The sequence below is a fragment of the Dermacentor silvarum genome, chromosome 3 (genome assembly GCF_013339745.2).
Source record: "Dermacentor silvarum isolate Dsil-2018 chromosome 3, BIME_Dsil_1.4, whole genome shotgun sequence".
Classification (NCBI taxonomy): domain Eukaryota; kingdom Metazoa; phylum Arthropoda; class Arachnida; order Ixodida; family Ixodidae; genus Dermacentor; species Dermacentor silvarum.
The window spans coordinates 73,076,439-73,220,617 of record NC_051156.1 but is presented as its reverse complement, the minus strand read 5'-3'; positions in this window follow the sequence as shown (position 1 = coordinate 73,220,617).

The window sequence follows — 144,179 nt, the reverse complement described above, 5'->3', positions numbered from 1 at the left end:
ATATCTAACAGCGCAAAAAAAAAAACATCAAGAATAAGAAGAACGACACACACCACCAATGCGCATGTGCATTGTTCTACCTGTTAGTCCTGGCTTTTGTGCGCTGTTATACTTTGAAATGAGGAATTCCAACTCGCCCAAATTGCAGTTTTTTTTTCGCAGTTCCTCTTACCTCTTTTATCTTCAGCAATGAGCGAAATGCTATGGAGCCAGACGGGTGGGACGAGTTTCAAATCAGGCGGCCTTCGAACCAGGGCATCGTATTTTGTCGGTGCTTTGCCGCGCATAGGCATTTTTCGGTAAATGCGTACTCTGAAAATAAGTATGACAATAAAGTTCGTTTCATTGCAGAGATCAACAGAATAGCACTGTATATATTGTCACGTTCTAGGAGAACAGACGACCTGAAGCGTTGAGGCGTTGAGCGTCAAGTCCCTGACCGCCAGCTGAACAAACGCAAAAGCTCAGGCACCCGCGCGTGCATCGGAGTAACTTCGTCTGCCTCTTCGCTGGCGCCCGTCAAAGCAGGTGCCGGCGCATGGCGCGTGGATTAGCGCGCGTCTTCGGCTTTGTAATTATGTCCCACATGTTGCAAGGTGTGGCAATATAATAAAAAGTAGATTGAAATGGCCCTCTTCAATGAGGAATATCACACTGACGCCTCACCGAGACGGGTTGCGAGCTTGCAGCTATGACCGGCCTGTCTGTTCTCAGAGCAGGCAAAGCAGCGTTCGCTTTCATTATCGCTAGTTAGTACAGCCTATGAACTATATTTCCACATACTTCACGGAGCAGCGTTATAACAAAACACATGAGTGTTGAGCCAACTCTTAGGGCCCATTCACACTTGCGACTAGACGACGTCCCGCGACCGATTGCGACTGGCGACCAGAAAGCTACTCAAGAAGAACGACGTTCACACTGACAAATGCGACCGACGAGTCGCTAAACCGAAATGTCTCGCGATGTGCCGTTCACTCTGTTTGCAACGTCATCGCCGCGTAAAATAAGCGTCAGCGCATACGGACGTCCTGTTCCTTCGCATCTGATTGGTTCAAATGTTCTGCTACTGTCCTTTAAAATAACTTTCAAATAATAGCGCTTGTGCATGTACCAAGGAGGTTATTTCCAAACTCCTAGAGTGGCAGTATCTGCGGCCGCCTACGCGAACATTTAAAGCCGGCGGCGGGCTTAATGCTATAGGCAATAAAGGACGGCCCCAGCATAGGTAGTAACGAAATACACACGACGCTCGTTCGCTTTTACCACCGCGCGTTAAACGAAGAGAAATACATTATTGACGATGATTGTCAATGTAAGCGAAAAGCCCGAATGAACGCATGAACGAAGAAATGTGTGACACTCCCCTTCCCCTTCTTGCCGCTCAACCCCGCAACGTGGATACCCGAAGCCACGCACCCTTTCCCTCGGTTTCTTCACTCGCCTTCCCAGAGTTCCTTCGTGGCAGCTGTGGAGTGGGAATGCGCTTATTTCATGCTCTCCTTGGTGTATCAGCGTCAGTGTTGTTAGCGTCGACGGAAAGCTTGCTTTCAGTATTGTATAAAATGGCAATTAAAAAAGAACGTGGTTAATGTGGGAACCCAAATGGCAGCCCCAGCGTGAAAAACGTCAATTTTGGCAATCGCCGACTGTGTTCGGCGCTATCGTTGCACTTCGAGTGTCACTTGTTTTGTGGGCACAACTTCGCCTAATAAAAGTTAGTTTCCTCATTCACAGTTTTGCTACTGTGTTCTTGACCATCGCTACCACGTCACAATATTACGTTAGCGTTGCGACATGTTTCACAGAGTCAATGTATTCATAAAAAGGTGAGTTGATGGTCGCCAAAATATTTTTAAATCGACCGGAATAGTAAAGTTTACCATAATTGGAAAAAAAGTTGTCGCAGTTTCACCTGAAAGGCGAAGCATCAATTGCGATAGCAAATTTGTAGAGAGCTATACGGAGTAATGATAGTAGCTTTATCAGCTGTATAAACTTGGACATGCAGCAGCACCGGCAACACGCAGAACTGCTGTCGACGCCGTCGGCGTTTTCCCCGCGTTCGCACAAAATGCGTGCGGCGTTGGTGACTGTTGCCGGAGCCTCTGATATAAATAGGCACTTGGTGCCGCAGCTAAACGTCGCCTCCCTCCCACGGCCTTTCGTGCGTCAGAAGAAGGCGCGTTTGCTCTACATATATGGTGATTGTAAAGGAGGAACGAGACGCCTACTTCTGCAGCCCTTAAGGGAGCACGGCACAGAACGCGCGTTTGTTCTCCGCCGTGCGTTCACTCCCCGTGAAAGCGCGCGTCCCTCGCGCCCTTTCACTCGCACATACAGCGTTCGGCGGCGCGCGGCGACGATAACATCTCCATTGACGTCATACGGAACCTCACGGCGACGGCGACGGCAGAAATCTGCTTTGGAGTGTCCATATAATTGCTATCGCAATAATATTTTGTGTAAAGTGTACTAAAATAAAATGAGAATGCAAATGACTTGACTCCTCAAGCCACGGTCCGAGTGAGTAGAAGCACATAGAGATTAACATCGAACTAGCTGTTCTCGCTTTGTGCACGGTGCTTTGTTCACAAGCCAGATAAAGGTTCCGTATAACCCTACCTTGTTTCACAGAATAAATTCTCATAGCTCACAATCATCAATGAGGGCCTTATTTTAGAAAGTAGCGGTGCCTAGATAGGTAACCGAAGAAAGTTGAGCTGTGAGCTAAGCTGCAAGAAATCATTACACTTAGGTCCACAACAAGCGTGTTCAAGTAGTGAAGTTGAAAACTAACGTTTTTGACAACTATTTCATCATTTCAAGAACAAAAACTTCTGACCAAATACAGTCAAGCCTCGATATAACCAACCTCGATTTCACGAAATTCGTGATGTAACGAACTATTTACATTTCTCGATCTTAGTTCCATTGAAAACCGTGTATTTTGTTGGCGACATTTAACGAAGTAATTTCGTGTCACGGATTTCATTTAACGAAGTTTTCAGCCATTTAATGAAAATGCTTGGTCAGTTAAATATAGCAAGTATGGCTAGTGAATCCAGCCTGAAAACTATAAAAATAGCTTCCGACGCGAAACTTATTTCAAATGTGCTTCCGCATGAAAAGCCCGAGCGAGAAAAGCTGCGTTAAAGCGCGCGCGCGCCAGGACGCGGTAGGCGGGAAGCGCCGCTGCGTCATTTGTCGCGTTGGAAAAAAAGTTGCGGAGGCGGGGCGCGCGGCAGCTCGCAGCGCTAGGAGAAACACGAATGCTGACAATTCCTTCTGCGCAAGGGGGATGGGGAGCGAGTGAACGCGCGGTAACGTGATCAAGCACAGGCGTGGGGAGGAGGCAGAAACGCGCGCGCCTATCTGCCTTCTTCTATGCCGCGCGTCATGGCGCTGAGCCGTGCTCCCTCAAGGGCTGCAGAAGATAGCGCCAACCTTTCCCTTTCCCTCAAGAACCACTTATCATCCGCGCGTCATGTTTCCGAGAACCGGTAGGAAGTGTTCTCTCACGTTGCGACAACGAGTTTGTGGCCATCGGGTGAGATCTGTGAATGAGCGCGCGCGAGTCCGATTTCGAACAACTACACTAACTTTATTTGGTGTAGTTGTCCAACCTTTTATTCATTATTGCGACAGCAATTATATGGACACTCCTAGCTGATTTCTGCCGTGGCCGTGAGGTTCCGTATAGCGTCCAACGGCGATGAAATCGCCGCCGCGCGCCGTATGCTGTACGTGCGAGTGAAAGCGCGCGAGGGACGCGTGCTTTCACGGGGAGTGAGCGCACGGCGGAGCAAACGCGACTTCTTCCGCCGGGCAGAAGCCCGTGGCGGGACGGGAGGCAGGGAGGGGAGGTGACGTTTAGCTGCGGCGGCAAATGCGTATTGATATAAAAACGTTGCTATGCGAGAACGTAGTTAAGACTTCCGACTCTGCTCGACAAGTGCCCCGTTCTGATCTCGTCGAAAACCTCCGATCTGCCCCAGAGGCACCCTTACAAAAATTTTTAATGTGTTTTATAGAAAGCCTTTTGACCTTGTTCGATAGAATTCTATTGTGTTTATTTTTGCTGCTTATAGAATTTTCCTATAGAGTTCCAACAGTTAATTGGCCAACGCATTCTTATAGGAACTCTGAAGACAATTCTATAGAACATTCCTACGGAGTTCCTTTTAAGATTGTAAAGACAAATTTCTATAGAACATTTCTACGGAGTTTCTTTTAAGATCTTAAAGACAAATTTCTATAGAATGTTTCTACGGAGTTTCTTTTAAGATCTTAAAGACAAATTTCTATAGAACATCTCTACGGAGTTCCTTTTAAGATTGTAAAGACAAATTTCTGTAGAAAATTTCGACGGAGTTCTTTTAAAGATCTTAAAGACAAATTTCTACAGAACATCTCTACAGAGTTCCTTTTAAGATTGCAAAGACAAATTTCTATAGAACATTTCTACAGAGTTCTTTCGAAGACGCAAAAGACTAATTTCGTTTGATTGTTTCGATGGAGTTGCTTTTGAGACCCTAAAGGCAAATATCTATAGAACCTATGTCGATGTGTGTAAGTACTTTACCGAAGTACTATAAAACTACTGTAAGCATTAGGGACTGCAGTAAATGCAGTGGCAAAAAAAATTGGCGCTACAACCAGACAGTGATCTGTTGTAAATGTTTATTGCACATCGGTGGACACATATTTACAGCGACTCTATAGAAGAGCCATACGCATACTAACGGATATGTGACACGGATAGCAACCAAGTTACTAGACAAGGTCAACAGTGAGAGGATCGAAATTCGCTGGTTTCCTGCACATCTGGCGGTGGTGGACGGAACTCGGAGAAACCTCAATGAGGTGGCAAAAGAAGCAGCACGAGGACTTTCTAGCCGTGCTCTTCAAGACCGAACAGCTTACACTTCACATGGGGAACAAAGGGATTTGATTATTAACATATAACGAAATCACGAAACATTACTATTTAAGCAGACGGGAATATCCATTGCCACACGGTAAGCTTTGCAGAGCCCAAGCGGTCACATTACCTTTGCTACAGACAAGGACATACCGAAGTCCAGATTTTATTAACAGGAGACAAATTTTGAAAGGTTGGACCGGTGGTGTGTATATGCAGCAGAAAGTTGTCTATCAAAATTTATTTGGCATTTAAGCACGCATCCTGTGGTTCTTAATTTTCTGCTGTTTTCTCTAGTGGTGCGGCAGCGCAATGGAATGCTACCAGTTAGCTCCATTTTTCATTTTAATAAATGATAAACACAATTATTATGTGGCATTGTAAGAACAACATGGATACATTTGCAGTTTACATAAAATATTTTCTTGTAAAGTACAGAATCACACAAAAGCTGTACTAAACTATAGCTGTACACAAGAGCTGTACTAAACTTCAATATTTTCACAAGCCCCCAATATGCACCACCAACTCAAATTATGCAACACCTCAAGATGAATTCCACAGCTCACTTGTTTCAAGTCATACTGAGTGCATGCCGTGGATGTTAGTAAGAAAAAAAGTTGGGCAAGTCACATCTGTAACCACTCAAAATGTAATGCTGAGTCTTGCTGTGAGATGTCACTAAGTATATCCAAGCCGGATCTTTGCCTTGAAGACTGAACATAAAAACAAACTTAGATATGATAATGGGCAGTCAAGCTTGTATTATCCTTTTGCTTTTATTGTAACCTCCCTAAGCTTGTGGACATTTATGGCATGTTGACAGCACCCATGATGCTGCTCACAGCTGTGATGCAAATTTAATAAATCGGGATTAATTGTTAGGTGCTGCCATTAATCCACACAGAAATGTGGAAGCTAGAGTATATGGCGGTAAGATGGAACAAACTGTGACAGCTAATATGATGTAAACATTTGCAAATGACTGCTACCCATAGAAAGATAAACAATAATTTCTTCCTTGCAAGGCTACTTTGTTTGGTAGTTAGGCTATACGCAAGATATTGCTGAATGAAAGCTTCTTCATGGCTGTGATCTAATAATGATGTTAATGCCAAGCGCTGAAGAAGTTTTTTTGTATCGTGCATGCTTGGTAAATGCAGCACACTAAGTTCATCCAAGCAAAAGCTTCCAGGATGCTGCATTTTTGTGGCAGCAGCAGGCACGCTTTTAGTTACCACACATTTGGCAGCAACATTATAACCAAGCCATTCTTTATGTTAGAAAAGTAAACATTACATTGTACACTGTTAAAGGCACAATTCTCTCAAAATGTGGTTACCCGATTCTCACAAGAAGCACTGAATTCAATACAATTACATTTCCACGCTGCATAACAGCAAGCCAGGAGTATCACTAAACTCCATTGTTAACGAAATCCCTGTAATGTTCCTTAATCAACTCTGTCCAACACTATTGTCTAAATTATTCAGCACGAACTATAGCCAAGTCCTACAAGGCTAGGTAATTAGCTATTCTTCTCATGGTTCCATAGAAACTGAATTTTCGAGTTACCTATTCTAATTATTGCAATCAACAGCAGCACGGTTCTTGTTATAGTTGAACACCTAAATAGTGCACCATGCTTCCTAGACTAGCAGTAATTTTTATGACTACAACAAAAATCAAATAAAACCAAGAGTTATCTTTAAAAATTTCCATCATCAACACAACTACACACAGCTATAATTATGTCCTTACCAAGCCATTTCCACAAAAGACTTGACATGTGGCTCAGCCCAACTGAATTGCTTATCTATTGCAAAAAGGAAACAGTACAAATTAGACATCTAATTAAATAGTAGACTTTTGCACCTCACAAATGTATTTTCACTGCAATGCCAACTTCTGTCGGCAACTGATATTACACATTTGTGCAAACATAAAGGGTCCAAGAAATTACTTTGGAAGAAGGCCCCTTCTGCAAGCCAGGGAAGAACTCTCATAAGTAGGGCAGAATTCTGCTGTTATCTGAGCTGAATAAAAGTAATAGGGTGCCTATGTGGCTTCTACAGCAATGCTTCCACAGGGGCTGTATGAATGATCTTAGGTATAAACTTTGCGATGACTAACCTTTTCAAACTCGACATGCAGTGGTAACACTATTTGCAATGACTGTTTAAAGCACAGAGAAAATGGTTTCCCTAATGAACTAAGACCACGCTGTGAAAGTAGCTAAAGCTGTTTCCCGCACCAAGGTAAATTACAGAAGCACAGTTGATCGGCACCATGAAAAACCTTATAAAAACAGAATGTTAAGCTAGCTGCACGTGATTTAACTGGAAGCTTTGCAAGGACAACGAAGAAACATATCAAATGTTGTGTGTGCTTCCTGGTTTGTTGAGTTAGCAATGCGAGGCCCATTCGAATATGTGATCAGTTTGCTTTCTGCCAGTTTGTATGTATGAGTAGGTAGTAGTATAGTATTGCCTATTTTTGTTCTTTATGTGACAGGTACACATAATTGTTTTGTCTGTGTCTTGTTTGTTTTACGTTGCACATGTACATTTTCCCTTGGCTTTTTTCTGCTCTGTGCAGTAAAAGTGTAGCAGAACTATGGTGTGCTCTAGTATCAACAACTTGATTTCCGCAAGTTCATTCACCTTGATGGCACAATGAAGCAGCACAATGGGACAAGAAAACAATCAAAACAGGGCTAACGCTGTCAACTAAACTTCATTTGGTGCAAAAATGCCCGTGTGCTTGCGTTTTAGTGCAAGTTAAAGAACCCCAGGTGGTCAAAATTAATCCAGAGCCCTCCGCTACGGCGTGCCTCATAATCAGAACTGGTTTTGGCACGTAAAACCCCAGAAATAAGAAGGAATACCATCGTCTTAGAGTTCATGTCGAAAACCACAAAGAAAACCCGATAGATTCACAGGCATGTGGACAGGTGGCACTACAGTCACAAGTGTTTATCGATATATACCATCCGTTCGTTTTGATCAGCTTATTGAAACCACAGTGACACACTTGTCTATGACTTTCGTTATCCAGTGCACCTCTAAACTCCTTTCTTGGGTTTTTGCATTTTTCAGAAACCTGGCGCTACTAAACAGTGGAGTGCATGTGCATTCATTACATGAGCTGCTAAATGGCTAGCGAAACTAGGGAATGTTAGTGAAAGAGCGAGACAGCCCAAAAACAATGTAACAATGGGTATGGTAGCCATTTACCTGCCCTGTAATAAATGCGACTGTGGTCCACTGTTTAATAGCACCAGGTTCCTGAAAAATCCCAAAGCGAAACAAATTAATTGTAACAATGTATTGTATAGCAAGAGCCAACGATGTGTGCCTAAAAAAGATGATATTTCAGGTTAAACACTTGTATCTGTAGTGCCTTCTGTGAGCATGCCAGGCAATACGGTTGGTTTTCTTCATTACTTTTGACATTATCATAAGCGGTCAGTGTTTCTTCCATAAGTTGTGATGCGACCACAATTTAGTTGTCTCTTCACATGTGTCAAAGATTACATTACAAAAAAAATATATTTCGACTGGCTGGCATAAATTCATGGTACCTTGGCACCAATATAAGAGGAGTATCTTATTGTGGTCCACTTCTCATGCAAAAAACAATGAAAGATTGCTGGTGTAGGTGCACAGGCATTTTATGCCTCAGAAAGCAACTTTCTGTGTGCCTGCCAGTGAAACCCTCATTTATACTACACCTATCAATAGTCTAGCATTTATTTGTGATGCCACCGAATAGTCAAGAGGCTGACACTGCCACGGGACAATGTACATCTATATGTAACACTCAAAGCAACAACAACACAAAATAGTGTGAGCCACACCTACTTCTAGCTTTGCAATAAGTAGCAATTTAATTGACTCTTGGAAAAGCATACATAATATCTACTGTGCAGGACAATGAGGCACACATAACAGATGGAAGTTACTGACAAAAGAGTATGCACTTTATTTCTTGAGTTTACTCAGTTATAGCATACATTGAAATGCGAACAGGCACGAATATTATTCACGCATAATGACATGGATGTGCAACATCTAATCGCACTGTAGCTGGTTTCTAAGCATGGAGTAGTCTCAAGTGCATGTTTTGGAGTCTAAATAAGACCGTTGTTACAAGTGCAGCTAAACTTGGAAATGAAGTATTTTCAACTAAACGTGGAAATGAAGCATTTTCAAGTAGTTTCAGAATTCGTTGCATTTGAATTCTCATGGTAGATATAGTCTGTGCATTCAGTAAGTTTTTCATTACAAATCAGTACTTGTGCCTGTTCCCTTGTTTCAGGAAAATTTTTAAACTGCGTGAAGGCAAGACATGAACAGAAACATTGAAGCTCACACACGTTTCTGTTCAGGTTGTGTCTTCTTTGCGCAGTTTAAAAATTTTTGGTGAATCTATGAACCGACTAGCTCAACAACATGCCTTACTTCCCTTGTTTATGCATCACAGTTGCAATTCATTCAGCCCAACCACACGAGACGTCACACGAAAATTCCAGAAATCTATTTTACGACTACAATAATGACAAAATGATTTAACAACAAAGCCTAGACTTACCTACTTATATGTCTCTTCACTCCGCCATAGGTCAGTGCTGCTCACAGATATTAATCACCAGCGTCATCTGCACAGGAAGAGGCTGAAAAAAAAACAGGTTTTCTGAAGTACAGAAATGCAGGGCAGGCTCTGAAACTATGTCGAGTGACACAACAGATGCTAGTCAATTTAGTGGTTATTCCATACAAAAGGATACAGTTTCACACAGACAACTGTTACACTGAATAAGAGATGATAATGTGACAAACACAAGGACTATTTTAGCACTTGTGCGTTACCTACCAATCAGCTGATATGTTTATTATCAGCAAATACAGACAGAAAGGACCCCTACTGATCCCACTAATGAGGTGCACCTACTGACACATTAAAGTAGCTACTCCACAGTATGAGATTTAGGAAGGAAATGTGTTTCTGAAGTTATTGAGGTGTTACCTGAAGTGTAATAAATGTACAATAATTTTTTTCCATGTGATGTTCTATTCACAGTGACAGTTCAAAGAATATCCTAAGCCACCTTTGGTATTATGCAGGTTGAATTTCTTGAACTTTTCGGAAATTTGCTGTTTTTTTTCAGTATTTATGTTTTCCACAGGTCTGTTTACGTTCGACAAAGTAGTACCAGCTACAGCATGCTTGCTCTGAGTGTGGCAGTAGTGATGTGTTATGCCAAGGCAATTCCAGCTGACCTGCCTTGGATTCAAAGCGGTTTAATTCAAAAAACAATTATGGGGTTTTACATGCCACAACCACCATCTCATTATCAGGCACGCCGTAGTGGGGAACTCGGGAATAATTCGGACCCCCTGAGGTTCTTTTAACGGGCACCTAAATCTAAGTGCACGGGTGTTTTCTACATCCCCCCCCCCCCCGAAATGCGGCCGCCGTAGCCGGGATTTCATCCCGCGGCCTCGTGCTTAGCAGCCCAACACTATAGCCACTAAGCAACCACGTCAAGTGGTGGTTTAATTCTAAGCATGCTTGACCACATACATAATGCCTAAAATGCATGTAAATGGTTTCTGGATGAACCCATCGCCACATAAAGAAAGCAACAGACGTCTTCCACAATCTACGTAGTGCACCAAATGGCAACTAATAATCTCAAGTTCAGGTGTACTTTCAAGGCATGGGCACACATGCAGTGCAGGAACCTTAATGCCCACTCGAAGCCAACAGGTCGCATATTTTACAAACAGCTTGATATAAAATATGCAATTGGAACATTATTGCATCTTCCATATTGACAGTATTATGAAATGCCTTTGGACCTGTTGCACAGAATCGAAATTTTCACATTCAAACACAGTCTCTCTAATAATAAAAAATAATAATGCTTGTACAAATCAGTGCATACATTTATTAAGAAAGAAATGGCAACTGTTCTACAGTGTTCCGCCGATAACCACCACTCAGGCTCACAAGCCAACAACATGCCATTGCATTTGTCCCAGACTTCTTGTAAAATGAACGAAAAACTACTAGCAAATAGAACGAGAACACAGCTGTGTATTTCATGCACAGTTTTCTTGCAGTCCTGTACGAACTACCTCGGTTTAACAGCCCTTTTCAGTGAAAATTAAATCGGCAAAAACGTAATTACAGAGAAGCATTTTCTGTAACTGCGTAAATCCACCGAGAATACTGTAATATCAAGTCCTGTCAATATACATGAGCAATCAACTTCCTTGTCATGCTACACAAATCACCTTTTAAATCTATTCCTTAAACGCCGATAATTAAAAGTGCAAGCGTGCACACTTATCGCGGCTCCGTACAAACAAAATGCGCCGCAAAACAAACACTTCTAAATGCAACGTAATTTGTTATACGGTATCGACTCCCGGTTCCCAGAACCCCGCGGTGGCTGCAGATATTTTTAGCGCTGTAGCTCAGACGTATTCATAACGAGGTTTCGGCTTCGTTACGAGTCAATACAGCATTTAATACAAACCGCAAATTTAAAATGCACGGTGATCATCTTGCCGGAGGAACATTTTTGCGTCTAATACTGGGAAAATTTTACGAGTGGTAGTGCGCACGTATTATCTCACTACCAGCGCTATGTATTAGTAGCGACTAATCTCCACAAACGCAAGCAGATTCAACGCCACTGCAACCGCATTCGGTACCACGCTGTTAAATTTCCAGGGAAACAATGTATAGAGCAATGATAATGCGCAACGTAAGAAGGATAGCATGCATGGCTACCTACCTTTGGCACGAAAAACACGCGTCCGTCCGTCTTGTGGCGATGTGCCGCGCTGCCGATTGCCGGGCGTCCGTTGGTCTCGGGGCAATGTGCCGACTTCCCGATGTGCCCGGACTTCAAAGCATTTCTCCTGGCCACAGAGCGCGTTGTCGAGAAGGAACTTCGGCACTGCTTTTCACTGTTGTGCGGAAGCATTTGAAGACGGTATCTTTCAAGACTACGAATCACGTCCGTCCGCAAATCAAACAAAGGGATCACCGAGGTTGTGTTGCTGTAGGTTGCCGTTGAATTAGTTCCTCGCGTATGACGCGTCATATCCGGCCCAGAAGTTCCTCCTTCGTTAATGAGCGCAATATAAAAGCGACATCACGAGGTAGCAGAAGAAAAAATCACTAAACGACGACTGCATCACCACAGAGACACGCACGCAGCATAACACGACGCCATGTCTGTAAACAGCGATAGTGGCAACACTACGGCCGCGGCGCCTGAGCAGGTTTCAGTTTCGATTTAAAAATATCACCTGCTATTTCACTTTTGTGAATGGTGTCAGGTATAGCTCCGAATAATGCTCTAACGCTCCAACATGTAAAGGCTTTAACTTTTCGTAGATTGCAAGGCATTACAAACTTTTCATAGAAATGTTCTAGGACAGAAAAGGTTGAGTGCACAAAAGGGCATAATAAAAAGTTCGTAGAGTTCAAGGCATTTGTAGTGCATCGCATTCCTGTCTCTTGTCAGAAACAATACGTCGGTCAAACCAGTAGGTGCGTACATGAGCGGTTGAGAGAGCACAAAAACAAAACAAAAAAGCTGCCGCCCCGATGGGTCTCTCCCCTCCATACCCAGGCACATGGTTGCCTTGCTTTATCTGACAAGACCATTAGTGTTGGTCGATATAATGAAGAGATAACTCGGCTGATTGCTGAGGCAGAGCTTATCGACGCACTTGGTGAACTGTGCATTAGCAAGCCTTCGAAAGCGCTGTCTCCTAAGGAGTTAGATTTCCTGCGTAAGCGGTGACAGCTTGTTGTGGCAGGTTGCCGCGGGTCGTTAACTATGGTTTGATAGGGTGAATTCATTCACGCTTGTTTCTCGGCACTTACACGTGATGTATGTCTGCTATGGCGCATGTGGTATTTAAGCAGTCTGGTATTGAGAATAAACATGGTTGTTGCTAGTAGCGCTGTGTGTTGTCTTTTTACTTGTGCCTTCTTGTGTCCATGTTACATATCGCGCTGCATCAAAAGGTTTCCTTTTAAAGCTCGAGGCCATCTCAGATTTTCTTAGTACAATACATGTAAAATTCAAAAATACCTTTGAGACAACCAAAGAACTCATTTGAATTAAATTTGTAGCATTTGAGAAAGTTAAATTCTAGTGGCTGTAGGTAGAAGAATTTTGATTTATAGCTTAGAAGTAAAAGTTGTTGAAAACTGGTAGTTTAAAAAAAGCACGAAGTTTATTAATCCGCAACTCTGCACCAAAACAAATATTGCAGTTCTACAGACTGCATGTCTAAAGGAAGAAATTTAATATATGAATTTACAGCTTATGTGAAATTTTTACAATGATTATGAGGGTTTTGCAAGACCTACTTACAAATTAGTGATTGTACTTAAGAGCAGTGTGTGATAAGTAAATTTTGCCAACTTTAGTTATGATGTTAGGTGTAAGAGAATTGTGACATTGTTTTTTTATTGAAGAGTTAAATGTTGTAAATATTACAGCTTCGTTTCTTGAAATTTTGCAATTTTTGTGAATTCGTATAAAAAGCAGACTGCCTAATAAAAAAAATGTTTCATTGTGCTGCTGCACTGTGTTAGTGGTTTTTCTTCTCTTTCTGAATAACATGTTTACTTTGATGTAAAAATACTGAACTATTTTATCTAATTCCTTCCTGGATGCCTGTAAAGTATTCATGATAAATATGGACAAAACTAGTAAATAAATAAATAAATAATGAGGTTTGCCTTAGCATTTCAGTTCTCACCACCAGCCTGACCTGTATGTAGCGTTGGCTGCTACTCACATGTGGCAAGTTCAATCTAGTAGCGTTGCCCGCTATTTCAGTTCCCTAGAAAGCAGTGATGACAGGCTGCTTTTCAGCCTCATTGGGTCTGCCTGATATTCTGCGGCTGTGAAACCTGCAAAATACAAATGAAATTATTTTTAAAAATATGTAACAAACAGTTATCCACAATATATTAGCAGGCACAAGCATGCAATAAATATTTATATGTACATAGGTGTAGCACTATGCAAACTTTCATTTCAGTATTTCGGGAAAAATTACAATGCACAAATTGTAACAAAAAATCGGCAGAACACTTCCCCTCCCTGCCCACTCTGCAGTGAAGAGGGGCAGTTCTTAGACAACCACTTCTGAGAATACTTTCTATTTCCCAAGATGTTGTGACACTAGCACTGGGACAATGCGCCTGGTGCTAACATTTCATCACTAGCGATTTAAAAGTATCTCCAAAAGTGATTATTGAACCTGACCCCAAGACAGCAGCCCAGGCAAACATTGATCCCATCTTGCACTGACAACGCATTCCCAGTAGTGATTTAAAAGTATCTCCAAAAGTGATTATTGAACATGGCCCCAAGACAGCAGCCCAGGCACACATTGATCCCATCTTGCACTGACAACACATTCCCAGTTATAACATAAGTAGGAACACCTATGAACTAAGACTACAATAGACATCGCACTATGCATAGCAAACACATTTTTGGGAGACAAAAGGAATGACCTACTGGCTTCAATTGTTCAGTGGGAGAAAAAAATTGTTCCATCCGCTGATGGGGGGGGGGGGGGCATAGTTGGTATGCACTATGCTTAAATATGCCAGTATTCAATTTCTCACGTGGAGCTTGACATGTTGAGCAATCATGATAACCACGCATATAAGTATCCATTGCATAGGGACAAATAAGACTGTTTTATGGTTGTTCTTGCAAAATATGTTGGATAACTGCCCATTTGTCCTATCTGGAACGGTCGCAATTATACAAACAATTACCAATTTCTATTTAGGATCAGTGTATGTACTATAGACCAAGAAAGTTTACGGACCACGGGATCTCAGAAAACGCTAAGTGTCCAAGCAGCCTTTAAAAGTAGCCAGTAAAACTGCACATCAGACTGTTGATCGCATATACCAGTAGAGGCTGGAAATGGGAATACCAGGCTGTGTGTTGAGGCCGTGGAGATATTCAGCTTTTTGTCGGATCCCCTGGTGCGTAAAATTTTTAGGCCAATAGTACATTAATGTGTATCCTAAAGGAAGTTTTACTGAACAAAAAAATTTAGATTAACAATTAAAAAGGATCCTTATGCAACATGACATGTGATAAACGAAAAAAAATTATGCTCAGGAATTATGAAAATTCTAAAGTTCTTTCCATAGAAGCTCTATAGGTCAAACTAGAGAAGTAAAGTGCTTGAAACTAGTTGTATAATAAAAAGCATATAAATGGTGCCAAATCAAAAAATAAAGCAAGTAACCTTGTATACATACACTTGTGTGCTAGCCGTAAAGTGAGAAAATGGCGTACTAATAATCGCATTCACTTTCGCCGGATCCAAGGCTTCGCGCTGTGGTGCGCTAGGGTGCGCGTTTGACTTTCGGCCAAATAATGACTTGCCACGCAGCTCCTCTGCTGTGAATAAATGCCGCATCAATCCTCTTGCGAATTTGGCAGGAGCCCCGGCGAAGTTTCGGCGCAGACCATGAATGATGGCCTCATCTACAACCACCCCTCCAGCGATGTCCACCTGCGAAAAAATGCCCAACAGTTGCAAGACACACACAAAATTAAACTTATTCGATTCAACACTGATGCACACAAAAACTGCCAGATTCCTATTTAAAGAACTATTCATCTTATATTTTTAACATGATGTTTAATAAAAAGCAGTAGTTATATCCCACATTATATTCCTTATTTCGCAAAGGATCTGCACAAGTTTAGAAGTCAAACAACTTAGTAATCGAGAGTTCAATGGAAGCCCATCTGGTCGGGATGAAACATGACAAATACGTACGCTAACCAAATAAAACTTGCTTTTAAAGTTTTATTTGGTCGGTCCATGTCTCTCTTTGTCATCCAACAACATTACTGGCGAACTCTAGCAAAAGTTGTTTCCACATTTCTCCTCTCACATTTCTAAACTGAGCAAGAGGACATATGGAAGGTGAAATCCAAGAGCCCTTACTGGAGCTCAAGCTGGAAGCACAATGTTGCAAATCTATGTTCATATTTTGCAAATCTTTGCAAAAATTATTTAAAGGAAGCACACATAAAACTAGAACCAGAGGATATAAACAAAAATGGACTGCATATTCAAAATAAGCACATCATCATAACATTACATATTTGCAAACGTTTTCAGCACCTTATGTCAAAGGAAAAAAAATGTTTCTTCTAAAACCCACTTCCCCCCTTAACGGAGTCGTCAACCACCTATTGAGCTTAGTGAAGAAACGCAGTCCGCGGATTACGTACGCTGCTGTGAATAACTCGGCCAAATGTTACAGTCGTGCACGGCGTGTGGAGCTCACAAGCAGAGCGCAAAATCACAGTTCTCAAACAGTGTTTTCAAAGCCTTCTCCTCACCCGCTTCAAAGCAATTGCCAGCTTGCATGTGCCATCTGCTATTGGCTGATAGCTAACACAAATCAAGAAGAGTATCTGTCTGATTCTTCCTACAGTTACACTATATATTTATTGAAGCTCTTTAATAAACAAGCTGAAGTAAGCAAGAACCTGCTGTCGAATTTTGATAAGAATTACGTATTTCTAGGAAAAACTGACTATCTTCTGCTCACGCTCAGCTGCGGCCGCCCACGTACTAATACTTTGACTACATGCTTATCAGTGTCATAGCCGTTGAGTCTCGCTAATTTCCATTACTTTTGAACACTCAACTAGTTTCGAAGCAGGCAAAACCTAAGGTCGGACCACACATGTGCTTCCCAGCACAACACTCCCTCCTGGTTAGATGCCTGGGCAGACGTTGCTTCGTGCAACAAAGCAGTGTCTGTCAATAGCACGAAGTGCTATTGACAGCAATTGAGAGCGCGCAAGTTGGATGTGGCTTCGATCCATCGGTCAAGCGGCACGGCCGAACTGGAGCACATGAGCGCACACTCGAGCCCTGTCAAGCACAACTCAAATGCTATGCACGCCAGAGGTGGTTGCTAGACTCACCAATTTGAAGATTGCTGCCTAGGTGAGACGTCAGAATCATGTGAGCCTGAAACTGTCGGCCTCAAAGACTCCCCTGCTGCCAACTTCTTGTGTGGCTGCCTTAAAGGGTCCCTCACCAGGTCTGGCCATTTTGAGCTGACAAGTGCAGTGCATAAAATGTGCGCTCCTGCCTGCTAAGAATTACATTGCTACGTTCCACAAAAAGAGCTGAAATTTCAAACTAAACGCTGTTTGCCCTTCTCGTGGGCGCTGTGCTCCAAGGCGTACATCAGCAAGGGCTCCTAAGTACATGTATATGCTGTGACGTCGCTCTGACGTCGCGACACTTCGAGAATTATTCAAGGCAACATCTACTATTTGTGTAATCTGCTGCTTCAGTAGACAAATTAAAGTTTGGAGAAATAATAAAATACACAAACAGAGTGTCAGCGTGTCTGTTTTACTTCGCACCACAGAAAGAGATGTACTATCGTGAGCAATATGAACGAGAACACGTGAACGCATGGCAAATAGCCTCAAAACCGAGTTAGAGCGATATGCGGATGGTGCTGTCAAAAACAAAGGAGAAAGGGGGCGCGCTCTTTCGCCACCTGTTGGCACTCCAACCATGCCAGTGTTTGTCGAAAACAGCAGCTTACGGCGGTTCGCTGGCCACTGACAGCCGATAAGATGGTAGTGTGTCGCAGTGACTTACAGCAAGTATTTTTCTTTCATGCTGTTTATTTTTTTTCTTCGTGCAACTGTATGATCAAACTTTTAGATCTTGGCTCGTATTTTAAATCATTGTCTTATATCAATCGACTCGATGAGTTGCTTATGCATTAAAACAGTGCTACTTTTGGCCATGCTTCGGTGCGCAATCTTACCAGTAACAGCAATACCAAACAGTTATCACTGTACGCTGGCAATGTGGCAAACAGACCCATGGTGGGAGTTCCAACAGTTATTAGAATAGCATCCCCCTTTCCACTTTGTTTCCAATGGCAGCCGCCGCGTTTTGCCCATAGCAGGGTTCGAGGTTATCTGACACGCGTTCCTGTGTTACTGCTTATGTTGCTCACGATAGTACTTCCGTGTCGTCTGCTTGTTCCCATCGTAGTGCAGTCGCGCACGCAGACAGCGAAACTATGTCATTTTCTATCGTGCTCCAGCGCGCGATCATGCTCTGTGATCCGCTTGTGTCTGCCTCAGTTTTCGCGTAGTGCTGACTTAGACCACTAGTCGGGTGTGCTCGTGCAGAGCTCACAAAATTGTGCGCTGTGCGAAACAAGCCGAACACCACAGCTCACGCGTGGGACCGTCAGTGGAAGTGCGCCACATAGTAAAAAAAGCAAGAATAAAAGAGAGAAGGCGGGGCCTGTGACATGTGTAACGCGATCCTCGAGCCCTGGCATGGGAGAACGCAGGGAAGGATTCTCGCTTGCGGAGGCTATACAGAGGCAAGTGGAGAGAGCGTTATGTGTGATGCTCTCCTGCTGAAATCATGGGTTGGTGGCACTGAAACATTTCTATCTCGGCTATTAATTAACCAATTAGAAATATTCCTGCGGTAGAACGCTCCCGAGAGGGCATGTCACAACTTGCAGCATATAACCAAAATTTTCTATGTGGCCTGGTGAGGGGCCCTTTAACTCCGGCGTGGCATTGTTTTAGCATAATGGAAAGCACTGGGCTAGAGCACATGAAATGCCTTGCCAGTGCATTGCATATGATTCACCATTAATGCGAAAGAACAAGCAATGCTGCCTATGTCAATACTGCCACAAAAATAGTTGCTTTTGTTCACTTCTGATAAATTCTAGGCCAATTGCCAACTGATCACACTAGTGTTAGGAGATTTTTCAATGCAATTTTATGTATCTAATTCAGCTACAACAACCTATTTCACTATTTTATGGAGTTTGTTACAACGATGTTCAACTGTAAAATTTCACATACATGATTATACGGACAGACATCATGTAGGCACGGGACTTTTGATTGCAATGTTCGACTAGGTGTCACACCTTATATACATTGTTTGAGAAAACTTTACAAAATTCTACATTATGCACACTAAACATAGGGCTTACCTTTGGGCATGGCTTGACATGGCCACCCCTGCCTTCCCCTTCCTCCATCATCTTCTTCAACTTTTTCACCATCTTGTGGCATTCTAAAAAATTAAAGAATTCGGCCACATTCACATGATGTAGAACTAAGGTACAACATTTTCTTGGTTTTCTCTTAAGCTTCTGGTGGCAACCTGACCAGATGCCAAATAATGTGAAAAATAGGTTTCAAAAACCTACCATGCAGTTCCTCCAGCTCCTCGTTTCTTCTTTTCAGAGCTGCCACCTCCTTCCTGAGCGTGTCACAGGTGGTACACACCTACAGTTGTGCATTGACAAACAATTCCTCAACCATACTGTTTTATAGACAAACATATGAAGCATGAAAAACAATATCAAAATATTCAGCTACGCTTCATGTATCATCACTTCAAAAAAACTGCAGTTTAGTTTCTTGTTAACCATGAGAAGACATTATTTTGGAATACAATTATGCAAAGAAACTTGGATAATTCTGTGTAGATTAAGCAGACTAAGGGGTGAGAGCAGTGATAGACAAAACACATACAGACCATAACTTGATAAAAGCCCCCAGCTACAAATTATTGAAGTCAGAGGTGTCAGCCAAACGAAAATATTGAAAATTGCCTAAGAACCTTAAGTAATATTTATTTAAAAATGTTACCTATGCTACAATGGAAAGAAGGCAACCTAATTATGTAAAATGTTATCACGGCACACAAGCCTGAAAAAATGCATGAGGGCATTTTTTCAGGCTGTTTCTGCAGGCAGGCAGATTAATTCAGGCAAAACTGCAACGGAACAAGGAAGAAATTGTTTACGTAGTGGTGATAGCCCTAATGCGTGTGGCAAGATTTGGTTCCTGTGGTTAATTACCAATTGAAAAAGCTCTGAAGACTAGGCAAGCAGTGCTGTGCCTGTTGGAGTGCCTTGCCAATGCAATGCAATGCAGCCGTGGCCTAGTGGTAGAACGCCCGCCTCGGCTGCGGGAGGCTGTGGGTTCGATTCTCACCGCCGCCGGGCACCCACTGGTTCAAAAGGGTACAAGCGTACCCCGGCCTGGCGTTCGGCTTCCTTCAGGGGTGATACGCTTGGGAAAGGAGCCTGCGCCCTGAATTCCCGTCGAAACCAACGTGAGCACGGAAATCAAGTGGTGTCTGGGGCCGCTCCCATGGCGGTCATTTCCCATGTGGCGCCCCAAGCACCTATTGAGGTGGGGGCGCCTTCGGGTTGAGGTCAAACACCCCTTTCCAAGCGTTGAGGTCCCATAATGGCCGAGCACCAGGCCGGGAGCGCGCTTGTACCTCTTTTACCGGTAGGTGCCCGGCGGCAGCACTTGCCTCCCACAGCCGCGGCGGATGCTCGTCTACAAGGCCGTCTGTGGTTGGACAAGAGGCGCCCAGGGACAAGAGCTGAAATCTCTATTGGGCCCTCTTTCGAGATGTGGACCCCCACGACAGCCGAGCACCAGGCCAGGGGACATCTCTACCCATTAGAAAAACCGGTGGGTTCCCGGCGGCACCGGGATTTGAACTCGGTACCTCCCGCATACGAGGCGGATGCTCTACCGCTAGGCCATCGCTGCGGTCTCGGTCTGAGGTCTGTGTGCAAAATATCACAGACCTTGGCACTTCAAGAAACACTGTCTTGACTTAAATGACTGCTTCAATACAGAGTACCAATATGCAGTGGATTACAAAAGACACCTATCTGAGCCTCCCGACTCGACTCTGCTGTATCTGACGCTTTCTGTCATTTCAGCAATGTCACGAGAAGCACTTAATACGCTGAAACCACTTAGAATAGAACCTTATATTAACACAATAAAAGCTTGTCTCCCAATTCCCCGGCCACTTGATGTGAAGGCCTCCCATTACAGTACTGATGCTGCGAAACAAACTAGAATTATACAGTGTCATAAGGGCAAAATTAGACAAAAACAATAATCAAGAGCAGTAAAGCTATGACTTTGGTAAACTTTAGCTTTCCAGAGTGTTTATCGTGAACACTGTAAGTGTTTCAAACCTTTTTTTTTACTTCCTCCAAACCCCATTTTTTCACTGATCTTTCATACACTAACAGGCATAGCTGTTTTTCTAGCTAAGATTTTCTAATGATGCTTTGCACTTTTGTCTCTAAGGTAGTTGCTAGTGCAATGAGCATCCAAAAATAAATTTGCACGAGAACTTTCGGTCCATCCATTCGGTATGGGTCCATCTTTAAGCAATGCACACCTATCAAGAGACACGTTTTCTGTTTTTCTTTCAAGATTACACTCCCTAGACTCTTCAGGTCTCATTAGTTTTAGTTGAATTACTTTTGGTCTGTCCCATGCAACTTCCAAAATTCTTTTCTTACGACGAGTTGATGTGATCCACATTAGTTCCCAAATTAAAAAAAATTCAGCACATTTTTTACAGGTTATATAACGCTTCAATTTTCCCAGAAGAATGTGCTCTGTAATAGACTACCTTCATATTCATCTTTAAAACCTTTTTTCTGAACTTAGCATCATACTGACACAATCCATCATTACAATCCAATACAAAACAGGATTACAATACAATAGAATATTTCGACATCATCGAAGGCTAGCTGAGGAAGGATAACCGATTGCAGAGGACTATTTAAAGAACGTAATGTTGTGACATTTGTTATATTTAAATCGCGAAAAATATATTCAGAACTTGTGCCGACCCTGCGACTAGATGAATGTATTTTGAAGCTCTGCTATCAAGGCTACACATTTTGATGGAGCGAAGTGCCTTTGAGAGATGCAGACACTGGCAAGTGCATTCTACATTGTCACTAAACTTTGCTGCGAGACAGCCTGCAAACGACACCAATGGCGAAGAGCACTCGCTTAAAGTAACTAAATTTGCACACTTGAGGGGGGTACAACCTTCCACAGACTTAGCGATTCCTTTGAAGATACCAGGATAACCTAAGGTTGCACATAGAAACCCTAGCAGGCATTTTCTCTCAGCTTACCTAACCTTCATGGATGCCAACAAAAATTGCATGATATACTGTTTTTAAATGATGTCAAAATAGCTAAAGTGACAAATAGTTGGAATTCAAATCGGCATGTACACCAGTGCAGAACACTAGTAAAAGAAGGAGACAGACACGGTGCTGACTAACAAAGCTTACTTGCCACAACTGTGCGTTATATATTTGCGCAGTCAATTACAATGGAAGAGAAAAAAACTATGAAAAAGATGATAAAAGGACTAGTCCATTTAAACATTGTCAGTGTAAGCCATAGAGATTGCACGCATAAACATGCAAAGTCAAGAAAAAAGAAAACAAATTTCTTTGTTAGATAAAGTGATCAAAAGCCTGCTAACACATGTTAGCAGGCCATGTTGCCTAGCCTAACCATCTCTCCAAAGCATTGTGAATTTCTCGGGTCAGCTGGTCCCAGTGATGCATCAAAATGTCAATGCTGAAAGTCAGACACGCAGCCATAGCCTCGGCAGTGAATACGACGGTTACCAAATGTCGCTGAGAATGTGCTGTAGGCATGCTCCCTTAGCCTTGCATTGAGACAACGACCTGTTTGGCTGATATACCACTTGCTGCAAAACAGGGGTACACCACCCCTTCAAACACCACCCCTTCAAAGCATGAGATGACATGACTGCAGTGTTTCAGCTTGCAAGCCCGGTTTTCTGGAACACTTGGGTTTGCAGCCCTGCAGAACCTAACCAGCCTTTCAGGTGGAGGAGAAGACATTACATCTGCCAGCGATACATTTGAAGTTGTGGGCAATGCCATGAATGTGCAGAGTGATAACAAAATTTATTTTGTCTCGCCCCTTTGACAAGATTAAGGAAGTGTTCCAGGGCTCATTTTTGCTTCTTTCAGCAGGCACTTGGCAACTGTGGTCAAAACATAAAAAGGGAACCCAGCCTCTATTAAAGCCCCTCAATGAAGAAAAGCAGCGCCATCTCCTCTCTCCTCCTCCTGCGCCGGCGTTCACTCTCTCTTCTGTCGACCGTGGCTCACCCTACGCGGTGCCGAACTAGCAGACGCTCTCCGAATGAAACGCTGTGGCTACGTGTCGCTCGCGCTGTTGAAGTCGTATTTTGATCGGAATTTTTCGCATAATGTTATGACTGGCTGCTGAAACAACGAGAGGACGCATAAATGCCGTTGCGCTTAGATGGCTGTACTATTAGCGGTGATACAGTGAGCCTAAAGCCTCTAAGTCGGGCTTTAACTGAGCCATGCTACGCGCAACCTCGGCGTTGGTTCATCGCCGCGTTTCAGTAGCTCCAGTCCCTCGTTGGCCAGCGGCTAACGTGCACAGCGGGCCTCTAACAATGACTACGCTTCGGGAGTTAATGATCCACCAGCTGTATATATGCAGTTGTCTTACAGGTTTCACTGACTAGTGAGCTACCGATCATTCGGCGGAAGCGGTCCGTCGATAATGAAGCTAGTGGCTTCGCTCGCTTGCAGGAGGCCTTACACTGCTCCACACATTTTTTCTTTTTTTTTGCGGACTTGAGTAGCGCGGCAGCGGTCATCTTACAGGTGTATGCGAGGCTGCTTTTGCGGATCATATTGCCGCTTGCATGTGCTGCGCGCTGGTCCGAGAAATTCTACCGTGCGTATTGTATCTACTATCTTATCAAATGCAGAGGAGAAACGATGAGTTAACATCCAGGTTTGTCCTGGCCACTGACAAAGCCACGCAGGAATGAGTTAATTCTATAATCAAGGGCGTTGCAATGTGGATAGCATTGCTGCCAGCAGACGGTAATGTCTTTGAAGTGCACGGTGTATTCTTCCGTTTGGCAGGCGGCTTCCTCGGCTTCAGCTGCTTCCGATGAACGAAGAGCGATGGAATGGCTTGACGCTTCCATTTTTTTGTGCCACAGCTCTGCAGAATCACCGGCTCAAATTGATCATTCGTGAAGTGATCCTGCGCAAACGTGAAATCAGAAAACAAGGTCACCGTAAAACCTCGCTCCTTCAAGTATAAGGCGTAACACAACATTACCGGCACAAGTTATTATCGCCGGGAAATCTTGTATACCGTTTTCCTTTTTCAGCTCGCCGCCAGCACAGGTCCTTATCTCTTGTTCTGCTACGCGATACACGACTAGAATACTGAGCACACTTTTCACGCGCAGCACTTTCTACCATTTTCGAGATAGTTATCGGTCCTCGACGATCTAGGACGATAGCGACAAGTTTTAGCGACAAGAACATTGATCTTCGCCGACCACCGAGTTGAGTTTTTGCCGAAGGCGCAAAGTCACCCTAACTAAATAGCCCTAATCGTCTTTCCGCAGGTAAGCGCCCATTTTTCCCTACGTACCGTCACCGCTTCGTAACATACTGCGATACACTCAAAACGTGCCGTTCGCGTACATTCAGGCCACACAAACACAACGCCATGCATTGTATAACCGAGTCAACAAAAACCACGTGCGTTTGAGGACAAGATGAAATCCGGCCACGAAAGTTGCAAATGCAGCGCGAACATGCAGCGCGAACAGTGCGGCACTTAGGAGGGAGAAAAACTAACGAAGCCTCACACAGCAAGTGGCAGCATGTGAGATTAGGGATCATTGAAGAATCGCTCGCTTACCTCACACAGCCGGGACCATCGTGTTGGGTTGAAATCAGCGCGGCTGATTCTTTGAAGCCAGACCTTCCTCTGCTCCACGTCTCGCTTCACTGATGGAATCCGGAAGAGTCGCTTGCCGTCTGTTTCGCGTGTTCTGCACCCGAATGCCGAGCAACACGGCATCGCAAACACTACGCCTTAAAAGCGCAAAGGAGACGCGATGCGTGGTGCCTCCATACACGGCTCGCAATGGTCTGGCACCGCGATGGCGGCGGGAGCAAAAAACAAGCAAGAAAAAAAGCGCGCGAGAGCACGTGACAGCATTCGGCCAATCGGAGGGCCGAGCGCCGAGAGAACGGGCAGGAGAGGAGGAAAGCGGCAATCTTCAAAAGATGTCGCTACTTTTTTTTATTGAGGGGCTTTCGCCTCTATGAGGCATTCCAGTTTGCTTCTTAAAGTTCAACAAAATCTTGCGATGGCAAGACTTTCGCAGGGAATTATGTAACAAGTCTTCGCAATGGCCCACCTTAAACTTTCGAGTGCACAGACCCAAAAGGGAGAAATTGCTTGTTAGCAAGTGGCTGATACGTCCAACATGGATAGGACACAACATTAATATTAAATCCAAGAGTCTAATGGACCCACCCTCGGGAACTTCATGAATTAAAGCAAGTGGCGAAAGATAGTTGCAAAAAATGTCAAAATGAGCCCTGAGATGCTCACTCGAACTAGCCAATGTTGCAAGACAGGAAAAATTTGGTGGTTATTCCGTGCATTCACGGCGTGACCCACGACCTCAAACATACCGCCATCAGATGTTATGTTTTTTTTGTTTTTTTTTCAGCACCTTAAAAGCTGGTTACATTGTGCAGGGCCATAAACCCAAGTGCTCAAGAAAACCAAGCTTGCAATATGAAACACCGCAATCATTTCGTCTCTTGCACTGAAGGGGTGATATGTTCCCTACCCCTGTAATGCAGCAAGCAATATATCGGCTAAACAAGCTGTTGTGTCAATGAGTGGGTAAGTGAAGCACGCCTACAGCATATTCTTGGCAACATCTGGCCACCTTGGTATTCACTGCCAAGAATGTGGCTGTGAGCCTGACTTTCAACGTTGCAACGTTGTAAATCACTGGCACCAGCTGACATATGTAATTCTCAAGGCTTTGGAAATGGCTAGGCAATATGTGTTAGCAGGCCTTCGATCACTTTATCTAAAAAATTAATTTTCTCGTTTCTTAGCATTGCATGTTTGTGCGCGCAATCTGTACGGCTTACAGTAATGACAGTTTCACCATTCCACGCTCCTGAGAGTGTGGCTGCTATATTCGGCAATAGAATCCCCAACCACGTGCTTAGCAGCACAGCCACACCCGAGGGTCACCCAGAAGCGTCTTAACTTCGTTGACAATGAGGCGGGCTGCAAATTTAATTCCGCAAATGCAGATAAAATCACAGTTTAAATCAGCGAATAACAAAGATAAAGCAACAGGTTAAATTATCACATGCTCAGGCTAGGCTTATGTCACTGTCACGCTACAGTGCATTTGGAACAATACGCAAATAAGTGCTACAGTGCACTTGGAATAATACGCACAGTCATTGCTACGATAAATAAAATATTATTCGCCTTATTGGGCAAATGCTTTAATTTACCGCTCTTAGAATTACACAGTGGCCAATAAGAGTTCGAGCGCTATGCTAACTTCACGCAGTGTGGTATTAGCACTCTACAATGCCACAACGCGCAAGGTGAAACAACCAATTACCCTTTCTTCATCATCTGCGCTTAAATATTCGTCTGACCGCTGGTCAGAGGGGCAGGAGCAGTCACTGGTGGCGGGAATGTCGTCGCCTACGACGGCTGCCACAAGTCGCGCGCGCTTTCTCTCGAGAGCGCGCACTGTGCCTGCACAAAATATCGAATACGGCTTAAGTCGTGCAGAAGTAGTTGCGTAAAACGTTTATCAAGGAAAATGAAAGATTGGTATCTTACCGATTTCCAATAGCTCAGCAGGGGCAGCATCCTCGCCTTCCTTCCATTTGCACATGTGCGTTGTGCTGCGTAAATCATTCATCGCATTTTCTTCAGTAAAAAGGCGATAGCCAACGGCCACGTCAGTTATGGATGTTAAGGGATATATATCCCATTTATTCTCTTCAGCCCATTTAATTAGCACGTGGCACATTTCAGTAGGAGGTGTTGCGACGTCCGTTTCTCTCTCGTACTAATGCGAATAGCCCGCCTGAGAAACATGGCGGCGAAGTCCAAACTTTGTAGACTTGGATTGACCGCTGGCTAGAAGTTTAGGTAAAGTCCAAACATGGTGGTCGTGACGTATATTTGGTGTCCGAAATCGGTTTTGTTTTTTACATTAGGGCTATTTGTTTTACCTACACTCCGTGCAGGGTCGTGTAGGCAAGTGTAGGCAGGCAGAGGCTATGACATCGTGTGCTGCACTTGGCTTGCTGGGCTGTAGCGAATCAGAGCAGAATGCGCGTCGTCTTCTGCATCAGCAGACGAAAAGCGCCCGACTCGGCACTTCGCCTGACTTCGCATTTACTTTCTGCATTTATGCCCTTGCCTGAAACTAAACGCCAACGTACGAGTTTTCTTTTATCAACAAATCTAGATAAACTGCAGAGAAATTCATCTCGAATGCACGGTGCACGAAGACAACCTGTCAATGCGCATAAAACAGCGCGGAGCCTGACAGCCCGCATCATCCTTGAGTAACATATGTTTATATTCTTGGAAGATAAGGTCACCTTTCTCAGTGACACATGGTCACGTCAGCACTTCGTTACCGTCCTTGCAGCAAATATTCGCTATCGTCGCTGTATCAGCGCCTACAGTCGCAGACAAGACGGTGCCACGCGTTTGCAACGCCAGCCTGCTTGTTTGTCGTCTGCTGCCTACACTCAATCAAACCGCAGTGTAGAAAGTGTAGTTTTCATGCTACACTACAGCTATAAAAATGGATTCGTGTAGGTGGGCGGAGCTACACTTTTCTAGAAGTAAAAGAAATGGCAACTTCCTACACTAGCTACACTCGTGTAGCCAGTGTAGGTTAAAAAAATAGCCCTATTATACATCGTCTTCGAAATTGGCATTCAGCGCACTTTTCAAATAAGTTTGCTGTCGCCACCATTTTCGTGGCTCATGTGACCTCCGTGACGTTGGGCACACATCATTTTCGTCACTCAAAGTTTACCTGCTGGCGGAAAGATTGAAACTGTCGAACGCTGTCGAAACAGTCGGCGCAGATTGTTTGTTTGTAGGAGGTGACTTCAACCTTCCCGGAATCGATTGGTCCAATAATGACATAGCAAACGATGTAGGCGATGCGTCGAGGCAAGAAATTCTTGACATACTCGCGTCCCTTTCGCTACATCAATCGTCGCGCAGCCCACTAGGGCGAACAACATACTATACTTTCTATTTACCAATGTACCTGCAGCAGTGCATTCCACCCTGGTCATGCCCGGGATAAGCGATCACGGTGCGAAGTTAGAATAGACTACGTGAAAGTACCAAGCAACGGTTGTCCCAGGCTCATGTAACTGCAAAGCCAAAACACGCGACATATCTCTCGCACTTCATCAATACTATGACGTGTTCGAAACAGTACCGGCTTAATCGAAGGACGTGCAGTAGTTGTGGATCATATTAAAAGCGAAATTCTTTGAACTACGTTGAATAATGCGGGCCGTTGTGGACATTGATGTCACGACGCGGTAAAATAAAGCTGGGGTGCACTAAAGCTGGGGTGCGCAAAGCCGCCATGCGCAGGCAACGTGCAAGACGCACCCCTCGGCCACACACAAACATAACTTGATAAGAGTAACTGCAAGAACGAAGGCTATTCTAAAGTGGGCGAAATAAGTTTTTACTGTTGTCCATTCAATACTTAAAACTCGACCTAAAATTATGGCGATATATCAACATTAATGTTAAGGACGACATATCTATTCCAGCCTTAAACCACGATGGCACTGTTATTCATGACAGCTCCACTGAGGCCTACTGTCTCAACTTTTTTTGGTTCAGTTTTCGCGTATAAAGAAGCTAGCGATGGCATGTGACATGTGAACCCTTAAGTGTATGTACTATTGGAAAACACAATGTGAGGCCTAAGTGGAGAATTGCTAAAATGAAAGGCTTCCTCAACGATGTGATACATCGATCTAAACACAAATAGCACCCATGCCTGGTGTTCAAATGAAAAAAACTTCCTTCTTGTCGCTCTTGAGTGTTCTGATGTAATTCGTGCTTTGTTGATGATGTCGGGTGATGTCGAAAGCAACCCGGGCCCGGACTCCGATGCTTTACTAGCTGAATTGAAGAACTTGTCTGCTGGACAGTCGCAATTAATCAGTCAGGTTCAAGACCTGAAAACTCATCTAGTGTCGACGGACAAAGCTATTGCTGATCTGGGCAGGCGCATGACTGATCTAGAGGGGCATTATCAAAATCTTGTCTCCCTACGCTCTGACTTCGAAACCGTGAAAACGTGTACCGCTCAAGTGGCCACCGTGGTACACAGGCTTGAAACGCGTATTGATGACGCCGAGAACCAGTCACGATGCAATAATCTTATTTTTTATGGCCTCCCTGAATCAACTGGATCAGAGACGTTTGCCCAGACCGAGCAACTTATCATCAAGCACTGCCAGGATCATTTGAATATTTGTATCGAGCCGAAAGAAATTGAGCGCGCACATCGTCTCGGTCATCGCACAGATACTAACCGCCACCGTCCTATCATAGCGAAATTCACCTTCCATAAAACAAAAGAATTGGTTCTTTCTAAAGGCCGCAAGTTCAAAGGAACCAGCTTCAGCGTTGGAGAGGATTTCTCTCGTTCCGTACAAAACGCTCGCCGGCATCTCGTTACTTTCGCTAAAAGCAAATCATTACCTTTCTCTCTGCGATTCAAAACACTGCATATGGGCCATAAGCGCTACGTCTACGACGAGCAAACACAATCTGTCAAAGAAATAATATAGCAATTTCCCCGTCGTAAAAATGTCCGTTGCACTGTTAAGCCCAAATCTAACATATCATTGTCTGTAATCTTTACGAACGCACGCAGTTTCCTTCCAAAACGTGACGCTTTTTCCAACCTTGTTTTATCATCCAACAGTAATATAATGGTGATAACCGAAACGTGGCTAACAGAAGATATAACAGATACAGAAGTACTAGCCGACCTACCGGAATTTCATGTCTATCGAAAGGATCGCAAAGGCATGCGGGGGGGCGGTGTACTGATTGCTGTGCACCAGCAGTTATCGTGCTCCGTAGCCAAAAACATCACTTCTGATCTTGAAGTATTGTGACTAATTATTCACGCTTCCCCCCATACAATCATTCTAGGTGTTTGCTACAGGCCTCCAAATAATATTTCAGATTTCACATTTAAACTTAATAACAGTTTGAGTGACCTTAGTAATCAACACCCACAAGCAGAAGTCCTCCTGTTTGGTGATTTTAATTTTCCCCAAATAGACTGGAGCAATGACGTCCCCATAACTATGGGCAGTGAGCCTGCCAGAGATTTTGTGGATTTCTGCCTTAATTTCAATTTAACTCAACTTGTATCAGAACCTACACGCGTTGCACTAAGCACTTCTAGCATCTTAGATCTCATCCTAACCAGCAATCCGGAAAGCTTATCATCAATAGCATATCTACCTGAAGTCAGAGACCATAAAGTAATTCACGCCACATTTTCGTTTCAACCCGTAAGACGTGATTTAGTCAGCAAAACAATCCGCCTGTACAATAAAGGTAATTATGATGCCATTAATAGTGATCTGAGCGCATTTCTTCCTATGTTCGTGAGTTTATGTTCTACGCGCCCTACAAATGAAAACTGGGTAATATTTAAAAACAAGCTAGGTGATCTCGTTGACAAGTTTATACCGAGAATAACGTTCCGCGGAAACCGTAACAAGCCATGGTTCACTAAAACTCTTAAGCGACTTGAAAACAAAAAGAAACGTCTCTTCCGCTCAGCCAAACTAAACGGACACCCCTCTGCTTGGGGGAAATATTTTGTGGCCGAAGACGCTTATCTGAGGGCTATACGGAATGCTAAATTCTCCTTTTTCCACGATGAACTGCCTAAAATGCTTACAAACAGCCCTCGACAATTTTGGCAAATAATAAACCCTCAGGAGGCGCGCATGATCAGCGTGTTAAATGCACATGGCGAAGTAGTCAGCGACAGCGAGTGTGCTGACATTTTTAACGCCGCCTTTTTCTCTGTATTTACTAACGAGACTTCAACTCCAGATCTTCCCACATCTACTGACATATCTGCGTGTATGCCACCAATTATATTCTCGGCAGAAGGAATCACCTCGATCATTGATAACGTCAAGCTTTCATCGTCAGCAGGTGTAGATGATATCAATTCCAAACTCTTAAAAAATATTAAATATGTATCTGCTGCGTACCTAACTTTGTTGTTTTCGCAGTCACTCTCTACAGGCATCTTACCATCCGACTGGAAAGTGGGGAAGGTCGTTCCAGTCTTCAAGTCGGGCAATAGAGAAACCCCATTAAATTATCGTCCGATATCATTAACTAGTGTCCCCTGCAAAATCATGGAACACGTCATATACTCGCATATCATGAACTTCTTAGACTCAATCTGTTTTTTTCACCCTTGTCAGCACGGATTTCGAAAAGGCTACTCTTGCGAAACGCAGTTGGCAATTTTCCTTCACGACCTGCATGTTAACCTTGACAGTAACCTTCAGACTGATGCCATATTCCTAGATTTTGCAAAAGCATTTGATACAGTTCCTCATAAACGTTTGCTGCTAAAATTATCTCAGTTAAATTTACACCCGGACGTACTAAAGTGGATAGAAGCATTCCTGACTAACCGCTCTCAGTTTGTTTTCGTTAATAACCATTCTTCTAGCAGACTCCGCGTAACATCAGGCGTCCCGCAGGGATCCGTCTTAGGACCGCTTCTTTTTCTAATTTACATTAATGATCTACCAACACAGGTATCATGTAACATTCGTATGTTTGCAGATGATTGTGTAATCTACCGCAGAGTTACTAACACATTTGACCACACATTAATCCAGAACGATCTCAATAATGTACAAGAATGGTGTAATCGCTGGCTAATGAACCTAAATCCTAACAAATGTAAACTCGTGTCTTTCACTCGCTGCCGTAACCCCCTCACATTTACCTATTCCATTGCTGATGTTCCAATAGAATCAGTCCAATCATTCAAATATCTTGGTGTCACTCTATCTTGTGATCTGTCCTGGCGCTTGCACACTACTAACATCATCTCATCAGCCAATAGATCACTGGGATTTCTTAGGCGACATTTACGTCATACCCCACAACAAGTAAAAGCGTTGGCCTATAAATCATTTGTAAGATCGAAACTTGAGTATGCATCTCCCATCTGGAACCCGCATCAGAATTATATCATAAATGCACTCGAAGCTGTAAAAAATCGTGCTACTAGGTTTATTCATTCTTCACATTCGTACGATATCAGCATTTCATCGATGAAAGCGGAATCTGGCTTGGAAGCTCTTTCTTTCCGCCGACAGGTTGCCACCCTCTCTCTCTTCCGTTCATTTTTTTACAGCTCCCTAAATCACCCACCGTACATCACGCCACCTTCATACATATCTCATCGCACCGGTCATCCGCTTCAAGTTGCACGCGCACGTGCCCGGACCACCACTTTTCAAGCATCATTTTTTATTCGAGCATCAAGGGACTGGAACGGCCTTCCACACGCCATCGCAGCCATCACAAGCCCATCTGCCTTTACCGAAGCTGTTATCACATATCTCAAAACGAACGCCTGTATTTAATGTTTATTATTTTTTTTAACCACCCCTTATGTAATACCCCTCCAATGGGGTCTTTAAGGTATTAAAGTGAAGTGAAGTGAAGTGAAGAACTGTGGCTCCAATCCACGCTGTGAAGGTGGTTGGACAGTGAAGCTATAACGACACCCACAACGATTACCCATTGTGACGTCACTTGAATTCACACACGTGGCTCTACAAAGAGTGAAACCAGAGACAAGTGAAATGTACTTAAAACCCTTTAATACTTCACAACGACATTATATTCACGCTGTTCTTCTCTCGTCCTTACTTTTCGTGGTGTATACCACGGTAGCCTGGAATGAACTGGATGAGTTGCTAGACCGTGGTGACGTCACTACGTGATTTATATGCTATTGGGTACTTTTCCACTCGGAGTAACTTACGCAACCGTAATCTTTGCAAGGAAACACGCGGGAGATGGAACGCTATAAACGGCATCCACAACGATCACTCATTTTGACGTAACTTGAATTCACACACGTGCCTCTACAAGCGAGTGAAACCAGAGACACTGGTATCACGAGGGTTTTGAATGATGTCAACCCTTTTCGAAGCAGCTGCAAGCCTATATATATAAACTTTAACGGAACGCGTCGGAGGGAGTTCCCATTGTTCACACGCGCTTTATATATCATCCATCATGTGGTTTTGATACTTGTTTTGTGGGTTTTCTTTTGAAAACGAGTGCTTAGCTGTATGCTGGCTCTATGCCTGATTTCAAAGGAGATATGCTGTTTGTATTCAATTTTTAGCCTGGCGTTTTTGCTTACGCCGACACGAAAATTTCCTTGGCTGGTAGAGGTATATACAGCTTCGCTCTAAAAGCGGTCAAACGTCAAAGAAAAAAGGCTCCAATTGTGTCCCCATGAATAACACCATTAGCGTTTTGTTTTATTTATTTATCAATATTATATAACATTAATTATGCCCATATGTGTATATTTGTCGATGACAAACAGTCCTGACGCAGGGCCTCTGATTTTCTCACTACCTGCATGGATTGCCGGATTTGAGAAGTGTTTCAGATTAAGAACCATTCGGGATCACTTCAGTGATGTGATTCTCGCGTTTCAATTAACTGGTCAGCGAAGCAAGCACTGTGCGCTGGCTGCCTGGCACAATTCTACAATTTCCCCTTACAAAAATTTTTGTAGAAAGTCTATATAAAGTGTGTAGACATTTGTCTATGAAGTCAACAGACTTTTTGTAGACATTTCTTTAGACTTGTCTACAGACAGTCTATGGACTTATGGCCATACACTAATTGTAGACTAGTCTACAAAATGTCTGAGTCTATAGACTGTCTATAGATCAATAAAATTTCACTTTTGTAGACAAATGTCTGTAGAATTAATTGTCGGAGTCATCAGGGAGGTAGTGGCCGAATACTGCACCAGGGAGGCCAATTCCTGTTCTGGTGAGGGAGTTACTTTGATGAAGCTTAGTGGGCCTGCCTAGTTTGGTTGCACCTGAACTAGTATAGCCCCACTAGCCCTCGGCAATATGTTTTTTTTTTCTTTGCCGGTGTCAGGCACCACTCCATGCCTGAAAATAGTAGTGGAATGGAGCAGGATTCGAACTTACGACCTTCAGATTTGAAGTCGGGTGTTCTACCTCTACTCCACGCCACCACAGTTACATACAGACGGTCCATAGATCAATGAAAATTCACTTTAGTAGACAAATGTCTACAGAATGTCTATAGACAAAAGTCTATAGGCTTATTTAGTTCTACTTTTGTATACATAAGTCTATAAATTATCTACAAACGTCTATAGACTATATATAGACTATTCCTATAGGACCAGTCTATAGACAATCTATGGACTTATGGCCATACACTTTTTGTAGACTAGTCTACAAAATGTCTGATTCTATAGACTGACTATAGACGGTCTATAGATCAATGAAAATTCACTTTTGTAGACAAATGTCTGCAGAGTGTCTATAGACAAAAGTTTATACGCTTATATAGTTTTACTTTTGTGGACATGTCTATGAAATGTTTATAGACTATAAACTATTCCTATAGACCAGTATATAGTCTGTGTATGGACTTATGGCCTTACACATATTGCAGAATGTGGTACAGTCTGCCTATAGAGAGTTCCTGTAGATCAGTGTATAGCTAATCTATAGACTTCAGCCTTACAATTTTACAGGGTGTCCCAGCTAACTTAAATTTAGTGAAGCTGTTCAATGAAAAATAATATAAGAAAAGACGCTGCAATAAGATCCGATTTTAAGACCTATGGCGTGCATTCGGCCGTGAATTCAGAGGTCTGACCTGTAGGTCTTTTTATGATCATATATCTTGCACCGTGTTGTTTTTTAACCTTACATTTTCATTGAAAATGGATTGGATAAAATTACTGGGACACCATATATACTAGATAATACACCACATTTCGCCAACTATGTTTCGGCAGGCAATGTTATTCTATAAACACTCGTTGCTGGGGTTTGCTAATGAGCAGTGTATTGGAAATGTCTACAAAACTTTACTGTACCCAGTATGCATATGGGAACATACATACGGAACTGTACATAGAAAAGCATGCATGCAGATGGAAGCAGTCAAAAATCTAAAATGTATGCAGCCGTGAATCATTATGTAAAACTGCATGAGCATTTGCGTAATTTCACATTGAAGAAAGTTTAGTCGCTTGCAATGCATTCGCTTGAATGAAATCTACTATCTGCAAGTTAGTTAAAATTTTTGTTTACATATGGCAGCAACAAAATTTTGAACGATATTATGCATGTGCACCTGTTGCTTCACATTTGCATTTATGCATTCATGTTAATAGATTATTAATGATCCTGAACCAGCTGCACTCTCATATGTTGCAGAAACAAATATTTCAAGCAATTCCACTAGTGCAGACTCATACAGTGCAACAAAGAAAACAAGTGCACCGATATTGAATTAACTGTTGTTTTTGAACGATATAATACATTAATTTATTAAAACGCATGTCTTATGCTATCTTCAAAAGAGAATATTTACATATTTACAGCTGCTTCCCCTTGGCAAGCATGGTTGCCAGGCTGGCCTTGACCTTCGTGTAAGCCGTTCCGAAGGTGCTGCAGGTGCATGCTGCAAATATGTAGATAAAACAATGTGAGGCAAAAATAACAAATGTGTATTTTTTGTACGTTCATAAGCAGCTTAATATATTCGCTGAAACCACTTAAGTCAATACTTAATACGGTTTAACTATGCCTAATGGCTGCTTGTCAATACAAAACAGTACCATCGCATAATGTTTCACTCTACCGTATGATGAACAATTAAACTGTTACAATTGCTGCTGGTGCCAGCAACAGTATGTTACATTTTATGACAAGGCCATATGACACAATAATGTACTTAATTAACCCAAATGACCTCTATATTGATTGCTGAAACTAGGCTACCCAGTTGGACTGCTTACAGTTTTGGCTGGTAATTAAATATACCCGCGCGGAATGATATGCTCAGAAGAGTGACGAGTATTGAACGTATCATGCCAAAGGATGTAATTTATTTTCCTTAATACACATTTAAATGTCTTTCTCGTACTCTTAACTGATACATCATTGGCCATAACTTCAATAGAAGGCAGATGGATTGATTGTGTCGATATGGTCACTTAGTTTCCTATAGATAATCATATCTTTCGGGAATGCTGACATGGTTGCAAGTTAGGTATACCACATGAGCACCAGAAATACCCCGTGAGCACTTTCTGTGTTGTGGCACGACACATATGCACCTCCTGGGAAACAAAACTGAAACTGTCATTACAATGAATGCTATCACAGTAAATAATTGAAGGCGCTCTATAACATAAGTATTTTTTCTAGAGTTTCGAGGTTCAGTACACTTACGTAATGCAAAAAGATTGAGTAAGAAATGCTATGTCAGCATGCTTCACTTTCAATTCTTTTTCAGAAATTCGTACCAATTTGTAATTTTTCTGGGAGGTGAAACGCTTCAAAAATATATTTAAGACAGCGATTCTCTGGAACCATTGTATGGAAATAACAAGACAGCATACCTATGTTAACATTTTCAATTTCCCTGATGTTTTTCCAAGCTTTCCCTGGCTGTTTTCAAGAAAATTCCGTGGCAGTCTATGTCATCCGCAGTTTAGGGGCAATAAAAATATTGTGGTTTAATGCTTGCCAAATTACTGCCAGTACATAATTGTAATTATAACGAATAACACGTCAGTCACTTGAAAAGCACTATTAGATTCAGCTGAATTGAAGCACTTGTTTAATAAAGCTGACAAGGGCTTGGCCAAGTTCGTAATTCATGGCAACACGAGCAGAACACAGAAAATCTTCAAACTCTCCCCAAACCAATGGCTTCAGTTTCAAACGTGTAAAGGGTGCTTCCCCGAGCCACTAATTTATTGTTCTCCAATTCTTTCGGTTAAGTTGCGAAGCTGCGATTGACTGGGCTTATCGCGAGTTTCGTGCTCTGAAAGCTTTTGTGGTTATATATATTTATACTGGTTGCCAGGAGCCCCATAAATACTCCTACTTTTGACTTACGAAAACGGCAGCACACGCTGCTGATGCATGACCCGCAAACACGGCCTTTCATATGAGTACGCTAGCATTTATTCAACTGTACGTCTCTTTTAGACAATTCGTCACTCTAGCACAATTTCGAGGTATATACATAAAGCGCTTTAGATGAGTTTTATTAGACAGGCAGCGCAGCGTTTATGGCCGCCGATCGAGCGCCACAAAACGAGACCTGCCCACAGGACGCCGCTTAACACACACAATCCGCGCTTATTTCTGCTCAGTATCCACGTTAAACATGGTGTATTTCCTTTTTCACGGACATTGACAATGACGGTAAAATGAACAAGCGCGAGCGATCGCTTGCCGTTAAACATTCCCTATAGTAGAGTCGTGAACCCGAGCGCGTTTACAAACCAAACGACAAATCGACACTACGCCGGAATCGCCTACATTACATACAGCCGGTCCGCGCTACGAAATACGCTCACCTAGTCATGAGCTAGTGACGGAAAACATCTTCGTTAAAACTTACCGTTCAGTGTAGTTGACGTGTGATGCCACAAAGTCCAGACGAATACACACACAAAGGTGCAGGCAGCTCACCAGCAGCAACAAGCGTTGACTTGCCTGGCGCAGCCGTTGAGAATTCAAATCGACGCGGAGAGATGGCGCGCCGCCGTTGCTGCCGCTGCGCATGCGCAGGCGCTGAGGCCGCCGACGGCGTGCATGCTAGTGTTGCCACGACACATAAAAAATAGTAAGTAGATTTTTTCGCGAAAAATCAGGAGAAATCAGGAGATTTTTTATTTCAATTTTTTCACACAGTTTAGTAGCCCACGATTTCAGCGCTTATATTAGTACTCTGTTGTAGTATTGTAGCTTCTAAGAAATAGTACAAAAATCGACCCCGAGATTCTTGGCGGTACTTTTGAAAAACACGGGGATCCGGAGAGCTATTCTCAAGCACAAATTTAAAAACAGTGTAGTCCTCCGATGGCCTTTTCAAAGGTGTCAGATGGTAGTTAGTACCTGAAAGCTTGACAGTATAGTATCTTCCAGACAGAGGTAATTGGAGATCGCTGGGAGAGTCCTTCGTGCTGCAGTGGGCGATGATGATCCAGAATAAGAAAACATTAGTCCCTTATAGCTTACGCAAATAAACTAAAACGTAAGTAAGTGGGGTCCTATTCTCCTACAGAACAGAGTAGGCGCTCGAAGCGCCGCATGAACAGAATCATTGGTTCTGGTTCGATAGCTTTGGTTTCATTGTTGTAGTTTCATAGTTGTGGGGTACGGTAGTGCACCCACTTTCGAAAATCCACTACCTTACCTTTTCCCCACTTTGCCCAAAGACAGAGGTAGCGCCACGTTTGAGAGTCTGGAAACGCAAGAATGTATGCTAACATCGGAGCCAACCGGCGTTTTTTTTTCTCGCTCGCTAGGTGGCATCACATTAATATAAACTCTGTACTGAAAAAGTTGCAGCTTTTGCTTTCGTTTCAGTAGAAAAGCAATAAAATCAGTAGATTCAAGCGCTTTATCACTGAATCAGCAGAAAATTAAAAAAAATCAGTAGATCTACTGATAAATCAGCAGCCGTGGCATCACTGGTGCATGCTCCGAGAAACCCGAGGGCCTTCGCCCTTTTCTTCTTTTTTCTTTTTTTTTATTGTCGCTCTCTCTCTCTGCGTTCCATGTGCGCGAAACCAGTTGCTTTTACCTTCCATTTTTCAGTTCTTTCCATGGAAGAAGGAAATGCCTTGGCATGCTGTATTACAAACGCTGTGGGCTATCGCATGGAGCAAGAGCGCACACTTGGATGAACGCAGTGTTTGTAAAAACCGTTAGCACGCACGTCAGGCGCTAGCATTATGGCGAACGACGATGAGTAATGCAATGCATTTCCAGCATAGCTTCCAACGTACCGCCAAATGGGATACCTGCGCACGTGTTAGTGCACATTTGTCTGTTCCGGTGATATGTCAAAGCAATCAATAATACACTAATGACGTACGCATATGCTCGGTCGCACAGGCATATAGCGCCTGGAAAGGACCGGGTGGGCTCAGAGTATCTGGCGCACATTGTAAGTGAACGAGAAGCTTTATTGAATTTATAGCGCCGGATATCAGTCTGCGAAAAACCACCCGATATTAGTGATGCAGCCTAGATATGGGGAGAACCTAAAGAGTATCTGAGAATCAGATGACACATAAGGCGCACACCACATGCGCGACATCGGTTCATCGCACACTAGCAAATTATGCGTTATCAGCTATACACATTACAAGTCTCTGTGCTGTTAGCATGATGCCTGTTTGTAATCCGCTTCTTGCTAAAACTGGCATTCATAACTTATATTTACATGATTGGATCGGCAGTTTGTTTTCTTTATTTTACTGCCGCAAAAGTAATGCTATGAAAAACAACTGTAAAGACTGTCTTGGGATTGCCGAGAGCGACTACGGAGGTCGTATAATGTGGTGAACAAATGCGGAAGTATATACACCATGTCTATAATAAACTCTACAAAAAGGCTTTAAAGAAATGTCAGCGGTATATACAATCCCAGTGGCTTATATCAAACGTAGCTCCTATTATCCACCTGTACCTCCACTTGGTTACAGCGTACACGGGTTGGGCCGAGTTTAACGACTTTTGTCTATAGACGGCGAGTAAACCTGAAGCACTAAGACTTTTACAATATCGGCTGTCCTTTAGTTCATCTCACAGCTTACCGCAATCGGTATACGGTCTGTTCACTCGAGTTAACATGATCTTTGGTGATGTCCCACCCTATAGCCTTCATCGGGGAGGGGGGGATATAGGAAACCATTAAAGAATAATTTCAATCACATAGAAGTATATATTCCGCCTCCGTGCGGTTCACAAGGAACAATTATCGTCGGAGATGCATTCCCGACTAACTAGGGTGCCGGGCCCAGAGGTTACATGTTAAAAACCAGTGCAATACTGGATGAAACTCGGCGAGCAGACTCTTAAACACCTAATTATCTGATAAAATAATAATTACGAACTGCGTAATTCAATGACAGAGATGCCATGGTGACCTTAATCGGCTAAAGAAATAGCAAACAGAAAAACTTTTGCGTATAAACGGTGTATAGACCGCTAATATAGACAAAAAACACAATTTAACGACTTTTGTCAAGACTAAATTTATAGACGGGTAATAGATAAAAGAAGTAGACACCTTATCAACTTTCGCCTATAAAAAATCTGTAAACTGGGCGTATACAAAAATAATCATCACCTTATCGACTGTCGCCTATAGACACTCCTTAGACACAGAATGAACAAGAATAAATAGACACGGTATCGACTTTGGTCTATACGTAGTCTATAGAGCGGAAGATCACAATAAGAAACAAATTATCGACTTCTTTCTGTAGACCGACTATAGAATGGAAGTAGACAAAAAGAAATAAAAATCTTATTTATTTTTGTCTATAGACAATGAATGGACAAGAATAAATAGAGACCGTATGGAATTTTTTTCTATAGGTTGTCTTACAAACGCTGTGGGCTATCGCATGGAGCAAGAGCGCACACTTGGATAAACGCAGTGTCTGTAAAAACCGTTAGCACGCACGTCCGGCGCGTGCGTGCGTAGAGGAAGTAGACAAAAGTAAACAAACATCTTATCGACTTTTTTTCTGTAGACAGACTATAGAATGGGAGTAGACAAAGAGACACAAAATGTTATTACCTTTTGTCTGTGGACAGTCTATAGCCAATGAATGGACAAGAATAAATAGAGACCGTATCGACTTTTTTCTATAGATAGTCTATAGTTAGGAAGTAGACAAAATAAACAGACATCTTATCGACTTTTTTCTGTAGACCGACTATAGAATGTGAGTAGACAAAAAGAAATAAAAATCTTCTTAATTTTTTGGCTATAGACAATCTATATACTATGAATGGACAAGAATAAATAAAGACTGTATCGACTTTTGTTATAGATAGTCTATAGAGAGGAAGTAGACAAGAAGAAACAAACATCTTATCGACTTTTGTCTATAGACAGTCTATGGATTATTTATTAACAAAAGAACAAATCTATAAAAAGGCAAAGTTGTCTACAAGTAGTCTATAGACATTCTACAGACAGTCTAAACTCATTTTTGTAAGGGTCCGACGAAATGTTCAACTATGGAAGCATGAAATGAATAATGTCGTCTGCATTCGACGCTTCAGTCAGTGACAAGTTGCTCGCTCTGGATTCCGCGGTACCTGTCCCATCAAATACTGACACAATGCCGAATCCCACTTAGGTCGCCGCACCGGTGTCATGTGGACAATAACATGCATATACCACAGAACACGTATATACTGTCGGGAGACCTACGTAGTGTTTTATTTACAGCGAAAAAGATGAGAAACGTTTCCTGTCTGTATTTCCCGTCCATCGCGCTTGTAAGCGGAAAATACGGAAAACGCACGGCCAATACGCTTGGAGTTTCTGTAAGATCTCAAAACCAATACACCGCAGCTAGCAGGTACATTAATCAGCAAGATAATACTAAAAAATAATAAAATAAACAAAAGCTGATTATCTGATGGTGCTGGTTGTTATCTAACTTCAAAGGACAGAAGGAGCAACTTCGTACATTTATCCACATCTCGCTAAAGCACTCAGGCATTTACTCCATTGAGTTGCCATACTGCAAGGTTGACTAGTTGTGCTTTTTCGCCTGCGAGTTTACGGCCCAGCGAATCCGTTCCGATCGAATTGCGTGACCCGCGTTAACTGTTCACAATGCCATACCAGCCATACAAGAGAAAGTATGGACGGTATCTAGAAGACCCGAGTTGCGAAGTGCCACTGCGGTCGAGATATCGTTTTCAGAAAGCTGCAGAACGGCAAGGCCGGGAAGATGACATTTTCGCTGCATGTGGTATTGATAACGACCCGCAGCAACCAGCGAGCGACGTGTCGGCGGATGTGCTTGAGGCTCACGGGAACGCGTCCCCGTTGTATGAGCCGCCTAACGAGGTAGCGTCAGTGGGCTTGTGTAGCCAGAATGATTCGCTTTCTGCGTTGAACCATTCGTGGAACGAGACTGACAACTCGGAGTGGCTCAGCAGCGGCGAGTCCGTTGACGATTCTTCTTCGGAATACTCTAGCGGGGAAAGCTCATCATTAGACGAGGACGACGGACAAGATGAAAGGACAGATCAACAGGGGCAGACAAAAATGGTAAGAATCTGTTTATACATATGCAGCGCTTTGACCACTCGTTCACCCGCCGCGGTGGCTGTCAGCTAAGGCGTTGCGCTGCTGTGCACGAGATCGAGGGATCGAATCCCGGCCGCGGCGGCTGCATTTCGATGGAGGCGAAATGCCAAAACGCCTTTGTGCTTGCGTTGTAGTGCACGTTAAAGAACCCCAGGTGGTGTAAATTAATCCGGAGACCTCCACTACGGCGTGCCTCATAAGCGGAGCTCGGTTTTGACACGTACTACCCCAGGAAGAATGACCACTCGTTTGCTGTGCTTAATCCGTTTTCTTCCTGCATGATACTCTTTTTCTTTGCTATACCAGACAGTTTTTTTTTGGGGGGGGGGGTTCAAATAATGACTCATGTTTTTCAACTAGTTTAGCAATTCCCAAACACTTTCAAAGCTCATAAATACTGCAGTAGTAATTTTTGCCTACGTTTATTTTTGCAGGATGATCCGCTGTACCCAGGTGCAAGAATAAGCAAGGCGGAGAGTGTTCTGCTAATCATGGCACACAGCCTGCGACATTCAGCGTCGAAGGAAGCCACTGAGAGTGTGCTAAAGCTTGTTGAGGCACACTTGCCTGATGGTACTGGATTTCCGTCAACGAAGAATGCCTTTTTTAAGAACTTTTCTTATGGTGAAACAAAGACGCAGCATTTCTATTGTAATGAGTGCATGGGATAATTTGGCGTCATTGAAGAAAATACTGTGGAAGTTGAATGCACTCATTGCAAAGCCAAGCTGCGTGTTAGTGTTTTTTGGCAAATTTTTATTATTTTTACACTTTAGATTTTGAGAGTCACCTGAAACACATACTAGAAGAAAGAGGCAGCACATGTGATAAGCCAGTGCCATCCTTTGACATAAGTGACATAAGTGAGAGCCCAGGCTATCAGAAGCTCCCACTCAGTCCAAGAGACCTCACCGTGACCTTCAATACTGATGGGGTACCTTTGTACGAAAGCTCAGGCTACGGAATATGGCCTTTGTTGCTGCAGGTGAATGAGCTTAAGTACAAAGACCGTGTGTCAAAGATTTTGCTTGCTGGCTTGTGGTTCGGGCAAAAAAGCCTGCTATGAACACCTTCTTGCTCCCATTTGTGCAGACAATGAACAAATTGTCAGGTGAAGGCGTGACCTGGATAGACAGGCATGGTTCTGAAAGAACATCAAGAGTTTTTCCCGGGCCATGTGCTGTTGACAGTGTTGCTCGATGCGAGGTCATATCTATGACTCAGTTTAATGGGAAGCATGGATGTGCTTGGTGTGAAGATCCTGGAGAGGTCATCGAAAAAGGTAGAGGACACTGTCGTGTATACCCTATGAAGTCCTCCCCTAAAAACCTCAGAACACACGACTCTCTCCTAAAGCATGCACAAAAAGCCAGAACTCGACCAAAGCATGTGAGTTGTGGTGTCAAGGGATTGAGTGTCTTGACCATGCTTGCTTACTTTAGTTTCAGTTCTGGCTTTGTTGTTGATTATATGCATGTCGTGTGCTCAGGTTTTGTGAAAGCAACAACAATGCTTTGGCTAGAATCCGAAAAATGCAGATATTTCCAAATTCGCCGGCACCTTGAGGAGGTCAGCGCTAAGCTGATAGCAATGTCTCCAACATGGGAGCTGTCCCGACTCTCACGGCCACTTTCAGAATCAAAACGATGGAAATCATCAGAATGGAGACATTGGCTCTTATTTTATTCCCCTATCATCTTGCCGAGTTACATTCCGTCTAGAAATTTCCAAAATTGGATGAAATTTGTACAGATGATGCACTGTATGCTTGCTCCCAAAATTTCCTTGGAAACAATCAGCCTATTGAAAACTTGGATGCGAAAATTTTTGAAAGAGTATGAATTGCTTTATGGCAAACAGAACATGTCGTACAATGCTCATTTGCTCATTCATTTAGTTGACAGCATTAAAGAATAGGGCCCGCTCTGGGGTTACTCGCTGTATCCTTTTGAGTCGATGAACGGAAGATTAGGAAAATTTGTTTCCGGCACACGATATGCAGGGCTGCAAATAATACATAAATTCTCCATTCTTTCTTCTCTGCCTATACTTTGGCAACAAGTAATAGCAGGAAAAAGAGAAAGTTCTATCGATAAGCACTTTCTAGACTTGAAGGGCTACAGATTGAGACAGAGCTATGTGCATGTGGATGGAATATTTTTCTTTGGCAGGGGAAGAAAATGCAATGGTAGAACCCATTTCAATGAAATGGGTTCATTTTGCTATTTTTCATTTTGCACGGCAGATTTAGATAAGTCAAGGAGATGCAATTCTTTTATCAAGTCGGGCTCTCTGTTAGGTCGAATATTAGACATCTCAGTTCCTTGTGAATGTGGTCAGCTAAGTTGCGTATGCACACCCCTTAGAGCAGATGGCCTTCGCATTGAAATGTTTGAATCCACAGAAACTGTTTCGACAGGCCCGTACAGCTTCAACAGCTTAACATTTGTACAAGCAAAACCGTCTGGTAAGTTTACAACTGTAGAAGCCTCTGTGGTAACAAAATGCATGGCTGCATGTAATGAAACTACTTGTGCAGTTTGTCTGACACAATTGTACTGGAAGCTTCATGATTGAAATGGTAGTTACCCGAAAGCAATGCAGTAGTTAATGATGATGTGCATTTAGCTTGTATTGAAGAAGTACCGGAATTTCAAGCATGGAATGCTTATAGGTGTAGTAAGCAGTTTTTCAACTATGTAATTGCTCTTACATGATTTCACATGGTGAGTGCTAAGGTTATTATGGCGAAGCTGTTAAGTAGAGTTCTGCATTGCTTTTCGTGCAGAGACGGTTGCCGCAACAACTATACCATGCAATTGGCCATACCATACAGTTGGCACGGAAAGTAAGAATGCAAATGCACTATCTTACAATTCCGCAATAGGGAGTTCTTGCCAATATTTTTCCTGTATTGTGTGTGCCATTTGGCTAAGATAAATTTAGTATCCGTTCATATGTGTAGGTGCATGCCGTGCCATTTAAAATACGATTTTCAAGGAAAAATTCAATTGTCCATAGATTGCTCAGATATAGTGAAGCATATTAACAAGGGTCAAAAATATCGAAGGAATATCCCTGGATGTAGTAAAGGATTTTGAAAGTCTTGGGTAGATTTCAATAATTTAATTAATTATGTGGTTTTACCTGCCAAAATCACGATCTGATTATGAGCCACGCCGTAGTGGGGGACTCCGGAATAATTTTGACCACCTGGGGTTCTTTAATGTGCACCTAAATCTAAGTACATGGGCGTGTTCACATCTCGCGCCCATAGAAATGCGGCTACTGTGACCGGGATTCGATCTCGCCACCTCGTGCTTAGCAGTACAACATTGGGTAAATTTCAACCAAATGCAAAACAGCGCCCTAGGGCTTCTAAACGGTGTGAGAACTCCCTTATACAGCTTCGTTGTTATTGATGTAAGAGCTGCTCCGATTGGCAAGGTTTTTTTTATTGATAGTATTTAACATCACAAAGCAATGTGGGCCGTGAGAGTTTTAAGGGATGCCTCCAGGTTAATTTGGACCACTTGAAGCTCAACTTGCACCCAGAACTCGGCGTACCGGAGTTTTGTTAAACGCTCCAGGCAAACTGTTTTCCGCATTATTGTTATTCTTTTTTCACAACACTAAGGTACAATGTATCTGCAATGCCCCATTGTAACACAGACGTGCATCTGTGGTGTTCATTCAGGCACAATACCAGCAAGCAAAATTACCGTATTTTCACAAATATTATGCAAGCTTTAAAATAAAGAAATTTCCAACCTCGGAACGTGCTTCACGTTAAGTTCATTACATGAATGTAACAAATTTCTTTTTCTTTTTCTGTTATTTTCTTTAGTGCTTCAAACCGTAATCTTTTTCGTTTATTTGCAGCATCACTTTGCGTTGCAATCGTCGTATATAAATTTTACTTTTTCATAGAGATTAAAAGTTGCTGTTTGCGTTATAATTGTGCTTGCATTATTTTTGTGCAAATACAGTGCCTCAATGTGGTCCTGGCCTTCTTGCTTAAGTCACATATCCATTGCGGTTAAGTTGCTAAAATGTTTCTTTCTTCCTCATATTATTGAAGTTCTACCTCATTCACTTAGGTGTGTGCTTTTCATTATTTTTTTTGTGTGTGTATGTACAGTTCTGAAATTTAGGTACAGTTCCTGAAACAAAACTGAGAGTTCAAGGAAATTATAAAATTCAAGGGGATAAACAGTGCGCAAACAAGGGGAAGCTTCAGCCCACATAGAGCCACTGTTTTGACAAGAAAACATCTAGTCCAGTCTTGCACAATGTTGATGCACGGTTGTTGAAATTTCAAGTACTTGCAGTGCTTATAGGATGAAGTGCCAAAACAAAGTTTGATATAGCTTTTTACTGTGGCACTAGGAGTGATGGAAGTGCTGCTCCAATTACTCCAAACTGCTCCAAAAGAGAAATGCGGCTACATGCTGCTCAAAACTATCACTTTTGTGACTGCTCCAAACATTCTCCGAAATGGCGCTGGGAAATTCGACCTTGTACTGATTACCAACTGCTGCTGTGGCAACTGTTGTGTGACTGATTGCTTTTACATTGTGATGCTCAGCTTTATCAGCTTTGATCTCATTTCTGCCACAAGAATAGATAGCTCATTTAGCTGTATTTTGAACTTGAGATGCAGGTTATTTTGGTGAAATGTGAGTGACTTATACCCCTGTCAAGCGGGCAAGTTAAGTGCACTTACGGAGTGTGACTCAGTTTAAGTGCACTTTGCCAAATCTAAACGTCGCAAGTGGAGTGTCACTCGCAGAAGAGTGTACTCCGGTCGAAGTGCGTTCACGGAACGCACTTTGCTGGCCGAGTGCGTAGCCTTGCCGCCAGCTGTTTCAATGGTACAAAATGTAATGCATAAAAAAAGGACACAGAAGTTCATTTTAGTGGTTGAACAGCTCTTGCGCACAAATAATAGCCTAAAACGCGCTCATATTCTGTTCTAGCAGGATCAAATGCCGCCTCGTCGCATGCCGCTATGTCGTTCTGGATTGGCTAGGCATTTTTCTTGGCTGGCATTGACTTAAGTGTCACACTCTTATAATAAAAATCTTCGTTTTTAGTTGAAAAAACATAGATTAAGTTTGTTTTTATTAATAATACAACGTAAAACAACCACTTTGTAGAAGTGCTTTTCTTTTTAATCTACGTCTTCACCAAACGCGCTCGTATTCTGTCGCCATTTTTTTACTGCAAGTGCGCTCTGTTTTCCCGTTAAGAACCGCATAGCCTAAAGGGTATCAAGGTCCCAAAGTGCACTCCCCGTAAGTGCACTTAACTTGCCCGCTTGACAGGGGTATTAGATTCCTTCGATCTCATAATAATTATCAAATGCTGTTTGGCAATGGTTATATGTGATTGTGGTTACATTTATAATGTGGTGCACAGCTTTACCGGTTTGATGTAATGTCTGCCACAAGTACTGGTATTTTAAATATATAGGTCGTTTTGCTGTGTGTTCGGTAACCATCCATCTTCTTAATGTTTGTTTCTTGCAATTTGCATTGATTATTGTATGTGCAATATGTTACATAATGTATGTTAATATTTATGTGACGCTTCAGTGATGATTTTAACTCCCAGAGTTGCGTGGTATATTTTACCATGTGCTCCAAGAACACCAATAGCTCGTCCAAACTAACATTTTTTCTGCTCCAAAAACACTTATGGCTGCTCTAAACTGGAGTTATTTCTGCTCCAAAGTTTGCTCCAAAAAGTAAAATGTCGCTTCTTCACTGCAGTAGTGGTAACTTCTGTGTAATTAATAGAACTGGGTACATGATAGTGCCCGTCTCTTCTGTGTCGAAGACAAACACAAGGGTGGGAGCTTTCGTAAGCTTCGTGTCATGCGTCAGCCTAAGAGAGATTAGAAGAAAAAGAGGACGTCTCTACGCTCGCTTACAAAAAGCTGCTTTTGTAATACCTGCCCTCGTCTCCTATTTTCGTTACACCGTGATACTGGTGGAGGTGCGGGGCACACATCTTTCTTTGTTACCTGATTTAGCTTGCGGTAGCTAGTCGACACAGAAACGCAGGCTACTGTCTTTCTTGACTAAAACTACAGGCGATGCCCAGGGGCTCTTTGACGGTTGAATTATGTCGTCTTCGAGCATTCTAGTAACTTGCTCCTGTGCCGTTTCACGTTCCTTTAGAGACACACGATAAGGGTTTTGGCGAATTGGTGGGGCCGTGTCTTCAGTGATTATTCGGTGCTTAGTTAAGGGCGTGCGACCGACTCCTGATGTTGACGCAAAGCAGTCCAGGAACTTGGCTAGTAACGCGAGAATTTTTTGCTCTCATCCTGCGGCAAGGTAGTGCTGACACCAAGAACAGGAGCCGGATCTTGTGTAGATGCTTCTTTGAGCACTGAAAAACAGCCTTGAACATCTGAAACACTGTCGAAGTAGGCCACAGCCATGCCCCTTGGAAGGGGCTGTCACTCCATGCTGAAATTTGTCAGCAACAAATCCGTGAGCCAACGAACGGCGCTGATGCAATTGAAATACCATGAGTCAGTAAGAGTGGGGTTATTTGCTCTGCAACTCCTTCTGCGTCGAATGGCGCGTCACATGCCACAAAAACAAGGGTGCACGACTGAGACGGAATGACGTCGTCATCACTCAGCCGTAATGAGTTGCGTGGTGGTTTCAAGGAATGAACTGGAGCAGGGTTATGGTAAAATGTTGCCAAACGGTCTGGGATGTTGATGACCACACCATATTCCCTCAGAAAGTCCATTCCGACGATCAGGTCTTTACAGCACGTGGCGAGAATGACGAAAAATGCACCTCCTATGTTGACTTTTGCCATACATTGTCCGGCAGGCAATAATAACTGGCCGCCTGCAGTACTTATGTGGGGCCCTGTTCATGGCATCTTTACTTTTATGAGACGAACGACGAGGTCTTGACTTAATTTGGAGAAATTGGCACCGGTGTTGACCAGAGCTGTCACTTGCTGGTCGTCAATAAAAATAATCAGGTCCGCGCTTAGAACTTTGTCGGTGTTACAGCTCGTGAGCTTCATGTCGTCCTGCGGCGGAAGTAACGGGGGCTTTTTATCGTCGTGACGGCTTGCAACCATACCCCCTGAGGTCACCGCCTTTAATTTACCCAGCGTGGGCTAGGTGACCTCTTTCCCCTGAGATCAGTGAGAGAGCGGCATTTGATGCAAGTGAATGTGTAAAGGACAGCGTGACCGGTGTCCTATGTCGGCCAGGTGGTTCAGCAGCGACTCTTCGTCATTGGCTTGGTGATCGTAAAACTGAGAGCGGGTTGCTGGTGGCCCTAGAAAGGGAGTTTCGCAGCAAAGCGAGTAGTCATTGGGACGTTGACCACTAAACCATCGGCGAAGAGGGAGAAACGGTGCGTCATGGTGCCAGCAATGGTGGGAAATGTGGCCAACACCACTGCAGTTGAAACAGTGGATGCCGATCTGCAGTGCGCCATATGGCCGGTTTTCGAAACTGCGGATATGTTGGAGGCTCTTCCTGAGGTGACCAAGGTGCTGCGGTCGAAGGCTAGTGGTACGGCGGTATCGACATACCAGATGATGGACGTCGGACAGCGGAGGCGCAGTTCAGGAGATGTGGCTTGGGATTAAGGTTGGGAGACGAGAACGATTGCTGATTTCGTCACGTATGACTTCGGCAACAGACGCCACTGGCGGTTGCACGGCCGGGGTCGCGAGCTTCTCAATTTCTTCGCGAACAATCTCTCGGATGAGATCACACAGAGAGCTCCGAGTGTTGACAGTCATGGCGGCAGCATTGACCGGATTGCTGCTGGACAGGCGATCGTACAGCCCGCATCGTTGATGAAGTGCTCGCTCAATAGCAGTAGCTTCCTTGATCAAATCAGTTGCGGTACTTGGTGGATCGCGCACCAGTCTGGTGAAAAACAGCTCTGTTACGCTGTGTATGAGGTCGCGTTGCTTCTTATCATCCGTAATGTTAATGTCGGCTCTACGACACAGATGGGCCATGACCTCGGCGAACATTGCGACGGTTTCGTCAGGTTCCTGAACTCATCCAGCTCCTGCGATGGTTTCGTCAGGTTCCTGAACTCACCCACCTCCACAATATCATCAATTGATAAGTATGAAGTGCTTGAAAGGGGCATGCAGTTCATACAGTTTCAAATGGTCTTGTTAAGTCTTGCTACCCTTGAGGTGCCAGAAGTGTCATAAGGTCTCATCAGACCCTTGAGTTTGTCCGAGCTTGCAATCGTGGCAAGCTCTCTTTTTCAAATGCGATAGATCAGCAGGTTGAAGCAAACGATAGGAAAGGAAAAGGTGGCAGACTTAACTCTGTACGTTGAACAAAAGTTGCTGAGAGACATGCAATGGGGAAGCACTGCATGGGTAATGCAGATGTGGGTAAGGCTTCCAGATGGGGCAATTTGTTTTCACTTTCATTTCCATTTCCCGTATTTCTGTGTTTCAATTAAGCATGATTAAATTCCCCTGTGCTTTCTTTTGCTTCTTTGTGTCTATATGGTTGTGGCAGGAAAAAAATTTAGCCTCTTAGATACGCTTATTTGTTTCAGCCCTAAACTTTACTATGACAGCCAAATTCTTTCCCACATAAAACAACAATCTTGTTAGCTTGCTTCTTTCATATATAATTGCATTCCACTAAGAAGGAATGGTCAAGAATCTAGTGGTTATATTGTTGTGGGTGTGGGGAATGGAAAGCATGTTTGACGTGCACAATAAGCCCACACTCAATAGTTTACAAGCTGCTACCTTAGAGGGTTCTCACTTTTTAGCCTCTGGGACTTTGAAGGCCTTCTACAATGGGTGTCACTAGCAAAGTGATGCAGTGCTACCTACAAGATTGGTACCAAAAATTTTTTTCTGTAGACTTGCCTTATCGGCTACCTTGCCCCCATCAATGGGGTTAGCTACATGTGTGGCGATGGTGTGATCTTGTTATTGCCACAAACACCCCATCCATGTTTTGATGTTTTCCTCCAACCACTAGATTCTTGGCACATCCCCCGTTACGGCTACGTGCTGTGGAGAGGCTGATTACCGTCATCATCAATGCCATTTCTATTACCGTGGTGAAAGATTGTGCACTGCCACATTCTCAAGAACTTCTGTTCGACGCGTGCGTCAGCCTCATGCATCCTCTAGTGTGTAGCGCCTGTTATGATCCATAACACATCATGCACAGATTTTTAATTTTTTTGTGCATCTTGGCTCATTCTTCTTTTTCCACACCTTCCTCTGCTACTTCAGCTGGATGTCATATTTCTAAGTCCCAGTTTGTCACTGAGGACGACCAGTTTGTCACTGATAAGTCCCAGTTTGTCACTGATGACGACCTGAATTCATCCTTTAATTGCAAGATTCTCTTTCTTGCAACTTTTGCTCAGGAGTCAGCAGCTTTGACACCATTTTGGTGCAAACCTTTTCATTAATGCTGCCATTGTAACTGTCATTCAGTGGTGGCTGAGCACAAGGGAATTCACATGATCTATGGTTTTATCTTTGCATGAGATGGAGGAACATTCTGGACTTGTATTGCCCTTGGGGTCTTGGCAGTCTTCCCCAAAATTCTGGGTCTATTAGAGCGCAGCTTCTTTTAGGGTATCTTTTCTGTAGGCCTCTTGCAACATTTGATAAAATACTGTTCCATTCTTGCGCAGTTTCACAAGAAGTTTTATATTGATTTTTTGTTTCATCTTTGTGTTGGTCTTCTTGAAGTTCTGCCTTGTCATAGAGCAGTCCAACGAATCTTTTTGAGTGGAGAGAGCAAGATGAAGTAGGTGGTACTGTACACTGTTCCACTTTCGTGCTGACTCACTGCATGAGGTTTTGGGACGGCCCGCATATATATGAGCAGAGAGCTAAATAACTTCTTTTTTCCGAAGGATTATGTCAACAAAAGTAAGTGCATTTATAAGAACAACAGCAGTGGCTATGTGACTGTTAAAGGCCACGATATTGGGCATTACAACATGGGCGTTGGGAGCACGGTACATGTCTACACTAGATGATGAGGGACAGAAAACAAGGTGACTACACAGCCACTGATGGGTTGTGCGGACTTGGCATAAACATTGCAGAAAGTTATGATTATGACTGTGGCTGCTCATTGCATGCATAATGAGATTTCATAGTTCAGTGTAGTTCTGGCTATGGGATCGATATTTTTTGGCTTGCAAAATGAATTTATGGGTTGTGGTTATTGCAGTGCCATTGTTTCTCAGGCTTAATGTATCTAATTAAATGCTTTTACATTGTTTGCCCTGCATGTAGTTGCTATTAACACAAAGGTCCACTGTATAGCATACCTATATTTCATCTTGGACATTTATAGTTATGCAGCTTTCAGTTGTCATGCTGTCAATTGGTGATATGTTTGTTTTGGGGGAAACAAACCACATTTATTATTGGTTAATTACCATGTATTTAAAACTTTTTTGTAGTTAGTCAATAAAGCCATAATTAAGCTGTTATGAATGTGCGGGCATAATGGTCTCTGCAGGAAAATGTTTAGTGACACACCTTTCAGATGGAGATTATTGTGTATTATGCTGTGTGCATCCTTTCATTTACTGTTATGACACCGTTCATTTTGCTGCACTTCTTATATATGTCATTGAAATATGAACTTCACATGGTTTAATTTGTGTGCCAACCAGCAGTTACACTGGCTGGCACACAATCTGCTGGTACCTGTAGTTGTGACTGCGGTTTTAAACGTTCTATGCATCAGTTCACTTTTCTGTCTCATTTCCGCAAGAAGCACATGTTGATGTAGTGATTTATTTATTTCCAAGTGCAATTGTTGTGTAACCTTCACAATGCCTTTTCCAATGCTTCATTGAATTGTCATGTCCCTGAAAAAAGTTCTTGTATAGTTAGGTTAAATTATCTGCTGATGCATTTCTTTGTAATGGTAGTGTGCTGTGTGTTGTATGCTTTTTTTATTTTAAATGTTATGCGTGCCTTGTTCCATAGTGCTATAATAAAAAGTTTACGAGGGGTGCCTGAAAAGTTTGCAGCCCACCCGTGAAATTTTTTTCTCGAGGGTTTGTTTTGCAATGCAATATGTTATTCAGTTATTTGACTGATCTCATGAGCACTTTGGATTTATTTTGATTTTTTTGGTTTCAAGTACAGCGGTTTAAAGCTAGGTCGCGAAGCTGAAGTATGAAAATAGAGAAACTCGCAAAGCAAGCAGTCATTCAATACCTATTGAAAAAAGAACTGACAGCACAAGAAATTCACAGGGAAAGGCTGGAAACATTAGGGGACAATGCTCTTTATTACTCTGGGGTGAAAAAGTGGATTGCCGATATTACGCGAGGCCAGACATCAATTGAAGATGCTGCGCGCAGTGATCGTCCCTCAACAGCATGCACAGATGAAAATGTCCCAAAAGTGCAAGACATTGTAATGGCTGATCGACGTGTCACACAGCGGCACATTGCAGAATGTGTGGGCATATCAGTGGAGAGGGTTGGCTATATCCTAACACAGCTCCAGAACATGCACATAGTTTTGGCCCGATGGGTGCCCATACTTTTGACATTAGAGAACAAACATCTGAGGGAACTTCACTCCCCCAAAAATCTGCAGGTGTTTGAAGCTGATATTAATCTTTTTTCTGCAGAGATTAGTTACAATGGATGAAACATCGGTGCATCACTTTCATCCAGCCCGAGTCAAAAGAATCCTCGACACAGTGGAAATATCCCACCTCCCCCTGCCCCAAAAAATCAAAGGTGGTTCTATATGCGCTGGAAGGTTATGGCATCGGTGTCCTGCGATTGCAAGGGTGTCATTCTCCTGGAATTCCTCCCGAGAGCTTATAGAGTATGAATGGAGAGCCTGTCTATAGACACGCCACATTACAAGTGCGAAATATGTGCTATAAACATTCTTCTATAGAAGTTAATACATAAGATATCAACACGCCCTCTATAGATCGATATAGAGGGCGAATGGAGAGTCCGTCTATAGACAGGCCGCATTAGAAGTGCTAAATACGTTCTATAAACGTTCTTCTATAGAATTTAGTACATAAGATATCAATACACCCTCTATAGAACATTTATAGAAGGCGAATGGAGGGTCATTCTATAGAGAGGTCACGTTAGAAGTTATAAAGACGTTCTATAAAAATGACTTTAGAGAATTCAGTACATATGACGTCAATACACCCTCTATTGAACTGCTATTGCGTGTGAAATGACATGTTTCTATAGACAGGTTGCTTTAGACTTCATATAGAGATTCTGTGCAGACGACTCTATAGAGCGCGAGTTCCTATAGAGTTCTTTTTGACTTCATAGGAACTCATTAGGAGTTCTAAAGGAACTCTAAATCCATTTTCATAAGGGCACTGGCAACAGTCACCAACGCCGCGCGTTCGGTACGAAGGCGGACAAAACACCAACGGCGTCGACAATTCTGCGTGTTGCAAGTTCTGCTGCATGCCCAAGTTTATACAGCTGATAAAGCTACTCTCCTTACTCCGTATAGCCTTCTACTAATTTGCTATCGCAATTGATGCTTCGCCTTTCGGGTAAAACTGCGACAATTTTTTAAAGCGATGGTGTTCAAGCCAGCCGTAAAAAGTGCGCGTTTCATGAAAAGCCAGACGCGCCGTAGCCATGGCAACCAACAACGCCGCAGCTGCGAGAACACCTGGCCCATGGAGGAAGGAAACCCAGGAGAAGCCCCGGCCAGCATGATCGTTTTGGAGAAAGTGTGACGGATGTCACGAGCTGTGTTTCGCAAAGGAGCACTGGGACGGGTACCCCAAATGTCAAGTTGCCATAGCAACCGCTCTCTTGAAGCTTTCGCTGCTGCTCTTGGTCTCTGAAATGTGACAAGGTTTTTCCGCCGGTGTCTTTCTCGCAGCACATTTTGTTCATTAGAAAAGCTGACTTTGGAGTGTGGTACGTGTGCAAGCTTTAAAGTTGTGTTTTGGGTCTGTGAGTATGAGTGTCATCCAGCAACAGATACACCCAAGCAATTCGAGCGCGTGTCTAGTTCAAATAATTATTCCGAGGCATTCCTTAAGCACAAACAAATCGCAGAACGCAAGGCTATTGACCGCAAATGCAGACAGAACGAACCCTATAACATGCCTTTTAACATCGCCGAATTGAGAGCCTCCTTGGCTGCATGTCGGAGCTCTGCACCTGGACCCGACAGGATCATGTACGACATGATCAAACACATTCACAGTGATACCCTAATAACGCTACTCGCACTTTTCAATGCTATATGGGCTGCCGGGTACCTACCTACTGCATGGAAAGAATCCGTTGTCGTTCCGATTCTGAAACAAGGTAAAGACCCCAAATTAGTAACAAGTTACCGCCCAATAGCCCTCAGAAGTTGTATCTGCAAACTCTTTGAAAAAATGATCAATCGTCGCCTTTTACACTTCCTTGAGTCAAACAAAATCCTTGATCCATATCAGTGCGGCTTCAGAGAAGGACGGTCTACAGCGGACCATCTCGTGCGCATCGAAGCAAACATTCGTGATGCCTTCATACATAAACAATACTTCCTATCCGTGTTTCTCGATATGGAAAAGGCGTACGATACGACCTGGCGTTGCGGAATCCTACGCGATCTGTCGGCAATCGGCATCCGCGGTAATATGTTAATTATTATTGAAAGCTACCTACACAACCGCACATTCCGGGTTAAAATAGGTAATGCACTGTCGCGTCCATTTATACAGGAAACTGGTGTACCCCAAGGAGGTGTGCTCAGCTGCACACTGTTTATCGTGAAGATGAACACGCTTCGTGCCTCACTACCGCCAGCTATTTTTTATTCTGTCTACGTAGACGACATACAAATAGATTTCAAATCCTGCAACCTCACAGTCTGTGAGAGACAAGTACAACAGGGCTTGAACAAAGTGTCCAAGTGGGCAGACGAAAACGGATTCAAGGTGAACCCCCACAAAAGCTCTTGTGTTCTATTCACCAGGAAGAAAGGGCTTGTTGCAGATCCCACTATCGAAATGTATGGACAACGAATACCTGTCAACAAAGAGCACAAGTTCCTAGGCATCATACTTGATTCTAAACTTACTTTCATTCTACATATAAAATATCTCAAGGTGAAATGTCTAAAAACAATGAACTTACTAAAAATTTTATCTCACACATCCTGGGGTAGTGACAGGAAGTGTTTAATGAATCTTTACAAGAGTCTCATTTCATCACGACTGGACTACGGAAGCGCGGTATATCACTCTGCCGCCCCTAGTGCGCTGAAGATGCTGGATCCCGTCCACCATCAAGGTATCCGCCTGGCCACTGGCGCTTTCAGAACAAGTCCCATTGAAAGTTTATACGTCGAATCAAACGAGTGGTCACTCCATCTGCAGAGAACATACACCAGCGTCACATATTTCCTTAAAGTCCGCTCTAATCATCAGCATCCATGTTTTAATACCGTTAACTATATGACGTGTGCTACACTTTTTGGTAATCGTCCCTCTATAAGACAGCCTTTCTCACTGCGTGTCAGGGAGCTTAGCGAAGAAATGAATATCCCACTCCACGAACATCGCTTAATGCCTTCAGCCAAGCTGTTACCACCTTGGGAGTGGCAGGTGGTAGCATGTGATATGTCCTTTGTAGAGGTTACAAAGCACGCTTCAGAGGTTGAAATCCGAACGCATTTCCTAGAATTACAGTCCAAGTACCCGTGCACAGAATTTTACACAGACGCTTCTAAATCACATGCCGGAGTATCCTATGCAGCCGTCGGCCCGTCCTTCTCGGAATCCGGCATGCTTCACCAAGAAACAAGTATCTTTACGGCTGAGGCCTACGCAATATTGTCAGCTGTAAAGCACATAAAGAAATCAAAACTTCAAAAAACTATTATATTTACAGACTCTCAAAGCGTCGTAAAAGCCTTGAAGTCACCCTGTAAACAGAAAAACCCTATTCTCATTGAGCTCCATTCTGTTCTTTGTAGAGCATACGCAACTAACCAACATGTCATTATATGCTGGGTGCCTGGGCATCGAGGCATCGAGGGCAATGTTCTTGCCGACCAAATGGCCCCATCAGTCACAACACCCGCTATTAACCCTACAGCTGCTGTTCCTGCAACAGATTTGAAACCTTTCTTGCGAAAGAAACTGCGAAGCCACTGGCAACGCTTGTGGGACGCAGAAACAAGTAATAAGCTTCATCTGATTAAGCCACAGTTAGGTTACTGGCCCTCCGTAACAAAAACACGACGAACTGATGTCCTATTCTGTCGTCTCAGAATAGGACACACCTACGGCACCCACAATTTTCTATTGAATGGTCATGATCCTCCAACCTGTGGTAGTTGTGGCGACAGGCTCACCGTCCTCCACGTCCTCCTGGAGTGTCGGGAAGCCGAAAGAGAAAGAAAGAAACACTTTTCTCTAGCATATCGCTCTTGTCTTCCTCTGCATCCCGCCATGTTTCTTGGTAAAGAACCGCTCTTTAACACCAAAGCAGTCCTCGCATACTTGAAAGATGTTGTGCTACATGTTATTAGCCCAGTAAGTTCGTAGCGCATCCTCTCTCAAGATGATGTTGCTGTGATAGTTTTTTTATAGCACATGCCTACAAGCTCTTGTGTCTCAAGGGATCTGTTTAGGCACTTGTGCTTCTGGCCAATTCCTGCATCTGTAATATTTTTGTAAGTCATATCATTCTTTTGCAATGTACATTCATGTCTATAGTACACATCATTAGTCATTGCCATAATCTTATTACGTATAGATTTTACGCTCTTTACAGCGACTGTTTTTAGGCCCCTTTACAGCCATGTCACATCGAATGTTCATGTAATTGACTATTCATATACCAGAAACAAGTCATCACCATCGTCTTGGCGCTCTTTGGCCACATCTGGCCCTTGCGCCAATAAACCACAATAATCATCATCATCACACCCAAGCAATCACAGCGCGGGTCTTCGTCGTCTTCTTCAACGTGCCACGGAAAAACACAGGAGCGCGTCTGCTTCACTAAAACTGCTACAGAAGTTTCTTAGGCTTTGTTCTGATGCGCGTCGGCAGCACACACTTCCAGTGGCTCGTAAAAATCCAAGTTCAATTTCGCGCCCATCTGTTCCGGCGAGCTGCATAACATCTGATTGTTGGCGAAAAGGAAGATGGCACACTTGCATGGCTGCACTTCCGACTTCAAAAACCTGACGTCAGGGCCTCTCCTGTTTTGTTTCTTTCCTCCATGACTTGGCATAACCTCGTGACGTCATGACAAGCCGCGCATGCGGAGTAGCGACAACCACGCAGCTGCTACCGCAAAGCTGCGCCCAGCGACGGAGACACATCGCGCATCTGAGTTCCGCCGCGCTACCGCCGCGGCGCAGCTTGTGTGCCGTCACGCTTTCCTCCTTGCAGCACCTGAGTTCTGCCGTGCCGCAGCTGGCGATAAGCTTGCACGAGGCCGCGCAAAGCTCGAGACACAGCAAAGCTGGCCGATAGATTGCGTCTCCTGTTAGTAGCTACGTTACACTTGGCGATGTCGAGGTTGAACTTGGTTGTATCTAGGTTGAACTTGGTAGCAGCTAGGTTTAGCCATGGCTATGCCTGAGTTGAGCTTATTTATGCCAGGTTTGTCTTAGGTTATGACGCAATCGATCGGCCAGCTTCGCTGTGTCTCGAGCCTTGCGTGGCCTAGTGCAAGCTTTGCCGATTATTTTTTAAATCGAAGCTTTCTATAGCCGCGTTAACATGAATCCGACAATGGCGCATCGCATCGCATTTCCAGCGCATAATTTTCATGTAAACAGCGGTAATGCGCTAGGAAGGCGCATCACAACAATGCGCGAGGCGATGGCAGATTTACGGGCGGGAGTCGACTCAAATATACAGGGTATTTGAGCGAACACTTTCACAAGTTCTTAAGGGTTGCCTGCGCCAGATAGCACAATTCTAGTTCATGAGCTGGTCTACTCGAAGAGGCGGACATTACTTACGCAAGAAATGAAAATGCATATTCAAATATTTAACAAAAATTCACTAATTCAGTTTTTAACTAATTACCTGATGGCCCATATTGCAATTTACAAATTGTAGCCGTGGACTCCGCAAGGCGGATCCACTTGGAACGAGCTCTCGGGAGGACACCAGTTTCGCGATATTAATTCCCGAACTTTGCGGAGAAATGTATTGGCGTTCCAGTTAGTTTCTTAACAGAACGTCGCTTTATGCATTGAAGCATAAAATTACCTGGAACGCCAATGAAATGGTGTCATCCTGAAAATTCATTCCAAGTGGATCCGCCTTGCGAACTCCACGGCTATAATTTGTAAATTGCAGTATGGGCCATCCGTTAGTTAGTTAAAAGCTTAATTAGCAAATTTTTGTTAATTATTCGATTATGCATTCCAATTTTTGGCGCAAATAATATCCGCCTATTCCAATAGACCAGCTCATTAACAAGAATTGGGCTATTTGCCACGGGCAACTTCAAATAAATTTTGAAAGTGTTCGCTGAAACAGCCTGTATACGTTCTCGGGACAGTTAATGCGCTACATGTAAACGGCGTCGTATTGCCTTTCCCAAATGCGCTTGGAAATGCGATGCGCATTCATGTAAACGCGGCTTATGTCTCACTGATTCGTCCGTGAGCGTCGAAAACGTAGTGACGGAAAGCCAACTTACACAATGAAACTATCTGGGCACACAATAGAACAACTCCGCACGACATACGTATCCTAGAACACTAAACCGATAAGAACAATTTCAACTGCAATGCCACGCCACGCTACTCAGACCTACTGTACATACATGCATTTCATAATGCGCGTCCTGCAATGATTTCTTGGCCATCACCATGGGTAGGCCGCGGGAGCAGCGCACGGCAGAAGAGGCTGCCGTACTCGAACGTAAGCGCGAGGGCGATCGTGCCCGTAAGGCCGATCCCGTGGGAGAGCCTCTGACCGTCTACCACAGCGATCACAAGGCAATACTGTGCAATTTTAGAGTCGTCCGTAAAAGTGTGAGGGCGTGCCTGTAATCAACGGCTACTTGATCTCAAATAAAAACTGTGCAACTTAGCGAAATTTGTCTACATTAAACTTCAACCTTCAAAAAATACTATCCTAAACAAGCAATCAAATCGCATATGCATCCCATTGGGTCTCTTAGCATTTCATGGATTCGTTGCGTGGTCGTAGGGTTTGGGCTGATTTTGATTCAGTCTACATGGGAGAAAGCTTCGCGTTCAACCATCTTTCGTTAAAAAAGGGGCTTACATTTTATTTTTTTTGCGCAGGACAAATATCCGCATTTTGTTTACACTTTTGCCTTTATTTGTAGGCGCAGGCTGGGGGCACTAAGCGCCGTCTATGGCGACGCACGACCCAACGCACGCAAATCTCAGATGCCGAGTGCCACGTCGATGCATTGCTGTCGGCGCGATCGGCACGGCACGCGCTGGCACTCATAACGGCGTTATTATGACCCGACCTTCTTGAGATTTATTTATAAGTCCGCACTTAGAAAATACTATCCACCAGGAATGCCCTAGGGGTTTGTTTTTACTGCTGAACCTTTAAGACCTCGAATTAACGAAATTGTCGATTTAGCGAAGTTTTTCGCTGTAAGTACAACTTCGGTATATCGAGGTTCGACTGTAGCGAACAGCCAGAACAAGATAAAGCAAGAACAGCAAATAGGTGAAACAGAATAGAACCACAGCACATATCACGTGCACATCCATCGTGCACATATAATGTGCACGTCCATCAAAGCATCATGTGCACATCCGATGCAGGGCCAGGGGCGCTATAATGTAAAATGATTCCAAACTGTTTTGATTCCAAACTCCTGGCGTCAATTTTATGTAACCACCGACGCAAGCATCGGGCGGTGACCCGCAGCGTTGACTGAACAACGAAATCAAACACTCTCCTTGTTTATAGGAGTTCACCTTTGTTCGCTTTCAAAACCAGTAACATTGTCTAGACTCCGCGGTTTTTCTTATCTAATTGGCTGACAAGAGGCGAGGAGCACGCTCTAGTGGAGAGGGTTCGATGGGGCCGAGCCAGCAAAGTGAAAATAGATAACTGCATGAAAAGGGTGGTGCCGGCTTCTACGATTGATCCGCTTCGCCTTAGCTCGCGGTGGCTGGTCGAAAATCGCGGTGGCGTGCAACGGCAGGATAAGAATGCCGCTAAAACGGATCCTCAGCAAGGAAGAGTTGACAGATCGATGTCGTATGTATGCCGAAAGGGCTTATAACGTTTTACTGCCACGAAGAAAGGTTTATCATGCGCAAATAAATATATGATCACCTGCAGGCGCGAGTAGCGAGGGCCTGAGCGATCGGCTGGCAGCCATCTTCTGTTGCTTTCGGAACGGGGCAGTCTGTGGCTATTCGGAAAAATTTTCAGTTCTGTTCGGCATGTTAATGCAACTTTTTCGCGTACACGTCACTTTGACGTGGTGAGTTTTCCCGGTTTTGTGAGTTCGCGTGACAGACAGGCGAAGTGGGCGTTGCCAGAAAACATTGGACAAAAAGCAGAGGGCTAATGGTGAAAAGGCGTGGAATAAGGAATGATTGTTTTTTTTTGTGCGGTTTAATCATGCATAATCAGATGGGGAGTGATCGTGGTTTTCGTGACGTCGCGTGAAAGACAGGCGAAGTTGGTAGTGGCCCGAAAATGGTTTGACCAATCGTGGAGGCTGATTGCAGAAATTGGAATCAAAACAGTTTGGAATCATTTTACGTTACAGCGTCCCAGATTCTGCTTTCGCAGAATGGTTCCACGTAACCTAGCCTATTTGGAATTAAAAGTCGCTATCCTTCTAAATAAAATGCAACTAATATACAAGAAAGTTGGTTTCAAATTTGACGTATAAACAACACATATGTTGGCCAATAACGGCATACATAGAGCGCTATGCTATATGCGTTGTGCCTCAGGTCGTTCGTAGTCGTATGCGCTATGCTTTAGTAGAACTCAAAATGAACTTTCTTTCAAGCATTCAATTGCACACACGCGATACGAAACGAACATCGCTTTTTATTGGCCGCATTACGCCTTTCCAAATGTAAACTCGCTCTTAACGCTTCACGTGCGCTTATATGTGAGCATTTAGGCCCAAAGGCACTGTGCTTCCATCGCTTTAGCATTTTGGCCTCAATGTAAGACTCTTCAGGGAGAGCCACCTGGCCTGCTCGCAGGAACTTTTCAGAATAGTGTTGAACAGAACAAAGTCTCCATGATTTTGTTCAAGGACGGTCACATTGGATTGAGAATAAAAGTTCGGCAGAAAAATAAGAGAAAGCACAACGGAGCAGCTCAACGAAAGAAAGGGTGAAAAGAAGCAAAAGAAGGACTTTTCAAAACAAAAAAAGCGCGCAGAGAACGCGTATTTGTCGTTATGAATGAAGTTACAATAGCGAGTTCTTTGTCGTTAACTTCACATACTTTGTTCTGTCAGCAGATGGCGGCCCCTGCACGTAGTTTCGGGAAAAAGCACACGTCTTTTTGCAGGGCCTTTTATCTCTTCGAATACCGTACAGCATCTTTGTCTGACATTCTCGCGACAGCATTGTTCACGCGTAACACTATGAACAAAGTGCTCAGATGAGTCAAAATACACGTTAAGCAGAATAGATAGCGTTATATTTGTTCATAAATGGCACTTCTGCCCTTCAGTATATTGTCACGAGCCATGGCAAAGACAAAGACGTTGTAGTGGGGTTGGGTCAGAGGCTTTTCTGTCAGACTGAAACCTGCTGGAACCTGTGCGCTCCGTGCAGTCTTGACTAGACAAGCGCTAGCCGTTTACTGGTAAATAAATACTCCCCGTAACATCTTTTTGGTGGAGGTTGCGGGTTCTATTCCAGCCGGCCCTGGATTTTCGGAGCGGACGCCACGTTTCTCCTGCCTCCATGGTTGAGGACAGTACGCAGTCATCGCAGCCCGCGCCCGCGGCTCCAGCAACCGTGGTCCGTTCGCAACCCCTCGACCCTGGCACGTTTTGCGGCACGGACAACAATGACGTCGACGATTGGCTCTTATTGTACGAGCGCGTCTGCAAGCACCACAGGTGGGAGGAGACCCTAATGCTCGCCAACGTCATTTTTTACCTACGGGGCACGGCTCGCGTGTGGTATAACACGCACGAAGAAGAACTGACGAGTTGGGACGTCTGCAAGGAGAAGATGCGCGCGTTGTTTGGTCGATCGGCCACGCGACAAATGACAGCCCGGCACGAGCTGGTGGCCAGAGCTCAGACGTCCACGAAATCGTACGTCGCAATACATCCAAGACGTGCTAGCCTTGTGCCGCACAATTGACAAAGACATGCCAGAGGCGGACAAGGTTGGCCACGTGTTGAAAGGCATAGCTGACGATGCCTTCAACATACTCCTGTGTAAGCACTGCACCACGGTTGACTCCATCATCACAGAATGCAGGCGGTTTGAACAAGCAAAAAGCAGACGGATTACTCAGCGCTTTAACAGACTCCCGAACACAGCTGCAACCTCCTCGTGCGAAGATCCCATGACGCCCCCTCCGTTCTCGACGCCTAACCACTTGGCCAGGATTGTTCGCCAGGAGCTCGAAGCCATGGCTCCAGCCGCTTATCAGGCACCTGGTCACGACCATTTGGCGACAATATCCCTCATTCAGGCCGTCGTCCGTGAAGAGGTAGCAAATAAGGCCGTCCTATTTCCACAAGCCACCAGTTATGCTCCTCCGCCCATGTGCCCTTCCAGACCTCCCACTAAACACCACGCCGCCCCAATTGTTGCTGCTGCCGCTTCTGCTCCCCGGTTCACACCCCGCTACCGAAACCCATCTGAGTGACGGGCGCCTGACGATCGCCCAATCTGTTTTTCTCGCTCTCGCGTCGGCCACATTTCACGCCACTGCCGCAATCGTCGGAATTACCGACCAAGCTTCCCTGGTGACCGCCGCCAAGATCGGGGCCAGTACTATAGCACATCTCTTCTCGACGACCAATTTCCGGCCTGTGATCCTCATCGTCTGTCTTCGCGCTCTGAATCGACCTACGCCGATGTTGCCGCACAAGAACACTGGTCCAGCCGATCGCCGTCCCCTCAAATTCGCCAGTCGCGCTCCCCTCAACGCCGTCACTCTCCTTCTCCGGCTACCTCTGGCCACCACCCGGGAAACTAGCCAGTGCAGCTCCGGGAGGTGAGGCTGCATTGACGACAAGGACCGCAAAACCTCTATTGAACCCTACTTCCAGACGCAATTTGCTCGGTGTTCTCGTCGACGGTGTGCCCGTTACTGCTCTCATTGATACTGGCGCCCACATATCTGTTATGAGTTCTACGCTCCGATGCCGCCTACGCAAAGTGCTGACACCTGCCGTCTCTCCTACTGTGCGAGTAGCTGACGGCACCCGAACACCGGTTCTTGGTATGTGCACTGCCCGCGTTACTGTTTCCGGTCACCACACTTCAGTTCTTTTCGCTGTTCTAGACCCTTGCCCACATGATGTCATTCTTGGTATTGACTTCTTGAGCGCCCACTCTGCCCTCATCGATTGTTCTACTGGTATTTTGCGGCTCGAACTGCCATTGTGTCCTGATTACGCCGCATCAACTAACACTCGCCTACGTTCCATGGAGTTTCTACGACTACCCGCGCAGGCTGCTACCTACGTCCTTATGTCACCGTTTCCACCGGTCCCTGATGGTGAATATGTGGTCGTTCACCTCACAGACCTGATCCTCTCGCGCAACATCGCGCTTCCTCATACCATAGTGGTTGTTGCCAAAAACAGAACGCTGCTTCCAGTCCTCAACTTTTCTACTTCGACCCATGTTCTTCCTCAAGGAATTTCACTAGCCGAACTGTCACCTCTGGAAGAATGTACTGTTTCTGCATTCACTGCTGACGCTGAGCCCATGACCCAACCTGTCATACCGGCGCCAACCCAGGCACTTCTGGACAAAATGATATCCCCCGACCTCTTACCGTCCCAAAGTGAAGCACTCCGTGTTGTCCTATTTTCGTACCTTGATGTATTTGATGTTGAGAACACTCCATTAGGCCGTACACAAGTCGTGGCCCACCGCATCGATACTGGAGACGCCAGCCCCCTTCACAAGCACCCTTACCGAGTGTCTCACTCTGAGCGCCAAGTCATCCAAAAGGAGGTTGATAAAATGCTTGATAAAGATGTGATAGAGTCTTCTTCTAGCCCCTGGGCATCCCCTGTAGTGCTTGTGAAAAACAAGGACAACAGCTGGAGGTTTTGCGTCGATTATCGCCATCTCAATCGGGTAACGAAGAAGGATGTGTATCCTCTTCCACGAATTGATGATGCGTTCGACTGCCTCCATGGTGCCAAATATTTCTCGTCGCTAGACCTCCGCTCGGGATACTGGCAAATTGCCGTCGATGAGCGCGACCGCGAGAAGACCGCATTCATCACACCCGACGGCCTCTACCAATTTAAGGTTATGCCTTTCGGGTTGTGCAATGCTCCTGCAACTTTTTAACACATGATGAACACTCTTCTACGTGGTCTGAAATGGTCAACCTGTCTTTGTTATCTGGATGACGTAATCGTTTCCTCGCCCACCTTTGACAGCCACCTCCCTCGTCTGTCGGCCATTCTCGACATATTTCGGCGTTCTGGCCTCCAGCTCAATTCATCTAAGTGTACTTTGGGCACAGCTAGACCAAATTACTTGGACACCTAGTCGACGCTACTGGTGTGCAACCGGACCCTGACAAGGTCCGTGCCGTCCGCGACTTCCCGGTTCCACGGTCCGCGCAAGAAGTACGCAGCTTTCTTGGGCTCTGCTCCTACTTTCGCCGCTGTGTTCTCAACTTCGCTGACATTGCTCGACCCCTCATGGACCTACTCAAAAAGGATGCGGCCTTTTCTTGGGGCGCGGAACAAGCGACTTGCTTTGCGTCGTTGATTTCTGCCCTCACTTCACCACCTGTGCTGGCTCATTTTGACCCGGCTGCTAGAACAGAACTTCGCACCGACGCAAGCGGCCATGGCATTGGTGCTATCCTCGCCCAAACACAGAACGAAGTCAACCGTGTGATCGCGTATGCTAGTCGTCTTCTGTCACCGTCGGAGAAGAATTACACCATTACTGAGCGGGAGTGCCTAGCTCTTGTCTGGGCTGTCGCGAAATTCCGTTCGTACCTATATGGACGGCCGTTCGTGGTCATAACAGACTATCATGCGCTCTGCTGGCTCTCGACACTTAAAGACCCCACAGGAAGGCTCGGCCGTTGGGCATTACGGTTACAGCAGTACACGTTCTCGGTAGTGTACAAATCTGGCGAGTTACACAACGACGCCGACTGCCTCTCCCGCCATCCCGTTGAACCACCCGACTCCACTGTAACAGACCCCGACACCTATGTCTTGGCGATAACAGACTTCATCCATGTGGCCGACGAACAACGTAGAGATCCATCGTTGCTCTCTATTATCGACCGTCTGCAATCCGGCACCATCGACCCTTCACTCAACATGTTCTTGCTTCAGGATAACGTTCTTTACCGCCGCAACATGCACCCCGACGGCGCAGAACTCCTGCTCGTTGTCCCGCATCATCTGCGCAGGGACGTCCCCGTCCAGTTTCATGACGCCCCCACTTCCGGGAACTTAGGCGTCTCGAGAACTTATGATCGCATACGACGACGTTTTTTCTGGAAGGGCCTTTATCGGTCCGTTCGCCGCTACGTAACATCTTGTGACTTGTGTTAGCGTCGCAAGAAACCTGCGACCCAACCTGCTGGTCTACTTCAGCCAATTGACGTTCCAACCGAGCCGTTTCGTCGAGTGGGCCTGGACTTGCTCGGTCCCTTTCCAATTTCCACGAAAGGCAACAAATGGATTGCAGTCGCTACGGAGTATACCACTCGATATGCAATTACTCGAGCGTTGCCAACCAGCTGCGCCACAGACGTAGCCGACTTCCTACTGTATGACGTCATCCTCCAACATGGTGCTCCACGTCACCTGCTCACAGATCGCGGTAGCTGCTTCCTCTCTCATGTGGTTGACGATCTACCTCGATCATGTGCTACTCACCACAACTTCACCTCATATCACCCTCAAACCAATGGACTCACCGAACGCCTAAACCGTACACTGACCGACATGCTTTCCATGTACGTTTCCGATGACCACCACGATTGGGACGTTGCGCTTCCATTTGTCACATTTGCATACAACTCATCGCGTCATGAAACTGCCGGCTACTCACCCTTCTATCTTCTCTTTGGACGCCATCCCTTACTACCCTTTGACACCTTGCTCCCTTCTGATCCAGCCTCCCCGTCCACGACTTCCTATGCGCAAGATGCCATCACGCGTGCGCTCGTCGCACGCACAGTCGCCCGCGCTCGACTCTCGTCATCGCAGACCGCACAAAAGGCCACTTACGATCGTCGACACCGGGATACTGATTTTCCACCGGGCTCTCTCGTCCTCCTCTGGCTCCCATCTCGTCATGTCGGCCTTTGTGAAAAGTTAATGTCGAGGTACGTCGGGCCCCACCGCGTGCTGCGCCAGGTGACTCCTGTCACCTATGAGATATCTCCCATGGCATCCACCTCATCGACTGGCGCCCCACGAAGTGACATCGTACATGTTTCCCGCCTCAAACACTACAACTGTGATAACCGATTTTGACCACAACAAGCACCGGGACGGTACTTCATCGGCCGGGGATAATGTCACGAGCCATGGCAAAGACAAAGACGTTGTAGTGGGGCTGGGTCAGAGGCTTTTCTGTCAGACTGAAACCTGCTGGAACCTGTGCGCTCTGTGCAGTCTTTACTAGACAAGCTCTAGCCTTTTACTGGTAATTAAATACTCCCCGTAACAATATCATTTCCATATAATAAATGTGACGGAAAAAGAAAATTCAAACTTTGCGGGTAAATTTATTCATAAAACAACAAAAAAGTCAATCTCAACGTAATTGTCGGCCATTTAATTCCATTTGAATGGTAATAAAGGCACTCGATAAAGAAAGCAGTGAGCACGAGACAAAAGTCGGTGTTCCCGCGCTGCTCTCTTGGTGCAGCCAGTCACGTGACTTTCAGCCTAGGCCTCCACCCACTAAGCTTCCGAGAACATCTGATCCGATTCTTGCATCCTCGTTGGCAGCACTCGTCGGGATTGAACTTCCCCGTGCCGTAGCATCGTCTTTAGTTTGAATGGCCATAACGCCTGCGCAGGTAATAGACGAATAGATAGAACAATAGGGATTGATTTTCCTGGGGATTACAGCATTCACAACATGGAAATTGCCACGATTACAAACAAATACAAAATACCGTTTCGGCGCTGTAGCCGTTGGAACAAAAATATTTCCCGTGGTACCACATTAGTTAAACACGATTATCCTGTCGACAGGCTACTTTCTGAAGTTCACCGGATGGCATGTTGGTAACCAGAACACGTTTACTGGACACCACAACTTCAGTTAACTCAAGTGAGTTTCAAGGTGCCTCTTCTAATCTTATTTTTACCTGCCCATATCTGACTTCAATGTTGACAGATCGTATCAGTCAGTTCCTGTTGCTACAGTTACGTCAATTTGACACATGTGGAAATCCACCTGTAAAGCGAAGACGCTTCGCAATAAATTCCTTATTTTATACACGGGCGATATGGCAGGATTTCGTGCTTTTTTCATTGAACTATTCTTTTTCTTTATGTGGCTGAAAATGCCAGTTTCTAATACGGTCTCTATGTTTCACACAATTGATGCTTCTCTAGAATATGTCACGTTTTAGGATCTAAATTTAAAATATCAATATGCTCTCATCTGACAGGACATGTCATTCTTAGCGACAATGAAGAGAAAGTTTGGACTCACCATAGGCGAACATAGCACAGATGAGAAGAAACGTGGTGATGCGTCCCTCCATGACACCCAGGAATTTCAATACGCTGATACGTCTTGATGCGGTGAGAAAGCCGGCTCTGGTGAAATAATTATGTAAACACGTTATGTGAAAGCAAGGGAATTCTGGTTTAATGCCTAATTAGGTGACGAATTTTACATGAGAAAATGCAGCGTTACTTGTTATAACAGGCGATATGTGGATAATTTGAATGCTTAAAATAAACATCCACTCGTCCCGTGCCGCCTCCGCTTCAAAGCTGCGAAAACACTACGCACATCGCAGAGTGCTTTCAGGATAGAGTCCGCGTGGCCGCATCATAAGCACCGGGGCCCTGTATGCGACGGATGACCGTGCGCTTCCTACCCGCTTTTCTCCCTTGTGCGGGCGAGATTGAACCGCAATCGTCGGCTCACCCTCGCACATGTAGCATACGGCTCGCGGGGACGATGTTTTTGCCCTTGGACTTTATGTAGAACATCAAGGCGACGGCTACGGCAAAATTCGCCTGAAGTTTCCATACAATTTCTATAGCAATAAAATCCTTACCGATATCGATGTTTAAAACATTGTTTCGGGTCTCAGCTGAGATATGGAGTGTGCTATAATAACAATTGTTGTAATTACAAAGATTTACAATTCGAGTTAGAAAGTATAGGAAATGACCGATATAAAATACAATTAATAGATAGACATTGCTTCAGAAATTTCCCATATATGAAGCCATGTTTCGTGGATTCTGCACCACAAGCGCGCTCCATTCCGTGGCGCGCATGTACCAAATGATTTGCGTGTTCTTGACTTGAGAGCTCCGGGAATAACACGAATAATTCATTGCGAGATATAGGAACCTAAGGTACGACAACACATTTCTGTTTGCGATCTGTAACACTAATTTCCGTAGAATTATAGTGATCTTTGAGATATTGACGCAAGACATGTGAATAAAAATAGACAAGAGATACATTTTTCACTTCAGACAAACAGCACATTCGGTAAGTCTCCATAAGATTGATTTTGCAGACCATTCTTGCACTCTGCGCGAACAGATTTCTCATGCTAAGACACGTTTAATCCACCGCTACTATATATATATATATTTAAAAACACCTCCTTTATCGTCGATATTTTAAAGATGTATGACGCCATAAAAATGCATAGTTATATTTTGTATTGTTTCATAGTCGGATAACCGGCATAAAGCGCAGTTCCTATCATCTGTCAATTGGAATTATTTCAAGTCTAAACAATCGCTTGCCATCTGAATACAATTTAGGTTCCCACGTATGAAGTGATCTTGCTATACTAAGCAACAATTTCATGAAAATCAAAATATAGTCAGAACCCTTCCATACTCCATCTAATCGCAGTCTAAAGTCTTAGCAGGGTTGTACATGTTACAATGCAACTGAAATGCAGAGAACGCTAATGTCCCTATTCTTGCATGCAAGGCGACTATGAGCACGACTAAAACTTGAACAGGCAGACATTTTTACATATATTGGACAAGCACACGAATTTCCACCTACGGGTTAGAACGGATGTGCAGAAAAACTAACAAAGCTACTGCACCTTAACTCGCGTGCCGCTCTGTTCACACACTTTATAAACGTTCGTGATGCGGCGCTTTTTATCCCCAAAGTGTAAGGTTCTTCAAAACAAAAAACTGATAATTTAGCAGACGAAAATATCTTTTGGCAATTTCGGAGAATATAAATGGGTTGTCGCTAATAATTGCGCCGTTTTAAGGGCAGGGAGCGTAAATAAGATCCTTGCACTGCTTGGAACTACAAAAAAAAGCCTTAATAGCTAGTTGTATTTCTGTTTCCTGCGACGCTTCTTGTAATGAAGCGAGAGGTGTCAGAGATTATAAAATGACAAGTGCACTAACGTTTTTCCACGTAAAACGCTTTGATATTACGAATGATGCTGTCATTGCACGCTTCATTAATGCGTCATTGCATCTTTTGGTCCTACTGTGAAGTTTGCTTCATCAGCTCAACTTCTAAAATCACGTTTGTGCATCCGGTCGCTCCATTCCTGTATGTTTCATTGCGTGAAACATTTCTCTTGGAAACACCACTGTGTCCAGCGACATCATTAAAGAGCTGATTGTGCACCAGTGCTATAAACTTGTGCTTGCTGATTTAGTTGTGCCTTTGGAAAATCGTTTTGTTCTGGCGTATGTTCCTGCAGATGCGGGAAAACAACATTTTTTATTTCAGACAGCCCGCGCACAAAATGTGAATATACGATAGTAAACTATCAAGTATTTTAAACATTACGAAGCAAGAGGCATGTCAAGAAATGTGGGCACAACGAAAAATTTTGGTGGGGCAGTAATTTACTTTGGTGCAAGCAAATATCGCTAATTCACTCTTCACTAAAATGAGATAGTAGAAAGTGTGCATTTACATCTTCGTATTCGGTCACAGTTTTTAAAACAATGAAGAAACCGAAGCCATTTTTAATCATCAACGGAGCTCCGCACCGCCACTACGTCACCACGGCTTGTCTATCGACACGATGATGTAGGCAATGCCAGATATATTGTCGCATTGATACAAGCAAGGGTTGCGATATTTTTAAGGCAGCTTATCCTAGGATGCGTGAAGTTGTTGTGATGCACTATCACGTGAACCCATACGTATCGACTCTTTCGAATTTAGAAATGTGTGCTCCTCCTAAGATTTTAGACATGTGTCGTGTTTTGCAAAATAGAATCTGTTCACACGAATTTTTAAAGTTTTTGGAATAGGAGGAAAGTAAGATTAAAAAAGAAAAATTCATTTGAATAATTGTGACTGCAAATGTGCCGCCCTTTTGTGATGATGCAATCTGCTAAATAGAGGTCTACTTTCTTCAAGCAAGTTTGTTCAGACTACTTCTCAAAGCCGATTAATTCAGTAAAAAACTGTCACAGAAAATGTTACCGCCATATAAAAATTCTGTGTTGCTAATTCTTTGCAGTCACAAATGCTACTTGTGGACGTAAATAACGTTCCTTGTATTCAGCAAAAGGTGTCGAGACCAGAATTGTATTTATAATCCGCCAAAAATATGGAGTAGTAAAAATACAGAATCGATTCAGTCGTTTGTCAAAAATCAGGTTAATACTCTCCAGAACACTTCATTGCTGGCAAGACAGCAGAGGAATATGTTCACCGGCAGAATACGCTGGGTGCAATTTCTTTGTTAGGTATTGTCAGTTAAAAGAACATTGTTGCGCCACTGGCCGAAATGGTTAGGTACAACTTTCTATTACAATTATTCGTGGTAATTATTACGTTCGGAAGGACCCGTGAAAATTCACTGTGTATGGATGATGTATATGTACACTGTAAAAAAAATCCGTAATTTTACAGACGAATCCTACCTAAAAATACAGGCTCCAGTTCTGTCCCACAAAAAAAAAAAACGGAGGAAGCATACGTAAAAAACGGACGCTACTACCGTTTTTTGAAAAAGACACAGCGTGTCCGTAAAAACGAAACACGCATGAAATTCGAGGCTCAGCGTGCATGTTCGGCTAGACACTATATACAGATCTACAGAGCGTGCTTATTTATTTGATTCGCTTTGAGTCAGCCGGCGAATAACAACAAAAAAGACTTTTCGTGCGGCTGCTGCGCTGCTTGCCACATTTCCTCGAGCGTACTACTGCTTCATTGTATTTATCTATGGTTATAAACGAGTGCTAACATCCATTGCAATTTTGTGCCAGCATCGGAGCCGCAGAGATTTTGACAAGAGATCGTCGCTCGATTGCAGGTAAGCTTGACTTCAGCTTTGTGATATATAGCGCGTCGTGGCGAAATGTGTGTATTAGTCATTTCCTTGTCAAATTGTTACGATGGGTATAGTCCAAGTGCTTTGTTGCTCAACGAAATCGGTGCACAAGCCGTACAGTGGCAGGAAAACCTCATGCTCCCTTTGTCGTCAGTGTGCTGCACAACTCTAGACTCGCTGTACTGTGCGTGTGTTTGCGATTAAGCATAGGGTCCACCAGCTGCTAGTTCTACGTATACTGTATATGTTCAGTGTTGTAGTGCCAGCTTGTTACGAACCTTTTTTTCTTTTATAGAACGAAAAAAAAAGAAAAGGGGGGGAGGGAGATAGGACTCGCGGTGTTCACGTCAGACGGGCATAACATCGCAACGTGCCACAGCGTCACACTGCGATGTTCATTGTAGACACGGTGACCTTGCACGCGTGCAAAACTGTTAGTGTTCACGCGAGAATTTTACAGGCGTCTTTGCATAATAGAGTGCATATGTAATAAGCTGAAATACGATGCCCATGTCACCGTTTTCCACAGTTTACCGAGAGGTGCAGCCGTTTTCTTACATGCAGTCGGTCAGCGATTTATATTTTGAAACGGTTGAGTTTGCGTTGTTTTCAATTTTGGGAGCAAGGACTGCTGAAAACTTGCTGCCTCTGCCCTGCTACCGTTCTTATAAAATTTATCTGCAGTAACATTATTAGCATTGTTTTGTATCGTGCATTGTATTTATGAAATTGAAATAAGGTATCTATACCTTCAGAGGAAGTCACCCAGTTGATAATTCCAAGCTTATCAGTCATCCTTCATTTATGAAGTAAATCATTTCACATGTAAAACTAGATTACACTTGCATCAATCTTATTTAATGCTCTTATTTAAAATGTGTCAAAGTATGCTGAGTTGAGTGCTTAGCACATAGACAGTTAAAGGTCAGCTTCTACCTTCGAGTTTTTTTCCTTATTCGTTGCAGCTATTGCATTTTACTCCCAATCAAAAAATGTGCCATGGGCAAGAAAAGTCAATTTATTAATGCATGCTGTTTTATTCACAAGGATGGGTACATAAGAGTTGTGTACAGAGGTGAGCATAAATTCATGAACCGCAGCTTCCACAGGAATGTGGAATTACCTACCCAGGTGTGCATCCTGCAATTCAGGACTGCAGCCTGAACTAGGCAATGCGAATGCCGAAATGCATTCCACTTTGCATGTCGTAGATTTCAAAGAAATTCAAATTTTTTGAACCACGTGTTGCGTTAAAGAAATTGGGACCTTTGCATAGCAAGTGTGTTCGTTCATTTGTGATTGGATGTGCAAGTCAAGTATTTCAGGCTATTACACTGGGAATCATTCAGAGAATGGATCTCTTGAACAGCGAAGTTCATTGCTGTATCTCCATTGCAGCGACATGAAGAATGTCGGCATGCCGTCTTTGTGTACAAACTTTCTCCACGTTGCCAGCCTACTTCAATCACTACAAGTACCACAGCAGTGTGCTGGGCGGTGCCCTCTGCCCTAGTGAGCCTTGTGATGCTGTTTTAAAGAACTATGAAAGCCTGAAAATCCATCTCTTCAGACATCACAGGAAACGACGAAAAGAAGACGGTGCAGCTTACATCTTCCCGGTGATCTCGTGTGAAGCAAGTGAACTAACCCGCACAATATTTTTGTCGCACATTGCTACACACTTTAGTAGTGGAACAGACTCTGTTACATGCCCTTTCACAGGTTGTGTCAGTGTGCTGAGGACAGCTCAGTCATTCAGAACGCATGTGTCAAGATACCACAGTGGCACTACGGATGCTCTACAGCACTTGGAAGGGCCAGATGCTGACATTGAAATGGAAGCAGGAACTGCTGAAATTGAACAATCTAGTCTGTCCATGAGAGTAGTGCAAAGCCATGATGTAGAGCCTAGTATTGAATTGAATTGAGTTTATTTATTAATCACATGAAGATTTGTACATTGGGTATGATATAAAGGTGGGGCCCTATAACTCTCGCAGGAGTTGTGGAAGGGGCCCCTGTGTTATATGCTGTTATATAAAGACTACAGCGCGCGCGAAAAAGAATGTGTGAGACAGTACAAATATGGTACATACTCATGTAGCAAGTGACGCGAGCATAAAAGAGCGAAGATTAGTTTTGTAGCTGACAAATGGGTGTTGTGCTGTAAGATCTGTTGGTAATTTATTTCAGAGCTGCGATGCGGTATGCGAGAATGTAAATGATCCATAATTAGTGCGAGATTTAGGAACGGTTAGAGTTTTCGAGGTGACTGATCGTAGAGGATATGTGGTATTTTGATAATTAATTTTTACAGAAGGACATAGTACGATTTTGTACATGATTTTATAGCGCAAAACGAGAATGTGGTAATCAATGCAACGTTTCACCGGTAGTAGGTTAAGTAATGGGTAGGCGAATGCGATTGAGTCCGTTCTTTTTAGGTAGAGAATAGCTCGAAGAGCTGTATTTTGTGCTGCAATAATTGGCAATAAAGTGGTGGGGTACGTGAGTCCGTATATGGTAATAGCATACGTAATATGCGAATGTATAAAACTGACATAAAGTGTACGGAGTGTGTTCAAAGGGAAGATGTAATGTTGTTTATACAGTATTTCGATTTTCTTATAGATGGTTAGTGTAGTTTCGTGGATATGTTTATGCCATTTTAGTTGACTGTCGAGGTAGACGCCCAAAAATTTTGTCTCGTTAACCCTTTCCAAAGAAGAGCTGTTGAAGTTTAATGTTTTAGTGTTCATTAGTCGGGTGTTTCTTGCAGTGAATACTATATAGTTACCTTTCTTTGTGTTTGCGAGAAGACAGTTAGATTGAAGCCAGTTTGATAGTCTTAGCAGGACATCATTGCCTTTTTTGTAAACATCTGTTTCCGTGTTAGCTGTCAGGAAAATATTGGTATCGTCCGCGTATAAAATGCAGTCTTCTGAGAGATAGTCGGGTAAATCCTTGATGTATGCTACAAAAAGAAAATGTCCTAATATGGATCCCTGGGGAATTCCGCTGTTAGTTATCATATCGCCAGCAGTTATCAAGGATAACTGCTGGTGATTCTCCGTAAGCTATCGTCATCTAAACAAGATATCAAAGAAAGATGTCTACCCACTTCCATGCATTGACGATGCTATTGATTGCTCCACGGACCTCTGCTTCGGCTATTGGCAAATTCCGTGGATGAAGACCGGATTCGTCGTACCTGACGGCCCATGTCAGTTCAAGGCCTTTTACGCATGAAATGCTTTTAGCTGCCGTTGTCGGCGACCTTTAAGTGACCTTGAGCCAAAAGCCAGAGCTGTTATCCGGACGCTCAAACGAAAGCATACGCACATTGTTGCGAGAAAAAAAACGAGATCATCCGGGCAACCAGTAAAAAGTTAAGAAAATGCGGTCTGTAGCCACCAACACGTTGTACAGGATCGTATTACATACGCTAGATACTTCCCACACAGGTTACAAAAAGTGTTGCTTCCGATTTTTTCCTAATGTTTGTTCACAATATCACGTAAGCTGTAACTTCTAGTACACTGAAGTTTTATTTGTCATTTCCAACAGCGACATTCAAAAGGCAGACTGAGAGGTTACTTGTGCTCTTTTGAATGCCAGCGCTCCGTGAGCCATGAGCGGTCCGCGACAAGAAGAAAAAAGTAGTGACAGACGCTGAGCGCGCTGCACTGGTGGAAGAAGAAAACCGGTTGAGGGTGGTGGCACCACAGGCATCAAAATACGCCATATGTTAGTCATTTCATGCTTACCTCTACTCTCGACTACGTGAGAGCCAGCATGTTTTGTTTGTGCAATACCCCGGCGACCTTTGAACGGAGAGAGAGAGAAGGGAGAAGGAACGGCAGGAACGTTAACCAGACTTAATCCAGTTTGCGACCCTACACTTGGGGAGTAGGAGGGGGGAGCGCAAGAAAACGAGAGAGAGAGCTAAGCTGGTGCAGCATATCTACAGTCTGGCACACAGGTCTGTCGCCTTCAGGTACAAAAGAAGAGTTCCAATGACTTTCCGCGACGATGAGCTGTGAGGCCATGCTTCCAAGACCTTTGCTTCCGTAAATGGCCTATCGTCAGGTCTGTTAAAGGCACGCTGGAATCTGACATTGATTATTCAAGCGAGAGCATGTGGCACAGAAGATGATTGATGGTCTCTTCACACTTGTACTGAGCGCATATGGGTGAGTCTGCCATTCCAATTCGATAATTTTAGGAGTTGGTGAAGGCTACTCCTAGCCACAGCCGACATAGCAGTGTTGTATCATGTCGTGAATGTTTTTTTGGTAACTTCAGTCTCAGTGATGGGTCAAGGCTGTGTAAAAGACGGTTAGAGTTTTGCGTAGTATGCTAGTAACTCAGCGTTATAGCATCCGCGAGATTACGATGCTCTCTTGCAGCGTCTCCTCTCGATAAAGGCATAAGGAGTGTCGGTGCTCCAGCCTGGGCACAACGGGCAGCGTCATCAGCGAGGTGATTACCAACGATGCCGCAATGCCCCGGGAACCACTGAAACATTACATCATGTATTCGTTCAGAAACTCAATGGCAAATTTCGTTCATTTGGGACACCAGCTGGTCGTAATTTGCACGTTGTAAACCTTGCAAGCTTTGGAGGGCTGCTTTCTAATCACAAAGTCCATTTGCTAGGTGGTTCTTTTTCAATGCATCCCACAGCAGCGGGAAAGAGCGGCCATTTCAGAACCTGTCGATGTCGTGACGCGGGAACATTTGAATGGATGATGTCCTTGCTCTTGCGTGGCTTGAAATGGTTCAGCTGTTTGCGCTACTTAGATGACGCCATTATATTCTCTCCAAATTTTATTGCCCATTTTGAACAATTTCCATCTGTCCTTGCTGATTTTCACACCGCTGGCTTGCAGCTCAGCTCATCCAAGTGCCATATTGGTCACCGCCAAATTACCAACCTCGGACATCTCGTCGAGTCGTCTGGCATTCGCCCCGACACCGCTAAAGTTCATGAAGCTCAGAAGTTCCCCGCACCAACTTGTGTCAAATATGTGCGAAGCCTTATTGGCCTTAGCTCTTACTTCCGCCGGTTTGTAAAAAAATTCGTGCATGTTGCCCCTTCCCCGACTGACCTCCACAAGAAGGACGTTCCTTTTTGCTGGGGCTCTGAACCAGCTACTTCTTTCTCACACCTTATCATGCTACTCAACAAGCCTCCTGTTATCGCCCACTTTGACACCTCCGCTCCGAAATTCGTACTGACGCCAGTGGCTACGGCATCGACGCAATTTCAGCGCAACGCCAATGTGGGCACAACCGCGTTATCGCCGATGCCAGCCGCCTCCTCTCTCCATCTGAGCGCAATTACTCGATCATCGAGCGCGAGAGTCTCGCTCTCATTTGAGCGGTGGGCAAGTTGCGATCCTACATACCGTATATGATTGACCATTTACAGTTACAAGTGATCACCACGCCCTTTGTTGGCTTTCTTTTCTCAAGGATACCACCTGATGCCTCGGTCGATGGGCCCTACGCCTTCAGGAATACAGGCACACTGTTGTCTACAAATCGGGTCGTTCACATCAAGACGCCGACTGCCTGTATACGACGAAGAAGAAAAAGCTGTGCGGCTGATGATAGAGATGAGATATTTGTACAAGTGATGATGATGTGTAGAGATGAAGAGTCAGTCATGGGTCGCGCTCACACAAACTCCCTCCCAAGGTGGAAGCGGCCGCCTGTTTGCGCGGCATTATGATGAAACGTGGCAAGTGTACGGTTTTAAGCGCGATACATGCACAATTTCTGTACCACGGCAACGGTGGTCGGAAGAAATTCTAAGGGGCGAGACGCGGTAATTAACCGGAGATGTCTGCTTAGATGACTATGAAGGGTCCAATAAAACGACTGGCTAACTTTTCGCATAACCCGGGAACGAGCACAGGAGTCCATAGAACTTCGCCTGCAGGGGAAAAATTTACGACACGGTGAGTCGAGTCATAGCAATGCTTCAAAACATGCTCAACGATTTTGGTGTTAATGAGGGCTGCATGACGGCAGACTTCGAGGTGAGACAAAAATTGTTCTGAGAAGGGCGTCGCTGAGGACACGGGAGCCGTTGAGAACGAGACGTGCAGAACGAAACTAAGTGAGCGGTGATAGACGAGGAAAAATGGAGAAAAGCCGGTGGTGTGTTGCATAGCCGTATTGTAAGCGAATGTCACAAATGGCACGATTGAATCCCAGTTGGAGTGGTCGGGGCTGATTTGCATTGCAATCATTTCCGATAGAGTACGATTAAAACGCTCTGTCAAGCCCCTGGTCTTTGGGTGGTAACTCGAAGTGATCTTGTGAATGGTGTTTAAAGCGCGCTGAGCTTCGGTAAGAAGAGAGAAGAGGAAAGCTTTGCCGCGGTCGCTGACGAGAACGCGCGCAGCTCTGTTACGCAAGAGGGCGCAAGAGAGCGGCAATTCCATATTGTACACAGACTGCCTCGGCGTAGCGTGTCAGATGGTCTACGGCCGTAACAATCCAGCGCTTCCCATTTGAGGTCTTGGGAAGAGGACCATAAAAGTGTACCCCGACGACCTGGAAACGCGAAGCGGGACAAGGAAGAAGTTGCAAGAGACCAGACGGAGAAGTCGTAGGTCGTTTGCGGCGTTGACAAAGAACGCATGATGCGACGTACCTGGCTACGATAGAAGAGAGGCCATCCCAAAAGCACCGACTTGGTAGTCTGTCGTATGTCTTGTGGTATCCGAGATGACCTGCCGTCGGATCATCATGAAAGGCTTCAAACACCACATGTTGCGGAGAACGTGGTATGATCGGTACCCATTTGTTGCCATCGCCGTGATAAACAGCGATGCAAAGCCCCATCGTGAAGCTTGAATTGTTTAAGTTGCGGACGGAGTCGGGCGTTCGAAGGTGAAGCAGAACCTTGCATGCGGTCGAGAATAGATGGGCAGTATGGGTCGGCACAGTTGGTGAGAACAAGGACAGATTGGTGATTATGTTTCAGCCAGTCGAGCTTTGAGACGGACAAGGGTGACGAAGTGGGCTCGGGCTGTACATCAGTACCATTAGGCGATGCTGAGTCAGTATTCCTCCGCGAAGCGCAACGAGATAGGCATCTGCGTCTTGGTGACTATTTCCAGACCTGTAGGTAACATCAAAATCATACTCCTATAAACGGATCACCCAGTGATCAAGGCGACCCAATAGGTTCGTTAGCGATTAAAGCCAGCACAGTTGCGTTATGGTCAGTGACGACTGTAAAGTGACGGCCGTGGAGGTAGTCAGAAATTTTTGCAGTGCCCCAACAACAGCAAGGCACTCTTGTTCGGGGACGGTGTAATTTTTCTCATCAGCAGTCAGCGTCCGACTGGCGTAAGCAACGACTCGTTCACGCAAGGTGGTGTCACGTTGCAAGAGAATAGCACCGAGACCATGACTGCTGGTGTCAGTGTGAATGATAGTAGCTGCACTTTTGTCAAAGTGGCACAGTACCGGGTCGGACGTCAGGGCCTGCTTGAGCGTAAAAAAGGCACTTTCACATTCGCCGGACCAGACGAAGGGCGCGTTATTTGAGAGGAGTTGATGGAGCGGAGATGCTAGCACAGCAAAATTGCGTATGAAGCGCCAGAAGTACGAAGCCAGTCCGAGAAAACTGCGCAGGTCTTTTTGGCGCAGAAGACGAGGAAACTCAAGGGCGGCGGAAAATTTCTCAGGGTCTGGTCGAATGGCTTTTTTGCTGAATAAGTGCCCAGCGAACTTTGGTAGTCTTGAGTGCGAAAGTAAATTTTTTCGTGTTGAGCTGTAGGCCAGCGTTCGTGAGGCAGGTTAGCGCTTGTCCGAGACGCTGCAGGTGTTGTGCGAACTTGGTGGGAAACACTACGATCTCGTAGAGAAAGCAATGACAGGTCTTCCATTTTAAACCGCACAGGACATTGTCTATCATGCGTTCGAAGGTGGCAGGCGTATTTGAGAGCCCAAAGGGCATCACATTAAACTCGTATAGCCCACCTCGGGTGGCAAAAGCGGTTTTATCCTTGTCAGACTCTGACACCGGTATTTGTCAGTAGCCGCATCTAAGATCAAGACAAGAAAATATTCGGCACCCTGTAAAGAATCTAGTGCGTCCTCGATCCGTGGCAAAGGGTAAACATCCTTGCGCGTGATTTTGTTCAGGGCACGGTAACTGACACAAAAACGCACTGAACCAGCTTTCTTCTGCACTAGAACAACTGGAGAGGACCAGGGGCTCGAGGAAGGTCGTATTATATTCCGTCGAAGCATGTCCGAAGCATGTCCGATACTACGACGACGAGAAAGCTGTGGGGCTGATGATGATAAATACAGATGAGGAATTGGTGAGATGAGAGATGAAACATTGTCAGGCGTGAGTCGCGCTCACATGACATTATGTCATGACCTATCATTTATGTCCGAACCCATTTCAGTGTTTTTGAGCGTTAATATTTTTTTCGCTGAATCATTTTGATTTTTGCGGAGTCAGGCTCATGACTATGACTTCTTCCATCATCCTTCAGTGTTTCCTTCATTTCGTGCCCATGTCCGAACCAATTCCACTGGTTTTTGAGTTTTAATCATTTTTCGCTGTTCATTGCCATTTTGCTGAGTCATGCTCATGAATATGACTTCTAGCATCATCCTTTACTGTGCGCTTCACTTAGTGCCCACGTCTGAACCCATTCCAGTGGTTTTTGACTTTTAATCATTTTTCAATGAGTCATTATCATTTTTGATAGGTCATGGTCATTATTGAGTCATTATTGTATTCTACAATTATTATAGTTACTGTCATAAGCATGCTTGCCCCATTACCATCATTATTTCTCGATTCTTTTCCACTTTAGGTTTCTTTTAACCAATGAGTGCACCAAGACGTAGGCGGCTGTTTCATGACCTACATGACACACATGTCATGACCTATCAGTTATGTTCGCCATAAACCCTTCACAGCCAAGACATATGTTGCGTACAACATATGGAGCCTGAGAGACCGGATTAAAAAAGCAGTTACTTCCCATAGCCTTGTCTTGTGCTTACATAGAATAAATACAGAAAGAAAATGTATAGGTAAGGGCTGAGTGACCACTTAGGCGACGGGCGATGAGAAGCGGGGAGCCTGATGCTCCAGTTCAACTTCATGGGAAGGTCAGAGCACCCCTCCCCCTGCCCTCCTCTAATTAGAGCTACGAATGAGTTCATAACATCTCTATGCTAAAGTGGGTATGGCCCTCCTTCGCAGTACTTTCTCCTTCAGTTTAAGAACAACGACAGAGCTACCTCGGTTCAGAAAGCTCTGCCCGTGGCACAAAAGTGTGAATTCTATTGTACATTGTTCAGTATTTTATGTGCCATGTCATGTGAGCCTAAAATACCACTCAGCGAAATCCTAGCTGCTATACAAGTTATTGCTGCGCACTGAAAATTTGTTTTCTTTTAGTTCTTGGAAATATTGCATGGAAATAAGTAAGTGTTTGTACTCGTGGAAGGCAAGAAACCATTGTAGAGTCCCGCAAGCAAATGATTTATGGCTTACGATAGGTTTCTCCTTCTAGGCTGACGCGTTATTCCGAATAGAAAAAAAGCGCAATGTTGAATCTGTACTCACCACATGTGAGCTGTTACATTTGTTGTGCATACGGCGCCACTTGTCTAGTCTCGTGCTCATATCCCACTGTGCGGGCGAGAAAAAAGAAATCCTGCATCAGGTTCATGTCTTTTTCTTTTTCAATTATACCGCTCCTAAATCTGCAGTCAACGGTAAGCCATGAACCGTGTTGTCTTCCTTAGTTGTAGATGTTCTATGTATGCATCACAGTGTGTTCTTATCGCCGAACATATTAGTAACGCACAGACGACGCAGACAACTTGTGGCTATGTATGCCAACTGCTGGAGAATGTAATGTATACCTGAATGGACAACACCCACACAGATCTATGCAATATATACTCAGAAACTTAAGTTTCATGGCCACTGTAAATGATAGCTTATGAAAACAAAATGTTGTGGGGGTTTAGCGTATATCGCTTTGCGCTGCTAAGCACGACGCCGCGGGACGAAATCTCGGCGGCAGCAGCCGCATTTTTGTGAGAGCGAAATGCAAAAAAGCCTATGTACCGTGCATTGGGTGCACATTAAATAGCACCATTTCGTCAAAAAGATCCGGAGTGCCCCGTTACGGCGTGCCTCATAATCTTATTATGGTTTTTCCATGGAAAAGCACAGAACGTATTATTTAGCTAATGAAAAGAAGTTGCACAGATCACATGCACTGTGGAAATCGATATATTATACGACGTATTTTCCAGGTGCCTAGCTTTCTAGCATTTGGGGTTCTAGAAAGCGTTATCAGGTGGACCAACGTGTTTGTGTAAATCAAGTAATTGTGCCGACGACGTTAGTGACGACGGTCGCATAACGGCAAACGGCATCATTCCTACTGAGTCCATACGATTCGATTTCCTACAACATGTCGATTTTTCGGTTCTCGCAGTAAACATACGAGGGGTGAAAATGTCTCTTGAATGCTACTGTTACGTGCTAAGAGCAGGCCCGGCCCTCAAACTCGTTTGCGTTTGCCACTTTTCAGCAAGCGCATTTTATTTCATTTGCTAATATTTTCTTGCACACTGCGGAAATAGCAGCCCTAGGTTGTTGCCGGCGTTGCCACCTATCTTCTACTGCGCTTATAGCAGCGAACAGTGGCGGTAGGTCACCGCATAACAAGGGTGAAAGTATCAGCCATACCTATGGCTCTGCAATAGAGCGAGCACTTTCATTTTGCTGTTCGTTAACCAAGATGGCGGAGAAGCTTTGCGACTTGTCGACAGATCTAACTTGACAATATGACTATTTCCTGTATTTCGAAGGTGAGGATCTGTGTACATTGCCAGTATGTCGCCAAGAGTGAGGTTGAATCGTTCCGTTAGGCCGTCGGTGTGAGCATGGTTTAGAATAGATGTAGGGTGAATAGTATGGCACACGTGGATGCGATACCACTGACGACGGGCAAAAAGAGATGGTCTCTGTCGCGTAACAGTCCCCGGCGTGCATCGCAACGCCGGACAAAATTGCGCACGAATAAAACGGCAACCTCATCAGCGCCAGCCATTGGAAGTAGAAGAGTTTCCGTGTTGTCCCATGGGATGGTTTACAGCAATAGCTATCCCGCGGTTGCCACCAACAGAGCACCGAAGGAGTCCATGCTGGTCGATTCTAACATGGAGAATAGGACGTACACATGATCGTACAGGCTGCAGAGTACTTGGTGCATGGTGGAATATGTTCAATTCTTGGTGCGTATGACAGGACAGAATGTATTTGCGGACGAATGCGTACCTCCCGCGCCATTATCAAATGTGGGGAGAGGGGAGGAGGGGAGAGGCGCTGATGCGTTGCTAGCATATCAGCGGGAGCAACGCATTAATATACTACACAAACATCTGAGTATATCTGCTGACGTACGCATACCAGTCGTACTTGACCACAAGTCTGGTAGGTACGTCCCCTATTACGCAATGAATGGCCTGATGGCCAAGAGCACGCTGGAATACCACTGTTGCTTGAGGAGTAGAGAACATACAGGAAAGATGCGATCCCAGGATATTTTCGCTCATAATAAGCCATATCAGGGATGGTGAGTCAAGCCAGGGGAAAGATGGCAGTTTAAGGAATGGGAAGGCTTGCACCCCGAGCAGTAGATGACGCTAATATTGCATTCTTGCAAAACCAACCACTAAAGCGCATGATCATCTATGGTAAACGTACGAAGACAGAAAAAAATGGAGTATGGAACAATTTTCACATATACCACAAAATTCTGAGACACCCTTTTTCGGCGACAGAGTAATTGGCTTCTGCTTTGGAGAGGGAGCGGCTGGATTAGCTGTGAATTTATCAGAAAATTAAGGCTTGCGTTGTGAACGAACACCGCCAGGACAGGTTCCAGAGACGGCCGCGAGGAGTATGGCAGGAGCAATGAGGCCAGGCTTGCGGAGAGTCTGTGGCGATGTAAGCCGACGGCGCACAGTCGTGATTACTTAGTTGCCCGCATTTGTTCGGTCATGAACGTCCTCAGTAATGAATAGTAGCTTCGCAAGTTGCGTAATGATTGATGTTAAGGATTAGGTAGGATTTGTGTTTTGAAAGAATGTGGCCAGATGGTGCGAGTCGGTGACTTTCGAAATTATATTTCATCACGTTCGTAAGACAGCCGGACTCGCGGGTGACCGGATGGCGTAAGTTGTGAATTCGGATGAGGAAACGACGTCATACAAATAACAAATGCAATGTCCGAACGTGATGACTGTAACTTTCTACATTCAGCTGTGACGAACTATATCTTTGGACAATCGCATCCAGTAAGTGAAACTTACCTATACTCATATCATAAGCCCAGGGAAGAATTGGGCATGTAGTCAACAATTGAGAGGGCGGCGAATGCAGCAAAAGTAGTAAGCGCTCTTTTCGAATAGTCTTCTCGGAACGACGGTAGTCTGTGCGGAACCGAATCTAGCCGTCTTTCTCCTAACTAGAAGAGGGTAGAGCCGAGGACTACAAGCTTGCCTTCATGAATTCACGCTGAAGCATTTCGTCAACTTACACAGCAATAGCACGATGCTTTCTAAGTCACACTCTTTAGGGGCAAAGTCGGAAGGGGGTATGCTTTCCAGTTACAATTGTTAAAGAAGAGTAGTTGATCGGCCTAATTACGCTTGAGGCAAGTCAAAGGATTGAGTGCAAATCTCGCTTACAAGGCCATGGAAGATTCACACAGTGAGATGGTGCGGCATCACTGTCATTTGAACAGCGAAAAACAACCGATTGCGTGATGTTAGTGTGATATGTAAGAGGCCGCCTGCGGCGCAATAAAGAAGAAGAGAACGTGAAGCACAGTGTTCGGAACGGCACGAGCTCTCGAGGCGCGTGAGCCGAGGCGTGATCGGGGGATGAACGGCGCTGTCGGGGGATTATCTACGTGGCTCCGCGCCAGGAAAGTCGCATCGCCAGCTCCGCTCTGGCGACGGGAGACTTGAGGGTCTGGCTGAGTCCGTGACGTTGGCCGTCCAAGGTGTGGCCGTCGACTTTTGGCAAGTTCCAGCGAGGCTCTTGGACTGGCTGCAGCCTCTCACGCCAGGACCGGGCACCCCAGAGAGGACCCCTCTTCTGCGGCAGACCGGCACGTTCGATTCTCCGCGGGACGCCACGTCGGCACTCATGAAGAAGTTGCGACGCATCCCGACGCTAGGCCTATCCAGGTGGGCCTAAGCAACGCCTCCTTTATAGGAGGCGTTGGCCTAAGCAACGCCGAACGCCGTCACTGAAGACTTACTGACGAGCTCATCACCGACGAAGTATCGGCGAGCTCCCCACCGATAAAGAGACGACGCGCCGACGGCAAGGCGAAGGCGACAATAGCATCAACGAGAAGACCAACTGCTGGAGAAAAAAGTTGTCGCAGTTTCACCTGAAAGGCGAAGCATCAATTGCGATAGCAAAATTGTAGAGAGCTATACGGAGTAATGATATTAGCTTTATCAGCTGTATAGACTTGGACATGCAGCAGCACCGGCAACACGCAGAACTGTTGTCGACGCCGTCGGCGTTTTGCCCGCGTTCGCTCAAAATGCGTGCGGCGTTGGTGACTGTTGCCGGAGCCTCTGATATAAATAGGCACTTGGTGCCGCAGCTAAACGTCGCCTCCCTTCCCTCCCCCTCCCCCCCTCCCCCACGGCGTCTCGCGCGTGGGGGAGGGGGGCGCGTTTGCTCTACATATATGGTGATTGTAAAGGAGGAAAGAGACGCCTACTTCTGCAGCCCTTAAGGGGATATGTGGGGTTTTGAATTATTTTCTTTAATATTTGAGCTAGACTGATGAAAATATATAGGTTTATGTAGTTTTATGTACAGGTCTTAAATAGAAGGTTTATTTTAATGTATTTCATATCATTCTTTCTTAACAGACACATTTTGGTAAAATGTTTTGTCATCTTTCTGAAAAAATGTACTGCATATTTTTTGGTGTACTCTTTACCATTACAACCTACACTAATCAAAGAGTGCCGTAAGCCGAGTTTTCTCATTCTAGCTTCTCCAGAACAAAAGCTGTAATCATTTGAACTTCATGTTTGCAGCATAATTACTTTGATCAAAATTGTCATTTGTTTTAATTTATAGCTTTACCTTACATTATTTGGTAGTCTTACGGCACGTACTGAACCCTAAGGTTTCAAATGAAAGAAGAATGATTAAAATTGGACTTGCAGAAGCTGAGAAAACCTGATCAGAAGATTGCGCATGGGCTGAAAAATTGAAACTGTGAAAATCGCAAAAAACGCAAGGCATTGTTTTCAAGAGTTGTGCAACCAATAAAATAGCTTTATTTAATAGCTAACACATTATTATGCCCCAGGTGAATAATCTGTGCATGGTTTTTCATGGTGTCGCCGCTTTGCTGCCTGAAGGAAGGCGGCTGAAGCTCCCCGCTTTCTCTCTGCACTTTGAGGCGGTGACCGTCTTTCTCTTCTGCTCTTTGGATGCCCTTGCTGCTTTGTTGTATTTTCATTTCTCGTAGAATACGAGACGAGGCTTCTTTCAACCCTGCATTATACCTCATTACTGCTTCTGCAACAGCAGTTTCCACTGCAAATAGGGAGGCATGTTTGGTCTTTGGGATGAGAGACCAGATCACAGAATGCAGTGATTCATTTGCATTTTGTGTCTTGCCTCTGTGGCAGCGCTGCAAGAGTTTTTTGTCAGCAAGTCGTTCATAGACAGGCAGGAGTGCCTTACGAACATGCTCTGGCAAGCTGCAGTGCTTTGGAAGTGTTTCTCCTCTGGCATTAGCAGCATTCTGTTTGCACCATGAGTTGGCCCCACTTGGGCACAGGCTGTGATTTGGGTGTTCATCAGTCGAACATATGTGATGATAGGTTGCCATTACCGCTTTGTGCATACCATCTATGTTGCCCACGTTTGACTTCAGTGCCCAGCCGTAATAATTGGTGAGTTTTGTAATCAGGTCACCTGTCAGTCGACCTTTGCCACTGAGACTCTCACCATGCTCTGTTTTGTGCTTCTGGATGAGGTTGCGAAGAGCAGTGCCCATCCGCTTCTGCACATGGTTAATGCAGTCTTCCTTCTCTACATTTATGTAGCCATAAACTTTGGCCTCTTCGAGTGCGCGGAAAGACCTGCTGTCTCCGTCGCAAAGCATTGTGGTGTAGCGCAAACCATGGCGCGATAGGGAGCGCTCAAAGAGGGCAACAGCAGCCTCTGGTCCCATCTGGCCGGATTTACTGTCAGTATTTTTCTGGCACACGTGATTTTTTTTCCAGGCACTGTACCCAGGATCTTCCTTTGACGGTGCATGTTTGCAGCCAAGACAGAAGTTTGATAGCACTTTAAAATCTAGCACATATCCCGAAAACAACTCGATTACTGCACCTACGCCAATATGGGACAGGTGCCCCCTAGTCATCCAAGTGCCATCAAAACAAACTGCAATGTTTCCAATATTTCCGAAATTCAGCACTTTGTAAAGTTCCTTTACTGCTGAAGCAGAGTTGGAAAGCACCTTTGCACAAGCATCCATTGCAGCTGGGTTCAGTCTTCCCTTCAAGTGTCCTTGGTATGTCTTGTGGTGCAGGCCTCTGTGGGATATCCCCTTAGCTGAAAATAAGTCATTCAGCGCTGTTTGCCCGTTCCCGGTACTTTGAACGGCACGGGCCGCGAGAATGTTTATCTCAAACGGGTTAGATTTTGCCGTTCCCGACACGCGCCTCGAGCTCCATTTCGTTTCCAAACAGCCGCAAAAGTCGCATTCCAGGCTCAGTTGCACCGTAATTCCGTAATCACTTGCACCTCTGGAGATCGAAACACTATTACCTACGCACTTCTGGCACACAGTCTTGCGAAGCAGTTCGTTGACAATATCGATGTCGACGACCGTGTACGTCGCGGCCGCTGTCGACGGGCCCGTGTCGTAGCGCGTCGTTGCGAGCGTCCGCAGCTTCCGCTCGGTGGCCGAGAGAGACGATAAATCCGCAGTTTTTTCGTCCGCCTTTCGTTGGAGCCGATCGCGATCATCCTTGCTGAGGAACGTTGTGTCGATTCTCCGTCGCTGTTCCTGGCCGCTACTTCCAAGGGGGCCGTCAGCGGGCACCGCGGACTCGCCCGATGCCATCGTCTCGTGCGCCGATTCGTCTTCAGATAGCGCGCCGTTGCCCGGTGTATCGTTGCTGAGGAACGTTGCGTCAATTCTTCGTCGCTGTTCCTGGCCGCCACTTCCAAGGGAGCCGACAGTGGGTATCGCGGACTCGCCCGACGTCGTTGAGCTGGCCGTCGGCGCCTCCGCTGATTCGCCTTCCGATAGCGCGCCGGTGCCCGATGTTATCGTCGGCGAAGCGAAGGAGTCCGCTAGCCTGTTAACGCATTCCCTGCGCTTTTTCCGGAACGTGTGGACGGTGCGGTACTTCCGATACGGCGGCATGTCGTACGTCCGCGCGCGTCTTTATCCGCTCTCAAAATGGCGGCCCGCGCGAGCGATCTGCGGGCGGGCGGGCGGCTGAACTTCGCGCGCGCCGCGCGGGCCAATGAGAAGCCTCCATTTTGCCACATGATCGCAAGCAGCCAATGACGGGTTCGCATTCGTTTTTTACTTTCTTGCGCTTTTGTCTGCATTGACGCGACGCGTAAGGCTTCTCTACGGCGGGAAAAAAAGCTAAAGGGTCGCTCTTTCAAACGAGGCCAAGATGGCCGCGTAATGGCGGACGGGTACGAAATGCGGCGCCGCCGAATATGGGCGTTTTTTGCGATGTTTTCGCGAGAAACCACGTCGAGTTCGCTCGTTTATTTGCCAATTTCTTTAAAACTACGCGTCTGAAAGGTTCAAAACTTCGGCTATCGGTGGAAGGGACCCCGATAATTACGAATATGACAAAATTGAAAAAAAAAAACGATTTTTTCGCGATTTCTCGATCCTAAAGACCCGCGTCCCCCCTTAAGCGAGCACGGCGCAGAACGCGCGTTTGTTCTCCGCCGTGCGTTCACTCCCCGTGAAAGCGCGCGCCCCTCGCGCCCTTTCGCTCGCACATACAGCGTCCGGCGCGCGGGGACGATTTCATCTCCATGACGTCATACGGAACCTCACGGCGACGGCGACGGCGACGGCAGAAATCTGCTTTTGAGTGTCCATATAATTGCTATCGCAATAAAAAAATGTCACAGTTTCACCCTAAGGGCGAAGCAATGAATGCGATAGCAACACAGCAATGTCATACGAAGTAAGGTGAGCGGCTTTGGTAGCAACAACACGCAGAACTGTTGTCGACGCCATCGGCGTTTTGCCCGCGTTAGCTCAAAATGCGTGCGGCGTTGGTGACTGTTGCTGGAGCCTCTCATATAAATAGGCACTTGGTGCCGCAGCTAAACGTCGCGTCCCTTCCTTCCCCCTCCCCCACGGCCTCTCGCGCGTCTGAAGAAGGCGCGTTTGCTCTACATATATGGTGATTGTAAAGGAGGAAAGAGACGCCTACTTCTGCAGCCCTTAAGGAAGCACGGCGCAGAACGCGCGTTTGTTCTCCGCCGTGCGTTCACTCCCCGTGAAAGAGCGCGTCCCTCGCGCCCTTTCACTCGCACATACAGCGTTCGGCGGCGCGCGGCCACGATTTCATCTCCATTGACGTCATACGGAACCTCACGGCGACGGCGACGGCGACGGCGACGGCGACGGCAGAAATCTGCTTTTGAGTGTCCATATAATTGCTATCGCAATAAAAGGACGGGCGAGCTTCAGACTCGGACAAACGTGCAACGACGAGCGCAGCAAGGGGACTCTTATTCGTAGCGTCTCAGAGATAGGACAGGGTTGCCTGACTATGAATAATTAGCCGCCACGGACGAGCGTAGGCGCAAAGTAGAACTTGTTTTGTATATTAGGCTTTAGTTTGTATCTTTATTAGTATTTTTTCCCGCAGTGTGCTTGGGTGTGCTTGATTTTTAATTTTAGTTTTGATGTTGCGTGTTATTAAAAAATCTGTTTGCTGTGTCACCATCCGTCTTCCTTCTCCATCTCTTCTAACACCCGCACGCCCTCGAGATCGGTGACAAAAAACATCACACTTAGATGCAAGGTGTAGCGTTCAGCTCAGAAGCAGTACAGGAATTAGGTTTATTGTATGGTAATGTCACTGTTTAGTGGGGAGCGTGGCTGAGCGCCTCAATACGGTACATAGTCACACAATATTGCCTTGCAGATAAGGATACTTTATGCCAATTAAAGATTTATTTATAATATGTACAAAATACATGGTCGAAGGCCACCGTGGCAACAAAGATATAAGAATATAGCCTGATTAGGCCAAGGAGCCACTACCAGAGGACAACAGCAATCAGCATGGTATGGAACAGTAAGCGGAATGATGAGCTACCTTTGTTTAGAACATTAAGTACGTCAGGTATTCCGGGAATATATCCACTTCCCTGCACATAAGTTTATCTAGATACATGTGCATATTATCCGCTCATTTAACCACGTAAATATAACTGCGGATAGTTGGGCATATTTGTAAAGTTTCATGGTGGTTTTTTGAGCCCTGTTTTACAATCATAATGAATAATAAAGTAGGCTTTACGTACACGCGAACAAAGATATTGACACGTCCATAAATAGTTACGGCATCTTATCAATATTATAAGGATGTTTATTGGACGGTACTTGAAGCAGCCCAAGGGCGACAGCCCAAAAAGCATAGCACCGACTCTCAGCACGAGCGGAGCTCGAGAGCCGAAGAAAACGACCCACTAGAAGGTACTGTAGAAGGAAATCCACTACAAGGCGCTGGAGCGGACCACCCACTTAAGCGTTCCAACGCTTCGCTACAATTACCCCGGGTGTGAAAAGGGAGCGGCCCGGCGACTTAACAGGTTGTCACCATGAGCGGGTCATGGTATAGAGGCGCTCCACATTGACGATGTCGCGCCCTCGACCGCGCATGTCCGAAGATGGTTCAGCGGTATCGATGAGGTAATTTACTGGTGACGAGCGTTCGACGACACGGTAGGGGCTTTCGTATTTGGGCAGTAGTTTCGAAGAGATTCCAGTTGCGGTGGTAGGGACTGAGAGCCAAACGAGCGCCCCAGGGACAAACGTGGGCGCAGAAGTGGTGGTGTCACCGCGAATGCTCTTCTGCCGCTCTTGTCCATTTGTAATAAAGGTCCGGGTAAGGTCGCGATACTCTACAGCATGTCTGGCTGTGGTAGATATAGGCGTATACTCAGACGTGTCTGGCTTGTATGGAAGGATCGTGGCGATCGTGTGCGACGGGTGTAGTACTCTTAGGGGCGGTATTGTAGGCGTAGGAGACGAATGGCAGAATGGCATTCTAATTTTTATGGTCGGCGGCAATGTACATTGAGATCATGTCGCCGAGCGTGCGGTTAAATCGCTCTGTGAGACCGTTTGTCTGTGGGTGGTAAGCAGTACTTTTTCGGTGAACGACGTGACACTCTTTGAGAATGGCTTCGACGACTTCCGACAAGAAGACACGGCCTCGATCGCTGAGTAGCTCCTGGGGTGGACCGTGACGCAGTATGAATCGGTGGAGCAGGAAGGAGGCAACATCTCGTGCTGTAGCCGCTGGAAGGGCAGCGGTTTCGGCGTATCGCGTGAGATGGTCAACAGCGACGATGGCTCAGCGGTTACCAGCCGACGACAGAGGGAGAGGTCCGCATAAATCGATGCGAACACGCCCAAACGGCCGCTTAGGACAAGGTAAAGGTTGTAGACCTGCGGGCGAGATGTTCGGTGAAGATGTTCGGTGAAGATGTTCGGTGAAGAGGCAGGAGCGAACAAATTTCTGCACGTACCGGTACATTCCCCGCCAAAAGTACCGTTGCTGAATTCGGTGGTAAGTTTTGTATACCCCAGAGTGTGCACACCGCGGATCAAAGTAGAACGATTCGCATATTTTAGAACGGAGACTGCGGGGTACTACCAGTAACCACTGGCGGCCATCGGCGCTGTAATTGCGTCGGTGAAGTAGCTCGTCGCGAATGGCAAAATGGTGGGCTTGACGACGCAATGCGCGAGTGGGTGGTGTTGCCGACGGATCAGTGAGCAAGTCTATCAGCGAGACAATCCATTGGTCCTTGCGCTGTTCTGTAGCGATGGTGTGAAGGTCCATGGAAGAAACAACCAGCCGAGTTCTTGAGCAGCGGGGGTTGTCTTCGGGTAATGGGGAGCGCGAGAGGGCGTCGGCGTCGGCATGTTGGCGTGCGTTTTCCTAAAGCACGCGGATGTCGTAGTCCTGCAGATGAAGTGAGCAATGGGCGAGACGGCCTGAGGGATCCTTCAATGACGACAGGCAGCATGCATAGTGCATGGTGGTCAGTAACGGCATCGAACAGGCGACCATACAAGTATGGGCGAAACTTCGTAAGGGCCCAGATGATCGCCAGAAATTCTTTTTCGGAGACGGTGCAGTTGGCCTCGGCTTTAGTAAGCGTACGACTTGCATACGCCACGACATAATCAGCGATCCCTGGCTTGCGCTGCGCAAGTACAGCGCCAAGGCCAACACCGCAGCCGTCCGTGTGCACCTCTGTAGGGGCCGTAGGTTCGGAGTGGCGTAGTATGGGCGGTGACGTCAAGAAACGACGGAGCTTTGCGAACGCGTCCTCGCACACCGACGACCACGAGTCGAGGGGCCCCTTACTGCCAAGGAGCTTCGTCAGTGGCAATATAATAGTGGCGAAGTTTCGAATGAAACGACGAAAGTAGGAACACAGTCCAACGACACTGCGCAGTTCTTTGACGGACGTAGGTCTGGGAAACTCGGCTACGGCCCGAAGCTTAGCTGTGTCTGGGAGAATTCCATCCTTGGACACGACGTAGCCCCAGTATTTTCAGCTGCCGTGCTGCAAATCTGCACTTCTTTAGGTTCGACTGTAGGCCGTCGTTGCTCAAACGCGTCCAAGCATGCCGGAGGAAGTTGAAGTTACGTGGAGAAGTCCGGAGCGAAAACGACGATGTCGTCGAGGTAGCACAAGCACGTGTGCCATTTCAGGTTGGGCAAGACGGTATCCATCATGCGCACGAAGGTCGCGGGCGCATTACACAGTCTGAACGGCATGACGTTGAATTCGTACAAGCCGTCGGGCGTGACGAAGGCTGTCATCGGTCGAGCGTCCTCAGCGATGGGCACTTGCCAGTACCCTGAGCGCAAATCAAGCGATGAAAAGAATTCAGCTCCTTGGAGGCTGTCAATCGCGTCGTCTATTCGTGGCAGCGGATAGACGTCCTTGCGGGTGATCTTGTTGAGCCGTCGGTAGTCCACACAGTACCATACGAAACCGCCCTTCTTCGCAACAAGAACGACCGGAGACGCCCAGGGACTGTTTTATGGTCGAATAACATCCCGTCGAAGCATATTGTCGACTTGCTCGTTAATTACACGACACTCTGCAGGAGATACGCGATATCGACATTGCCGCAGTGGCGATTGGGACCCAGTGTCGATGCCATGCGTGGCAGTGGACGTGCGGCCCAGGGAAGTCTGTGCGACATCTAAAGATCGGCGAAATTCTTCCAAAAGGCACAGAAGCTATGAAAGCTGGACCGGCGTAAGGTTTTCAGCGATGGAGGAGCCAAATACAACGTACAGGAGCAGGGCCAGTGCGTGTCATCGGGTGCATCGACAACTTGTGCGTCTTCGAGGGATTCCACTTTGCCGAGACATTCCCCTCGCAGCAATGTGACAATATATGGGGATGGATTGCTAACAAAAATAGCGCTGTCACTGTTAGTGATTTGCACTGACGGAAAGGGCACCAACAATCCTTTTTAGTGCGAACGCGCTCAAATGGCGAAAGGAGTGCAATGGTGTCGCAGAGACCGTCGCAGTACACTGACACAGCCGCTGACGCGTTCGGAGGCAATTGGGTATCGTCTGTGACGAATATCGTGTTCGAAAGCGAAGGTCTGTCTGCCGGCGTCATCTCTGAGAACGGCGAGAGTTCTATTTCGGCGGGTGTGCAATGAATAAAGGCGTTTTGGCGGGGGAGAAAATTCCATCTCAGGATGATGTCGTGCGAGCATGAAGGAACAATGATGAATTCGACGGCATACATGGCGTCCCGAATGACGACGCGAGCTGTGCATACTGCTGTTGGGTGAATAATTTGGGCGCTAGCCGTACGAAGGAATAGCCCCGAAAGTTGCGTCGTCACTTTTCATAGGAAGCGGCCAAGTTTTGGGTCCCTAACAGATATGGCGGCTCCAGTGTCTATAGGGGCAGATGCGCGAACACCGTCTACAAACATGTCTATTATGTTCGGTGGTCTCTGCTGAGGGCTTTCACAGTTCGATAGCGTCGCAGCCCTTGCCTCGCGGACTGCGAAGACTAGTTTTCTGGATCTCGTGCGACCTGACGTGGCCGCATCGGCGACAATGAGCGACGTCGTGGAGACGGTGAACGGCGGGTAGATGGAGCTGGGCATAACATCTGTGACACAGGCGGCGGTGGTTCGTAATTAGGGCGGCTGGACTGGCTCATGACGGGTCATGCGACTCGAGGCGGCTGCACGCGCTTGCAAAAAAAAAATTGTCGCAGTTTCACCCGAAAGGCGAAGCATCAATTGCTATATAAAATTAGTAGAGAGCTATATGGAGTAAGGATAGTAGTTTTATCAGCTGTATAAACTTGGACATGCAGAAGCACCAGCAAAGCGCAGAACTGTTGTCGACGCTGTCGGCGTTTTGCCCGCGTTCGCACCGAACGCGCGCGGCGTTGGTAACTGTTGTCGGTGCCTCTGGGGGCGGCCGACGGAAAAAGTTGTCGCAGTTTCACCTGAAAGGCGAAGCATCAATTGCGATAGCAAATTTGTAGAGAGCTATACGGAGTAATGATATTAGCTTTATCAGCTGTATAAACTTGGACATGCAGCAGCACCGGCAACGCGCAGAACTGTTGTCGACGCCGTCGGCGTTATGCCCGCGTTCGCTCAAAATGCGTGCGGCGTTGGTGACTGTTGCCGGAGCCTCTGATATAAATAGGCACTTGGTGCCGCAGCTAAACGTCGCCTCCCTTCCCTCCCCCTCCCCCCACGGCCTTTCGTGCGTCGGAAGAAGGCACGTTTGCTCTACATATATGGTGATTGTAGAGGAGGAAAGAGACGCCTACTTCTGCAGCCCTTAAGGAAGCACGGCGCAGAACGCGCGTTTGTTCTCCGCCGTGCGTTCACTCCCCGTGAAAGAGCGCGTCCCTCGCTCCCTTTCACTCGCACATACAGCGTTCGGCGGCGCGCGGCGACGATTTCATCTCCATTGACGTCATACGGAACCTCACGGCGACGGCGACGGCGACGGCAGAAATCTGCTTTTGAGTGTCCACATAATTGCTATCGCAATAAAAGTCGCGTGTGCTGTGTATATATGGTGATTGTAAAAGAGGAAAGAGACGCTTAATTCTGCAGCCCTTCAGGGAGCATTGACGCTGCGCCGTGCTCTCTATTGGGCAGCAGAAATAAGCGTCATTTTTATCTTCAATAAAGTCAATACTACGGCGCAGAACGCGCGTTTGCTCTCCGACGTGCGTTCGCTCCCCGTGAAAGCGTCCGTCCCTCGCGCGCTTTCACTTGCACAACAATGTCCGCAGCGCGGCGACGATTTCATCGCCGCTGACGTCATACGGAACCTCACAGCGACGGCGACGACGACGCCGACGGCATAAATCCGCTTTGGAGTGTCCGTGTAATTGCTATCGCAATAAAACGTGCAACGTAGCTGGCGTAACCATACGCAACGCATAGATTACGGTTGTCGGAAGTGCGCCAACGGTTTGCCGGGGAGGGTCATGGCTCAGGACGTGATTGACGTAGCGGCTGCTGATATGGCCGCATGGTGGGCTGCAGACGGAGCCCAGTGACATCGGCGTACGTAGGCTGCACAACCGCTTCGAACGATGGAGGACCAGCGACGGCTTCGGCGTAACTAAACGGGGCAGCCGCAGAGATTGCTTGGGCTGGTCTGGCGACAACTTGAGCGTAGCTAAGTGGCGCCGGTGCCGGAGGGTGCTGGTGATATTCAGGCATGACTTCGGTGATTTCCTGTTGAATCACTCGGTGGAGGGGAGGCGGGAGTGTGGTTGATGGCTGTTCCACATGCTGCGGGTGAGCAAAGGACAGCAGAGAGAGCTGGCGTGCAATTTCTTCGCGAACAAATGTCTTCATTTCTGCCAGCACGGTGGTGTGGTCAGAAACGGTTGACAAGCCAGCGATATCTGCATTCCGTGCTGGCGGCCGACGGGTCAATGACCGCTGCCTGCGTAGCTCCTCATAACTCTGGCACAGAGTTATTCGCTCTGCCACCGTGCGAGGATTTTCGGCGAGGAGCATTGTGAAGGCGTCATCGTAGATGCCTTTCATGACATTTTAGATCTTATACAACTCGGACATGGTCGCGTTGGTTTTCTTGCACACGTCAAGAATGTCCTCTATGTAACTTGTGAATGATTCCCTGGCCTGCTGAGCTCGTTCGCGCAAACGCTGTTCTGCTTGCAGCTTACGAACAGCAGGGCGGCCAAACACGTCGATAATGGCTGTCTTGAAAGCAGACCAGGTCGGGAAATCGGATTCGCGGCTGTTGTACCACAGACTTGCTACTCCCGCCAGGTAAAAGTACAAGTTGCTCAATTTTCCTACCTCGTACCATTTGTTGGATAGACTCACGCGCTCGTAGATAGCGAGCCAGTCCTCCACATCGGTGCCATACACGCCAGTGAAGATAGGTGGGTCGCGTTGACGAGGGACACCGGGACATGCGGGTGCTGCGCGAGGAGGCGTTTGCTGGGAGGCGTCTTGCGGCATGGCAGATGGTAATGCACGGGATCGAAGCGACAGAGGCATCGAAGGGGTTTTGGAGCGGTTGTGAGGATACAGCACTCTCCACGAATTTATAAGGATGTTTATTGGACGGTGCTTGAAGCCGCGCAAGAGCGACAGCCCAAAAAGCGTAGCACGGACTTCAGCACGAGCGGCGCTTGAGAGCCGAAGAAAACGACCCACTAGAAGGTACCGGAGGGGAGGGGCACTTCAAGGCGCTGGAGCGGACGACCGACTTGAGAGTTCCAACGCTTCGCTGGAATGTATATATATATATATATATATATATATATATATATATATATATATATATATGTGTGTGTGTGTGTGTGTGTGTGTGTACGAACGCGAGGAAAGACAACCGAGGGGCCCGACTTTGATGAAGCATTTTCTAAAATGATAAAACGGCGGCGCGATAGCTCAATGGTCAGAGCATCGCACGCATAATGCAAAGACGTGGGTTCGTGCCACACCTGCGACAAGTTGTTTTTACGCACAATAATTCCCATTAATGTATAATTTCTGTAATTCACTTCGTAAGTACAAGTAATTTCTCGTATGTTGTCCTTGGTATCGTTGTTTGCTGGCTTCTTACGATATATATATATATATATATATATATATATATATATATATATATATATATATAGCGTAATGAAGCAGTCGTGTCTCGTGTTTCCGCTGAAGCTTGAGGACGACGACCCGCGATGTGATTGCGTGAGAGCTCATGCTGTGTGCTGCTGCCTAGACTGGCCTTCAGCATTATTCGCCTTTTCTATTAAATATCAATTACATTTGGTGGACGGTGCTGTAATCCGTCACCTCACGCAGGAGCGCCGCACTCGTACTTTGCCCACCAACATCATGACCGACGATGCCAAGACGCCGACTAGTCCCATGGCTAGTCGCCGTCTAGTCCCATGGCATCGATTGCACCGGTGTTCTTTGTCAGCGCGACCCGGCAATCTTCAGCGGGAAGGGAAAAGCTTACGTCGAAACTGGCAGTACTGCAACGGACCTGTAAGCGCTCACAGTAAGTGGGACCACCCGACGAAATTTATCAACGCCATATTTTAATTTGCTGACGTCGCCCACTAGTGGTTTAAGAAACACGATTCTGACATATCGAGTTGGTCTGCATTCAAGACACATTTCACCGAAGTGTTTGGTCGCCCCGCTGTCCGCAAGCGACGCGCTCAACAGCGTTTACGCCAGCGAGCACAGTAGGCAGGCGAGACTTTTCCCAGCTATATTATAATGTTCTTGACCTCTACAGCTTTGGTAATCCAACAGTGACAGGAGGATGAGAAGATCAAATATATTCCTTAACGGCATTGAGAACGACGCGCTTCGAATGCTGTTTTTCAAGACTCCAACCAGTGTCGCCGTACTCGTCAAGTGTATCAGAGTTTCGACGAACTGCGCAGCCAACGTAACATCGCCCGCCAAAACTTCCCACACAGGCAGACATCGTCTCCGCCCTTTCAGTTCCCGCTGTCCATGCTGATCCATCTGCGCTCGTGTTCAAGGATTGCATTCGAGAGCAAATGGCCCGCCAGCTATCCCTAGTGCATCAAAGTCTGCCCCAACTCTGACTCCGGCCATCAAACAAGCCAGCAGTGCCCAGATATCTGAAGAACTTCCCCCTGTTCGCCCACATCCGACGGCACCACTCTCCTATGTCCACTACGCGCCTCTAGTCACCATTCCGCCGCTCAATTGGACTACCGAGGGGTACGGCCACCCCAACGGCCATATTCCCTCGACACACCAAAGTACTTCTTGGTCCCTTGTCCCGTTATCGTTCCCGTTCTCGTCAACTTAGCTTCTTCGTCCAGCTGACACATGGCGCATGCCGGCGAACAGGCCTATTTGCTTCGCCTGTAGAAGTCAGTTTGTGCGCTTCTGTTGTCGCAGCATGTCCTCAAACAATTTCGCCTTCGACCAGTTTCGCTGCGCGATGCAATTGCTTTGATGTGCTTGCTCACCACAAGCACTTGCTTATCCCGTTGGCTATCCTGTGTATCACGTCTGGATCCGCCTTGATGTTCATATGTAATCCACACCGGTACCCAGTGATAATACTGCTTGGTCAGAGATTAGGATTCGCTGAAGCTGTCGCAGTGTGTCGAATATATTTGCGTTCAAGATGGCACCACCCGTGCACATCTTGACGCCATAACTATTGTAATCAACACCGCCTTCGGCCGTTTTCGACTTCGCCATCGCCGCAGACCTGTAGCCATCTCAACGGACCCAAATCCTTCTTTCTGGGGTTTAACATGCCAAAACCAGTACTGATTGCGACGCCCACCGTAGCGGAGGGCTCCGTAATAATTTTCACCACCTGGTGTTCTTTAACGTGCGCTACAACGCAAGCACATGGTCGTTTTTGCTTTTCGCCTCCATCGAAATGCTGCCGCCACGGTCGGGATTCGATCCCTCTATCTCGTGCTCAGCAGCGCAACGCCTTAGCTGACTGAGCCACCGTGGCGGGTGCACCCAAATCCTTGCCCTCCTTGACGATTCGTTTCTTCGTTCGACTTGTGGCAAACTTTTCTTCTTCTTTTGGCACGTCACCAGTTTAGACATGAGGCTGTAGTGGGGGGCGGCTAAGTGAGGTGAAGAAAAGGCAGTGAAACGCAGAGTAGATCAAGTGAAGGAACGTACAAATAAAGGCTCAGTGTTCTTAACTGTGCTTGGTGGTTCCACAGTTAGTGGTGCCCTGAACGTGATCTACCCTGACCATCCTTGTGTCGCAAGACAAGTGTCTGTCATACCACATACACTGGTTCACATGCCCCCTTGCGACAGCGTGCATATCGTGCTTCCGCAGAAGAGTGCCCACTTATCATGGGACGCGTGGACGACATGTTCAAGCACGGCGTCATTCAGCCTCCTCAAACTCATTGGTCGTCACCTGTAGTTCTAGTGAAGAAAACATTTACCTTCATTCGGTTACGCCGTCTTAGGAAGATTACAAGAAAAGACGCTTACCCAATGCTTTGGATCAACGATGCTCTTGATTGCCTGCAAGGTGCACAATGTTTCTCATCTTCAGATCTTCGTTCCGGCAGGTTGCGGCGCCTGAGGCTGTCACGTCAAAGGCAGCTTTCGTCACCCCCCATGGCCTGTAGAAGTTAAACGATATGTCGTTTGGGCTCTGCAGTGCGCTCCCTACGTTCGAGAGCATTATTAGTACAATACTTCGTGGCCGACGTGTGTATGTTACGTAGATGACATAGTTGTTTTCTGAAAGGATGTTCCCACACATATCGGCCGTTTGCATGATATCCTGACCTGTCTCTTCAACTGGCAACAGCTCAACTTGAACAACTTCCATTTCGCTTAACTATCTTCGATTGCGTTGTCTCGAAAGACGGCATCTTTCCCGATCTCGACAAGTTTAACGCAGCCGCAGAGTTTCCAGAGCGGACATCTATCTATCAAGGTTCTCACGAGTTTCATAGGCCCCTGTACCTATTTTCGCCGTTTCGTCCCCCAATTTTGCATTGATGGTATGGTAGCACCCTTGATGAATTTGTTTGCGGCAAGCAACGAAATTTCCGCGTGGTCATCAGCATGTGATGGGGCCTTTGAAAAGTTGCGCGGGTTCTTGCTCTCACCGCAGATTGTACGCCATTGCGACCCAAGTGCAGCGACAGAGGTTAGCATCGACGCCATTGGTGTCGGCCTTCGTAGGGTCTTGGCGCAACACAAAGCCATGAATAAAGAATACGCGGTCTTTTATACGAGCCGTACCGTTGAGAAAGCTCAGTTGAATTACTTTGTCAAAGAGAAGGGATGCTTAGCCATCATTTGGGCATTGGGCAAGTTTCGGCCTTACCTTTATGGTCGTACTTTCAGCATCATCACTGATCATCACGCCCATTTTTGCCTGCCCTCCTTGAAAGATCCATCGGGCAGAGGCTCGGCCGTTGGGTGCTTTGCCTGTAGGAATACGACATTCCTGTCGTATACCGATCTGGTTGAAAGCATTCCGGCACTGATGCGTTCTCCTGTTCGCCGATGACAGCTGATCCGACGTCTGTCAGTTCGCTATACGACCACAGTCCCATCAACACTCACCGCCATTGATATGCCCTCCGAGCAGCGCGAGGATACGTCGCTTGCCCTGCTGCTCGACTACATTGCCGCTACATCTGTCGTTCCTTCAGCGCGCACGCTACGCCGTCAAGCGACCAACTTTGCCTTGCGAGACAACATCCCACTTGGCCGTGCAAGATGCCGTCGCTTTACACAAACATTCCTCACCGTGATGAAATAGTAGCGATGCTTTCCACGAATAAAAATCGAGCCCCTCAGGGGATGTAGGTGGCGAGGGTCTGTCCGCATTTCTGGCTCTCCGGCTAATTCAAAAGCATGTTTTTTTTATTTGACAAGCAATTACTCCAGGTCAGCGGCACTGCAATGGGAACAAAAATGGCCCGGAATATTGCGAGCATCTTGATTGCCTCTTCGCAAATGCCATTTATTGAAGAACATGCTCTAAAGACTTTAAACTACAAAAGGTTCCTTGATGACATATTTCTCATCTGGAACCGCGTTGAAGAAAGCCTCCTTTCAGCACACACCTTGAGCGCCTTTCAGCTGTACTTGCTGTTTTTCGGCCGGTCTACAGCTCAACTCGAAGAAATGTAACTTCGGCCACCGTGAAATTAAAGTCCTTGGACATGTCGTCAATGCGTCTGGCATCCGACTAGACGCGGAGAAAATTCGCGCCGTGAAAGAGTTTCCAGTCCCACATTCCACAAAAGATGTCCGAAGTTTCGTGGGCCTTTGCTCTTACTTTCGCCGCTTTGTTAAAGGTTTTGGCACCATAGCATGCCCTCTGACAGATCTTCCGAAGAAAAGTGTGCCATTTTCATGGGAAGGCTCTGAGGCCGCTGTCTTTTTTCGCCTTACCACCACACTCCCCAACCCGCCTTTTCTAGGACACTTCGACATGTCAGCCCCTGCAGAGGTGCGCACCGATGCCAGTGGGCACGGCATCGGTGCCGTCTTGGCACAAGTTCAGCACGGCCGTAAACGTGTTATCGCGTACGCTAACCGTCTTTTGTCACCTGCGGAGCGGAATTACTCTATTAGCGAGCGCGAATGTTTGGCACTTGTGTGGGCCGTAGCGAAAGTCTATCCCTATTTATACGGCAGGCCCTTTTATTGCGATAGCAATTATATGGACACTCAAAAGCAGATTTCTGCCGTCGGCGTCGCCGTCGCCGTGAGGTTCCGTATGACGTCAATGGAGATGAAATCGTCGCCGTGGTAAGTGGTTCTTGAGGGAAAGGAAAAGGTTGGCGCTATCTTCTGCAGCCCTTGAGGGAGCACGGCTCAGCGCCAAATCGTCGCCGCGCGCCGAACGCTGTATCTGCGAGTGAAAGGGCGCGAGGGACGCGCTCTTTCACGGGGAGTGAACGCACGGCGGAGAACAAACGCGCGTTCTGCGCTGTGCTCCCTTAAGGGCTGCAGAAGTAGGCGTCTCTTTCCTCCTCTACAATCACCATATATGTAGAGCAAACGTGCCTTCTTCCGACGCACGAAAGGCCGTGGGGGGAGGGGGAGGGAAGGGAGGCGACGTTTAGCTGCGTCACCAAGTGCCTATTTATATCAGAGGCTCCGGCAACAGTCACCAACGCCGCACGCATTTTGAGCGAACGCGGGCAAAACGCCGACGGCGTCGACAACAGTTCTGCGTGTTGCCGGTACTGCTGCATGTCCAAGTTTATACAGCCGATAAAGCTGCTATCATTACTCCGTATAGCTAGCTCTCTTCAAATTTGCTATCGCAATTGATGCTTCGCCTTTCAGGTGAAACTGCGACAACTTTTTTCTATTGTAACGGACCACCACGCCCTCTGTTGGCTTTCGTCCTTAAAAGATCCCACAGGGAGGCTCGGACGATGGGCTTTGCGGCTACAGGAGTATTCCTATTCTGTGGTGTTTAGGTCTGGTAGCCTACACAATGACACTGACTGCTTGTCCCGTTACCCCGTCCACATGCCCGCCAACGCCATCACGGATGCTTCCGCAAGTGTTCTTTTCATTTCCCAGCTTTTGGACATGGCCCACGAGCAACGCCATGACGCTACTAAGAGGACCCTCATTGACCAAATGGACTCTGTTCCCTCTGATCCATCGTTACGGTGGTTCGTCCTCAACGACGGCATATTGTACCGCCAAAATTTTCACCCTGACGGTCCTCCCCTTCTATTTGTCGTTCCCCAACACCTCCGCTTAACCGTGCTTCAGGAGCTTCATGATGCACCTACTGCCGAACACCTAGGGGTTGCTCACACTTACGACCGCGTGCGCCGCCGCTTCTACTGGCCCGGCCTCGCACGCTCCGTACGGCGATACGTAGCTGCTTGCAAGCCCTGCCAACATCAGGAAAAGCCGGCAATGCTTCCTGCCGGGCACTTACAGCCGATCGCCATTCCAATTGAGCCATTCTTCCGCGTGGGTTTGGATCTCCTTGGCCCTTTCCCCGAGTCCATCTCTGGCAACAGGTGGATCGCTGTGACTGCTGATTAGACGACGCTCTACGCCATCACTCGGGCGCTTCCCACGAGCTGCGCGACTGACGTCGCCAATTTCCTAATCAGGGATATCATTTTAGTCCATGGCGCCCCACGACAGCTCCTTACCGACCGTGGCCGCACGTTTCTCTCCCAAGTCATCGCCGATATCCTACAATCCTGTTCTACCAAGCACAAACTCACTACCGCCTGTCATCCCCAGACCAACGGCCTTACTGAGCGGCTTAATCGGACCATCACTGACGTGCTATCGATATACGTTTCACCCGACCACAAGGACTGGGATATTGCGCTACCCTATGTCACGTTCGCCTATAATTCGTCACGCCACGATACTGCTGGGTATTCCCCCTTTTACTTGCTCTTCGGTCGTGACCCTGTATTACCATTGGACGCTTCGCTCCCCTTGGTACGCTGGCCCTTGCGCCAATAAACCACAATAATCATCATCATCCCCTTGGTACGGAATTCCCGGACCGAGTATGCCCGCGACGCCATCGCCCACGCTGACCATGCACGCTAGCTTGCCCGTACTCGTTTGTTGGCATCGCAGGAAACTCAAAAGCACGCTTACAATTGCCGCCATAGTGAGACATACTTTTCACCAGGCTCTCTCGTACTACTTTGGTCCCCTTGCCGTCGAGTGGGGCTGTCCGAGAAACTCCTTCCATGCTACAAAGTTCCTTACCACGTTCAACGCCAAGTGACCAATGTCACCTATGAGATCATCCCAGTGAAATCCGTCGGGCCACCCGGTTCCACATCACCTGATGTCGTACACGCCTCTGGGCTTAATCCCTATTATGCCCTTACCGATGGCCTCATCTGAAGCACCGGGACGATGCTTTTTCCGCCGGGGGTTGTGTTACGGTAGGAAAGCAGACAATGTCGACAACGGAGAAGAAGACGAAGTGCTGTTCGTGGAAACAGCCTATCCTACGCAGCTGCTGTTTATCTATCTCCTGTAAATACACCTTGTAAATAGTTTATACCCGTGACATTTTCATATCGCATTTCAACGCGCTCGACCCATCAATCAAATGCACCCATAGCATTTTCAAAACTAGTATCCACTTTTTTGACGTCGCTGTTTCTCTGGAAAATGACACCCTGTCGACAAACCTTTACACAAAACCTACCGACCAGTTACGATATCTGCACTTTTAAAGCAGCCACTCACGACACAGCAAAACGGTCCCCCCACACTCCCAACCTTACAGGCACCGCATACTTTGCTCCCACATCCAGTAATTTGATATACACGCCGAACAATTAAAGCATGCCCTAACACGAAAATTATCCAGAGCGCATCATGCACAACACCGTATTACGCGCTGGTAACGTGAATCGGAATGACACAACTAAGGAACCAAACTACGTACCTGACGCTACCTCCCAAAAAAACTTTCTATTAACCTATTCACCGTCATTGCCACGGGTGAACGACATAATTTACCCACAGTTTAATCATCATCACCATCAGCCTATTTTATGTCCACTGCAGGACGAAGGCCTCTCCCGGTGATCTCCAATTGCTCCTGCATTGCCCTAGCTGATTCCAACTTGCTCCGGCAGATTCGCAAATTTCATCACCACACTGAATTTACTGTCGTCCTCGACTGCGCTTCTTTTGTCTTGTCAGTCATTCATAACTCTAATGACACACCGGTTCTCTGCCCTACGTATTACATGAACTGCCAGCTCTATTTATTTCTCTTATGGTCAACTAGAATATCGACTATCACCGTTTCCTCTCTGATCCACACCACTCTCTTAATTCATCTCTTTAACATTACGCCTAAGAATTTTCGTTGTATCGCTCTTTGCGCAGCCCTTAACTTGTTCTCAAGCTTATTGGTTAATTTCCGAGTTTCTGCGCCGTATGATAGTACCGGTAGAAGGCAATGATCGTATAGGTTCCCTTTCAACAACACATGTAAGTTTCCAGTAAGGTTTTCGTAGTGCCTGACGTATGCGCTCCGAACTTTTTTTATTCTTCTGTGAATTTCTTTCTCCTGTTCCGAGTCCCCTGCCAATGAGCAAAGGGAAAATCAGTGCAATAAGACCGCGTTCAAATTCTACACTTTCTGGCCATGCAGAAAGCTGCTGCAATGCCTGCACAGCGGTGGTTCCATGAAATATTCAAAGCTTATAATGCAGTTTAACTCACATGTTGTAAATCAATGTGATGGTTCGTCGGCCCAGTCTTGTGATTCATAACAGTTCAACACACATACTAACAAGAAATTATGGTTACAATAACCACTACATACAGGCTCCGGAGCTAGCGCGACATCCGTCACGATTTTGAGCGTCTATTTGCATTCGATAGCACTACGTGAAGTTTTCATAGGTTGTCGATCCTCTCACTCACAATACGGCGTTGTTGTGGTAACAGGAGGGAGCAGCACCACGTACCTAGCACCGCGGAGGTGCTGCACTGCGCTGACGCCGGTACCACGAAGAGGGCATTGAAGGGCTGAAGACTCGAAGTTCGACATGCTGTCGTGGATAAGGGCACTTCTGAAACAGAACTCCGCATATCGCCACCAGACCCACGCGGGGAATTTGGGCTGGCGGCCGAGTTGACTGCGTAGCCGCTCCGGCTCATCAGCAGGTCTCACCGAGGTGACATGTACAGGCGTCAGGGCAACCGCAGCCACTCGTGGTCGCCAATGGAAATCTCCTCTGCTACGCTTCACCTGTAGCATCTGTGTTGCTTCTGTCCCGCCGCTGATCGAATGCTTTCGCACGCTAACCTTACGCGCCGCGCCGCAGCGCACCACCACGCGCACTTCATCTTCTGCTGTGTCCGCCGTATCATGGTAACTTTGCCGCAGCACAATTGTCCCTACTCGTTACAGTAATATAGGCGCCCCACTTAGCAATTGTCCGCCAAATACTAGAGGTTGGCATGCAAACAGTGCAATTCAGCGCTACCCGCCGTGGCGGCACAGTCGCTTTGGTGGTGCGCCGCCAAGCCCGAGGGCGCGAGTTCAAAACCCAGCAGTGGCGGCTGCACTTTGATGGGGGGCGAAATGCAAACGTTCCGTTACGTCACCTAGCAGCGGGCAGCCAGCGCGCTGTGATAGCGAGGCGTATAGAGCGGCAGCGAGCTCGCTGCCCGCGGCTGGGTAGTGTAAGCAGAACATCGCCTAGAGGGGCGCGGCTTGGCGCTCACTCCAACCTCCCAGTTTCGGTTTCCCACGCTCTGATAGCCGAAATTCGTCGTGGCACCATTCCGTGTGTAATGCCATTTTAGAGCGCAGCTCATAGGCTGCCGTTCCTATGGCGAGCGTTGGTGTCCCTCGTTACCGAGCGAACCAGCACAGCGAAGGATGAAAGAGCGAACGCGGAGCGTAGCGGGAGATGAAACACGGCGATAGCAAAGAGAGCGCTACGAGGAAGGCGGAGGAGGGTAGTATGGCGAAGGCGTGAGAAGAAAAGCGTAGTGCCGCGCAAGACGGGCTCTGCGGCCACGATGGTTACGAGATGGCGCCAGAGTAGCGCGCGTCATTTGTTGACTGATGACGCCACCGATAAAATATATGGAAACAAGTGCTGCATGAGAAGGATCTCCGTCTGCGGCGGCTCCCGAATCGAGAGAACTGCTCTCTGCCGACTGTTGCTTAGAGTATCTTTTACGAATGCGTTTGCTTGGCGCATCGGAATGGCTGAGAGTGCTACCTGTGATAGTTGCGACAGCGATGAAGCAATCGAACATAAATTGTGTAATTGTCCCCGCTACAGCTCCCAGAAACAGACGCTCGTGACGACGCTGGCGCGCCTCGACGACCGGCCGCTTTCTGAGTAGACGATCTTTTGAGTGCCGGCTGACGCGGTCTTCACACCAGAAGGCGATGAGCGCGCTGCTGAGCAGACTGCGACACACCCGAGTTCCTTTGTGCGTGTGCGTGTGTTTTTTTCTTCTGATCTCCCTCTCTGTCTAGTGTGTGCATTGTTCTTTATATTTCTGTCTCCCCTTAGCCCTTCCCCAGTGCAGGGTAGCAAACTGGATATCTACCTTCCGGTTAACCTCGCCGCCTTTCCCATCTCATTTATCTCTCTCTCTCTCTCTGAGGCGGCTGCTGTGAATCGCATCGACGCGTTACCCACGCGCTGGCTTTGGCGATCTCTGGATTAGCAAGTCAGTCGCGCCACGCTTCGCTCATTTTCGTGCCGTCACAGTAAAGGAGAACCTATGGCAATTCAATATGGCGTCATTACGGCGACGTTCCAACGAGGCACCGAGACCCGCCGAGAGTCTTAGTGATTTTTCTGTCGACTACACCACGTTAGTTCGTACAGTTGTCCGAACATACTTCACTTTCAGTCTCGGAAGTCGTCCCTCTATGCAGTAGAAATGTCGCCTTTGAAGTGTACACATGCACCGCCTCGGGATGTTTTCGCCCACCGACATTTTCCCCCCGCCAAGTTGCACCACTACATTTGTGTCTTCCTTGCACCACTTGGACAATGGCATGGCTCAGATATTCCCTATGGATTCTCCGGCAACTCACGGCGATCAACGAATCTCATCGTATTCATTCGCGTGCGATGACTTTAAGGTGCAGTCCTTGCCCAAGTGCTGAACGTGCGCTCCTGTGTATGGTTCCCTGCCGGCGAAAGCATTCGCCAACAAAATAGTGTCGGCATCTGTGCTCGTTTAGCGATTGCAGACAACAACGCGGGACTCATGTGGACCTTTTTTGATATGCGTTATGCGGTTCCCCTTAGGAAGTGGTTTCAGCGCGATTGAAGTTTTCGGTTGGTTGTCGGTTGGTGATGACAGCACAAGGGAATACACGAAGTATGAAGAATGTCGAGGGGACGAATTCAATAGTACGACGGTTTCGCTCGTTGCGTTAGCGAATCCTTGTATAGCTTTCGTTTATTTGCGCACTTACTCATATTTGCGCAAGTGCATCCTCAAGCCCATGAAGATGTTCATGAAGATTCTTGCTCTTGCATAACACGTCTGATTGTTGTTACGTGCACCTGTATTCTGAGTACATAGTATGGACAGTGCTGATTTTAACAGCGAGGCTGTTTAAGCTATCCGTAAAACCGTGCTCCCTCCCTTTCCGTAGGCGCAACGCGGTATGGATGCTGAAGAACGGAGTGTGCTGTCTCGTCCGTAGGAATGCGATGCTTCGTAATAGAGGTGCGCCGTATTTCAGACTCAGTAGAGAAGCAGCCCGAGAAATCATTGACAAGGTCCAGTAGCTGCTGTTTCTGTCGTTCCGATGAGCCGGAGTTAATCTGAATGCTATGGCTCACGTTGTCCTCTTTCGATGAATAAGGGGAAGCAGTTTCCTATAGCTAGGCGACATCAGTGAAAGCAGCAATTTCATGTAGGAAGGCGACAGCTGTTCCTTGCGGTAAGTGCTGATATTCGTTGCTGAAGTTTGTCAGCAGGACTAATGAGCGTCTGTGCTGAAGCTCAACGAGGCCCCATGCAATGCAGATGTTCCACTCAAGCATTAACGGAATGTTTGCCTCGGCGATTCCCTCATAGCCGTCGAATGCGTCGCACGTTACGGGGTCAGTAGGCTGCTTCTTGGCGGTACCGTTATGATGTCTTTAACTATGCGAAAGGCGTTTTCGGTGTGATTATCGTCGCCAGCGTCACTTGCTAAGACCTTTGCCGTAGAGAACGTCATGCTCGATTTTTACAGGTTAATTATGGCTCCATGCGCCTCAAGAAAGTCCATGCCGAGTATGAAGTCCCTCGAGCATCTGGGCAGAATAATAAGGACCCCGACGTAGGTAAATCTACGAATATTTACGCGAGCAGTGCATCTGCCCACAGGAATTAGTAGATGCCCTCTAGCAGTACGAACCTGCGACCCAGTCCACTGTGCAAAAACTTACTTTAACTTTGACGCAAGCTCTCTGCTCATAATCGAGCTGCCCGCACAAGTGTCAATTAAAGCTGTGACTTCTTCGTCATCTATGGTAACCAGTATGTCCGATGGTACCACTTGCCTTTGGGCACCTGACTTTGACTGAACGTCGGTGCGTTGTCATCGTGATGGAGGATATTCGATGCGCTCGGCGTCAGCGACCTTACCTCCGGAGGTCGCTGGACTTAGTTTTTTGGGTTTGCAGGGCTGGGTGAACGATGTCTGCGAGCGTCTGGATGAAATAAGGGACTTGGCGATCTGTATCGAGCAGGCGATGCAGAACGGGGCTCTTGCCTTCGTTGCTCGATTGAACTATTATGACTCGCGTTGAAGTTCTCTATTTCCAATGGGCGCTGACCATGTCGTGGACGAGGTGCCCCTGGAGGGAACCCGCGGAGGCCAACGCGTCGATAGGGACACATCCTCAAGACGTGGCCAGATTTCCGCAATAAAAACATAGGGGCCTGTGATCAGGAGCCCGTCAAACGTCGCTTTTCCTGGGCCTCGACTCCTCGATGGACGGTGGACAGCGACGCCTGAACACAACTGTTCGGAGGGGCGCGTGACGTTTGAGGGGCCGTACAGCGACGGTCGTCGTACGGCGTCCGCATAAGTCATTCGGACTGACTCCCACTGTGGTGGTACCTCGTAGCCTTCAGGAGCTTGGGCGGCTTGCCTAATCTCGTCGCGCCCTATCTCCGCCACTGAATTTCAGGCTGTCAGCGCGTCGGTTACCTGCATTTTGAGGAGCTCTTCTCTTAACACAGCCGTGATAAATTCCCGTGGCCCTCGAGGTGGTTTTCCGAAGTCATGCTAGAGGGGCTGTGTGAAAGTTCCATCACGTTGCGGTTGCATTGTCTGGCACGCTGTCGAAGGACCTTTTCCATTGCTGTCGCTTCAGCAAGGAAGTCCGCAAGTGTTGAGGGCGGATTCCGTTTAAGTACAGCAAATATCTCTTGCTTCACACCTCGCATCAAATGTCGGACTTTCCTGTATTCGGCCATTGAAGCACCCGCACGTCTGAAGAGCTGAGCCATGTCTTCAGTATACATGGTGACACTCTCGTTCGAGGCTTGGAATCTTGCCTGTATTGCCAGCTACGCTCGCTCCTTCCTGTTCATTTTGGAATATGTGGCGATCAGCTGCTGTCTAAATTCGTGCCACGAAGTCAATGTCGCTTCATGGTTATGGAACCACGTTCTTGCGGAGTCTTGGAGCGCGAAGTACACGTTGCGCAACTTGCGCTCTTTGCTCCAGCCGTTGCATTCAGCGACCCGCTCGAAATGGCCTAGGCAATCTTCCGCTCATTCAGTAGCATCTCTGTGGAATGCAATCGGCGTCTATGGCTGGTTGAAGATGAACTGCGCCGGCGAAACAGCCGCAGCAGGAGACTGTGGGCTCAGGTTCATCGTCTGGATAGGATCGGGCAAGAGACCGTGCTCAGGTTGGAGCCCTTGAAGACGGCGGCTGGTGCGCACGTGCACAGGAGTAATCTCTCCCGGACTACTAAATAAAGTTGTTTCTCTAAAATAAAGTTGTTTCTCTCTCTCTCTCCAGGACTACTCACTGGGGATAAGTCAGGGGCACGCTGCGTCTCGGGCAATGGTATCATATACCCCACACCTCCAACAGTAAAATGGTCGATGTACGTTGGTGTAAAGCACAAGTCCTGGAACCAAATTCTACCATACTTGACATTCGCATACAATACAGCTGTGCAGGAAACGACCTGATTCACACTATTTGAACTGGTTTATGGGCGCTGCGTAACAAAGCCTTTAGACGCCATGCTCCCGGTAGAAAACGGAACAACAAGATGTGACAATGCTGACGACATCGTCCAGAAGGCCGAACAAGCTCGGCAGCTTGCTCGCAACCACATCCGCAACCAGCAGAGCGCCGACGCCCACAGTTACAACAGTGGCCGAAGGAACATTCAGTACGAACCTGGATACTACGCTTGGGTGTGGACACCTGTCCATCACTAGGTGTTGTCGGCAAAATTGTTGTGCAGATACTTTGGCCCGTACAAGAGCGTCAGGCGACTCAGCGACGTGAACTACGAGGTCGTCCCTCAGAGTCCTAATATGAGCTCGAGCCGACGGCGGGTACCAGCCGAGATTGTCCACATTGTATGGATGAAGCCGTACTTCGCCGGCAAAGAAGTGCCCCTCGTATCAAGTCTCTCCCACGCCCTCTGTCGCCCTTTACGTGCTCCGACCGGCGACCGGATCGGTCTCTTTTCACGTGGTGAGTAATGACGCGAAGTAAGCTGCCCACTACAGGCACAAGATCGCCAGAGAGAAGACGACGAAGGGCGCAGGTGTGGGCGCGTTCTCTTGAGTGTCGATCATCATTAAAGAAGTCTGTTCTCTTTCTGCGAGCTGGAATTAATTATGTTCGTGACATTACATATATCTCGAACTACTAGTAGAATAAGTGAAAAAGCCTGGAAATGCGCCTGTCAGTTCTTCTTATATATAAAAGACATAGACATTTATGAATCACACATGGTGAACTATGGTGGCCCGAAAGATTGTGTGAATTTGCATTTATATCTTCGCACTATATAAAATCTATATATGATGCAGGTACAAAACGCAATGAGTGCCCAGAGGTCCCTCATATCCCCAGTAGCAGCGGTGCAGTGCGCATAAAAATGCACAATTGTTACAGACAATTTTGCTAATTCAACAAAGATTTGTACTTGGTGTTTAAATCTACATACAGAGTAAGTGTATCGTTAGTTCAGGTAAATTTTTGTCGAGGCCATACGCAACGAAGTACAATCAAGATAAATGGCTTGCAATATTTACAAGAAGAAAACACAGCAGTTGGGTGCGACCTTGGAGAATTACAACGAAATTTCCAGTGAAGCTGGTTCTTTTTAACAGTTTCAATAAAAGTTTCAGTTTCCTGTAATTATATCACATAGTTTAAAAAGATGCCCGTAAATGACTGTTCCATCTGGAACCTTGCCCACATGTACTTCTTTGGAACGCTTCTTGTTGGATTTTTTTAAATGCAGTAATTCATTACCACACATGTTACTTCGCAATAACGTTTACTTAGCCATAACATTTACCATGGTGTACTCCTTCCAGCCCTACTCTTCGCCGCCCCCCCCCCGCCCCCTGCCGGCAAAATTTCGCTGATTTCATATCAGTTGAGTTCACAGTTCCTCCAGGGCAGTGGTATAAATTATTTGTAAGTAAAACGCATTCATAAAGCTTCGGATCGCTTGCTTACGTTTTACTGCAAATATCACAATTATTCCCGTGTGTGAAGATGACTTACATAGTGCCCATACCGCGCCCATTATTTTCGCCAAATATAAACCATGTGTCTTGTTGAGTTCCCCGAGCCCATCGCTAAAGCCAACTAGAAATGTCATCTGATGCATGAAAAAGAGGGAAAAAACGACGGCTCACTAATTATTTGCAACGCTTATAACTAGATAGGGAACGTGAAAATTTTGTCGCACAATGCACTTACCATAACCCCTCCCTTCTCCAAGAAATATACATTTGTTGTAACCGTGGCCACATTGGGATATTGTAACGTGGGGACATTGGGAAGCATACCTGAAAGTGGCCATATCACACGCTCTAACACTGAATAATATGTTTTACAACGAATGCGTTTGATCCGACCTCATTTGACTTCGCACAGAGTTTTACAGCGCACCACTTAGTTTCACTAAATTTTTCTTGGGTGCATTTATAGTTCTGTCAGGGCAGTGGGCTCAATTATGGCCCGTTCGTTAGACGGGCTCATTACTCACTAGAGTGCTTGCATACGTAATTTTTTGCGAAGTCCCAATTACCCATCTATTTTGAACTTTACCTACACAACACACAATACTTGGTCCTAAGGGTCACGAACCATAAAGAAGCTGCTTCCTTTATTTCGGTGAGGACACCAGGCGAACCCATTGTATGACGCATAAAAAGTAAAAAGAAAAAAATGAGGGCTCAATCAATATTCGTAACGCTTCTAAATAAGTCATAAACGTTAAAACCACGCATCACATTGCACTTAAAATGCTACATATTCCATCAAAGTATAAAATACTGAAACGCAGAGTTCTCTTTGGGCATTGGAAAACCTAGCTAATAACAGCAGCCTGGTGCTTCCGAATACTTGCACGCTGAGTTTCTTTTTTCAGCAGTACTCGATCAACACGCATTTACCATTTCAAAAAAATTTGGCTCAACCTGTGCTCGTACCTCAACTGCATTTGTAACTAGAACAGCGCAGCCTTCTTTTTTATTGGAAAAGGCGAATTTAACCCACACATTTGGAACATTGCCTGTTGCCTCCATATTTCCCAAACCATGCCCCTAATTTTCCCCAGATATAAACAAACCTTGTTTAGCTCACCGAGGACACCGGAGAAACAAATTACGCATGTCTATGATGCACGAAAACACATGAGAAAACGAGGGTTTAGTAATTATCTGCAACACTTGCATTTAGGCAGGAAATGAAAGTGCATTTTCACGGAATTTCAAGTCCGCATCTCGTGCAGTTCTTCCAGGAGTCTGGGAAACATTTCGACTAGTGGCAGTATGACACCCTGGAACACTTCAATGAGTAATTTTACAAGGTCTGTAATGAACCTGCACAGAATAAACATATATCGCTTGTCACGAAGAACATTGCTTCGTACTTCGAATAAATATAAGCACCGTTTCTCGTATAGTTTACCAAGGATACCTAGGGGAAATAACTAAATGCCGATATGCTTGATAAATCATAACCATTGACAGAAAGCAAATATTCAGTAACTGTTTTTCGAGCACATAGGCAACCTACACAGTTCAAATTTTCGGTACCCGTCACCAAAAAGTGACCTCAATCTTCAAAATATGAAATATCGGCTGTTTTTGCTCCTGACAGAAATCAAGTGCTAGTGAAAGGCGCTGGCTAGTGTAACTCTTATTTAGAAACAACCTAAAGATGAAACCTACAATTCAGAAGTGACACATGCCATCTGAAAAAGTCAGCGCATTACTGCTATTGAAATGACTGTGCATTTGACCAAGGTCATTTTAACGAAAACATCTACGATAAGTCCTAATTAGACAATGAGATTCGACAGTTAGACATGGAAATGGTGTGATTAGATTTTTAATTGTGATAAGATACTGCGACTGCAATGCTATGTAGACTATCTCTAGACGGAGATTCAACAGTTCCAGCATTGGATAACGCAACATTTTCACGACGTAAAGGCAAACCAATCGTTGGGCGCGGCTGATTATAATACTTCATCCGGACCTCTCCATCCCATAGCTTGCAGGTTAAATATAAGAAGCGGATTGTGTTTCCAAATACGACTAGGCGGTCCCAAAAAGTCACAGGCCTGCGCGGCATACGCAGCACACTCACATCGTAAGCTAGTGGAGCGGTTCAAGAGTAGCTCCAACTTGGGCACTACGCACAACGGGGTCTTCGTGGCAGTGTGTTCGCCTCGTTTTGCCAAGAATGATCTGAACTGTCCGTCCGGCGTTGACGGCGAGCTGAGGCTTGTAATGCTCTCTGCACAGCACTCTGCTGACCCCGATCAAGCTTTACAACTGCAACTTACATGTCGGGCACGCCGCGTTTGCAGGCCCCTTAACTAGATGGCGCCACCACAATGGCGGATGCTCTGCAGCTCGGGAGCACGTTGATTGCGTGCCTCGTCTGAATCGCATATCGTCGTCTGCGCCTGCGGACGCTCCACCATACCTAGATGGCGCCACCATACTGGCGGAAACTCGAGTCGTCTCCCCCTGCGTGCTTGCATTAAGGGCATTTTTCGCGGCCGGAGAGCAAGCGTTTGCGTGGCTCAGTCGTAGAGCATCCGGCTCCCACGCAGCGGGTGCGGGTTCGATCCCGGCGGGAATCGGGTACTTTTTTCGCGTTTCCGGCGATAGCAGTTACGCGTCGGGAGGCGGCGGCATCATCGCGACCAGAAACGGCTATTGGAATGAGCCCATAGCAGCTTATGCTGTAAAACTGGGCACGATGCAAGTAGCGCAAGCGGAAATTTGTTCCGGTGGTAACTGTCCAGCGCCAGACCTTCTACGCAATGCGAGCGTGTATGGCGAATCGCGCGCGTCGCCCGCTACAGTGGGTCACGAGGAGGCAGAAAAGACAACTGTCGCCGCCAAAGCAGGGGACAGGTAGTAAATAAACGCACTACTTACGTGTCCACTCTATTAAGAAAGAAAATTTAGCTTCAGCTATAGTTTTGTTGGACTTTCCTGCGTGCAGCCGCAAGTGCCCCGTTTCAAATGTCCTCGGAGGGGCAAATGGCATACATTGCCCCACCCCCTTCTGACAGGGGGGGGGGGGGGAGGGGGGCAAGTGCCCTGCTTTCTCCCCCCCCACCCCTCTAGATACGCCTATGTCTATTATGCACTAACTTATCGTCAGCATTCTTGATCACTTCGTACAATTGAAACGGTATTGTTTTCTGACACACTGAGATACTAAGTTTATCATTATATTTCAGAATTGTATTCATTCTTTAGACTTTTCGATTTGTATTTTCATTGTGTTTTGATTGTCTTTAATTCTGTTCATATTGTTGCTTTCATACAACTAAGTTGACTGCTGTTACATTTCTCTTTTGATTTAGCGACTACACTTGTTTGTAACCTTTGACAGGAGATAGGCATAGAACTTTGTGCTCACAGAGCTCCTTCTGTATAGGTAATTGTACGTTGTTTTCTGCTCTCAACACAATAACAAACTTGAAAAAGAAAGCCAAATGGGCATGAGGGTTGGCACGAAATTGATGTTTTTGTTCTGGAATGCTTAGATTGTAGGTATAGTCATACATGAATACATCAAAATTTAAGGGAAACTGCACATTTATCGTCAGAGTTATTTAGCGGACAGTTATATCAGCCCACTATCATCTTCCGCAGTTAAGGATGGCTAGTATTTCTTTAGTGCATGGAAAGCTGTAGTGAAGCAAGGGCGATGTCCATATTGGCTATTTCATTTCTTAGTCGCTGCTTACATGCTGCCCTCTTATAAACTGCTGCCAGCAATCAAGCTAACATAGTTTGCAACTTGAGTCGTGCTGTTACATGCATGTGTTAGTGCAGTCAACAGTCCATCCCTAATGCTAACATGGCATTTTTTCTCTTGCGAACTTGTTTTACACATTAAAATGTGCCACCTGCTTTCTGCGCTAAAGGAGAGACACAACATGCAGGGGACATGACAGGCAGTATGTGAATTCATTGCCTAGAACAAGCTCAAGCTTTACAGTAGAGCAGCAGCATTTTTGTGACATTCACTAATTTCTGCCTAGACGGAGGCCAGATACACTAACCAGTACTAAAATTCCTTAAACTAGATGATTTTTTGTTTAGTTCTGTTTGCCCCATGGACTTCAAGTGTAGTGGTGTGTGCATGTACCATTGCGTCAATATGAAGTGTTTCAAGAAGTGGGAAACAAATGTTATAAAAATGCTGCAATGCATACGTCTTTATCGTCGTTGTATGCGGGGCTTGTTGCTGTTAAGTGCTGTTTAAGTTGATGCATTGCGCACGACACAAGTCTAATATAAGGCAATTTATTTTTATGCGTTACAGCGTTCACCAGCTATGGCGAACTATAAGCAAGTGTTCATTTGAATGCTTGACACAAGGACGCCAACGCAGCGATGTTCTAAGGCCGGAGGCCGTGTTTGTGGAGAGAAGAATTGTGAGAAGAGATCTATGGTACAGAGTGGTAGAAAATATTACCATTGCCTGTTGCTAAAAAAGCACAGTAAAGAGGAGATAAGTCTAGTGTCTTTCTCATGTCAAACTTACGTAAAAAATAAACTAAAAGGCATCCTTCAAACGGCAGTTGTGCGATAATGGCATTTCAAACACAAATGAAGTCAAAAGATATCACTTATCAGCAAATATAGCGCTTTTTACTATCTTCATGTGGCTGTCTTTATATCCTACAGGAATGCGGTGCGTTATCTTCATGATCTTCGGCGCTTTAGCGCTGTCCGTGCTTTGTGGTGAGTATTTGTCTAAGTCACATTTAATGCGAATTGGTGAGCTTGAAGAAATGTGCAACTGTGCCAATACTGACTTCCAATGACATGGCTTTAACTGAAAGTGCTACGATTTGACAGAGTAAAGGCTCAATAGTGCTGGTGGTGTCGCACAAACCAATCACGAAAGATCACTTAGGGCGCCTTTTTGCTTCATCGTAATATAAAACGTAAATAACATAATACAGTCGGCGTCTCCTTTTCCTAATTGTATATTGCATCCTTTCTATTCATAATGGCACTATTGGCCCATTTATATATCTTATAATATTATTTAAACCAAAATATCCTTGGCCCAACATTTTCGAAATCTGGGACAGTTAGTACACGAATAAAAGTTTAAAACAAGCAAAAAATACAACGTGCACAAGCAAGAAGACAACATGATCAGGCTGAAACTTACAACTGAATTTTTATAATGGAAAGTAAATACACACAAGCGCAAGTGTGGTCGCCAGAGCTTTAGTAAGCATAGAGAAGAGTATACAAAGAAACGCGAACTGGGACGTAGACAGAAATGACGCTCAAACGACCACAAACCACACATATTCACATTTGTGTACGTGCTTGTGCAGTTCACGCTTCTTTATACTTTCTGATTTATGAAAATGTTACATTTAGAATGTCCTACAAAAGAAGTACCAATGAAAGGTAGCCTTTCTTCTCTGTAGCTGAGATACACATATCAGGGCGCCTGTCATGGGCCATTGTCACAGAAGCGGAATATTACTCGGAAATCGTTTTTCAGTCCAGCTTAGCAGCCATAGAGCTTAACAACCTATTTACAGCCAAGAACTTAACTTACGTGAGTGACATCTTGAGAGAAGGGCTTCTGTGTAAGACATCAGCATTTTCAACGGGCCAATGGCAAAAACGCGCGTATAGCGTGCATTTGGTGCGCATTAAACAACCCCAGGTGGTCAAAACTAATCCAGAGTGCATCGGCGCGTACTACAGAGTGCAATACGGCGTGCAACATAATGATATCTTGGTCTTTGCATGTAAAATTCAAGAATATAATCGGTAAAATTTTCAGACGACGTCAAAGGCCTGTACTATGCAGCACGAAGACTTGCTTCCAATGGTGAGGCATGCGGAAGACAGTGGTGCTGTTCCGTTGCGGCTACTGTCACCGTTTATATTGTGACAGAGCGATGAAGAAGACGTTTTGAGAGCACTTGAAGAAGACGAAGCTCGGGACTTCGCGTGCTTACTATGATCTTGCCAACCGCTGCCAGTCTTGTAAATACGCTGTAAATACATTTCTTATTTCTTTTCCCCGTAACATTTTGGTGGAGTTTGCGGGCTCAAGTTCAAGACGGATTTACGCAGCGGGCGCTCCTTGGCTGCATCTACCATGCCAGCTCAAGGCGAGGATGCTTCGGGCTCGTCGGCCCCCACGCCAACCGTCATTCTGGCACAACCGCGCGACCCCGGCACCTTTTCCGGCACTGACAACACGGATGTTGAAGACTGGCTTCAACTTTATGAGCGGGTGAGCAAGAGCAACCATTGGAACCAGACCGCCATGCTGGCTAATTTGATCTTCTATCTCGCGGGAACGGCACGCGTCTGGTTTCAGACCCACGAAGAGGAACTTACCACCTGGGACATTTGCAAACAGAAGCTCACGGATTTGTTTGGCAAGCCTGTTGGACGTCAGCGCGCCGCTCAAAAAGACCTCGCTTCGCGTGTCCAGACGTGCACTGCGTCCTACCTCACATACATCCAGGACGTGCTTGCTCTGTGCCGCAAAGTGGATCCGAGAATGTCCGAAGCTGATAAGGTCGCACATGTCATTAAGGGCATAGCAGATGACGCCTTTCACCTCCTCGTCTTTAAGAATTCTTCGACTGTACAAGCCATCATTACCGAATGCAGGCGGTTTGAAGAAGCCAAGAGCCGCCGCATTGCCCACCCGTTTCCCCGCCTCCCCAACACGGCTGCTACGTCCACCTGCGAAGACCTGCGCAGTCTGCCCACGCCCAATCGCTCTGATGACATCGTCCACATCATCCGGCGTGAAATCGAGGCCGCATCTCCTGTCCAAACGCCAACCCTTGGCTCCGACAATTGCCAGTCCACCGTTTCCCTGATCCAGACCGTCGTACGCCAGGAATTGGCCAACGTTGGCTTGACCAATGTCTGCTCCGTTAATAAGCCTGACTACGCTTCGTCCGCCTCTGCCATGCGCCCTCGCAACATGAATGCCCCTCCGCGGTATCGCAACCCGGCTGAATGGCGCACTCCCGACGACAGGCCAATATGCTTCACTTGTGGCCGTATCGGTCACATTTCACGTCACTGCCGCTCTTGGTGGAATTCGACCCCTTGGCCCTATCTGCCATCCGACCGCCCGCCTCATGCTGCTTCTCGCTTCCCACCGCGCATGCAACCAGTAACTCCTGGCGACACTTCTCGGCCCGCCCGCTCTAGCCGCTCTCCTTCGCCACATCGCCGCTCCTCCCGCTCGCCCCCATCGCGTCGGTCACCGTCGCCCAGCTCCTTCCGGCGCACGCTTTCGGAAAACTAACGGGCGCAGCACCTAGAGGTGATGCTGCTCTACCGCCCCGACGCCAAAATCCTCTTCTGATCCTGCCCACACATCGGAACCTCATCAAAGTGAACGTGGATGGTGTACCTTATACGGCTCTGACACTGGCGCTCACGTATCTGTCATGGGTGCTCAGCTTCGCCATCGTCTCAAGAAAGTCCTCACTCCTGCCCCGTCGCCTGTGCTCCGAGTCGCCGACGGGGGAACGCCGGCCGTTATTGGCATGTGTCCAGCTCGTGTGAGTGTCGCCGATCATCATACTTCTGTTTTATTCTATGTCCTGAACACTGCCCTCACGACCTAATCCTGGGACTTGACTTTCTCTCAGCCCATTCCGCCTTGATAGACTGTTCTGCTGGTGTTGTGCAACTCGCTCTACCTGTTGCTATTGATCCCCCCGATAGTGCTCCGATTCGGCTATGTTCCGCAGAGCATATTCGCCTCCCTCACCTTGCTGTTACCTACATAGGTGTTTCACCCGTTCCGCCTATTCCAGACGGTGACTACATCGTATCTCCTAATCCGGATGTCCTGCTCTCGCATAACGTCGCATTTCCTCACACCGTCATTACCATTACGGACAACACGTCCTGTCTTCCGCTAGTGAACTTTGGACTTAGTGCACAAGTTCTCCCGCGCGGCATATCACTTGCGCAAATCACGCCGGCCGAAGACTACCAGATTTCGGTTTTAAATGCTGACGACTCCTCGTGTGCAACTCTTGCTGTGCCTCCTGCCCCTTCAGACTTGAATGCCCTAATGAAAATGATCGCGCCCAACCTTCCGCCCCAGTGTGCCAATGAACTACGTTGCCTCCTTGCCTCGTACTGGGACTTATTCGACCTTGGAGACCGTCCTCTCGGACAAACATCTGTTGTCAAACATCGCATTAACACCGGGGATGCGAGCCAAATTCATCGGCGACCCTACCGCGTCTCTCCTACCGAGCGAGACATCATCCAACACGAAGTTGATAAGATGCTTTCTCGTAACATCATTGAACCTTCTTGTAGCCCATGGGCATCCCCTGTTGTCCTAGTTAAGAAAAAGGACAACAGTTGGCGATTTTGCGTAGATTATCGGCACCTAAACGAGGTAACCAAGAAGGACGTCTATCCGCTACCACGCATTGACGATGCCCTTGATTGCCTCCATGGAGCTCAATATTTTCGTCCATAGACCTTCGCTCCGGGTACTGGCAAATTGCCGTCGATGAGATGGACCGTGAGAAAACGGCTTTCATTACTCCCGACGGCCTCTATCAGTTCAAAGTGATGCCTTTCGGGTTATGTAATGCCCCAGCCACATTTGAACGAATGATGGACGCCCTCCTACACGGTTTCAAGTGGTCCATCTGCCTCTGTTACTTGGACGATGTGATAGTTTTTTCTCCGACTTTTGCGACGCACCTCGAACGCCTATCGACGGTCCTATCTGTTTTTCGTCGGGCGGGGCTACAACTCAATTCGTCCAAGTGTCACTTCGGTCGTCGTGAGATTTCTGTGCTCGGACATCTCGTCGATTCTTCTGGTGTCCGTCCTGATCAAGATAAAATCCGGGCAGTGAAAGACTTTCCCGTGCCAACGTGCGCCTAAGACGTTCGCAGCTTCTTGGGCCTCTGCTCCTACTTTCTTCGGTTTGTCCGCAATTTTGCGGACGTTGCACGCCCTCTTACTCAGCTCCTCAAGAAAGATGCTGCCTTCATTTGGGGCCGTGAGCAAGCTCGTGCTTTCACTGAGCTGATCCGGCTGCTTACTTCCCCTCCCATTCTCGCTCACTTTGACGCGTCAGTTCCAACAGAAGTCCGTACCGATGCCAGAGGCCATGGTATTGGAGCCGTCCTGGCCCAGAAACAACAAGGACAAGACCGTGTTATTGCTTACGCCAGCCGCCTTCTTTCCCCTGCTGAGCGCAAATATTCCATCACTGAGTGCGAGTGTCTGGCTCACGTTTGGGCTGTGGGAAAATTCCGCCCCTATTTGTACGGCCGGCAATTCACAGTCATCACTGACCACCATGCTCTGTGTTGGCTTTCATCTCTGAAAGATCCTTCTGGGCGCCTTGCCCGATGGGCTCTGCGCCTTCAAGAATACAACTACTCAGTTGTATACAAGACAGGCTGGTTACACCAAGATGCGGACTGCTTGTCGCGCCATCCTGTCGACCCACCTGACGTTTGTATGGCCGGCATTCCTGTCACCGTTCTCTCTTTGAGTGCTTTTGACGATATCGGAGCGGAACAACGCCGGGACGACTTCTTAAAAGACCTTATTCAACGGCTGACTTCAACGACGCCCGACCCTTCCCATCGAATGTTTGAACTCCACGATGGCATCTTGTACCGCTGTAACATGCGCCCTGACGGCCCTGACCGACTCTTAGTTGTCCCTTCGCATCTGTGCCAGACTGTTCTCGCCCAGCTTCATGATGTGCCGACTGCCGGTCACCTTGGCGTGTCACGGACTTACGACCGCGTTCGTCGGCGCTTTTTTTGGCCTGGTCTTTACCGTGACGTCTGCCGTTATGTCGCTGCGTGTGACCTTTGTCAACGACGAAAAAAGCCGACCACACTCCCTGCTGGCCGCCTTCAACCACTTGACGTGCCATCAGAACCATTCTTTCGTGTAGGCGTTGATCTTTTAGGCCCTTTTCCTACGTCTGTTTCGGGAAATAAGTGGATTGCTGTAGCAACAGATTACGCCACCCGATACGCAATCACACGGGCTCTTCCGACAAGCTGTGCAACCGACGTCGCCGATTTCCTACTAGAAAACGTCATCCTTCACCACGGTGCCCCTCGACAGCTCCTTACCGACTGAGGCCGCTACTTTCTTTCTAAAGTTGTTAATGACATTCTACACTCGTGCGCGACTAAACACAAACTTGCTACTGCTTACCATCCACAAACGAATGGTCTAACCGAGCGTCTCAACCGGACCCTCACTGAGATGCTATCCATGTATGTCTCCGCTGAAAATCGCGACTGGGACGTTGCATTACCATTCGTTACCTTTGCCTACAATTCTTCTCGCCACGATACCGCAGGCTTCTCTCCATTCTTCCTCTTGTTTGGTCGCGACTCTACACTACCCTTCGACACCCTCCTGCCTGATAGCCTGCATTTCACATCAGAGTACGCCCGGGACGCCATAATCCAGGCACAAGAGGCACGCCATATTGCCCGACGTCGACTTGTGGACTCGCAGGAAAATCAGCGGCGCTTATATGAGATCCGCCATCGTGACGCCCACTACACACCGGGCGCCCTGGTTCTCCTTTGGTCTCCGTCGCGACGCGTTGGCCTCTCGGATAAGTTGCTTTCACGCTACTCTGGTCCTTACCGCGTCTTGCGTCAAGTAACCGACGTCACCTACGAAATCGCCCCTCTTGACCCCACCGTGGCTCAGCCTCGTTCCGACGTAGTCCACGTCGCGCGTCTTAAGCCGTATCACTCGACCGCCTCCTAACCAGCACCGGGTCGGTGCTTCAGCCGCCGGGGGTCATGTGACAGAGCGATGAAGAAGGCGTTTTGAGAGCACTTGAAGAAGACGAAGCTCGGGACTTCGCGTGCTTACTATGATCTTGCCAACCGCTGCCAGTCTTGTAAATACGCTGTAAATACATTTCTTATTTCTTTTCGCCGTAACAATATATATATATATATATATATATATATATATATATATGAGCGGTATACACATATAAAAGAGACAAAGGGGCAAATGATATGCGAAAGGCTGGAAGGTTAACATTTATCTGTATTAGGACATGACATTTGGATAGGTCCCCGTATAGCTACCATATTAAGAAGCATTTGCACAGCATATTTGCAAAAGCACAAGAAGGTAGTTTGGATAATCACCGAGTTCTTTGGGTCTATCGAAGTGAGGAAAATTTTGGATTTTGCAAAAATATATTTGATGAATGTACAGAATTCGCGACCACAGTCTGTGTTGTATTACTTCACGTATTGTTCTAATTCACTAAATTTCACGCATGAACTTCCAGAAAGAGATGAATTACATTTGTGAACCTTGAACTAACAGTAATTAGAAATCATATTTGCTGGATTATTTCACTGTGATCCAAGTACGCGCTCTCACCTTGCAATTCGTGTAACTGGATGCTTATCGTAAGGGGCATATCCACACTTTGCTACATAAGTATGTTGCAATAAAGCTACTTTAATACAACCAGAAGTAGGTAGACAGATATAATGCAGTGAAGTTTATAGGAGACGTAGCTAGACCTGTAGCGGAAACACGGCTGACGAATTACAGCGAATTCCACGCACCTGTATGAATTGGTATTCAGCAAAACTTTCGTAGAGCATGACGCAAATGTGCATGCAAATTTTGATGTTGGGTGTATGTGTGGCTCCTGTTGCTATACGATTAGGATATACGGACTTCATATCGAAAGCATACGTAACGCTGTGTTTAGGAAACGCAACGCTGAACTTACGGAATGTCGAACGGCTAAGTAGGTTGGAGGAGGCGACTCTACGAATACCCAGACTCATAAGCAGGATTAATAACAAGCCCACGGGCATGAAGGAGCACAAGATTCTACGACTCGTTCACGCCTTTGTGCTGAGCAGAATTACATACTCTCTACCATATCTAGCGCTTTAAAGAAAGGTGACAAGTCCACAGTGGGCACTACCCTATGGTGGGTATACGAAGTGGCCTTCGGCGTTCCAGTATGCACCTCCACGGCGAAGTTCCTCATCCTGAAACCCAACAGTGGGTTAGGGTTGATGGTGGAGGTCCACCTCATGGCGCAATATGAGAGGTTATCGTAATCTCCAACAGGTCGCTATACTCTTACAGATGCCGGCATTCGTTAGATACATCTCTACATTAACCCCCAAAACAATTATCTCTTACATTCAGAGAGAACATCTCAGAATTCGCCCCCTACTTCGTAATATGAACCCGAGCTTTCACACTGCCAGAAAGATGCAATGGGCCAAGGCCCCGCACGGCCGCTTTGCAATTAATCACGAGACAGCGTACGTTGACGCAGTCGATATCGAGGGACGCCAGAGTTTTTCGGTCGCGGTGGTGAACTATGCAGGGCAAACCATATCGGGAGCCTGAATTAAAACCACTAACCCAAAGAAGGCGGATGAGGTGGTCATCTCCTTGGCGATAGCGAACTCCCCCAACATGTGCATCTTCAGCGATTGTAAGTCCGCTATTCGCAATTCTAGCAGCTATCGTCAACTTCTTCGGCCGCCTTTTATACGCGTATATGACGCGCTCCGGCGTACATATCGCTAAACAAATGGCAGGAGCTCGTCTGGGGGCAGCTCGAGCGGAGCTTCCTTCCCAGCACCAATCATACACTTCTGCAGTGATCCTGCCAAATTTAGTCATCAGTGCAAGCTGTGCCGAGCCCCAGGACGACCTATTTTACATTTTATAGGGCTGTTCATGTACACCTGTCCTTAGTAATGCACTGGGGTTGCAAATTACCACGAATCAGCAATGGGAGGACATGCAGCTTCGACCCGCACGGGCAGGTCGGGGTCGCGGGGTGGGCGGAGGCAGCTCCAGGGAGCAGGGACTCTGACCCGACTAACCGCCGTCGCCTCCCGCAACTGGAGAAACCACCAGATATTGGTGTCAAATACAGGCTTTGTCCATCCATTCATAAGGGCATTCTATGCCACTTTCCTGCGCATGCGCCAGTGGCGTAATGATTACGACAACGGGCTTCAGCTGCAGAGATCCTCCGTTCGAATCCTGTCAGTGGGCAATATTAAAAGTGTTTTTTCTTAATTATTTATTACGCAGTACTTTGTTCAAAGTGACGAGTTTATAATGTAACGAAGCATTTCGTGAAGCGGGAACACCAAGTTTAGGCAAATCAATTTACTACCCACCATTTCCATGCTGGTCAGGCCATGTAATGCCTAGGAAGGCATTACATGGCCTACAATCAAAAATGGCCGATATACCAATGATACTCTTAGAGAACCGAGCCCTACTCTTTCCACTACCAACATTGCGCAACTACCCGAGTCAGGTTAACCAGTGCGCGTTCACCAAAGTGAATTCACACGATCGGGAAGGTGAGGCTGAAATGCGGTTCTAAACCAATCAACAACGCATCAATTACGGTCGTGCGATTGAAGAGCGACTACATCTCATGGGGACAAACACCAGTTGATAAAAACTAGGCATCCGGTACGTCACTAATAGAAACATCTAAAAAATACAGGTAATCTCATTAGAATACAAAAATCTGAAGTCACAGACTGTTTGCTTCTATCCACGAAGAATTATGAGTACTAAATTGTGCAGGCTTATTGCAGTATGCTCGTAGCGACGCGGGATAGATAAGCCGCGATGGCATTACAATATTTAGCACTGTTATGTCGTCAAAACTCTCTTATCCGTTGCCATAAAAAGTAATGACAATATGTAAGTATTAAACTTACAACTAGATGAAATGTTTTAGTTATGTATTAAGTCCAGGTAGCACCCGCGCTGTGTTAGCAAAGATGAAGGTGCGGTTATGGTAAACGGTTGATGACGCAAACGTCTGATGATGATGATGATGAGGATGAGGATGATGCACAGATGCGGAAGATGTGCGTAGTAAGCGCCCACAGTAGCGTTGATTTGATCTTGACACCGAAATAACAGATTTGTTTTGGTACTAAGGGCGCATGCATGTGCTACTTAGTTCAGAATCTCGGTGAACTTGTTGCTCTGAATTCATGCAACACTCTTGAGGCTTACAGGTGTAATTGCCACCGTTATAGAATCAGAACGATAAATACAGATGGGTCAGATATCAGTTAGTGCAGGATTGTGACGCCATGTTGTGGCGAATATTGTCACTTACTGACACTTGGCTTATATTGTAGTGTGATCTGTTTACGTAGTAAATGCCATGTGATGCGAACACAACAATCCTGGAACGCATACGTTATTTCTTCCCTAAAAAAAAGTCGGCCCCGCGAAATGTAGATGGCGCTGATGAGCCTCCACAAGCCTCCATTTCAGGACGTACGGGCTTCTATGGGAGCTTCGCTACGATGCGTAGGTATACCTTGCGTGCACTTCCATGATCAAATGTTTCAGCGCTGTGTTTTGGGCCACGAAAGACAAATGCGCAGACGAAACTATTGGTGGCTTTTGAATAATTATTCTCGAAAACACGTGCACGACCGTAACATTCTTAAGCCTGAGTGACAAATAATGACAATTATTGAGTTGTGGTTCATACCTTTTCGAGTGATTCGTTTCTAGATTGTGTTTATCGTGTTGGTGTTGCGATGGTTCTTGCAGATACGCTGGAGGAGTTCCCATTGTTACATTTTTGCAAATGCAACCTTTGTAAATTTGGTTGGTGTTCCAGCCTTTTACCCTCATTTTCCTTTTAACGTACGTTGTGTGCATGGCTGGTTTTCACCTTTTCATTTAAATAGTACAGCCTAGTATACAGCCCGTCCGATATACAGGGTGTTATGTACTCAGAGCCTAATCTAAGTCTGGGTAAATGAATGATTTATAGAAAAAACCTCACGTTGAAATTGTCTTACTGTGATAATTTCTTTTTATTGCGACAGCAATATCATGGACCCTCCAGGCGCATTTTTGCAGTCGGTGTCGCCGTGATGTTCAGTATAAAGTCCTAGGGCGATAACACCGTCACGAATCGTGGCTCTAGCTCGCGCGCTGATGGAGGAAAGTGAGAAGGAAGCGCGCCGTCTTCCGTCGCGCACTAGGTTCTGAAGGGAGGGTAAGGAGGGTGGGGGGTGGGGTTGTACTCCCCCAGTAACGGCGTATTCCGCAGCCGAGCGCGGCATATATTTTGAAAGCGATCTGCGTTGAGGGCCGAGTCCAGGCGCTTCGACGGCTAATACCGTTATGCGTGCGGTGTTCTCGCCGCTCAGTTTGCGTTGAAACGATAGACAGCACGAAGGTCACTTCGCTCACTGCTGCTACCGCGTTTTCTCACGTCAGCATTTTGGCAGCGAGCATCTGCGCTCATCGAGTGTGACGTCATCAGGTTTCAGTGTACGCACTGACACCATGCTTGTTATTCTAGTTAGTAAGCAAATGCTTACAAGTTTATACGGCCGATAGAACCACTATCCTTACTTTGTATAGCTCTCTATTAAATCGCAATCGCAATCGGTGCTTCGCCTTTCGGGCGAAACTGCGACTTTCTACTAATTTTAAAATAATCATGTGTGCACGTGCTAATGTTTTCAAATGTCGGAGGTTAAATAATTACTTGGCTGCGACGCTTTAGGTTGCAGGTAATCCCAATTGCCATTTATTGAACCTGCTCTGAAGCCCCCTTTATTGGCGGGTAAAAATGTTCTGGAGAGTTCTTCAAGAGATTTGCAATAGCAGCTTTCTTTTTGGCACCATGAAGAAACGAGAAATTATTTGACGCAATTTAGCGAAGGGCTCAAGTAATCAGCCATGATCACATACCTAATTATTACTTTCCATTTTTTGTGTATCTAGCCAGGCAATAACAATGATTTGCGAGATACCAAATGTGAACAACAAACTAGGCTTTCTGCTTTTTATTCAAATCCTTGCTATATTTTCGCTTTCTGGAGGCTATAATTTTCAGACAAAAATATTTCTCCATGTATTCTGAAGTGGGTGCTTATGAAATTGCCATCAAAAGCACTCCCTCTAAAGCCATTTAAATACTTATCAATATTCCCTCCCAACAGAGAGTATCTATTTTATTCTAAACAACCACTTATCAGGCTGAGTTTCTCTGACCATGGCATTTCAAGTAGCTTTTGTTTTGCATATAGGGCAGTTGTGGCAAAGATCGAAGTCCGACGTCGACGTCCTGGAAATATTAGAAGGATTAACTCAATCGTTCTGAATTGTATTTTCTATTATGATATCTACTTTCAGAGACCGGACGTTTCAACGGTGTTCCATGCGATGTGAAAGCCACGATTGTCAACCGGACAGAAGTTAGTATACTAGTGAATTTCTATGTTTACAGATGAAACATCAGGGAAATACAGCCGAAGTAAAATTCTAGCGTACCGGTCATCGGGTTAGAACAAAGCAGAATATGTATTCCTCAATGATACTACTGAATTAGGCGGTTGTGTCGGAACATACTTTGTGGGCATATGTGCGTCAGTTGGCAGATTGGTTTTTCATGACCGCTGTATATGAGTTTGTTGCAATCATATAACTTAGTCATTTTCTTATTCAAGGCTATCTCTTTGAATATTTCCGGCATAAAGTTTTCGTGCTATAGTTGCAAAAATGGAAATTATGGTGAGTTTTGATGGAAATACCAAAAGCGAAATGATGACACAGTTACTGCTGTGCAATGCGAGCATCTACAAGACAGATGGTTTCAAGGCACACCTACATATTCGACTTAGGTCTTCAAGCACGGAAGCCATACATTCTTAATTTTGTGTTCTTTAAGTGTGCAGTGCGCCACAAAATTTACTAGATGAAATAACTAGCGTAAAGTTCAGTTCAATATTTCTCGGAACAATGTGTCACAAACCGCCGCTACTACTATTCTGTACGCATTTTCTCATAGGGGAAGTCCAAGGAGAGTCTCGAACACTTTTGGTAGGGTACTTGTTTAGGCGAGTTCGTAGTATCCCATTACGGTAGACTTTTGCGCACAAACTAGCAAAGACAGGACACATAAAAATAAGCGCAGACTGTCAACTGAAATTTATTGACGAGAAGGGTTAAGTTTTATACATGGACGATGTATGACGCGACTTCGGTTGTTAAAACGCCAAAAAAAAAACATCAAGGAATCTTCAAACGCACAAATGCAATATGAAAGCTGTGATACATGCGGCACCTCCTGTAGGAATTATATATGCGCAACACTTGTCTAAACGTGCCTGTTTTCTTCGTGTATCCTGCCACATTTAACCCAGATATTTTTGGGGCAACCCTACCGAAGCTGCACTGACGCATTATACTCAGAGGCAATTAATCTGTGCCGCCTCAATTATTGCTCCTGTTATATGGTTGTGGTGTTTGCCGACTACTCTGTAGTCTTTAAAAACCAGCTTACAACCGCCACCCCAGCAATATACTTCAATGTGTCCTTGTGCTGTTCTGTGTACATCGTTGTGCTCGAAGTGTATCGCTTAGGCAACATCTTGACTGCATCACGAAAGCGGGCTTCTGTACATACCATGTAGACTCGTGTAAGGGCCGCATTTGTTGTTTTCACAAGTTCGACCAGGTGTGGTCCTTGCACGGGACCGAACCTTTAGCCAAACATTTGGCGGACGCTTAATCTTCGCCTCTAAGAGCGGAACGCGATAGCATTGAAGGATTCCTGACTGAGTGTGCAACTGCAGCTTATGTAACCGTAATGTTTACCGGGAAATGCTGGCGGCGAATTCCATGCACGAAGGCGAGCTTTCTTCTAGAATTGAGACCCCGTGCCGATCCCGGAGGATTGTGCAGAGCCGCGCCAAAAAACTTTTATCATTTTCAGGTTTATGTTATTGTTTCGCATATTTATTATTTTAGTCTGAGAAGATTTAACATGAAATGCATGTGATGTCGGTGTTTTGTTTCATGACATTTGTTTGTGGGCTGTCATTGGCGAAATTCCGGGGAATAACTTTATCAAGAATGTGAGACAAGGTATGAGCAACAGTTGCTGATAGAACGGCGTGACAATATAACCCTCATATAGCGCATGTAATATAGCAAGGCATGGCCTATACATATACCTAAATTTATACGGAATTTATCGTTCACGAGAACTCCGCTGAAGCCGGCCCCGACGCCGACACCGGCTTTTCTGCCACGCGGAGCCGTTAACGCTATTGTGATAAAATAGTGCCGGCTCAGCCGGCAACCTGTGCACAACCTGAACCTTGTGCACAGCCCGGCTGTAGCTATCTAGTAGCGGCTAGAAGAAGTACGCAGTGCGCGAAAATTCGCCTATGCAAGCACGCGGCATCGCAGTATACGAAACGCGATTGCTGCACTGATAGAAATTGTTTTAAAGCGAAATCTTTGCTAACCTGATCCAGCTGAGTTTCGCCGTCGCCAGCAATTTCACCTTCATTTGACCGCAGCTGCGCCCGTAGCCTTGGCAACGCATCACGTGACTCACCGCGCCGCGCTAGAGACTTGCCGCGCCTCTAGCTGCTGCCGGAGCCACCGCTGGCTTGGCGCATGCGCTCTCCGCAGCTGGGTCGCCGCCTTACCACGTGACTCGCCTCGCGCCTGGCTAGGAGGAGCGCCGCGCTCGCCTAGTCAGTGCGAGCTTGCCATGGATGACAGCAAGGCCGGGTCATCTCTGAGCGTTGGGCGGGAGCTGGAGGCTTTGAGCCGTCGTCGCCAAGCGGCGTCTGTCAAACCCGCCAATATCGCCCGGCTCGCTGCTTCACTGGAGAGAGTCCGGAATGCCAAGCCTAATCACAGTCATATCTAGCCACCGACCTAGGCACAGCCGCCATACCTGGCTTAACGATGAGTGTATACGTAAGTATAACAACTACAGCTAAATCAAAGGTTAACCAAGTGAAACCAACACTTAGCCAGGCTAAACCAAGCTTTCGTTTTGCATATCCAGGGTTAGCTGAGCCAAGCCGCCGCCATTTTTTTTCAAATTTTGGCCGCCCAACTGAAAGATGCGGCTGCTACACGAGTCCATACGGTTATCTTCTCCGCGCATTCCACAAAGGTTCCTTGCGCTTTTTTGCTCAAATGGAAGCCATTATGTCGCCGTGATTGCGTACCTTGCACAGTGACACCAGCTTGCGTGGCAGAAAAAAAACGAGCTTCGCCCTGTATTCTTTATAAAAAATGTACGGCTAAAAACTAACATTTTCGGGCACGTAGTGAATAAATAAGGCCTTCATTGTGTTCAGTACGCGTCACAGTTTCCATATTACATTATATTGTTTAAAGATTCCTCCTCGTTTTCCTCTTTTCGTATTTTATCAACCAGATGCACGTTATGCACCCCTTATGTATGAAACTTCACACTTATCGACAATAAAATTATCCGAAAAGTTGGCGTTTTATACCTGCCGTGGTTTAATAGTGGCTACGGTGTTGGGCACGAGGTCGTGGGATTGAACACCGGCCACGGTGGCCGCATTTCGATGGGGGCGCAATAAAGAAAACACCCCTGTACATAGATGTTGGTGCACATTAAAGAATTTCAGGTGGTTGAAATTATTCCAGAGTCTCCTACGGCGGTCTGCCTCTTAATCAGATCGTGGTATCGGCGTGTGAAACCCCATTATCTAATTAAATTAATTAAAAATTTGCGTTCGTCTCTGCCCAAGTGTCTTCATGGTCTAGTTGGTGCGCATATGCCTACTGTCATTTTTCTTGTCATAAGTCAAATTTTCACGCAACGAAACCGCACCAAGTGATGCATTGCTTTAGACCACATGCTGTCGTCATGAGTAAAGGTGACGTGTGCGTCACGCAGCGCTCTTAGACAAGCACCGCGGGACTCGGAATCCTGAAGATTGAAGTTGACTTTAAACTTTTTCTGGCTCTGGAAAGTAGCAGTTACGTTTCCGCAGGTAAATTATGAGGGAACCGAAAAGAACATGGGTACTTTGCAACGAAATCCTAGATGATCTTTATACGTAATCTAGCGATCATATTGCCACAAGTCTGCTCCTAAGCATGTTTTTTACGACGGTAGCCAGCGAGCCACTCATTCAGAAGAGCGCCTGCTACGTCTCGCGCGCCTGTTTGGTTTCTTGGGGTGATGAAACGTATGCGGCACGTGCACGTGCACGAGAAAGTGGTGCTACCATCACTGGGAGAAGAGGAAAAAGTGCGTTCGGCGCAGAGACGCCCGTGTGGAACATTCTTTATAGCCATGTGTGAGGCAACAACAACAACAACATTCTTGTTAACTCCTCGTTTGCGCAGCTAGTTTCAGGGCACAGGTTCGCCCTTAATAAACCAGGTATTGCATGTTATTCCTCGCAATACCGTTACATTCTGCTGGAGGTACGGGGTATGATTGGAAGTCCCGTGGGTGCCAGTGACCGGAGTTCCGCTCCTCAGGAATTGGAATCTGGAGAACAGACTCCAGTGCATCAGTGCGCCAGACGCTGCCTGCGGGGAGACCCGCCTGAATTTGGACCGCTTCCCGCTGCCACGGCAACACAGACAGTGTCTTCCGCTGACGCCACAACGATGACTAGCCAGGCGACAACATCCGAGGCCATCGTGTACCCGCCGCGCATGCCTGAGCCGCTCCACGGTGACCCGTACGATGACGTAGAGGATTGGATCGAGCACTTCTAGAGGGTCGCCGATATCAATGGTCGGGACCGGGGCACGGAACCTTCAGCACATTTACTTCGCGTTGCGAGATTCAGCGAAGACATGGTATGATAATCACGAAGCGCTGTTGACGACGTGGGAAGAGTTTCTGCGGCAGCTGCTTGCTGCGTTTGCAAGCACCGATCGCCGAGAGAAGGCTGAGAATGCTCTACAAGCCAGGAACGAACGCACCAACGAGAGCATCGGCTTGTACATCGAGGACATGTGCCGTCTGTTCGAACGTGCCGATCCAAACAGTGCCCGAGAAGAAAGTGCGCCATAATATGCGTGGCGTGAAGATGGAGCTATTTGCACGGTTGGTTCGCAACCTGCTACGTACTGTTGCGGAGTTTCGCACCGAGGCGACGATGATAAAGAAGGCCCTGCAGCAGCGCGCCCGCCACTACAATCGTGATGTCAACAGCGCGCCTGTGGACGTTCTTTCTGCAGGCCTGGGCAATAAAACCGAAGCGTTGATGGAGCTGGTGCGATCTATCGTGAAAGAGAGCTTCGGAAGCTACAGCAACAGCAAGTCGCGTTTACTGTTTCTTCTCTCCCCGCCGTCATTCAGAATGAAGTTAGGCACGCCATGTTACAACCTGCAACCGGAGGTGCAGCCTGTTTCACTCGAGCAATGCACTGCAGGAATGCCTCGTACCATATACGCTGACGCTTTACGACAACCTGCCCTACCAATTGCATCATTCGCAGCTCCCAGTGCCCGCCCACCGGCTCCGCGCAGTGCATCTTCCCAGGGAGAGTGCAGACCACGGAAAATCGACGTGTGGCGCACAGCCTACAGGACGCCGTTCTGCTGACATTGCGGAGATGCTGGACACATGTACAGATGGTGCCCATATCGACGAGTCGTCCTTCGTGAACGTACTGTCAATGCGCCCTGCCCCCGAAATGGTGCAAGATCCATCGATATCGAAGATTACTTGTCGAGAAGTCAACTTGCAGCTGATAGTTACCAACACCAGCCACGGTGAGCAGCGCCCACCCGCTACCGATCACCAAGCCCAGGACCCTCTTCAAGTTCACCAAGACGGCGTTCAGTAAGTAAGCGGAGTCGAGGGCTCGCAAAGCTGATGCAGCACAGCGATCCAGACAACAAGCCGACCCGGAGTCTAGGGAACGGAAAACTGCAGCAAAACGGTAACGCCGGCAAGCGGACCCGGAGCTGAGGGCTCGCGAAGCTGCAGCAGCGCGGCAACGCCTGCATGCAGACCAGGAGCTGAGGGCTCGCAAAGCTGCAGCAGTAGAGGAACGCCGGCAAGCGGACCCGGAGCTGAGGGCTCGCGAAGCTCGCGCTTGAACCGAGCATTGGCGCCACCAACCTCAGGTAGAGAACGCTTCCAGCCTTTTGCCGCCACTTCCCGCGCTCTCGCTGCCTCTGGGTCCGCTTGCCGACGTCACCGTGCTGCTGCACGGATCACAAGGCAATGTACGGGGGGGGGGGGGGGGATTCACGGTTACCCGAAAGATCCCCCGGTGCTTCGCCCACTCATAATCATTCACTTTGTGGATACGCGGTGACTTTTTTAAGCAGTTTTCTGTAAATACACCTAGAATGAACTCGCCCAGGTGCAGGCTCGTCGTCTTCGTGCCGATTCTAGTGTGAAGCATTCCGAAGCCCAGGCGAAACGTAAGCAAAGAGCTACCGACCCCGAGTTGCGGGAGCGTGATGTTGAGGCGAACCGTCAGCATCGTCTAGCCCTTCAGGAACCTGACAACCGTGGTGCACGCCTCGGCAACGCTAGTGTTAACTTCGACGCCCTGGTTTCCACGCTGCTTTCTCAACCGGAACTTCGGAGCCAGCTGCAGTGTGTGTTACCAGTGCAATTCCTTCGGAGGAACATCGAAGAAACACACGACAAGCTTCGCTTACGGCCATTTCCTCGACAGAGGAGGAGCTACTGAATTTTTTTTTGCATTCCGCATAATTAGATATATGTCTTATTCAATAAATAATCTACTTCTAAAATATTATATTAGATGAAATGTGTCAATGAGAAAATTTTACAGCAACATCAGAAATTCCCGATACAACTTTTTCTTGCTCAATACGTGCTACTAAAAGTGTTTTTGCGTGAGTGAAAAAGCCCGGGAATACAAGCAAAATTGCCATGCCACTAGCCGCCTGAAAAAAAAAATTGTGTGCAGTGAATTGCGAGGCAATTCACTGGATGCTTAGAAGTATTAAAGCTATTAGACTGGGAAGGCTTAGAAGTGAGGATCAACGGCGAATATCTCAGCAACCTTCGGTTTGCAGATGACATTGTCTTGTTTAGCAAAAATGGGGACGAATTCCAACAAATCATTGAGGAGCTTAAACGAGAAAGTATAAAGGTAGGGTTGAAGACTAATATGCAGAAGACAAAGATAATGTTCAATAGCCTGACAAGTGAACAAGAATTCAAATAGTCAGTCAGCCTCTAGAATCTGTAGATCATTACGTTTATCAAAGTCAAGTAGTCACAGGGGACTCTAAACATCAGAAGGAAATTTACTGAAGAATAAAATTGGGTTGGACTGCGTACGGCAGGCATTGCCAAATCCTGACTGGGAGCTTACCACTGTCGTTGAAAAGAAAAGTGTACAATGATTGCGTTCTACCGGTGCTAACATATGAGGCAGAAACATGGAAGTTAACAAAGAAGCTCGAGAGCACGATAAGAACACTGCAAAAAGTAATGGAACGAAAAAGGTTAGGCTTGACGTTAAGAGACAGGAATAGAGCGGTGTGGAATCAGAGAGCGAACGGGGTTGCCGACTTTCTAATTGACATTAAGAGAAAAGAACCGAGGCTGGGAAGGCCATGTAATGCGTAGGATGGATCACCGGGGGACCATTAGAGTTACAGAATTGGTAGCAACAGAAGGGAAAGCCAGTCGAGGACGGCAGAAATATACTCCCTAAAAAATCTTTACACCCTTTGGGTCGTATCTTGTCCCCAAACAATAATTTTCACCGTTCTTGTCCGCATTTCCTTTCTTAACGTTGCGATCCCGGTACTTCCTATTCACGAAAGGCTTGCGCGTTATCAGCGTGACACAGCATTCTCGCCAGGAAATTAGCGAGCGCTGAGCTTTCAAGAAAGGAAACGCAAGCAAGGCAAATGAGGAGTATTGTTTGGGCACAAGATACGACCCTAAGGGTGGAAATATTTTTTAGAGTGTAGCTGGGGTGATTAAATTAGGAAAATTTCAGGTAGAAAGTGGAATCAGCTCGCGCAAGACAGGGGCAAATGGAGATCGCAGGGAGAGAGGCCTTCCTCTGGCTGTGGACATAAAAATAGGCTGATGTTGATGAATTATCTAATCAGGCGGAATGCTAAAAATTATCCGAGTATCTCCACGCGACGGCAAACAACATTACCTTGGTTTTGTCAAGCTACGTAGCCTTTGCATATTTTTAAAGTTTAGCACAAGTTAAGTTAAAGACCATGTATATTACACTACGATGTAATAGTTACATAAAAACACTAATACCTGAAAAACACGTACTTGCACGGAATCCCTTTCTCTGGTTGATTTTATAATAACAAAACTCAAAGCTTACGTAGGGCGAAATATAAATAATTGTTGAAAAATCGTAAGACCTGTTCGAATTACGTACGATTTGTGTCTTGTACATCTGTTTATATGGCTCTGTAATATATAAAACTGAAGCAAATAAAACAACGAACGTATGCTCACCTAACTATGTTGACTTTCATTCGTAGATAATGATTCGCTGTAACCAGACTTGCGATGGGAATTCGTCATTGCCGGACACAACGCCTTGCCACGTAAGTGCATAACTCTTGCCGTACCGCGCCCATTGGCCACGGTTAGCCCTCTATCGATAGTTTGAAACGCCGCATTCGAGACCTTCCGCGCTGCTCACGGACATACTGCCTTATCGGACGTGAAGCAGGATAACTATATTTTAGCTTTCTCAGCAGTTTGATTTTTTTCCTGCGAGGCTGTGATTTTTAAACGCGCTCCGAAGTTTCGCGATCGCCAAAGCAGAACGCAATAATGTGCGGCTCCGGAAAGGGGTGCGCACGCTTCGGGAGATCGCAGATATTGCGATTCCGCTGCCTCTGCGTCTGATGTTATCCATATATCGAACAGCAGCGAGTCATAGGACGCTGACTTTTCGTCGGACTTTGAGTCTGAAAGTGACTACGACGCAAACCAGACCGGAACATCGGCGGCCGCAGCCCGGCGCGCCGAACTGTAGTGCTTGCGGTTCAATTTTGGTAGCGAAATACCTCTTCATTATAAAAAATTGATTTTTTTGAGATAATGCCTAATAGACAGCAATATATTTGTATATCTAATATTTTCGTAAATTCTTTTTCTTAGTAGAGACAAGCGTATCTTTAGAAGCTTTGCTCAATTTTATCGCACAATCTTGATTTTCACAATTTTATATCTTTTGTTATGGCGTGCATCGCGTTTATTCATTTCGCTTTCTGGTTATTTATTAAATTGAATATTGTGTGCAGTAGTTCCTCCAGAAAAAAACATCTGCCGTAACATACAAAAAACACCTATTTTGCCATGGTAGGGGAATAGATGGTAGAAGATAGATAATATGTAGATAGCAGATAGATAGATAGATAGATAGATAATAGAATAGTAAATTTGGCATGTGAAACTCTTGCACAATTTCTAGAACAGTATCAAAACTAAAAACGCGAATCTTGTACTGCTAACACGAGGTGCGTGAAATGAATTCTTCTTATTAGCAACGACTGTCAGTGGCGATGTTCCTAGATGTTAAAGGCGCTTATCACAATATAACTCATCGAGCCATCCTGGACGCCTTGGGAAATGTCGGGATAGGTGGCCTTGTTTTAGAGCGCAGCCCGTAGGCGCCCGTTCGTGCGGCGAGCGTCGGCGTTGGCGTTACCGAGTGAACGAGTGCAGCGCAAGATGAAAGAGCGAACGCGCAGCACAGCGGGGGATGAAAGACGCGAGGGGGAAAGCAGACGAGGAGGGTGCAGCGGAACCATGATGCGGAAAGCGGAGGAGTAGCGTATGGCGTCAGCGTTAGAAGAACAGAGTAGTGTGGTGACGATAGTTATGAGATGGCGCCAGAGTAGCGCGCGTCGTCTGGGAGGTCTGTCGGTGGCGGCTGCTGTGAATCGCACCCACGCCAAACCCATGCGTGGCCCCGTGCGCTGGCTCTCGCAATCTCCCGATAAGCGAGGCGGTCGCGCCACGCCACACTTCTCTACATTTGCAACGTGCCGCACGAGACAGATTGTCCGCGCCAGCCAATATATTGAGAAATGAAAACACGTATAGAGGTGCGCTCAAGTTTTGCATTAGGGAATATCGTAATCGTCGGTTATTCTTTTCTATTGATTTTCAGCCACTTGAAGGACTCATCATTTGTGCAAACAGAGGATGGTGTGATATCACAACACCGTGGTGTACCATAAAGTGAAGTCTTTCAGCCCCACTCTATTTAACCTCATGCTCACCGATCTCGTTCATTCCCTTCCGCAATCCATCCATGTATCGATCTATGCAGACGATGTATGCATTTGGTCATCAGGAGGGACGCGTCCCCAGGTGAGCGCCCGACTCCAAATTGTGGCCACACTAACATCAGGTTAAACTCGAGCACGAGCCCCTCAGGGGCGTCTGCGGCAGCAGGCGTTTGGTGTGTTGCGACACCACGGACCCGAGCACATGAGGGTTGGCCCATCCCGCGTTTAACCGTGCGTGGCTTAGCCGTGTCCGGGGAAAAGGGGATTCTGGGGGTTGAGCCGAAGCAGGGTGTTTGGACCTTCATGATACCCTCGGGGGAGGCAACACGTCTCTTTGGCATCCCCCTGACTACCCACCCGGGGGAAATCGGTAGTTCCCTTTCCTGCTCTTCTCTCAAATCTTAGTCGTTCCCTCTCACTTTCTGCATTTCTTGTCCTCTACTCACTTCTGTATCACTTCCCATTTTTCAGGCAGCGAGGGTTAACCTTGTGTGACATAACCAGCCTAGGTTATTCATATTGGCTAATAGTGGGCATTGACCGCTGGCGTGATCAGAACTGAATATTACAAGTCCTGTCGCGTCCCTTAGTTGGGCTCCGAGGTGGGTGGCTGGCATGCCTGCCGAATACTGTGGCATCATTATGGCTAACAATTTTCCTGCACTCCCTGATCGCTCCCTTCAGAGGGGACGCACCGAAGAAATATTCAAGTTCGTTATTCAACAGAAAGAAACATTTCCAAGGTATCACGTGATACATAGTGAGCACGGAACCAAGACTGTTCGAATGATATCCCCTTTCGTAGTAGCGAAATGTTTGACAGACACCATAGGCCCTGGCTATAAAGTAACGAAGATGGCAAGCGGCGACCTCCTGCTGAAGGTACGTGACAAGCTGCAGCACACCAAACTGACAAACCTTGCTGCATTCGGGGACATTCTGATTTCTATAAGTCCACATAGATCCATGAATATTGTCCGTCGTGTCGTTTCGGAAATCTATCTGCTTGAACTGACTGAAATTGAACTGCTCGAGGAGTGGAAAGATCAGAGCGTTGTAAATGTACAAAGGGTTAAAATAAGACGTGACGACAAGGAAAATCCCAACTAAGCACTTGATGGTCACCTTTCGAACCAACAACCTGCCTGAATACAGCGAAACTGAATACTGTAAAGTTCGCGTACGACCGTACATCCCAAATCCGCGCCGATGCTTCAAGTGTCAGCGGTTTGGGCATGGGTGTCAAAGCGGTCGAGGGCGCTGTACCTGTGCGAAATGTGTCTCAAATGACCACACCTCTGACGTCTGCACTTCTGTTACACATTCTGTTAACTTTGACTGAGACCACCCGTGTTATTCGCGATCGTGCCCGTCATGGAAAAAAGAAAAGGAACTAATCTAACTCAAGGTCAAATTGAACATCTCTTTCCAAGAAGCAGGCAAACGTTTTTCCATGACTCATTATTCGTTGAAAACATCCTACGTTGATGTGAGGCGGCGGGGGGCAGCGTCGCATTCTTCGGCAGCCGTCGCAGTCAAACCTAGTGTGCCGGCAGTCAAGCCGTCAGCCCCCTCGGCGGTAGCAGCCAGCACTGTTCCGTCACCCAGCAAGATGAGCCAGCAGTCCTCCGTGCCTGCAGGCTCTACGACACCTAGGGCCTCTGCTCGCGTAGAGAAGCCCGAACTACCTTCGAGCCTACGCCGCCAGCGGGTGCGCCTCGGCGGAGGTGATAGATACGTCACAAAGTCCACCGGTGTATCAGACGCCGAAGGATCGGAGCAGCTCTCAGGAGCGCGCCAAGAAAGATAAACCTCGCATCACGGGGCCCGGAAAGGGCCCTGTGGACTAACATAGATTTCCTCTCTTAAACACACAGCACAAAACACCATCACTATGGATACACAAATACAATATTGGAATGTCAGGGGTCTTTTCCACAATCTCAATGACGTGAAAGATCTCCTACACAAACATAATCCAAAATTGCTGTGTGTTCAAGAGACACATCTGAAACACCCACAAACAAACTTTCTTCAACAGTACGCCATCTTACGAAAAGACCGTGACGAGGCTAACGCCTCGTGCGGCGGTGTAGCAATCGTTGCAGACAAGTCCATAGTTTGTCATTTTGTAGCCTTACAAACACACCTTGATGCAGTGTCGGTTAGGGTAGCTCTCTTCAATAAGTTGGTGACTGTTTGTTCCATATCATCATCAGCCTATATTTATGTCCACTGCAGGACGAAGGCCTCTCCCTGCGATCTCCAATTGCCCCTGTCTTGCGCTAGCGTATTCCAACTTGCGCCTGCGAATTTCCTAACCTCATCATCTCACCTGACTTTCTGCCGTCCACGCCTGCGCTTCCCTTCTCTTGGTATCCATTCTGTAACCCTAATGGTCCACCGGTTATCCATCCTACGCATTACATGGCCTGCCCAGCTCCATTTCTTCCGCTTAATGTCAACTAGAATATCGTCTACCCCCGTTTGTTCTCTGATCCACACCGCTCTCTTCCTATCTCTTAACGTTACTCCTAAGATTTTTCGTTCCATCGCCCTTTGTGCGGTCCTTAAGGTATGAGGCCAAGTGCTGGGAAAAAAAAGTTTAAAAAAGGATAAACAATACAAATTATTAGTCTACATTATAAACCACACTTTTTTAGGCCCATGTGAGCCTTTTAAAGTTTGCATTATTTTTGCAATATTTTTAATATTTGAAAAATTTAATTAAATGTGGGTCTCACGCCAACAGTCATAAGTCTAATTTGACTCGATAAAAAACACAATTTTTGGCAGTGATATAGGAGAGGCTTTGATCTGTGCAATGAACCAAAATTACTGAGATCGGATCAATTATCGAAGCATAGTGATGAAATAACCAAAAACATGTGTGCTTTCATTGGGTGTGCCATGGTGTAAAAGGCATCCATATCAAAACTTGTGGCACGATTTTACTTGTTGAGGTTCATTGCACACCCAATAATGTGAGAAAGAATTGTGCCAAGTTTTACAAAAAAATCTTTATTAGGGAAAAAGTTATGAGTGTTTGCGTTTGAAGAAATCGCAAAAAGATGGGTTCTGAGAAAATCAACAAAAATATTTCAAAGCATAGCACTTACATAAGATGATCAGGAGAGCTAAAGTCCCCTATATTTGTAGCCAGTTCTGTCTTGGGTCTTGTTCTTGCCTGAATTTGCTCGTGTGGCACCTCGGCTTCCTTTTTTTCTAGCTTGCTTTGCAGTATTACAGGTATTTGCCGTACCTCTCCAGTTCCGTCGCCTTGTACCGATTGCCGACAAACTTTAATTTTGTGCGTCTTTGCTCTCTAAACTCCCCCATTCTGTGGCTGCCAGTAAGAAAAAGTAAGCGACAGAGAGTAAACACATCCATCAAACGATCCGCTGCTCCTTTAAAGCGCGTACAGCCTCCAGAACGTAAACAACACGTGCAAAACATTGCACGTCCACCTGGTGAGGCGTTTATTATTTTAATTGATAAATAAAATGTTGAAAATGCTATTACGGCATTGCCACACTTTTTACGTGATACTATTCTTAAATACCCGCAAAGAAGTGCAAACCAGGGCATTTTTTCTGTTCCACTAAAACTGGCACTTTCAGTTTCGGTTTCGTAGACGCCGTGTGGGTTTACATTTCTTTATGTATCTTTTGAAAGAAACTGCGTAGGAAGATACTTTTTTCAGTAAAATGATGGAGAATAAATTCCTCATCTAACAAAGGGGAAAACAAAAAATTGACATTTTGAAAAAAAATTGCAATTTTGACTTGGCCTCACACCTTAACTTGTTCTCGAGCTTCTTTGTTAACCTCCAAGTTTCTGCCCCATATGTTAGCACCGGCAGAATGCAATGATTGTACACTTTTCTTTTCAACGACAGTGGTAAGCTCCCAGTCAGGATTTGGCAATGCCTGCCGTATGCACTCCAACCCAATTTTATTCTTCTGTAAATTTCTTTCTCATGATCAGGGTCCCCTGTGAGTAATTGACCTAGATAAACATATTCCTTTACAGACTCTAGAGGCTGACTGGCGATCCTGAATTCTTGTTCCCTTGCCAGGCTATTGAACATTATCTTTGTCTTCTGCATATTCATCTTCAACCCAATTCTTGCACTTTCTCGATGAAGGTCCTCAATCATTTGTTGTAATTCCTCTCCATTGTTGCTCAATAGGACAATGTCATCTGCAAACCGAAGGTTACTGAGATATTCGCCGTCGATCCTCACTCCTAATCCTTCCCAGTCTAAGAGCTTCAATACTTCTTCTAAGCATGCAGTGAATAGCATTGGAGAGATTGTGTCTCCTTGCCTGACCCCATTCTTGATAAGTAACTTTCTACTTTTCTTGTGGAGAACCAAGGTAGCTGTTGAATCCTTGTAGATATTCACGCATGCCTCCTCTACTCCTTGAT